The 144,179-nt window shown below is 42.0% G+C and overlaps 7 protein-coding genes, 4 long non-coding RNA genes, 1 other non-coding gene and 1 pseudogene across 13 annotated transcripts; 9 read left to right on the top strand and 4 right to left on the bottom strand.

The window, feature by feature from the left end:
* Window positions 1-26,874: 26,874 nt before the first annotated feature.
* On the top strand, window positions 26,875-27,795 carry LOC120461566 (uncharacterized). The gene is made up of 4 exons (XM_039649805.2): window positions 26,875-27,075; window positions 27,182-27,395; window positions 27,490-27,561; window positions 27,752-27,795. The coding sequence occupies exons 1-4, from the start codon at window positions 26,881-26,883 to the stop codon at window positions 27,793-27,795; spliced, it is 525 nt and encodes a 174-aa protein (XP_039505739.2). The 5' UTR covers window positions 26,875-26,880.
* LOC120461555 (uncharacterized) lies at window positions 27,758-35,685 on the top strand. 2 transcript variants are annotated; one of them, XM_039649787.2, is made up of 6 exons: window positions 27,758-28,579; window positions 29,187-29,315; window positions 29,615-29,808; window positions 29,896-30,043; window positions 30,302-30,506; window positions 35,195-35,685. In XM_039649787.2, the coding sequence occupies exons 1-6, from the start codon at window positions 28,358-28,360 to the stop codon at window positions 35,497-35,499; spliced, it is 1,203 nt and encodes a 400-aa protein (XP_039505721.2). In that variant the 5' UTR covers window positions 27,758-28,357; the 3' UTR covers window positions 35,500-35,685. The 2 variants fall into 2 exon arrangements, with proteins under 2 accessions (XP_039505721.2, XP_039505722.1); XM_039649788.2 differs by having other exon boundaries at window positions 30,302-30,420; window positions 35,195-35,429.
* A 173-nt stretch (window positions 35,686-35,858) lies between these two features.
* On the bottom strand, window positions 35,859-46,657 carry LOC148997145 (uncharacterized). Its single transcript, XM_089118621.1, has 6 exons — window positions 46,549-46,657; window positions 45,387-45,651; window positions 45,027-45,223; window positions 44,810-44,903; window positions 42,528-42,715; window positions 35,859-36,216 (listed from the first exon to the last, which is right to left on the bottom strand). Exons 1-6 carry the CDS (start codon window positions 46,646-46,648, stop codon window positions 36,014-36,016), a joined length of 1,047 nt encoding a protein of 348 aa, XP_088974747.1. The 5' UTR covers window positions 46,649-46,657; the 3' UTR covers window positions 35,859-36,013.
* A 15,950-nt stretch (window positions 46,658-62,607) lies between these two features.
* LOC120461484 (uncharacterized) lies at window positions 62,608-65,355 on the bottom strand (annotated as a pseudogene).
* On the top strand, window positions 62,760-71,494 carry LOC120461593 (uncharacterized). Its single transcript, XR_016146010.1, has 7 exons — window positions 62,760-62,917; window positions 63,028-63,158; window positions 67,770-67,824; window positions 68,031-68,124; window positions 69,513-69,571; window positions 69,698-69,806; window positions 70,966-71,494. It is a non-coding gene; the product is annotated as an uncharacterized LOC120461593 (long non-coding RNA).
* A 1,491-nt stretch (window positions 71,495-72,985) lies between these two features.
* On the top strand, window positions 72,986-77,648 carry LOC120461487 (uncharacterized). The gene is made up of 13 exons (XR_016146011.1): window positions 72,986-73,065; window positions 73,163-73,231; window positions 73,312-73,398; window positions 73,609-73,951; window positions 74,042-74,324; window positions 74,454-74,672; window positions 74,764-74,849; window positions 74,992-75,039; window positions 76,407-76,463; window positions 76,567-76,760; window positions 76,861-77,025; window positions 77,162-77,410; window positions 77,511-77,648. It is a non-coding gene; the product is annotated as an uncharacterized LOC120461487 (transcript).
* A 186-nt stretch (window positions 77,649-77,834) lies between these two features.
* On the bottom strand, window positions 77,835-78,326 carry LOC148997144 (P2X purinoceptor 7-like). Its single transcript, XM_089118542.1, has one exon. The coding sequence runs from the start codon at window positions 78,324-78,326 to the stop codon at window positions 77,835-77,837; it is 492 nt and encodes a 163-aa protein (XP_088974668.1).
* Window positions 78,327-90,073: 11,747 nt separating this feature from the next.
* LOC148997143 (uncharacterized) lies at window positions 90,074-90,852 on the top strand. The gene is made up of 3 exons (XR_016146014.1): window positions 90,074-90,224; window positions 90,572-90,601; window positions 90,802-90,852. It is a non-coding gene; the product is annotated as an uncharacterized LOC148997143 (long non-coding RNA).
* Window positions 90,853-91,071: 219 nt separating this feature from the next.
* Window positions 91,072-92,047, top strand: LOC120461498 (uncharacterized). Its single transcript, XR_005618178.2, has 3 exons — window positions 91,072-91,318; window positions 91,470-91,544; window positions 91,916-92,047. It is a non-coding gene; the product is annotated as an uncharacterized LOC120461498 (long non-coding RNA).
* A 446-nt stretch (window positions 92,048-92,493) lies between these two features.
* Window positions 92,494-100,433, top strand: LOC120480268 (uncharacterized). Its single transcript, XM_039673301.2, has 2 exons — window positions 92,494-92,793; window positions 99,106-100,433. The coding sequence occupies exons 1-2, from the start codon at window positions 92,652-92,654 to the stop codon at window positions 99,996-99,998; spliced, it is 1,035 nt and encodes a 344-aa protein (XP_039529235.2). The 5' UTR covers window positions 92,494-92,651; the 3' UTR covers window positions 99,999-100,433.
* Window positions 100,434-104,597: 4,164 nt separating this feature from the next.
* LOC120480306 (uncharacterized) lies at window positions 104,598-117,629 on the top strand. Its single transcript, XR_016146008.1, has 5 exons — window positions 104,598-115,078; window positions 116,961-116,996; window positions 117,072-117,116; window positions 117,203-117,259; window positions 117,379-117,629. It is a non-coding gene; the product is annotated as an uncharacterized LOC120480306 (long non-coding RNA).
* Window positions 117,630-137,900: 20,271 nt separating this feature from the next.
* LOC148997142 (uncharacterized) lies at window positions 137,901-139,300 on the bottom strand. Its single transcript, XM_089119451.1, has 5 exons — window positions 139,279-139,300; window positions 138,838-139,022; window positions 138,690-138,731; window positions 138,144-138,509; window positions 137,901-138,050 (listed from the first exon to the last, which is right to left on the bottom strand). The coding sequence occupies exons 1-5, from the start codon at window positions 139,298-139,300 to the stop codon at window positions 137,901-137,903; spliced, it is 765 nt and encodes a 254-aa protein (XP_088975577.1).
* A 1,270-nt stretch (window positions 139,301-140,570) lies between these two features.
* LOC148997141 (uncharacterized) lies at window positions 140,571-143,009 on the top strand. The gene is made up of 2 exons (XM_089132353.1): window positions 140,571-142,573; window positions 142,663-143,009. The coding sequence occupies exon 1, from the start codon at window positions 141,409-141,411 to the stop codon at window positions 142,087-142,089; it is 681 nt and encodes a 226-aa protein (XP_088988479.1). The 5' UTR covers window positions 140,571-141,408; the 3' UTR covers window positions 142,090-142,573; window positions 142,663-143,009.
* Window positions 143,010-144,179: the final 1,170 nt, after the last annotated feature.

The raw sequence follows: 144,179 nt of genomic DNA, 5'->3' as shown, positions 1-144,179 counted from the left end.
GTCATGAACATGAGTCTTTATGAAGGTTTATGACTGTTGTCATTAAGTGTCATTCGGTAAATTATGACACTTTTAAGGCAAATGTAGCAGGATGGGTTATGACCCCTCCTACTTGTTTGTGGTTTGGCCAATGGCTTGTCACCTGTTGCGTATAAGAGCACGGAAGACCAGTTCATTGATGTGCGTCATTTTCTGGGGCTGTAACGTCACCCTCGCGCCTAGTCTCGCGCAGCCAGACCTTCAGACTGACGGCTGGAATTCATAGCAGCTTTCTTTGGTCAAGGCCCGCCCATAAGGCCGTTTGACCGATAGGTCAAACAACCAATTACAGTTCGTTTCGTTCAGCGTCACGTTTCGCCTACTAAATAAACACCTCACCTCCGGCGCCGCGCACTCGCTACATTCCCTTTTGCCTTTATCACATCTAGTGGATGCATAACGCAAACCCAGTCAAACGTTTGACTCTGCAGTATCTTATGCGCCTTATAATCCAGGGTGTGCCCTATATATTAATACTGAATCGGCCAGCTGCGATGTCAGCGTCTGTTGTTTCATGTTTGTCCACAAACGCGGCTGATATCCCCACTCGCAATTAAGTACTTCACTTGATCTTCCATAATAGATAGGAGGGGACATACAACTACGTTTAGCTGATCTTGATTAATGCTCATTGTCACTCACATAGGTCACTCATATAAACACAACAGTTTTTCTTCCGCAATCACACATCTGCGCTTTGTTTCCCGGCGGACCGAAAATAAAGGCGACACTGACGCCCACTGACGCCCCCCGGAAATCCGATAAAGTTCAACCAATCAGATGACGACTTCGACATTCCTGAAGTGTTTCCAGTTAAGTGTACCATATGCATCAGACGTTTAGCCAACGTTCCGTGGGCGTGACGTCTGAGGCTGAGACTACCTCGCGCCCTGCTGCTTTCCTGGCTGGAGTGCACTGTTGAATGGGTTGCCCGTAAACACAGCTGAAGCTGCTATCTAATGGCTGTGATGTCTACTGGGTGTGGGTGCTTCCCATAGAGTCAGGTGTGGACCATTGAGACAGGTGAGAGAAGTGTTTGTGTTACAGTGCTTTTGGGAATTTGACTAATCTGTGTGCTTCATGTAGTGTACAACCTATCTGCCTTCCGGCCAATGAGTTTTGTCAGAGACATTTGGCTCTATCCACCGCATAGTTTGCATGTGATCCGGAGAGAGCATGTTTTGCTCTGAGTATATTACTCGAGTGTGAAGCCAAGGGTGAATGATTCGCAGTATAATATCTTTTGTTTGTTTTTAGGCACGCGTTAAGGGAAATAGCGGCGTTCCGAATGAGTATTACCTCATCCTAAAGTGCTGATTGCTCCAACGTCCTGCTTCATCAACATGTTTCCACTGATTTTCCCGCGTCTAGCATGGGAAAGAAACGTTTCTCATGACTTTATTTTTAAGGTGAACTTCCTGGGCTTAGGCTCAATGGGCTCTATGCACGGCGTTATTTCCGGTGAAGCATTAGGGATGCTCGATAACTTCCGCCGATCATAGAGTCCAATGCAATACCGAGAATTTATATTGAATTTTATACTCCATGGTTCTACTAATGAAACGTTAGTCACAAAAACAGATAAAACAGACACCCCTCGTTGTGTTTATGCTTCTTTTTAAAATTATATTAAATAAACATAACTATATATAAAATTACATCTAAACGTATGTACGTTTCGTTTCAAAGACGGGAGGACAGTAAATATTGAAGACTCTGCCATAATCCCGTTTTCTCCGGTTTTCCTCCGCTTTAATCTACACAACCGGAAATGGACGAGCATCCTTACGTCAAATGCGGAACTTATGCGTGCATATAGCCCATAAGGAAGTGTGATATGCTTAGTGTTTTATTTCTTTCATTGATTTCCATGTTTTGAATTTCTATTTTTTGTTTTCATTTCAATTGTGACCAGTGAATTAATGTGTTCCTTACAAACACTTTTGCTTAAAGGAACACTCCGACTTTTTGGGACTTTAGCCTATTCACCTTATCCCCCAGAGTTAGATAAGTCCACACATACCTTTTTCATCTCCGTGCGTGCTATAAGTCTGTTTGACGCACCCACCGCTAGCCTAGTGTGAGATTACAAATTTTATTAATATGTTTAATTTGATGTTTTAAATGGAGAAAGTCTCTAAATCTTTGAAAACAGTAGGAGTTCCCAGCATGACACTCCTGACTGTCTTTTGAACCACACGGGAAAGCTATGCCTTTCCTGTTTCTCGTCGCACCGTGTGAAAATGCCTGTTTGAAATGAGAACAGCTGCTACTGTATGTTAATGTCTGAGACCATCTTGACTGTCCTGTGACCACACGGGAAAGTTTGTCTTTCCTGTTTCTCGTCTCACCGGGTCAGTGGAGCTCGAGGGTCACATGCATTTACATTTGCTTTGTTTCAGTGTCTCCACCTTTAGGTAATCCCACCCTCTTTGAAATGTATAAATTAGAATGTAAGGTTCTTTTAAATCAGACTATCCTTGAGATGACTACAGCTACGCAATAAAGAACTTCTGCGTGAAAGGTACCTCAAGAGTCTCCTGGTCTGTTGCGTGGAAGAATAAAAAACTTCACTACACTAGCTTAGCACAAAGACTGGATGTGAATGGTTGCAGCTTTCATACTAATCCAAATGAGTGACAAAATAACGCAAACGTTTTCCTATTTACATGTTGTGGTTTGTATAGTCACAGACTGTACAAATATCAAGGCCATATGAGACACAGACATCTTTTAAAAGTATAAATACTATATTTTCTGAAGGCGAAGCACTGCTACTTGGGCAGAGTGATAACCATCACCTGAGACGCACCGTGAAGAGGAGCAGAGAGTTCGCTCAGTGTTGGAGTAAAGAGTCAGCAATTACTAACGTTAGATAGAAAAGCATAGTTTATCATGGGTGTTTACTTTATTGTATGAGCTGTGACAATAAACAGGGGAGACCAGGTAATACAGTACCATGTTTCATTGAATTCCAAACAAAAACGCATCCAGATTTATAAATATCACAGAACATGAATAAATTATTATTATTACAGGAATCAATATATTTTAAATGCAATTTATTAGCTGAACCAAATGTATTCAACAGTATATAATATACAGTATAATTGCATTACTATATGATAGAATAAGGGGAAAGTAATAGCACAAATTGTTTTTGCACAATGAACTCACAGCCTATCGTACCCTTTTGCACGCTCAAGTTCGTTATTTCCATGGTTATTTCAAATTTAGGCTACTAGGCGCGCAGGGTGCAAGTTCAACGCGCTCGTTTTTTTCCAAGCGCGTCCGCGCCGCATCAAGATAAAAACATATTCATACCCTAATCATATAATAGTGTCACTAACGTTACATTAGATCTGGCTAAAGGCACTGTTACAGTAGGTCATCTAAAAACATAACGGAACACTTACCTCAGACGCAGGTGATCCACTTGTCCTGTCTGTGCTATAGATGGGATGGCCGTATCCTTCAGCACATTATGGTCCGTGTGGCAAATTCCATTTTTTCAAAATAGTCGTCCTCATTGAAATGTACCGAGCAAACATAATATCCCTTGATAATCTATTTAGGTGTGTTTGGATCAATATCCAGAGTAAGTAAGTTAGCCATTTCTTCATCCAGTCAGCGTTTTTAGTTGGAATTCTGTGAAACATGGTATTACCTCCCCTGTTTACAGTCGCAGCTATTTACAATAGAGCGAAAACCCATGACTGTAAACTACGCTTTTACTATTTATAAATTGCTGGCTCTGTTACCCAAACACTGAGCGAACTCTCCGCTCCTCACCATGGCGTGTCTCCGGTGATGCGGTTATCACTCCACCAAAGTAGCAGTGCTTTGCCTTCAGAGAATAGTTCCCAGGTTTTATACTGTTAAAAGATGTCTGTGTCTCATTTGACTTTGTTATTTGTACACTCTGTGACTATACAAATCACAACATGTAAATAGGAAAACGTTTGCGTTAATTTGTCACTCATTTGGATTAGTATGAAAGCTGCAACCATTCACATCCAGTCTTTGTGCTAAGCTAGGCTAGCGGTGGGTGCGTCAAACAGACTTATAGCACGCACAGAGATGAAAAAGGTATGTATGGACTTATGGGGGATAAGGTGAATAGGCTAAAGTCCCAAAAAGTCGGAGTGTTCCTTCAAGTCAAACTGCTGAATTTATTGGATTATTTCATTTAGTGATTTTATTTAATTTAGTTTTCTTTGCATTTTTGATTGTGATGACTGGAGGGTGACCAAATGGTTGGTCCCTTCTGGGGATTATATTAATTTGTTGTATTTTGTTTTCTGTACATATCAAGGCTCTCTCTTACTGTCTTTTCTTCATTTGTCGGCAGGACATGGGCACCCGGGGGGCAGACGAGTGATCTTTTTGTGGTGGCATCCTCACTGTGTATCATGGTCTTCTCTGACATGAGTTGCTGAGTGTGTGCTTGTGGGTGTGTGTGCACCACAAAAAGAGTGATTTTTCTAAGAGTAATATCTTGAGACTGCCCCTGTTGGTAAGCCCAGGTTCCTCTGCTGCCAACGATATGATTTAACAAATTGATGAGAGTGATTGTGTCACGGGAACACACAGGGAAACAGGTGGATCAAAATGTAGCATATTTATTATCAGGGCAGTCCAACTCATAGTCATCCATGCAGGGGTCAAAATCCATTTTAGCAGTCCAATAAACAAATAAACAAGAAACAAAACAAGAACAGGCAAGAAAACAGACCTCGGAAGTGTTAGTGACAATCAGCAACGAATCCGTACACAAACTAACACAGACAGGAAATATATACACAGAACTAACAAGACTAACACAGAACAGGTGGGAACGTCTCGGTTACGGATGTAACCCTCGTTCCCTGAGTAGGGAACGGAGACGTTACGTCAGAAGTGACGGAGATTGGGGGGTTTCGCATAGAAAGCCAATCCTCTTCGAGTATTTAAAAACGAGCCAATGGCATGCAATGCCTTGGGGCTGCGAAAATTTGCATAGCGTTGTTAGGGGTTAACAGTTAAAGGACCCAGAACCAGATATGAAGAATGAAGACCCGGAGTCGGAATTATAAAAATTAAAGAAAGTTTTACTGAACATAGTTTGCCATTTCATCAGCAGAAGTCAGCTTCAAGACTCCCTCAGGAGTTCGTAGGCCGCGCCCTTACAGTTACAACAATCACAGCAGTTATACTGTTTTCAAGGTCTAAGCTACGTCATTGCTTACACGTTGAATGATTCTCATTGGCTACGATATAGATAAACACAGTAATTTTCCACACATATACAGATAGACGAAACATATCTCCATCGATGAGGCACGTCATGACCTTCCAGGTCACAGATTTGGGTTGCTGGCGCCAGTGTGTCCAGAACAACAACTCATTCAATCTCCAATAATGGCAGTGGTTCTTAACCTGCAACCAAGAAGACTAACACTAAACTTTAGTCTAACTGGAGTAAGACTTTAACAAAGAAATAGTGCCTTAAACTGTTGGCTTCAATGACCCCTTTATGTTTTAACACTCAAACATAAACCAAATCCCTATTTCCCTATTATTTTCACTGTTACTGCATTCACATAGAACACTAGCAAATAGGAGCTCCTATCAAGGCTGAAGAGAGTCTGAGCGTCTTATTATCAGTTAAGTGTACCAAAACATAATGGTAAAACATTCACTTTGTTTGGGAGAAAAACAGATAACATTTGCTTCTCAGAAAGCAAATATAATAGAAAGAATACAGTTTAATATAACAATTAAAGTTCAATAAAGCAATGCTCAATATAGCTTGACCATCTGTACAGAGAAGTATCATATGTGTTGGACATATGTGTTCACGACGCCTTTATGATCCATAAACCTTTCTCCTGAGACCAGAGAAAGAGACAAATGGCCTTGTGCACCTAAAAGAAGCTGGTGACTTGTGCATGTACATCAGCATGCATTTAAGAATATTATTTCACAAGCAAAAGCACAAAGAATACATTTATGTCAATAAATGATTAAGTAACAATAAACATACTTAATTATTGATTTTATAAAAGAAATACATAATCATTCAAAATTATATTATGAAATATATACTGAAGAGGCAAGGGATTTTGACCACCCCTTCAGTCCCCCGTTTTAGACCAATGTGGGGTCCAATACCGCCACGTCTGGTCTAACCAGTGAGGTCACTACGGAAGGGGGAGTGGTGACGCATGATCCCCTGACGGGTCACACTTGTCTCTTCACCTCGTCACAGACATGCTGGATACTAAAAATTCCAGTCCCCATTAAGAGGCTCTCCCACCTTCCACTCACAACAGGACATCAATGTCATTCTTCCTCAATTTATCAGTCAGATTAACATTTTTATAAAACACATAACTGATTACGAAACAAGTACATATTTATTCTCTGGAAGCCGGGCTAAATAAACAAGCACTGTTGCTGTATTCCTAGCATGGGCTAGACCCGCAGTCACTACTCAGATCCTAAATAAGGACATTGTCTATAATCATGAATACCAGAATATAAGCACTATTTTTTATTCATTTATTTAAAACCATAATTTTCAAATCCTTTTATCATAAACAATGTTGGATAGTTAATCCATTATTTTCACTACCCCCTTTATAGACCCTTTAGGTTCAAAACACAATGGTTGTCTAACAAAAATATAACAACAAAAAATAAAATATTAATAAGATCACTGATAATCGATTCAAGCACTTTTAAGTCTTTACTGAAATTATCAATCAGTTTACGGTCACAAAGCATGTATCAGTTTAATTGTATAACACCTTACACCTGTTTTATTATTATTGTTTCAAAAATAGTAATAAAATAAAACAAATCCACATCATCAGTTTAATTATTATTTTACCACTAAAATACAGAATTTTCCCCATTCTGCTTAATAAAGCTTTTGTCCATTCCTTATCTTTATATCACGTTAAACCCTGTTAATCATACAATGCCTTATTTTTATTCTGAAATATTTCATACCATTTAAACTTAATTTAACCTACATTTCTTCCATCTTTACCTATTTACCATGCCAGTTCCTTCTGCATCCTTTCCTTCCTTTTCTCTGCCTCATCTAACCAGTTCATAATTGTTTGCTTACAATCCACACAAACATATCTCACAAAACAACCTTTTTGTTTTTCACTTCCCTCTTCCAACAAGTCTCTCACCTCTGTCAGCCTAGTGACACTTAGAGTTCCCTCGTTAGGGAAATTACTTTATTAATTCTTCAAAACCCTTGGTTTCTTATCATTAATTTCTTTATTTTTCCTTATAACTGCTTTTCACAATATTTGTCTATCAAATGGTTAGTCTAAAGAATATTAGAAAAATAGAAGTCTAAAAATATTAACAGTATCGTCTCAGTCCCACTTATCTTTACAGTTTTACAGAAACGAAAATATTATCTTATTCACATCGCAACCTCTAAGACAGCCATAAAGCTGCTTTCTCATTTAACCTTTATTAACTAAATTGTAGTTTTCTTAGACATCTAATGTCAAACATCCATTCAATGGATTGAGAAATAACAATTTTTTTAGAAGTTATATTCACTCCTCCTTTGTTCGCCCACCGGCCTTTCATAACAAAATGAGGGAGCTCTCTCTGGATAATTTGGATAGTGACTCAGCCGATGTGTCACTTTGTCTCTCTGCCGTCAAGTCTATAATTTCTTTTATTTACGTTTATCATTAAGATCCCACATAGTCGTCTATTTAAATGTAGACCCTCAGTTGAATTTAGAGAAGAGTTTTTACCCCATAATGGACGGCAATCTTCAACTTTACAATTCCAGTTTATTTAACATACTAATCCAGAGAGTAATTCAGAACAATATCATAAATGACAAAAGTATTTATAATTACCAATAGCAGACAGAGCTGGAAAACGACTCCAATTAAAGCTCGTGCCATGTTCTGTATTGTCTTTTCATCAGATTGACTCAGAAATGTCAACTTTTTAAAAGTTTGTCATTCCACTTAACCCATCTGTAATGTTAAAACACTCATTCCAGAGGTTAATGGCACACTATCCTCAAAATCAGGAAATAATAGTCCCCAAACCAACACATATAAAACATAAAGTGCCGTCACCAAAAATATACACACATTCATACACTGTAAAAAAATATTTTCAAGATTTGTTATCACAACATATTTTCTTTTGTCAAATCAACTTTATAATAATTTCTTTAGTTGAAATAACTTATTATTTTGAGTTTCTGATGATTAAATTAATCTCCTTCATTGTATTAACTCACTTTTTCCAGTTCAATCAACTTAAAATTTTAAGGCAACCCAGGTTACTTACTTTTTTTAAGTTAAACCAACAATATTTTTTTACAGTTTAGTTATCACCACATTTTTTTTCTTGTAGCTTTTATTTAATTGTTTATGGTCTCTAAACCAGTTTCAAAGCATGCCTGCTTATTATTCATTTACTTTTAGACAGTCAGCTGGATTGTTTTGGTTCATTAACATTATTTTGTTTAAGCTTCCTTTAGCAGGCCAAAACAGAAAGGCGGACACAGTTTCCATCCCTTCCTCCACTCAAGTCTCTCTCACTATAACAAAATAATCTTTTTAACAGCCTCCTAATACTGTAACTTTTAGACAACATTTAAACTCATTGCAATATCCTTTGACCATTCACCTTTGTTATCTAGACTCTTCTTAAATCTTCAAAAGCTGTCTTCATCTTTAGTCACCACCATGTCTAACGACCTTCAGGAGTCAAAACTATGTTAGACATATTCTAAATCTACACTATAATTTTCCTTGCCCATAAGGTAACCGACATCCAAAGGTTTTGTTACTGTCTCCGCAACAACAAATGGGAATCACTTCATGGCCCTGACTGAACCCCGAAGCCCCCTTCCTGTTAGCTCTTTATCTATAATCTCCATCAGGGTGTGGTCCCCTGGCATACATAGAGCTTGTCATAATGAGAAACAAGCCATACAGTGAATGCGGTTTCTGGTGAGTGGGATAGAGGGACTTACGTTCCTGGGGCAGACTGCCGTGACTCCTCACAGCTCCATCCCCCCTAACGATACAGGATGCTGTTGGCCTCGCAGACACCCGTCCACTCTCATACCCAACCTCACGTAAACACCTCCATCAGGAGATGCCCAGTGTCTGCGTGATCCCCCTGCCTTAGGTTGCCTCCTATTTGGCCAAAGAAGGTCTTACCCGTCATCGAGATGACCACTCGTGCACACATGGTAACCGCCATTTTCTCAAAACCGTTTTCTTCAACAAAATCTGTTGTTTCTGGAGCTTAGGAAAAATATTCAAGAGTCACCAGGGCCATTCGGATTGCCTAATAGTTGTAACACAGGGAGACAGGTTAATAACAACAGTATTCAATCACTTAAATCCATTAACCATCTTAAAAGCAGCAACTAGCTACTCAGTGGATTTAGATCACAACCGAACATTCAGTGTACTTCATCTGTAGGCGGAGCCATCAGCCCCGCCCCCGTTTCATGGTGGGGACTAAGATCTTCAGACAAAGAAGTTACTGGTTCACAAACAACCTAGTCAAAGATCTATCTTCGTTTCGTCTATTATTATTTTAATGACTTCTTGAAAGTCCTTCAGTTTTGCTTTTAAAACATTTAAAATACAAATTGCCTCTGAATGGCAATGATTTCTCTTAACATCTCTGTGTCTATGATCTTCAACTGAAACACTGTGTTTTAATACAAATAGCTTATTATCACTAATGACACAGGCTCGGATAACATCTTTAGCTGACATTGAATGAGAGAGAGACTGTGAGGTATTCAGGACTGGTACTGCACGCTCATAAACTTCTAACATCAAACTTTATCCCATCGTTTAACTCTATTCCAACTTAAGGCATCTTTGCCAGAAATTACATACGGTTTCAAATAAACATTATTTACATTTGTCTTTTGCCCACATCAGGGAATTAAGGCATTACTAATTTCCTCTCAGATTGAGTCTCTGTTGCACTGGCAGTTTTCAGCCACAGTACACATCAGATTCAGATAACCAAACTGTTTCATTACAGCCAAAAACAAACTTATCTTTTTGAAAGCTAAACATCAGCTTCTAGTTCTTTCATGGTCAACTTCTCAAGTTGTTTGTTTAATCAACATTCAACAACTGCTAATAAAGTACTGCTTCTGCTTATTTGTTTTTAAAATAAAAATAATTATTCTTGTTCTCAATAACGTTTCTCATTTCTCAATCTCAATTTCAATCGTCGAGTTCTCCATAGTTTAATATTTGACTTAAGTTTTCTCTTGGAGTTTATCAATCTCCAATTAGGATTCACACTAACTTTGATGAGGCAAGCACTCTCTGCTTGTGATACTTTTACAGTTATTGTAAATCATCTGTGCGATTAGTCTCTCTATATCATCTAAAACCTTTTTAAAATGTTTAATTAAAACACAATCATCCTTTTAGTTACTTTGATATATTCTGCAACTTACATTTGTTGGAGTCATTCATTTTACATCAAACTGTATTTCATTATTTCACTATAAAAATTACTATTATAGATCTTTTCTTCAAAAGGACTCACTTTAAGACTTCAATCTTTTGACCTTGTTTTTATCTCTTATTTCTCAGACGAAAAATTGTAATGTCGTCATTTAAACACGGATCTACTTCCAAACCCACATTAATACCAGAAATGTGTTGTCTGTCACATTATAAAACACATTCTCTGTGGGCATTTACAGTTACGCGTTAAATGATCCTGCTGACCACAATTAAAACACTCTCTATCTGCTCCAACTTATTGCACACTCTTGAAGCAGTGTGTCCCATTCAGGAATGCACACAGAGCCACTGATAAGCAGTTCTCTTATTCTTTTACAGTCCGCCAGTGGCGGATTTAATCACAATAGCCCAATCATAATCTTCATCATTATTATTGACAGAACATTAATTTTCAGAAGCTGCATCGAAATGCTCAAAATATTTCTAAGTTGTTTTCACAAAGTTTCAGTTTCTTTATAACCAGTCAAGTTGTCGTTTAAATTTCCAATCAGACTCAAAATCCTGACTACCATTTACTTAATAATTTCTGCAAATTTCTTCAAAGTGAGGGCTTCAGAGCACAGCTGTTTACAGCATTTGCTCTCTTCTGTCGCACTATTTGTTTAAGGACTGTTCAGATTACTGATTAAGTTATCCAATTTTTCTGCCATATCTTAATCATAGTTCATACTCACCTGAAGTTATTGCAGAAATGGAGGCGGCAATCTTTGAACAACTCAGCTTGGCTTCTGCGTGATGAAACTGCAAAGTATACTACAAAATCACAGTTACATATACTGGTCCACGCCAATTTGGGTCCCAACTTTTTATTTATTTTTTTCCCCGGAATCGTTCCTGATGCATCCCTGGCAAACAACCCTGTTTTTGTTAGTATCCCTAACTGCCTAATCCACTAAATTCGGGGTACCCCTATCTGAGATGGAAGAGATAGAGTAGGTTCGCGGTGCCCTGGAACTTAAACCCAATCCAGGGACGTACTTTGCTGGGGTGTTGCTACACCAACAATGCCCAGGCCCAGTGGGGCCCCCACAAAGCACGCTTCACTTGCGCTGTCTGCTCTTGTTAACTTTAAACCTTAAACAATGCTATTAGCGACTTCATTTTATACTTTAAACTTTAGTATAATTAACTTCTTCACTCGCTCATCGGAGTGAAGACTCTCCCGACCTCCTTCAAAATCTCTTCCAGTCAGACAGCCCTAACAGTTAACAAAAGCTTACTACCTTGTTTGTTGATTTGCCAGGGGTGTCACCGAGAATAATTGCCCGCATCCTCCACCAAACTGTTAGGGGTTAACAGTTAAAGGACCCAGAACCAGATATGAAGAATGAAGACCCGGAGTCGGAATTATAAAAATTAAAGAAAGTTTTACTGAACATAGTTTGCCATTTCATCAGCAGAAGTCAGCTTCAAGACTCCCTCAGGAGTTCGTAGGCCGCGCCCTTACAGTTACAACAATCACAGCAGTTATACTGTTTTCAAGGTCTAAGCTACGTCATTGCTTACACGTTGAATGATTCTCATTGGCTACGATATAGATAAACACAGTAATTTTCCACACATATACAGATAGACGAAACATATCTCCATCGATGAGGCACGTCATGACCTTCCAGGTCACAGATTTGGGTTGCTGGCGCCAGTGTGTCCAGAACAACAACTCATTCAATCTCCAATAATGGCAGTGGTTCTTAACCTGCAACCAAGAAGACTAACACTAAACTTTAGTCTAACTGGAGTAAGACTTTAACAAAGAAATAGTGCCTTAAACTGTTGGCTTCAATGACCCCTTTATGTTTTAACACTCAAACATAAACCAAATCCCTATTTCCCTATTATTTTCACTGTTACTGCATTCACATAGAACACTAGCAAATAGGAGCTCCTATCAAGGCTGAAGAGAGTCTGAGCGTCTTATTATCAGTTAAGTGTACCAAAACATAATGGTAAAACATTCACTTTGTTTGGGAGAAAAACAGATAACATTTGCTTCTCAGAAAGCAAATATAATAGAAAGAATACAGTTTAATATAACAATTAAAGTTCAATAAAGCAATGCTCAATATAGCTTGACCATCTGTACAGAGAAGTATCATATGTGTTGGACATATGTGTTCACGACGCCTTTATGATCCATAAACCTTTCTCCTGAGACCAGAGAAAGAGACAAATGGCCTTGTGCACCTAAAAGAAGCTGGTGACTTGTGCATGTACATCAGCATGCATTTAAGAATATTATTTCACAAGCAAAAGCACAAAGAATACATTTATGTCAATAAATGATTAAGTAACAATAAACATACTTAATTATTGATTTTATAAAAGAAATACATAATCATTCAAAATTATATTATGATATATATACTGAAGAGGCAAGGGATTTTGACCACCCCTTCAGCGTACTCCGCCCTACTCCGTGAGTATAAAAGGAGGAAGTGAACGCAACCGCAGTATGTCTTCGCTGAGGAGCCAAGACTGAACTCGGCGTCTACCCAGCGGTACAGCAGAAGTGGCAGGGAGACGTAACGTCTCCGTTCCCTACTCAGGGAACGAGGGTTACATCCGTAACCGAGACGTTCCCTTTCGTAGTCACTTCGAGTTACGTCAGAAGTGACGGAGATTGGGGGTCTGTGCCATCACGCCATCTTCAAGCTGTCTTCCAGTGCCCTGCAAAAGTCTGGACAACTGCCTTACCTTTTTTTTTTTTTTTAGGGATCCCACTTTGACACAGGATTACCAAGGTACACTGGGAAACATATCCCGGGAGGGACATGCTACCAGCTGCCTACCAAAGGGAGGACTTACGAATACGCATATGGCCACATAGGAACGCATATGGAATCACTGGAGCACCAACCGCAGGTGGCTACTAAAATTTAACTCCAGGGGTGGCAGATGGCTTGCCAAGGGAAGACACATGCTCAGAGAGGCTTACAGTGGATAATACACATGAGACGGTTACCATGGGGAACCGTGCACATGGAGGCACCTAGCCAGCATCCAGAGCAACAGCAGTGGTGCCCGCATTGTCGGTGCTGGAGGACTCAAGACTTCAATGGAAGAACTGAGGAGATATCGCACTTATCCAGTCCGGGGAGTGAAATGGCGAGCAAGCGAAGACACCTAAGCGGGTCCAGTACTGGCGGAAGCGAGTACGTGAGAGGACACCGGCTCAATTCGCAGATTATAGAATCTGACGAAGGTGTTGGGTGTCGCCCAGCCTGCAGCTCTGCAGATGTCTGTTAGCGAGGCGCCGTGCGCTAGAGCCCAAGAGGAGGCCACACTCCGAGTGGAATGGGCCGTCACACCAAGGGGGCACGGACGGCCTTGCTGCTGGTAAGACAAAGCAATGGCGTCCACTATCTAGTGGGACAGCCGTTGCTTTGAGAGAGCCCTTCCCTTCTGGCTCCCCCCATGACAGACAAAGAGCTGGTCTGAGGTCCTGAAACACCGCGTTCTGTCGACGTAGGTGCGGAGAGCACGTACCGGACAGAGCAGTGCCAAGGCTGGGTCTGCCTCCTCCAGGGGCAGCGCTTGCAGGTTCACCACCTGGTCCCGGAAGGGAGTGGTGGGAACCTTGGGCACATATCCAGGCCGGGGTCTCAGGATCACGTGAGAGTAAGCCGGCCCGAACTCCAGGCACGCTTCGTCAACGGAGAATGCGTGCAGGTCCCCCACCCTTTTGATGGAGGCCAATGCAACCAGGAGTGCTGTCTTCATGGACAGAAACTTTAACTCTACTGATTGCAAAGGCTCAAGGATGCCTCTGCAGAGCACTTAGAACTACCGAGAGGTCCCAAGAGAGTACGAGGGGAGGACGAGGTGGATGTAGCCTCCTCGCTCCCCTCAGGAACCTGATGACCAGGTCGTGCTTCCCTAAGGACTTACCTTCCACTGCTTCATGAGAAGCTGCAATGGCCGCGACGTAAACCTTAAGGGTGGAGGGCGACAGCCTGCGCTACAACCCTTCTTGCAGGAAGGAAAGCACGACCCCGATTCGAACATCTCCGGGGGTCTTCTCCGCGAGAAGAGCACCAGTTGACGAAGAGGTTCCACTTCAACGCATAAAGGTGTCTCGTGGACGACGCTCTAGTGGAAGTGATGGTTGCCGCCACCGCAGGTGGCAGCGAACTCAAACCTGCCTCGTCCCGTCCAGGAGCCACACGTGCAGCCTCCAAAGATCGGGACGAGGGTGCCACAGAGTGCCCCGTCTCTGAGTGAGTAGATCTCGTTTCAGAGGAATAGGCCAAGGAGGTGCTGTCGCGAGGAGCATGAGTTCGGAGAACCACGTCTTGGTGGGCCAATAGGGGGCTACCAGCAAGACCTGCTCCTCGTCCTCCTTGATCTTGCACAACACCCGTGCAAGAAGGCTCACTGGGGGAAACGCATACTTGTGTGGGCCCCGCGGCCAGCTGTGCGCCAGTGCATCTGAGCCGAGCGTACCCTCGGTCAGGGAATAAAACTAAGCGCAGTGGGATGAGTCCCGGGAGGCAAACAGATCTATCTGTGCCTCCCTGAACTGGTCCCAAATCAGCTGGACCGTCTGGGGATGGAGTCGCCATTCGCCAGAGATAGGGCGGACCCGTGACAGCTCGTCGGCTGCCAGGTTCCGGTCTCCTGGAATGTAAACTGCACGAAGGGACCTCAGGTGCTTCTGACTCCATAACAAGAGGTGGCGGGCGAGCTGCGACAACCGGCGTGAGCGTAGACCCCCCTGGTGGTTGATGTACGCTACTGCCGTGGTGTTGTCTGACCGGACAAGCACATGTTGACCCCTGAGCAACGCTCGAAAGCGGTGCAGGGCCAGGCGTACTGCCAGCAGCTCGAGGCAATTGATGTGCATGAGGCGCTGGGGTCCTGTCCAGGAACCCGCGGCTGCATGCCCATTGCACATGGCACCCCAACCCGTGGTAGATGCATCCGTGGAGACAACGAGATGCCTGGAAACTCGCTGAATAGGGACGCCGGTCCGTAAAAAACTGAGGTTCGACCACGGGAAGAAGGTTCGGCGGCACGCTGGAGTCACTGGAACTCGGAGCGAGCCGCGATGCCATGCCCACCTCGGGACTCGATCGCGAAGCCACAGCTGAAGCGGTCTCATATGAAGCAAACTGAGCGGCGTTGCCGCGGCCGCGGATGCCATATGCCCCAGGAGCCTCTGAAATAGTTTCAGTGGAACCGCACTCTTGCCCTCTAACTGTCGAAGACAAGTCAGCAGTGAGTGCGCGCACTCACTCGTGAGCTGCGCGGATATGGCGACCGAGTCTATCTCCATGCCGAGAAAAGAGATCCTCTGCACGGGGCAAAGTTTGCTCTTTTCCCGGTTGACCCGAAGGCCCAGACGGGCTAGGTGCCGGAGCACCAAGTTTCTGTGTTCGCAAAGCTGTTCTCGAGAGTGAGCCAGTATCAGCCAGTCGTCGAGATAGTTCAGGATGCGAACCCCGTGTTCGCGAATGGGAACAAGGGCTGCCTCGACGATCCTCGTGAAGACGCGAGGGGACAGAGCTAACCCGAATGGGAGAACTGCGTACTGATATGCCTGGCCCTCGAAAGCAAACCGAAGAAACGGTCTGTGTCGAGGCAAAATAGAGACATGAAAGTACGCGTCCTTCAGGTCGATCGCTGCAAACCAATCCTGAAGCCGAACGCATTCGAAAATGCGTTTGGCTGTGAGCATTTTGAACGGTAGTCGATGGAGAGAACGGTTCAAAATGCGCAGGTTCAGGATCGGTCGTAACCCACTGGTCTTCTTGGGGACAATGAAGTAGGGGCTGTAAAACCCGGACCTCATCTCGGCTGGAGGGACCGTCTCGATTGCACCCTTCGCCAGCAGGGTCGCAATCTCCGCTCTCATGACCGGGGCGTTGCCACCGACCATCGTGGAGCGAACTCCCCTGAAACGGGGAGGAGACCGTGCGAACTGAATCGCGTAGCCGAATCTGATCGTTCTGATGACCCAGCGGGACAGCCCGGGAAGCTCTAGCCAAGCCTCCAGGAAGTGTACCAGCGGGGTCATCAGAACCACAGACGTCCCCCCGGAGGGGCAGCGAGGCGGGTCGACCGGCATGCGCGCAGGAGTTACCCCGCCCGGATGCACCGTCGAAGCCCGCTCCCTGACAGAAGAGACCAGGGAAGGCAGGGCGTTCCTCGGGGGTCTGTTCTGCCGGGGGTCTGGCGACAGAGGGGGAAGGGAGTGGCGTAGTCGAGGGACGACACACGCTCCCTTCCGCACCCTCAGAGACAGAGAGGAACGAGTGGGCTGACGCACTGGGACGTCGAGCCCACCCATGCCGGTCTGTGTGCTCAGTGATGATGTCAAGTCTTTCTTTAACCAACTCAGGGTGCTGCCCACCCGTGGGTGAGCAGCGGGGAGCTGAGAACAAAAGATTCTCCCCCGGCCCTCCACCGGGGGAAGGAGGGGGCCTGCTACCGCCTCCTGGGAAAAACTCGACTTCATCACTGAGCAGCCCGTCTCAGGGGCGTCGCTTTGCCTGGCGTTTAGCGGGGCGTGCGGCCTGAGGGGGCTGTGACGCCTGCCTGCGGCCTCCTCCACGCCGCGGCCCGGATGAAGGCTGCTGCTGGGGCCACGTGGGAGGGAGGGGAGCCGCAGGGGGACGTCCTCGGCGGCGAGCAGAGGGAGGCGTCTGTACCGACGGCTGGGTGGAGGCAGCAGCTGGCCGTCGGGGCAGAATATATTTAATCGTCTCTGTCTGCTTCTGGGCAGTCGAGAACTGCTGGGCAAAGTCCTCGACCGCACCGCCGAAAAGGCCAACCTGGGAGAGTGGGGCGTCGAGCAGACGAGTCCGTTCGGCGTCCCGAGTGTCTGCCAGGTTGAGCCAGAGATGACGCTCCTGGACCACACTGGTGGCCATCACCTGACCAACAGAGCGAGCGGCCACCTTCGTCGCCCGGAGAGCAAGGTCAGTGGCGGCTCGCAGATCCTTAAATGCCGTTTGGTCAGTCCCGCCCTCGTGCATATCTCTGAGCAGCTTCGCTTGAAAAACCTGCAAAGTGCTCATCGCATGCAAAGCGGAGGCCGCCTGTCCCGCCGCTCTATAGGAACGCGCATGCAGCTCGGGGAAGAAAGGCAATGGAGTCGGCCGTGGCCTTGCGGCGGCAGCTTTGTCCAGAAACCAATCATCCATCCGCGAGAGATCGGGGCAGGGCGGAGGGTTCCACTCTAACCCGATACTCCCAGCGGCTCGAGACAGCATGGCCGACAGCTCGGGATCAGACACGGGCAACGCTGGCACTCCCGAAGGAGGCAACGCAGCCGCATCCTCATCTCCCGAGGAATCAAGCTCGCCTTGTGATGCTGTGATTGACATTGCATCATCATCTGGAGCGTCGCACGAAACTGCCGGCGCCCCCGAAGAGACAGCCGACTGAATCGAACTGGCGCTCGCTGGCTCTGCCACTGAGGCGGGAGGTGTGGCCCGAGGAATCGTCGGGGCTTTATTCCACACCGTCACGTCAAATCACCGGGTCCCCGAGTCGACGAGCTTCTCGTGGAAGAAGCTGATCGAGTGGCGGGGACCGGGACTCTCACTTTTGTCAGATCATTGAGTCTCGACCTCAGTGTAGAGATGGTCATGTTCCCACAGAAGGAACATGAGTCATCCACGAACGCTGCTGCTGCATGCTAAATGCCCAGGCATACAGAGCAGCGATCGTGACCAACAGATGATGATATGAATCGACCACACCCAGAAGAGCACGGGCGAGCCATCTTTAAAAGGACGTGCCGCGTGCTGCTCTTTCAATGAGAGGAGGAAATTCACTCTTTAATGCTGAGGCGACCAGGGAGAAGTGCAAAGTCTGGCAGACCACTGCTCAGATCGCAGGCAATGCAGAAACTCGCTGGGTACCGCCGTCACACCAACACTGAAGAGGACGCTCGTCTCGAAGAGTCTTGAAACAGTGAGAATGGCTTTCAGGAGTGAAAAGTTCTCTTGGCTCCGAAGCGAAAACATACTGCGGTTGCGTTCACTTCCTCCTTTTATACTCACGGAGTAGGGCGGAGTACGCTATGCAAATTTCCGCAGCCCCAAGGCATTGCATGCCATTGGCTCGTTTTTAAATACTCGAAGAGGATTGGCTTTCTATGCGAAACCCCCCAATCTCCGTCACTTCTGACGTAACTCGAAGTGACTACGAAAGGGAACAATGATTACGGGGAACAGCTGAGTGCATTGAACTTATGAGTGACAGTGACAGACAGAATGCTGGGAAATGAAGTCAATAGTGAAGGACACAATGATAACGAGGACCTCTAGTGACAAACAAGGGAACACCCCAGATAGCAAACTGACATTGAATCAACGTGGAAATATGACATCGAAACAACGTTGATCTGACATTGTTTTGCTCATCGAATTAACGTTGAACCAACGTCAGACGTCAGACATTCTTTCAAAACTAACGGAAAATCAACTTGAAATCAACGCGTTGTTTCAACGTTATGAAAGCAAACCAATTTTCGATTTTCATTTAGCTTTGAAGAATGCCGCGTCTGACGTTGGTTCAACGTTAATTCGATGAGCAAAATCAACGTTGTTTCAATGTCATGAGAGACGTCGTTTCCACGTTGATTCAATGTCAGTTTGCTGTCTGGGACAACCAGACACTGTGACAGATTGCTGGTCAACACCTTTTAAAATTATTGTGTCTCAACAATTAATAAACTTTTGTATGGCTACCATTATCTCTGATTCATCCATGTGTAGTGGGACGTACAGAGTCTCGTTATTTTTTATACAACGCTCGTGGGTAATGTACTGTCCAATCATATTCTTCAAGGGAGCGTTTAAAAGGAAGCGAATTAACATTTGTGGGTGTGGGGTCACCGCCTGTGGTTCAATGAAGCGTGCGGGGCAACACTAATTGAAGCTGCTGCTTTGTCGACCCCGGTTTTGTTTGGACAACTACCTCGCGAGCGCGTGTGCGTTCGGTTCAAGTGTTCGTGTTTTGCTGCTGTACATTTTACTTATTTTTGTTCGTCTGTATTATTGCTTTATCTTGTGGTCTCTGTTGTATTGCGAATGAGTACGACCCAGGTTTTATATCTTTTAAAATTCTTGAGTATTTAAATAAAACTTTTGTATTATTTGTATCTACGTCTCTAACCCTTCTTGACATTCACGTTCCTGTGTGTCCTGTGTAAAGTCTTAGATGTACAATATTAATATTTCCCTGTAAACAGGATGTAAACGTAGTCGTCCATAACTAGAGCTCTGCTCCCTTTGAGCGGCCTCCTGCTACACATGATTAGTATCTGCGTGTGCCTTTTGAGTAGGGGTTGTTAAATTCTTGCATGTATGTATCGCTGCAGCCCGGAGACCTGCAGGTGGGAGGAGCTTACGCCACAAGTGGGAGGAGCTTATGCCGCAAGTAGAATGGATTTCACAAATGTACAAGTAGGAGGAGTTTACTCCGCAAGTGGGAGGAGCTTATGTGGAAATCCCCAAGCTGTCATTGCCGAAGACGGCGGTGAATGAGTATGGCAGGAAGTAGCGACAGTAATGAAAATAAACTTTTAAATATTACGTTCCTCATCATGGTCTGATTTCTTACAGCTTTGTTATTATTGTTGTGTGTGTCCAATACCTCTCACTGTCAATGAAGTCACGTCTTTAAACCTTTTAACCATATATACTTAGACAAGTGATGGTGTTTTAAATTCATCAGGCTGCTGGCCTTATTCAAGCATATTTCTAAATATTAGCCTCATATTGTACAATTCTACAGTAAGTAAGGACACTATAACAGCTCATTAGAACTGATCTGCATGCAGTGAAAACGGCAAAATCCAGGTTGGAAGATTTCTGAATAAATGCCCTGGAGCTCGCCTCGCTTTCCCCTCCCAGCATAACCTGGTGGATACACAAGAAGCACAATAAGAACTATAGGGTTTATAGCTGACATTGAACATTTACAAACATTAAGAATAATTTCTCAGCTCTGTATGTCCATGCCAATGCCATGCAAGTGAATGGTGTCCAGAACTTTTAAACTCGAAGGGATGACAAGTAAATTTGATTTTTAGTTTTTAGTTTTTTTTAGTTCTTTAGACTAACAACTAGTTTATTCATCACCAATTTACACAAAACATACCAGGTGTGCAGCATTTGTAGTCAAACCCACACTCCAAACAAGTGGAGATTGAGTACATCCTCCAGAAGAGCTGTTTGTAGTAAGACGACTTATTTTTCCAGCATGTAACACCTGATGGGGAAAATAAATGAGCATAACATTTAACATTATCAATGATGTTCTTGTTATGCGTTTTATTTTTTATTGTCAAAATTTACTTTCTAGCCATAAGAAGTGTGCCTGATTCCTGAAATTGTCATCCCCAACTATGTCCCTGAACCTTAAGGAAGCCAATGACAGGGGCATGTAGGCAGCATCTCCTTCTTGAATAACAACTTCAAGAAGTATGTTCTTCAGCAAAACTCCTGATAACTGAAAATATAGCAACAGTCAGCACAGGCCGTTAAAAAAATGTTAAAAAGCACATTTTATAACATTCTTCAACTACCTTGAAGATGAAGCATGATGGAGGGTCATCGTCTTTTAACAGCTCATCCTTAAAGAAAAATATAAGTGGATTAAAATTGTATGATACACATTTTTAATCATCATTAAAATTGATTATGCATACCTTGCTAAAAACAGAGGGCACAACAGGGGTTTGGCCTGCTAAAACTTAGTAATTTAAAATGAGCTGACCAATATTATAGTTACATAATTTGAAAGCCAGCATTGGGTGTGTAATTTGTTTCATATAAAAGTTCTTGCTTTCAAATGCAAGTTCAGTTTTTTTCTTCTCTGGGTGTGCAGAGCATTCTTCTTCTTTATAGAAGAGCATTCTTTCTTCTTCTGATATTAAAATAAATGTTTCAATTGCATTACATTACATTGTGGATTAGGCCTACGCAGAAAAAAGCATAACTACAATGAAAACAACTTTTAATAGAATTGCATGCATTGTACCATTAAATTAGGAGTTATCACATTATTCTAATATCAAATCCATTTACAAAACATTTAAGACATTTACATTTTGAAAATCAATGCAGTCCTAAAACGTACAAAAACTGCTACAATACCCTATTATGGTCTTCAGAATCCATAATCTGGAGAGAAAACTGTAGAAATGAAATGCAGAAAAGATCTCGTCATGCACGTTACAGATTTTGTAATTTGTGTGCAACTAAAAAAAAATACAGAAATTCATTTGGATACACTTTATACCCATATTCTTTACATTCATTTAATCAAGACTAAAAACAGTGTACAAACAACATTATAAAATGGTCTTTTTCAGAACTTATACACAGCAAAATCCCCAGTGTTAAATTAACACTGAGAGTGTGGATTATATAAACTCTGAGCAGAGTGTTAAATGAACACTGAAGCAGTGTTAAAGTTAATGAGATAATTAAGTGAATAATTGAGTGATGATTGAGCATTATTGAAGACACCTGATGTTAACAAGCAGAATCACTGAATGAGAAAAACTGAATTTTAAGTCACCATTATGGAGATTAGTGTTTGCTTTAGTTGGGCTCTTGACCCTTATTTCTTTAACTTTAGATTTTGTTTGGCTGCTGTACATGAGTTATAACAGCCAGATGAACAAATAGAAAAGGTGATCTGATGGTGATGTGTTTTAACACAATCATTTAACCCGAATCACTGAATTCATATAGAATGAGGTTTACTTTATTAATTATAGCAGCAGTGACCTTGTGCAGCATAATATTCTCAATATCTACAGAATATTAAAAATAATTTCTTAAAAGCTTTTCTTATATAATTTTTTAGTTCTTTACAATGGTAAGACACAGAGACATCAATAATTAGCCTGTGAATCTCAACAATGGTAACAGTTATAAAGCATGTTGCATTATTGGTGCCACCAATCAAAACTCATTCATGGCTCCCATCATGCATTGCTGCATGAATAAATAATGAGCTTATGTTCAGAGGTGATCTGTTGAGATTAGTGTGTTAATTCTTGATGTCTGTGTATGCCTTTATAAAATATTTTTGGGATATTTTTACATTTTTTTATAATAATTTTTCATTGAAAAGGTTAAAAATGGTATGTCCTAAAATGACCATGCTGCTAAAATCCTTAAGGTAATTTTAACTTAGAATTGATGCTCTTGACAAGTTCAGCAATTCAGGTCAATTGTTGAAACACAACCAACACCATCAGATCACCTTTTTTCATCTGGCTGTTATAAGTCACAGACAACAGCCAGACAAAATCTAAAGTTAAAGAATTAAGGGTCAAGAGCCCAACTAAACCAAACACTAATCTCCATAATGGTGACTTAAAATTTCTGTTTTTCTCCTTCAGTGATTCTGCTTGTTAACATCAGGTGTCTTCAATGATGCTCAATCATCATTCAATTATTCACTTAATTATCTCATTAACTTTAACACTGATTCAGTGTTCATTTAACACTCTGCTCAGAGTTTATATAATTCTCACTTCTCGGTGTTAATTTAACACTCTCAGTGTTAATTTAACACTGGGGATTTTGCTGTGTAATGCTATTTTTAAAAAACGAAAAAATGTACACGCTTACCCCTTCATCTCAACAGCACGCTGACGGCTGACATGTGAAAGTGGTTTTCTTCTTTGTTTTCTGATGGATCGCAACAAAATTTACACATTACCGCCACCAACCGTGGAGCTATTACAACACAGGTGATATTAAAATAAACCAATCAAAATCCTCTAGAAGTTTGTACAGCCCACTTGCGGCTAAAGCTCCACCCACTTGCTGCTAACCCACCCATTTGCAGCTGGCTCCATCCTCCATTTATACCCATCTCAATTCGTGGGGTGAAATTCCTCGTAGTCGGAGATAGTATCAAATCCATTTGAGCTGCACAACACACTTTGCCACAAAAAGTTGACATTGTTTAAAATGTCTTTGTTATGACAACTTGACATTAACCAAGACAAAAATGTCTTGATAATGACAACTTGACATTAAAAAAGATCGAAATTTCTTTGTTATGACAACTTGACATTAACCAAGAAATCATAACTAGTCCAACGTGTTCCACTTTACTTGAGGTAAGGGGAAATATTAATGACACTGTTGTTAAAGCATTTGACAGTGTAATAACCCTTAATGATATCTTTATAACTAGTACAATGTGTTCCACTTTACTTGAGGACAAGTACAATATTCATGTCACAGTTATAATGGTGTCATGACAGCCAAAGTTAAAACCAACCATAACATATGACAGGGTAATGTAATGTTAAAAAGCTAAATAACTTATTTAAGTTTGATAATTAGACCTGTAAAGACATATTTGTGACAGGTCATAATTTCTTGGTTAATGTCAAGTTGTCCTAACAAATACATTTTTGTCTTTGTTAATGTCAAGTTTTCATAACAAAGACATTTTAAACAATGTCAACTTTGCATTAAAAGTGTCATAATTTACCGAATGGCAGTTAATGACAACAGTCATTCATAAAGACTCCTTCATGTTCATGACAGGTGTTATGTCATGTTTATGACAGTGTCATGTCAGTCTTATGCACACCCCTTCAAATAAAGTGTTACTGATTGATTTTAGACACATGGAAGGCGGGTGAGAGACCGTAACCCCTCCGGAACAAACAATCGACTCGGTGGGCAACCGGGCGGAGGCGTTACCCCATCTAAGGCTGTCATGACCTTCGATTCGACCTCCCATACCAGAGTGGAGATGACAACCTTCTCAGGTAAAATACACTCAGGAGTCACCGGGCGTTCGGATGGATCAAAAATACGAGATAAAGAGTCGAGTTTGATGTTTTTGGACCCGGGGCGGTACAAGAGAACAAAATCAAAGCGTCCGAAAAAAAGAGCCCACCGAGCCTGCCTAGAGTTGAGTCTTTTAGCAGATCTGATGTATTCAAGATTCTTATGGTCGGTCCAAACGATAAAGGGTACCCCCGAACCCTCTAACCAATGACGCCATTCCTCCAACGCTAACTTAACTGCCAACAACTCTCTATTACCAATGTCATAATTACGTTCGGTAGGCGATAGTCGATGAGAAAAAAACGCGCAGGGATGCAACTTGTCGTCTAAGGAAGCGCGCTGTGAAAGTACTGCTCCTACTCCCACCTCTGACGCGTCGACCTCCACCACGAACTGACGTGTGGGATCAGGGGTGACAAGAATGGGAGCCGAAACAAAGCGACTTTTGAGGTTGGTGAACACTGCCTCAGCAGTGTTTGACCACCTGAACGTCGTTCGGGGGGAGGTCAAGGCAGTCAGAGGCGCGACTAGTTGGCTGAAGTTACGAATGAAACGTCGGTAAAAATTGGCGAACCCCAGAAACCGCTGTAGGGCCTTACGGGAATCTGGACTTGGCCAATCTACCACAGCCTTAACCTTGTCAGGATCCACGCGCACTCCCTCAGAAGAGATGATGTACCCTAGGAAGGGAACAGACTGTGCATGTAACGAACATTTCTCCGCCTTGACAAAAAGCCCATTCTCCAACAGTCTCTGGAGCACTCGCCTGACGTGTTGCACGTGTTCCTGGAGAGACGAAGAAAAAATCAATATGTCATCCAGGTAAACATATATGAACTGATCTACCATGTCTCTCAACACGTCATTAACGAGTGCCTGGAAAACCGCTGGGGAGTTGGACAGACCGAAAGGCATGACCAAATATTCAAAGTGCCCCCTAGGGGTATTAAAAGCGGTTTTCCATTCATCCCCCTTCCTGATGCGGACCAAATGGTATGCATTACGCAAGTCCAGTTTCGTGAAAATGGATGCTCCCTGCAACCTCTCGAAAGCTGAAGACATCAACGGCGGGCACGTTAGACAATCTAAAAAAAATCTTAAAAAAAAGCGGGCACGTTAGACAAATTCGCTACCTCACTCTGAAACACAGAACCAGACACAGATGGACAGGCAGACACTAAACAGGACTCATGACAGTGGTTACTCCATGTGGAAACAGTGTTAGTGCACCAGTCGACACGGGGGTTGTGTCTGGAAAGCCACGGGTGACCCAAAACCACTGGTGCAAGTGGTGAGTCCATGAGAAAAAATGAAATGAGTTCAGTGTGATTTCCGGAAGTGATGAGGGTAATGTCTTCAGTAACGTGAGTGATGCGGGGAAGTTCTTGACCATTGAGTGCGTTGACGATAATTGGGTGCAAGAGGGGGGTGACGGGGATCTGAAGTCTATGTGCTAGTCTGAAGTCCATGAAATTACCCTCCGCTCCCGAATCCAGAAGTGCGCTGGTGCAGTGCGTTGATTGTTGCCATCTCAGTCTTACCGGGAGGAGGGTTGATGTTGATGAGGTCTTCTCGGCGGAGATCCCGTAGCCTCATACTTACTACCGGGCTTGCTCTTTTACCGGGCAGGAGTGGATGAAGTGGCCCGCCCGGCCACAGTAGAGACAGAGTCCTTGGGATCTCCACCTCTCCCTCTCCTTCCGGGAAAGCCGAGCTCTGTTTGTACACATTTGTCAGGACTGAAGATTGTTTATCAGTCGTCGTGACAATAATGGATGGTGTTGATTGGTTAGAGGGCGTGGGAAGTGTCATTTTCACTAAAATAATCCCATTTGCTGGTAGTCTGATGCACGGTGAGTCTCTCTAACCTCCTCTCTGATATTTTAGCTTATGCACTCGTGAATTATTTTAAATTGTACTTTAAAGTGCTTTGTGCCATGATATTGTACCACACACGAAGTCCCGTGTTGTGCTTTGTAACACGTGTATTACTGTTTAGTTTATTTTTTGGGCCTAAATTGATCAGTCCAGGGAAGTTATTTAATGCCAAGTTCCCATGAAGGACTGTAAATTTGATTGATTGAATTGTGATTTAATGATTTAATGAACCATTTAATGATAGGGTTAACCTTTGGGCCTAAATTGATCAGTCCAGGGAAGTTATTTAATGTCAAGTTCCCCCAAAGGCCTGTCATTTTTATTGATTGAATTGTCTTTAATGATTTTAGCTGATTAAAGTGTGTGGGTTTTTTTTTTCATCCTTTAAAGATGCCGAAAAGTTTAAGAGAGGGTAAGTTGACATGTTGGCCGTGGCAAAATGTTACAAATGGTTTGTTACACATCAGTTTTGTGTCATAAGCTGTGTGTGTGTGTGTGTGTGTTTATGTCCCTGTAAATCATTTCTTTCAAGTGGACTTAAATAAATAGTTAAAATGTGTGTGTGTGTGTGTGTGTGTTTTGACTTTTTTGGCACATTTTTTCTCACAGATGTTCGATGTCCCATGTGCCCAGCTCGGATGGCATATATTAGCGAGCACCTGAGGGGCGTCCACGCCATGCTCAACTTCGAGCAGAGGGGCATAATAGTTAAATATGCCCGCCGCAGAGTAAAGCTGATGGATTTGGCTTGTTTGCTCTGCGGCAAGGTCGTCAGGTACCCGGAGAAACATCTCCTCAAGGGTCACCGGGACCTGACGGTAAGTCTGCGTTAAAACTGACCCCGTGTTTTAAATCGGTGTGTGATACGGCTGTATGTTTGTCGTTGGTATAATGAGTGCCATCGTCTGTTTTTCTACATTTCAGACCAGCTCGAGGTTGAGGGTGGTGAGGGCGTTGGAGAAGTCGGTGACCGTGGGGAAGCTTCAGGCGCTGCGGCTGAGCAACCCAGCCGTCCCCATGGTCCCCGACTTCTCCCAGGCCGATGGCTCCCCGGCCGAGGCCCGGTCCCTGGAGCCGGCGCTGCCTCAGGTGCCGCCACCCGAGTCTGGGCACAACGATGATATGCAGGAGCTACTCGGTATGGATCCGCCGATCGCCACAATCCTGATATCGGTGATCATCGATAATTGTTAATGATTGTTGATGACTAAAACAGACGGTTTGTCTTTTAGATGAGCTCTTTTCTTACGTGTATCCTGTGCCAGCGCTGTGGACCCCCGACGACCTGGAGGCCGCCTTCACAGGTATGAATCCCCCATGTCATCACGGTTCTGATAGCGCTGCACATAATACACGAGTGGTCCACTAAGTCGACGCTTTGTTTTTCAGAACAAAACTGTCACAGTCTGTCGTCCTCACCTGTTTTGTCCCGTCATCTGCACCACACTTCCCATGATCCTCTTGTCTGCACACCTGAATTCACTCCCTCATCAGCGGTCAGGGTATATTCTGGCAAACCGTTTGCCAATCCCGTCTAGCAATCGGCAGAGCAGATAATGCACACGCCGTTTACCAACACACGATGGATAACTCGCAAAGCAAAACTTTCCTGCCTGTTTTCCCAGCACATCACTATCAATACACATAGAAAGCAAGAGGCTCGAGACGTAAGAGGCGGGGCAATCGTTTAAAATTTTCAAATTAAAAGTTTTACGTAAACAGATTGCATTGAGAAATTGTTATACAGTATATTACAGTATGTTGTACAGTATATTGTTTTGAGTATATTGCATAAGGGAGAGACGTCAATTCTCTCGACAGTTAATTCATTAATAAGATGGCTGGGAATTGATAAAGTTGTACTAAAAGTATTATTAGGAAACGGATCAAGACTTAAAATATTATTTACATTTCTAAACAAAAAAACAAAAACAAAAAAACAGTAGTTATGGATATAATGTGTTATTTATTTTAATTCTTCCTCATCTTTCTTATTGTCTCTTGTTCCATACGCACTCCCACTCAGATTAGTAGGTGGCGCTAATGTACATTTATACGTTAAACACCAGAAGAAGAAACCCGCGTGAGTTTGAGGTTTGAATGGATGTTGCCATGAGTTTATCGATACATGAAGATCTTATAACGACTATGTATGAAAATGGACACACAGACACAGAAATATCATTGCATTTATCAGAGCTAGGAATGCAGAGGGGGAATTCAGAGAGAAATATAAGAAAATTCCGTTCTGAAAGAGGTCTTAAAAGAAAATGCTTCTCCGACGAGGAATTAGAGTTGGCGGTTTCACGAGCAGTTGTAAAGGTAAGCATTTTTCCTGAAATTGTTTAATGTAACTTTATGCGCAAGTGACCATATTTCAGAATTCTTATAGATAATCTTTATAGATAATTAATAAGGTTGTTGCAAATCACCCTCAAAGATGCTGTATGATGAGGCTGTATGTGATAGTCCAGTAATACTCAGAAGTTTATCAGGATTCAGGGTCTATCATATGTATGAAATATGTCTATATTTTATATACTTTCAAATTTAAAATGTAATATCATTTAAATATTCTTTCAAATGTCACGTGAACCGATAATCTCTTTGTACTAACACAAAATGTTCATGAATGATGATATTATTTAAACTAAAAAAACAAAAACAAAAATTTCGAGTTCAAGTCCACTGATGTTAATCCATTAAACTCCTGTTTGGTTGACAAAATTTAGCATTTGATTAGTCAGATTGCCTGTCAATAAAACTCTAATACTTAATTGAATAACAAATAGAGTTAGGTTAAATGTTGTAAAATGCATTAAAAAATAGCATTTGAAAAATATTCACTACATGTGTGTACATATATATATATATATATATATATATATATATATCTTAATCTTTTTATTTATTTATTTTTTTTACACAGACTGGACCATATTACGGGCGTAAAATGATGACGGGCTACCTTGCTGCACAAGGTGTTAATGCATCAGAGGTCAGAGTGGGACAGACATTGGCACAAATGCATGAACCATATCACCGGGCTCGATGCCAGGTAGAGTTGGATGGGATAATACATTGCTTATTAAGTTAAACACATTGTCATGTCTTTGCATGTAAATAATTATTCAATGTGGAATCATACATCAGTGTCTGTTTGGTCATCATCCTTTATACGTATAGATAATACCCGAGTGTGGTGTTGCAAATTTTTGCTGTTTCCATTGCATTCTGTTGTAAGGGGGGAAAAAAAACTATTACTAGTAAAAACTAACTAGTGCAGAATGTTAATAAGCTTACTACTTTCATACTTTCTAAAAGAACTGTATGTAACCTAATTAAATTTTATTTCAGGGAGCACGGAATTTGAATCCGGTCCCATACAATGCAGAGTATGTGGGTCACAAACTCCATATGGACCAAAATGAAAAGCTTTGCATGTTTGGTGTCACACATGTTATTGCAATTGATGGCTTCAGCAAGAAAATTGTTGGCCATTCCACTATGCCAATAAAGAACAATTTAACCATTTATGAAGAGGTGTACAAGTAAGATGAAATATTATATTATCATATTTTCATAGTTTTTGTGTACCTTAATGTTTAATTCTAACTTTAGTTTTTAATTATTCCTAGAAAAGCTGTCCTTTCCCATGGGATGTGGGACCAGGTCAGAGTGGACCATGGCACAGAATTTTACCTAACCCTCTTCATGCAGGAAATGTTGGCAGAATACAGACATAACCAGCAGAGACTACCTTACCTCCAGACAACATCAACTAAAGTGAGATTAAAAAAGAAGGGAAAAATAATTTGTAGGTCTATCTAAACTTTAGAATTACTGAATACCGGTAATGTAAGTACAATTATAAATAGAAACAGTAATTACAACTTCAGCCCTAGATGCATGTATGTGGCATAAATAGCTTATTTATAATAATCCATTTATGATGTAGCAGTTGTTCTGTTTTGTCAGAACATTTTATACTTTCTTATTTTAAATTACGCTTTACATTGTGTACATTGTTCTTTTAATCCACAGAACCACACTGTTGAGAGAATGTGGCCTGAAGTAAATAAGCGGGTCAATTTCCCAATCAAGAGTGCACTCATCCAAATGGTTGACCAGGAGTCTTTGGACATGGAGGATGGGTTGATGAGGTACTGTGTGTCCAATCTTACTTGCCAGATCAGCCAGATTGGAGTGCAGAGATTTGTTCATGCATGGAACTGTCATAATATTACAGGTATGCTGGACAGTGTTTTTACATTTACACAAAAAAGGGTCTTTTAATTTACATTGGGACAACTTGCAGACACTTTTAGCCAAAGAAGATAACAAAGCATTTAGAAATTCAGACTAAAGTCTCATAATCTAATTATGGGAAAACAGCTGATTTCAATCTTTGACGTGACCTTATGCGATATTATAGGGATGTGATGTGATCTCGTGGCACGAGATCGTGTGAGATCCGACGTGTCTCGCTGTATCTGACTGATCTCACAAGAACGTGCCTATTTCCTTGCAAAACACTTTGCATTGTTTACATTAGAGCTGCTAGATTAATCATTTAAATATGATTATAAAGTTTATAGTTTAGTTATAAACACTTATTGTCTACATTAGCGATAAAAATGAAAATCACTTGTATTGTTACACTTATCCTCTTCTGCCAGGAAGTGGTGACAACTGTAGGTTAAGAAAGTATTTATCATTGAATCATCTATTCAGGAGATTGCAATAGTGAAACAAGTCTTTATTAATTGAGACGCTGTCTCCTTCATTTATTTATTTTTTTAATAGATTTTTGAGAGAATCGATTTTTGAGTCATGAGAGAATCGTGATCTCCAATTTAAATAAAAAAATTTCAATTGATCCAGAATCGTGGAGCTTTAGTTCACATGTTTATTACAAAAAATAATACAACAAATATGAATTTTATTTCATAAAGTACAAGTTCATATCAAAATGCACATGCATTTTGTGTTTTTAAATAAAAAATAAAATACTATTTTTCCCTATAAATAAAAGGATAAAAAAAAAAGTCTAGTCTCATCTCGTGAGATAGGTGTCACGGTCTGTCGTCCTCACCTGTTTTGTCCCGTCATCTGCACCACACTTCCCCGGATCCTTTTGTTCCTCTCCCGGACTCACTTCCCCAATCAGCCACCTGTTCCTCGTCCTGTCATGATCATTTTCACCTGTGTTCACCCCAATCAACCCTGATTCCTCTGTGTATTTAGTTTCCTCTGTTTCATTCTGTCCTTGTCGGTCAATGTTTAATGTTGCGTTGTGAAACCCCGTCTTCCTGCCTGTATTTTGGAAATAAATGTCTGTTTATCGAGTTTTGGACTCAGCCTGTCCTTCTACCTGAACCCGCACCGTGACAGATTGACCGACCCAAAAGAAAAAAAAGAAGAAGAAAAATGGACATTCCCGCCGTGGCTCTCCTTTGCCTTGATCAAGAAGACCGTTCCCTGGAATCCCATACTAGGGATTTTCTGGAGTTGGCGTGCCTCACTCACTATTCTGACCGCTCGCTGAGTGAGTTCTACATCGCCAGCCTCAGCGAGCGGTCCCGGGCACGCCTCCCAGGGAACGGTCCAGAAGATTTCGCCGCCTGTGTAGAGTGGGTGCTGGTGTGCTGTGAGTCTCCATTCACGGTGGAGGAAGTCACCAGCACCCCTCCAAAGCTCGAGCTCTCCTCTCCGCTGGTTCCGCCCAGCCTCGCCGAGCCCGAGATTTCTTCGCTGGTTCCGTCCAGCCCCGTCCAGCCAGCCCCAGAGACCGTCCAGCCAGCCCCAGTGACCGTCCAGCCAGCCCCAGAGACCGTCCAGCCAGCCCCAGTGACCGTCCAGCCAGAGCCAGAGCCCGAGACCGTCCAGCCAGAGCCAGAGCCCGAGACCGTCCAGCCAGAGCCAGAGCCCGAGACCGTCCAGCCAGAGCCAGAGCCCGAGACCGTCCAGCCAGAGCCCGAGACCGTCCAGCCAGAGCCAGAGCCCGAGACCGTCCAGCCAGAGCCAGAGCCCGAGACCGTCCAGCCAGAGCCAGAGCCCGAGACCGTCCAGCCAGAGCCAGAGCCCGAGACCGTCCAGCCTGAGCCAGAGCCCGAGACCGTCCAGCCAGAGCCAGAGCCCGAGACCGTCCAGCCAGAGCCAGAGCCCGAGACCGTCCAGCCAGAGCCAGAGCCCGAGACCGTCCAGCCAGAGCCAGAGCCCGAGACCGTCCAGCCAGAGCCCGAGACCGTCCAGCCAGAGCCCGAGCCCGAGACCGTCCAGCCAGAGCCAGAGCCCGAGACCGTCCAGCCAGAGCCAGAGCCCGAGACCGTCCAGCCAGAGCCAGAGCCCGAGACCGTCCAGCCAGAGCCAGAGCCCGAGACCGTCCAGCCAGAGCCCGAGACCAGGATCCCACCCAGCCTCCCTCTCCCGCCTCCTCTCATCTGTCCTCCCTCTGCTCTCCTGCCCTTCAGCTCCCCTGACCCAGCCTGGTCCGTGGATCCCCGGTCTTCGCTTCACACCTCCTCCATCTGGACACTTCCTCGGACCCCGGTCCCATTGGCTCCCCCGTGGCTCCTACCTCCCTCAGCTCCTCCATGGTCCCACAGTCCACCAGCTCGGCCAGGCTCCCTCGTCCCTCCAGATTCCCTACGCTCCCTCGTCATCCTCCCTTCACCTTTGGACTTCCTTCCCTTGGCTCCGCCCCGTCATGTCACCCCCCCGGTTCAGTTGGACTCCTCACTCCCTCCAGTCACCCGTCAGCCCTCACGCCCTCTGACCTCACCGTGTCCCTCTGTGCCCCTGTCATCACTTCTGTCACCTGAGCCTGCGGTGTCACCATGGTCCCTCGGTCCCTCCTCAGCACCACATGTCGTCAGTCACTCAGCTTCACCCTGGTCTCCCCTCCCATCCGCTCCGCCCCTGTCAGTCGGCCCCCTGGTGTTGTCAGCCCCACTACCATCGGCTCCACCAGGGGTCCTCCCTCCAGCTGCTCCGCCCTGGTCTCGCCCTCATCATGCTCCGCCCCGGTCTCGCCTTCAGCCTGCTCCGCCCCGGTCTCGCCTTCAGCCTGCTCCGCCCTGGTCTCACCCTCAGCCTGCTCCGCCCTGGTCTCGCCCTCAGCCTGCTCCGCCCTGGTCTCGCCCTCAGCCTGCTCCGCCCTGGCCACGCCCTCAGCCTGCTCCGCCCTGGCCACGCCCTCAGCCTGCTCCGCCCTGGCCACGCCCTCAGCCTGCTCCGCCCTGGCCACGCCCTCAGCCTGCTCCGCCCTGGCCACGCCCCGCTCAGCCCCCAGTTCGTCCCCCCTCCTTCCTCTGTTCTGCGGCGTGAGGTCACGCCTTCCGGGAGGGGGGAGTAATGTCACGGTCTGTCGTCCTCACCTGTTTTGTCCCGTCATCTGCACCACACTTCCCCGGATCCTTTTGTTCCTCTCCCGGACTCACTTCCCCAATCAGCCACCTGTTCCTCGTCCTGTCATGATCATTTTCACCTGTGTTCACCCCAATCAACCCTGATTCCTCTGTGTATTTAGTTTCCTCTGTTTCATTCTGTCCTTGTCGGTCAATGTTTAATGTTGCGTTGTGAAACCCCGTCTTCCTGCCTGTATTTTGGAAATAAATGTCTGTTTATCGAGTTTTGGACTCAGCCTGTCCTTCTACCTGAACCCGCACCGTGACAATAGGAGTCTCATCACACCCCTGCAATATTAAGGTATCATGGTTCTATTTACAAAGACTGTTCTTTAGATTATGTAGTATGGTTTTATGCAAGTATTGTTAAATCTGTCATTTGATAACCATTCTTGATAAGGCAGGATAACCATTTAGGAAGTAGTCCAGGATAGAGGAGATTTTGATAAATATAGTCTGCATTGTTACACTATCATAATCTTCCTTGACAACACTTAAAATGTGTGGCAAAGAGATCTGGGATGTAATTTCAATGAAGAACAATGGGGGCTGTATGTCAGAATATTTTCCCCTCATTTTCTTGTAACAAAATAGCTGAACAGAACTATAAATGTATGCATAGGATTTACCTTATCCCCCTTTGAGAAAAAGGTATCATCCAAATGTCACAGATGTAAAACCTACATAGGATCAGTGATGCATATCTTTTAGGAATGTAGAAAACTTAAATATTTCTGGAAAGCAATACAGAATTTCACAGCCAAGGTTTTGCAAACTTCATTGGACAATACACCAGCACAATATCTTTTTGGTATAGTATTAGATATGAGATTTGACCCTATATCTGTAAAGAGGCTTGGCGTATTATCATACTTGGCAAAAAAAAAAAAAAAGTTTTCTCAACCGGAACCAATCAATGCCTCCAACATGATCTTTGTAAACAACTTTTAAATGAAACATTAAGATTGCAAGAGTACACTTACAACTTAAATAACAAGGCCAGTACTTTTTGAAAAATATATATACCTTTTATAGACAACCTTTTGGCCTTCACAGATATGCATTACAAAATGTATGACTATTTATAACCACAGGACATTGATTTTATTACTTATATTATACTTTTTCTCCCTTCTATGCATCAGTACTGAATTTTCCACTAGTTTGTTATATTTAAATACCATTGATCTTTTTATTTAATGTATTTGTCATTTGTTGTTTCTACTGTTTGTTCTATTACTTTTTCTCCTATGTATATTACAATGAATAAACAATATAAAAAAAGTAAATCTCAAAAATGAATTTAGCTGGGTTTACAGTCAAAGTTCATCTGCATGTCTTTTTACCTTGAATAGAATCCAAATAACCCATTTCATTGCTAACGTAATGCAAAACCATACTCATTCAATAACTCAGTTGCCAGAATATGGTTTGCTGAAAAATGTCAAAGGTATGATCAAAAAAAGTGAACCAGCATTATTTACTTAAAAATTATCAGTATTTATTTTTTTCTCAACTTTATTTATAGGCAAAGGCATCCCAAATCTGCTGGCAAGACATGGCTGCAAAACAAGGATTTTAGCAGAATATCTGCCAAGTGCATCAGAATCTGCTGAGCTGTACCATCAGGAAATGGGACAGAGATTGACCACTCCATCATCGTTTGGTATTGACCCATTCCAGTCTGTAGAGGCTAAAATTAGGGCAGAGACAGAATTTAATTTTCTTTATATTGACCTTGGAGATGTACTGAACTGTACTGTAAATGAGCATTACCACCCATTCCAGGACTGTTTAACTGAGCTAATTAACATCACCAGAATATGTGCATAGTTGCTTTATTTTGTTGTAATTGTAATAATGAACACAACATCAAGTCATGTCATTGTATATTAATCATTTTGCCTACTGTTGCATGGAGTGTTTCAAATATTACAAGAACAGTTACATTAAGTGTAATAGTGAAATTCTGGATAAAATTCAATGATTTGTATTGGTCGGTTTAAAGCAAAACAAACTTGTACTGACAAACGACAATCTAATAAATTAAATGTTCAAGAACAACAATTTTTTTTATTTATTAACAAATGCATATTGGTATGCATTAAAGTGTTTGCATTACAAAGTGTAAACATTACTTGCAACAATTATTATAAAACCATTAACGAACCTAATACAATGAAAAAATAATAAAAAAAAATCCTTCAGTTTGTATATTTTTAGTGTACATATTTGCATTACCAACACGTTACATTACAAGCATTGACTTTGCATCAAGAACTATTACAAAAAACACAACATGGTAAAACACTTTTATATTGTATTTAACCTCTTTATCGTTGCAACCTCAGGCCGAGCTGTACTGTTCATCTAAGGCCTTAATTACGTGTACAACTTCAGAGAGGCCAGCAACCACAACAATTGAGTCCCCCGAAATGGGAGACCTGCATTTGACACAAGCTTGACCATCCTGAATCAATATGTCAACACACTGTCTACAGCCAATTAGGCTGCGACAGCAGCGTGCCAGTACGGGACTGTCCATCACTCCTGTAACAAACAGATAAAAATAACAAATTTATTACACGGGCAATAAAAATATAAAAACTGTACACAGCTTTTATGATACTGATAGCTTCTCCATAAATAGCAATGCTAAATATCAGATAAACTATCCAGGTACCAAACACAAGGCATTTTAATACCTCCGATATCATACCACATATTCTCACCCTCTCATTTATTCAAGTATGAAAAGTACCTTATACACAGCAAAATAAAACTGCATCAGTGCCCAGATCACGCTTTTGGGGTTTATTTAGCTCAAATGACCAGCAGACTGCATTATATAGAGAGCCTAAGTTCCTAAGTTCCCCTTCCGGTAAACCACCATGGGACCAGTGTTGCCAGATTGGGCGGTTTCCCGCCCAATTGGGCGGTTTTGTAATCTTTTTAGCGGGCAAAAATGGGTTTGGGCGGGTGGATAAAAATTGGGCTGGTTTCGGATCAGTTCGGCGGGTTTTTGTAGCCGAAATACCGGTACTTCAGATCCTTCTTTCAGCGACTCTCTGTCACTCACTCACTCACCCAAGTCTAAACCCAAAACAGACACTGCCTCCCTTCAGCTCACTTCACCGCACGACGGCGGCACCTCCCCGTGCACACAGGTCTTGCGCGTAATGGCTTGACATCAGCTACATTCCATCTGCCCGGACAGTTGTTTTAGAAGTTTGACTCTAGAGCTTTTGTGTTAATCAATTCAGAATATTCTTAATAACAATTGTTCAAACCAATTTTAGAAAACTCACACTCCTTACTGTCTGACGGACGGGGAATAACCTCAGGCAATTCGACATTTGTTTTTGTGACATCGCTTTGAACATGTTATTCAGAATATTTGTATTAACACAATTATTGTTTGTTATTGTGTTCTGTTCTCAGCCCAGCCCTGTTCTATAATCAACTCGATTTTCATATAGCCTAATGTTATAAAACATGCATAGGCATATTTATGAATGCTGCTAATTGTAATCATTTAAACTTTAAAGTGGGTTATTTTGTATGTCCATATCCACTCAATGTTTTTATGTTACTGAATGGTTTTGTTCCAAACGACTTTTATTGACAGTAAACAGATTTATTGATGCCTAAGTTGTTCACATTATTTAACATAAAATAAGCTAGTTTAATAGTAGGCTAGAATAGCCTACTTTTGCGTTCATTTGATTTCTGCAATCGGATAGACTAAGTCAAAGGCCGGTGTACTTTTGCGTCCATTCCTTTTCCCTTTTTATAACTCGTAATTGAATAACGAAAACATGCTTTCTTTATTCGTTTTTAGACTGGTGAAGTACGATATGCACAAACTTTTTTTTTTTTTCTTTATATACAATGCTTAGATATTTAACTTCACAGGCCTATTAAAAAAAAAGCCTAAAACAAAAATATCTTTTTTTTTCTGGTTTGGTCAGAGCCCATCTATTATGGACATTCTATTAGACATTCTCTGGTTTGGCCTTAGAAAACCAGTAAAATTTAATTTTTTTCATTTAAATTTGTGAATGTTTTAAATGTTTCATAAAGAGCCAAAATAAACACGTTAATATTTTATTTATTATATAAAAATAAATGTTTATTATCTAGGCCTATTTATTTTATTTATTATACAATGTGTATTTATTTTTTTACTGCAGCATTTGCAGTTCAAATTCAAATTTTGGTGTTCAACTTTGCATTTTAAAAATACAACAGTACATCACATTTTTCATTTACAGGTCAAAAAAAAGAAAAATGATTGGACGTAAAAGCACACAGGCCAATAGGTCATTTTATAACTAGTTAATGATTCTAATGTGTTTAAACGAGAAACCATAGCGAGAAACAAGGCAAAAAAAAATGGGCGTTTTTTTGTGCATTCTCGCAGTTTTTGACGAGGTTTTGGGCTGGAAAACCTTGCTGGCATCTGGAAACCCTGCATGGGACCTTATTTCGGAAAAATATTGTATGATAGTCAATGGCGAGAGACAACAAATATTTTGATCTTGTTTGAATTGTGCCCTGAATTACACATATGATGTTTGTCAATTTAAAAGATACATTTTAAAGTAAAGAAAGTCACAGTTTGATGTGAAACCGTTGAGGTATAAGCCTGTGAAAATACGTAATTACAAAGACTACAAACCCCAAAGGCGCACATTTTCTCTCAATGAATGAAGCTAACTTTACTGAGGCTAACATCTGTCATTGTTTCTATAGTCGGTTATAATCGTAACGTTGCGCCGTCATACACACACGAGCAGCGGATCTCACTCGTTGTTTCGCTTCCCGGGAGATGTAGTTCATTGAGCAATTTTAACATAAAACTAAATGTTGCTCTTCTGTTTTATGACAAACGGCGACGTTTTTGACTTTCAGAATTATCTTTTAATTTGACAAACATCATGTGTGTAATTGAGGGCACAGTTCAGATGGAATAAAAAGATAAGTTGTCTCTCGCCATTGACTACCATACATATTTTTTTCGAAATAAGGTCCCATGAGCCGGAAGCGGAGGGGCGGGACTTAGGCTCTCTACAGATTAAAGGGAAACCTGGGTATTAGGACTTGTGTGCTACATGATGTCTCTTACTGAAATATGTAGTAGAAAACATGAAAGATCTACAGTATAAAAAACCCCCAATAATAATCCACATTGTTTTAAACACTCAATGTCATTATTTTTGGAACACTGTGTCGATGTCAAATGGTGCCTAAATGTCTGATTGACATTACAATGCTCTGATTAAAAATGGCTACAGGTAGAGTTAAGTGATTCTAACTTAACTAATAACACGGAGAGAGGTTTTCCACAAGTGCTCGCTTAGCATGACTTTATTCAAGTGCCCTCTTTCCAGCCCCCCTCCAACGTCACATCCTTTCCTCTCAAACCCCTTAACACTACAAGCATGACTCTGAAAATAAAATACTATTTCAACAAAACAATGGGAAGATGCCTATAAATGAATAAAACTTCCTAAAAACCTGTTAGCTCTGATGCCATTGACCACAGCTACTGAAAGCAAAAGGGTCTAACTGCCGACATGCACTTGAATTTTCAGGCTAGAACTGTTAGACACCTACACTTCCACAAGTGATATCACTTGCAGTCTGTTTTATTTTTATTTGATTGCATTTATTATTTTTTAATTAAATTTCTTATTTTACAACAATAGCCAGTCGGTGAAGACAAGAAAAAAAAAGAAATTGTTTTTAATTGTTGCACAAGGTTTTTTCCCCCCAGTGCGTCCTAAAAAAAAGTTGCCCTTGGGCCGTTTCCATTCATAGTTGTAAATTACATAGGCTTGTAATTGTAAAAAAAAAAAAAAAAAAAAAAAAACATTATGTGGTCAGCGTTTACCTCAGTTGGGCTCTTGAGCCTGACAAGCAAAGAACAAAAGTCATCTAGTGGTGATCATGTTTGACCTAATCATTGTGTAGTGACCTGAATAACTGAGTTTTCTTTGTTGATTATACTGTGGACAAAGTAAGTTCTGACATTTTCAGATTTTTTTTTTTTTTACTTTAATCAAATACAAATACAGAATAGGCTCTTTGAACTAGTGGCGCTTTTCCACTGCATAGTACGGTACGGTTCGGCTCAGTACGCTTCGACTCGGCGCGGAACAGTTCGGCTCGCTTTGCGTTTCCACTGCAGTAGTACCCCTTCAAAGTGTGTGGGACTGATCGTTATTTGCACGCGCCTCTACTGCCATGACATCATCTTAAAAGCGCCACATTTTCAAACCCACAACACAGGAACAATGGAGACTATCGAGGGGATGGTGTTCCTGATTCTCGGTATGTGGTTGTTTTTAACTGCTAGACGGAAAAATGTGTTTAAAATGAGGCTGATGGCAGCAAAACAAAAATACTGCTAAAAAAGTGTCTCGTGTCGCAAATCCAATGACGCTAGTAGTGACGATTCTGTCTGACCAATCAGTGACGCCAAAATGAATGGGAGTCAATGGGATGCTAACAGCAGGTGAAGTTCGGCTACAATGATGGCCCCCGGAGGCTTCAACTTCCGGCTGATGGATTACACACTTGCGTGCTTACCAGCACAGAGTGGAGAGGGGCGCAGTGCATGTAGTGACATCATGTCAGACAGCATGTAATAAAATACCAAACTTTATCATTATGAATATAAATAACTAACATGGCTGGAAGTACTCTCTATCAAGCTAGCATATCGATACTGTTAAAGTTTAAAATATATTGAATTTGATTCGTTAACGAGCTAGTAATAAAGCTAAAAACAGGTTGCATTGATGCACGTATTCCCATTACAATCAGTTACACTGTGATGAAGGTGAATTTCATGTAAGATTCATAACATATACACCGTGTTTTGCATGTACAGACATCCCAACCTACAAGAATTCATTTCAGGGAGGTGTGTGTGTGGGGGGGGTTAATATAAAATATGTTAATAAATATAAAATATGTTAATATGTTATATTAACATATTTAAAATATGTTTAAAATAAATATTATATATTAAATAATATTATGTATATTATAGATTAAATATATTAACTAATATTATGTATATTACATGTTACATAAATATTAACAAATGATTGTTTTAATTATGGAATTCTCCATAATTAACTCCTAAACTTCAGTAGAGAACAATTCTTTGTAAGGAAGGAGGGGTTTCTTTATTGAACATTTATTTGCATGTAGTATGTAGCCTATGGGTTGCGCTGTCTTAAATTGCTCAGTGCCGCACTGACTATTGAGTGTTGCTAGGAAACACGTCCGCGCGGCGCTGACGAATCTGCCGCGCGGCTCGGATCATTGAACCGTGCAGATGACATGTCCGCGCGACGGTAAAGCCCCGCTGTCTCGTCCCACTTTTGGTTTGTTTGGCTTCCCATATTTCTGCCGTGCACGCGCCGCGCGCTATGCATGTTATACACGCAGTATCTCGCTCTAGATTCCGGGAGATTTTAACTCATTTGCGGGCATCAGGGAGACGCTATCAATATGCGTGAGACTCCCGGAACTTCCGGGAGACTTGGGATGTCTGCATGTAATTGACCCTTCGCTAAGCCACGCCCGAAAACCGCCACTGGCCAATCATGTCTTAGCAACCGTAACTATGCGCGGGAGGTCTGTCAAGCTTTCGAACGAGGGAACATTCTGAAGCATTGTGCGTATGGATTGTGCAAATCTGATACCGGTATACTAAAAGTTTGGACGGAGGAGAGGAATTGTTCTCCTTCCAGAAAATCTAAAAACCAAGGGGAAAAATGATTGGCGTGATCTAGCGTCGATGTACGATACGATACCCATTCATAACTACTGGTAAATGTCGACATGCTTAACAAAATGCTGAAAAATATATTTTAAAGTATGTCAGTGAGCCTTTGTCTTGTCTCTTTAATGGTCTTATTTTACGTTTTCATTATGACCAAAGAACCGTCAATATTTCCAAGCAATAGGTGTTTTTGTTAATCGACGTCCTACTAACGTTACCCCTTACAAAGCTACTTAACCCAATCCGATCGCGGCTCTCCCGGTATTAGTGTTATTTCACAAGATTTATTGATGAGCTGTTAGATTTATAATTATTAAGATTATTTTCACATACCCTGCTGTATGAACATAGCTGTTCCTCAATTTGTGTTTCCCATTTGAACGGTCAGCGTATGAGGCGCTGCTGCTTGCGCTGGGACTATAACGTTAGGCTTTAACTTCAATTTTTAAGAAATTATTCTCTAATCGGTTGCATATGTCGTGAATATATCCCTCGAATGCATACTGTAGTCCCTTTTGTCTTGCTCTCTCAGATATTTCACTTGTTCGCCTAAAATTACTAATTAGCTCATTGAAATGTCTGATACCGGGTGCATCCACACTATAATAGATGGGCCAGCCGCGAAAGCTTGACAGGCGTAGCAACAGTAACTAGGGAGAGCGAGGCTTAGCGAAGGGTCAATTGTGTCTCTTACCCTCCTCGAGTCAAACGAGAGCGTGCATGTGAGCAAGATATTTGGAAAATGTTTTAATCAAACAGATCTCATTCCCCATTGACTACCATAGTAGGATGGTAGTCAATGGGGAATGAGATCTGTTTGATAAATTTTCTTCCAAATATCTTCCTTTGTGTTCAGCAGAACAAATAAACACATAGAGGTTTGGAACAACATGAGGGTGAGTAAATACTGACAGAATTTTCATTTTTGGGTGAACCAACCCTTTAATACCCAGGGTTCCCTTTAAGGGAATATTTTAAGCAAGTTGTTGCATGAAAAAGATGGTTGTTCTTTTAATCTACATATTGTACATGTCTGTGTGATGTCCAAGTGATTACTTGCCTCTGCACACACAGCACTTGAACGAGGTTCTTAGAACCTCACTCTGCTGCTCAGTAAGGCCTTCGCTATGCTTGCAAAGCTCTCTCAGCTTGGCAGAAACAGCCGGTAAACCCTCCGAGGCTAGAAGTACCTCCTCGATTTTGTCTTTTATTTCACAGAGCCCAGAGTCCTCATGTCTTGAGGTTTGCCTTTTACAGAAAAAAATATATAATTAGCAGGTGACAATAATAGTTTAAAATATTTTTTCTGTGAATAGTTTAAAGAAACCAAGGCTCTCATGTGAGGTCTTAATTGTAACCAATGTGTACTTTAAAGGGATATTTCACACACACAAAAAGAACATTCTGTAATCATTTACTCTCTTGTTATTTCAAACCTGTATGTATGTCACTAAAATATCTTATTTTGTGTTTTGCAAAAGAAAGTCGCTCACAGGTTTAAAATAACACAGGGATGAGTAAATAATGAAAATTTTCATTTGGGGGTGAACTATCATTTTAAAAGAGCAAATATCTGTCATGTCATCTATCATGCAAGTACATTTCCATCATCATCTTAATAATACACTGCCATTCTGTATTCCATGGTCCTGCTATGCCTCAATATTACTTAATTTTAGATTGTATGCTGTTTGTTTTTGATCACATTAAAGTTAAAGGGGGGTTTATTGTGATTTCACTTTTTTGATTTTAAATAGTGTGTACTGCTGCTGTTGGTGCATGAACAGTATCTGCAAAGTTGCAGCGCTGAAAGTTCAGTGTAAGCAGAGATATCGTCTTTAAAAATCAGGAAGTATAATTGCCTACAAAAACGACTGGATTGGGACTACAGCTGGGTTATGGTACGTCGCTAACCCACACATTTGCATCAACCACTCCCTCCGGAATAAGCAGAAAAGGGCATGTGCATATTTCAGCAGCTCCAGCTCGTCGAGTGTGTTGTTGTCGAGCTGACGTCGAGCTGTCAGGTCCTCTGTGTTTCGAGCTTCCCACAGACGCTGTACTTCGACAACAATGGATACAATTTATGTTTGATTATGTTCCTGAAAATGACGATCGTAATCTAGCTCTCTGTGCTGCGCATTTACGGAAGACAGGATCCAGAATCTCCACGAATTCAACAAGAAACTGTTACTAAAACATGAAGCAGTTTCAACTTTAAAACCAGAGGCAGCAGTTGTTGGGTCACAACCTGTAAGTAGGCTAAGACTTAACCATTTTAAATGTATTTGCATGTATAATTCCAGCCGTAGCCTTGTGTTGTTTTTTTTTCAAATGCCAGCGCTGGCTTTATAGCCACTAGGCTACTATTTATGCTATTTTGTGTCTACGACAAACTCATACAAACATTATGGACCTGAATTTTCTATAAGTGCTAATATTGTAAATGTATTTTTCATGTATATATGCTTTATGACATTATTTTCGATTTGATCAAGAACGTAAACATGCCAATGCTGTTTGTGTTTAACATTAGTAGCCAGTCAGTTGCTATTGTTGCCAGTCAGATGCTATTGTGTAAAACAAACGTGTATAAAGTAAAAAAAAATTAGCATTCAGAAACGTTTAGTAAGAGCCGTGTGTGGTGAGGTTCTGCTTGACTCGCTTCATCACGGCTTTCTCTGTCTGATTCTGCCTCAAACTGATACTGTAGTTGACGCCATTATTTACCTTATTTACATCTGGACCGGAGCTCATGACATGCACGTTTCGCCAGTAAAGGTAATGGGCGTTAACCTTCCGGACAACGTGAGCGACAGTTTAGCCAATCACAACACACCGGCCCAAACTAACCAATCAGAGCCCACTGCCTGTTTCTGGGGGAGTGGTTTCATAGAATCAGGAAGTCAACCGCTCGTTCAGGAGACAGAGGAGAGCGAGGCTTACAATAAAGGTGAAGTTTATGAAAAATAAGACTTTAAAAAAAAAAAAAACCCACAAATACATGTTATATTGCACCCCATAAACACAATCTTGCAAAGAGTTCACCCAAAAATGAAAATTCTGTCAGTATTTACTCACCCTCATGTTGTACCAAACCTCTATGTGTTTATTTGTTCTGCTGAACACAAAGGAAGATATTTGGAAGAATGTTTTAATCAAACAGATCTCATTCCCCATTGACTACCATAGTATGTTTTTTTGAGGGTGAGTAAATACTGACAGAATTTTCATTTTTGGGTGAACTAACCCTTTAAATCCAGATTTTCAATTATTTGCATGAATTTAAATAAAAAGTTCAAAGATAAGTAGCTATTCTGATGAGAGCACTCATGAACCTACCCTAGTTTCCTACGTTTCCTCCTCCCCATCTCGGCAAATACATCCTCTGCTACTGCAAAAATACGTCTGGAGCTCTGTTTCCAATACGCAGACCCTGTGGCAGTGAGGATGAAAATAAATAAAACAATTGTGTGAAATTCAGAATTATACCATCATTGATGAGCTGGGGCAAACTTCAAAATGAATTTGTTCCAATATTCCAGCCCACAACACAGACCTTTAATTCCAGGGGTATCAATAAGCAAATTTCCTTGACTATCTGTCAAGACTATGCTTGATTCAGGACCCAAAGCAAGGGCTTCTTTGACTTTGGTTTGCATTGTTGACAAACAGGCCTCACTCTCCTCAAAAGGAATGACTAATGCCTTGTCCTGCACAAGTCTGTCACCCTCAAGTTGTCCAAGGAATATGGTTCTGTGGGAACACACACAAAAAAAACCACACAGACTGTTCCCATCAGAAGTGGTTACTTTAAACACTTATATCTGCATTACTTTGAAATTGCATTTCACTGCACCAGCATTTTTGTCAGTGCGGACCAATTTTTTTCTGCTAAAAAGTACGTTTTTCCACTTACCTTTGAAACATTTTGGGGCTAACTGCAGGACTAGCTGCACGTGTAGCTGTTGCAGTGGCAGATCGGGAAAAGCTAAAACGAGGTCGACTTTGTGCAGGGTTTGGGTGAAATGGGACTGGGCTAGGGAGTGGCACACATGCATCATCACCCATCACCTGAAAGGTACTCCCACCATTCATTAGGTCTAAACAACTGAAGAATCCAGATGAACCTGGGAAAACTGAAATCCCCATGTCATTGGTCAAGTAAACACTTGACTGTGTAATCAGACAAAGGAGACAAGAGAAAGCAAGATCTGAATACAAATTTGGAAGAATATTATGCTATACTTTGGACCAATAAATTGTCATTAGCTTTCCAGGACTGGAATCTCTGGTGTCTTGTCGAAAAGTCGTTCCGTATAATATTGTGACCCATACTCGAAATTGGTGTTTGCATTTAACCCATCCAAGTGCACACACACACACACACACACACAGCAATGAGAAGTGAACACACACACACATACTGTGGACACACACCGGAGCAGTGTACCGTAATCTTGATTTTTTTTTTTTTTTTTAGAACGACTGACCAACAATTAGTTTTTTTTTTTTTAATGTTAAACTAGTCAACTTAAACTAAACGTTAGTTTTAGTTAAATTCTCTTTTATTTGTTCTATTTACTCCAGGAATGCATGATGCCCATTTTACCCATAGAATGAGGCGTTGATCAGCCGCGCCGTCGCACGGTCGGCATCATTCGAATCTTAACGGTTGCTAATGTTTTACTGAAACACGATCGATTTTCTTGATTAATTATAAAAAACCTTCCCAAACAATAAAGTCAAATTAATAAAAAAATATATATTAAAAAAAATCGCCCAGCCTTAATTTTTCAGGTTATATGACTGCAGGTTTGGTTTCTGACATGGGCATAGACTGTAAAAAATAGGCCATGAGGCAGGTTGTGCTTTTGCGTTGTTAAATGTAGCAGGTAACTTTATATTTAGGCTCGATTTGTAACTTAACATTCAGGCTAAATGTATATTTAACACTTACAAAACATTACCAATTGTAAAATGAAGCTTAAACGGAAGAATCTGAATTTTATTTTAATGAATTTAGTCTAAAAAAAGTTTATTTTTACGTTCTAGGATTAAATCATTTTTATGAGAGCAAACCTTGAAAATCCTGGCCAAGTTGTCCACTGTAACATCGTCCTCCCTGAGAACTGCGGCCAGAGAGCCTCTTTTTAACGTGTATGTCCCAGTGGTAGACATCGTGCTAGACTTGACTTTGCAGGAACATTAAATGGCGCCAATTTGGCCATCTGCACGAATTCAATCTGCTGAGTCTACGTCACATCCGTTTAGAACAGCCACACCTGTTGGTTTTATTTTATCTTAATATTTATTTGTTCTATTTTATACCCTGTATGTTGTAATTATATAATCAACAGCATATTAGATTGTAAAGTTACATTTATCTTATAGAACATGTTACAGTTAGGATTAGGAAGCACACTTTAGTTTAGTGATATGGGGGGGGGGGGGGGGGTAGCGACAATAACTAGATTAAACCCAGAATTAAAAGAAGTAAAATTTACATACAAAAATGAACGTAGGATTAAGCAATAAAGATATGTTTGGACTTTTACACATCAACAAACAATGACAATTTGCATCATTGAAACAGTAGAAAACTGAATTTAGGAGAAAACTGTAAACATAAATTATATTATATTAACAATATATTAACAATAAACTTAATTAATTTGATGCACTTTGAGAGTTCGAAAATAAGAGCTTCAAACCATGTTCAGTGTGCAAATTGAACAAATATATATAACAGTCGAAATTTTACCATATAAAAATTAGGCTGTTAAATTTTTACAGAGTTATTTTAATTAACTATATATATATTGTTTTATACGGTAAAATTTCGACTGTTTGATTTATTAAAATTAACCCTTGCTCTTCCACAGTAGGCCTAGTTTTTAACAGCCTAATTTTTCTATTTAACAGCCTAATTTCCTAACCTTCCTAAATTCTGGATCTTTGGCAGTAGGCTATGGGCTGGGTCGTTCGAACCACCTGACCCCCCTGGCTACGGGCATTATATAAGAGGGTGCCAAAAAAATGTATAGGCTACTTACCACGTATGTGCTGTTCATTGCGGTGGTTCTATATTTGTTTACCCCTACTGTGTATCAGTCTGTCTCACTAATTTATGTTTTAATTGGCTTTATGCACAGCTGCACTACTTCCTGAACTTAAGCCAGCTCCTTGTTTACTGTCTGCCATTATTGGCCAAGCTTGATTAATTCAGGTGTGTCTGATTATTGTTGCCGTGACTACTGAGGTCAGGCACACCTGAACTAATCAATTTGTCCAATAATGGCAGACAGGAAACAAGGAGCTGGCTGAAGTTCAGGAAGTAGTGCAGCTGTGCATAAAGCCAATTGGCGTGTTATTTATACACACAAATTACTTGTTACATGCATGCAAACAACTCTTGTTTAAGATAGTGGTGTGGGTATGCACGCCACAAAGTACAGTTGAAGTTGCATTCTTCAGGACTCGTGGAATCGTATAAAATAAAGGAAATTGCTAAATAAATCTAACCATAGATTTGTTTTATATCCTGCACAAACCCGCAACCTCATGCCTCATCACACAATGGCACGCCTTCACTCACCCTTAACCCTAAAACCGTAGTCTGGACAAATGTGGACAAAATAGTTTTAATTAATTTTTTAAAAATACTTCCCATGATCTGAGCGGTACAAGACTTGGCTACTTTTCCTAAGTTTGCTTCCTGAACACGCACGTTTTTTTTTTGTTTTTTTTTTACTCAATTGTACAATGTTAAGTGGGTGAAAAAAAAGCTCCTTAATCCCGTATTTGTCAAAAATGGGCACCCATAGAAATTGTTAGGGGTTAACAGTTAAAGGACCCAGAACCAGATATGAAGAATGAAGACCCGGAGTCAGAATTATAAAAATTAAAGAAAGTTTTACTGAACATAGTTTGCAATTTCATCAGCAGAAGTCAGCTTCAAGACTCCCTCAGGAGTTCGTAGGCCGCCCGCTTACAGTTACAAAGATCACAGCAGTTATACTGTTTTCAAGGTCTAAGCTACGTCATTGCTTACACGTTGAATGATTCTCATTGGCTAGGAAATAGATAAACACAGTAATTTTCCACACATATACAGATAGACGAAACATATCTCCATCAATGAGGCACGTCATGACCTTCCAGGTCACAGATTTGGGTTGCTGGCGCCAGTGTGTCCAGAACAACAACTCATTCAATCTCCAGTAATGGCAGTGGTTCCTTAACCTGCAACTAAGAAGACTAGCACTAAACTTTAGTCTAACTGGAGTAAGACTTCAACAAAGAAATGGTGCCTTAAACTGTTGGCTTCAATGACCCCGTTATGTTTTAACACTCAAACATAAACCAAAATGCCTATTTCCCTATTATTTTCACTATTACTGCATTCACAGGACACTAGCAAATAGGAGCTCCCATCAAGGTTGAAGAGAGTCTGAGCGGCTTATTATCAGTTAAGTGTACCAAAACATAATGGTAAAACATTCACTCGTTTGGGAGAAAAACAGATAACGTTTGCTCCTCAGAAAGCAAATATAATAGAAAGAATACAGTTTAATATAACAATTAAAGTTCAATATAGCAATGCTCAATATAGCTTGACCATCTGTACAGAGAAGTATCCTATGTGTTGGACATATGTGTTCACGACGCCTTTATGATCCATAAACATTTCTCCTGATACCAGAGAAAGAGACAAATGGCCTTGTGCACCTAAAAGAAGCTGGTGACTTGTGCATGTATATCAGCATGCATTTAAGTATATGATTTCACAAGCAAAAGCACAAAGAATACATATGTCAATAAATGATTAAGTAACAATGAATATACTTAATTATTGATTTTCTAAAATAAATACATAAGCATTCAAAAGGATATTAAGATTTATATGCTGAAGAGGCAAGGGATTTTGACCACCCCTTCAAAATGAATGGGAAAAACTGCAATTTAGAGCATTTTTCTTGTTTTTTTGTAAAAATAAATGAATAGATTCAATACAATGCATATCTAACATACACACAAATGAAGGGCTGATCCTGTACAACATTCTCATCATGGCACTCTCACACACACACACACACACACAAACAATGCATTCAATGAGCATGACAGAGCTAGGCTAATGTCTCACCATGTTTTTTGGTATGACTATGATCCAATCATCCACTTGGCTCATCATTGAGGGTTAAAAGGTTCATTTTTATTAGCATAATATGTATCTTTATTTACAAACCAGAGAGCCTCCAGCAGCTACATTTCGGGAAAACACTAACAGTGCCCTCTAGTGGCTCATGTGCAGGTGTCAATAGAATGAATTCAAAACGACTATTCATTTTTTTTCGACTGCTTATTACACACCAAATCTTTATTTGTCACACAATTTCGGAAACCCGACACTTAAACACCAAATCTGCAAAACCATACACTTATCCTCAGTTTTTTTTATTTCATAAAAAAACACTTTTGGCAAAACAACAACACACAATTCTATATGCAACACAAAAATCTATCAGGAAGTATCTTGATTTCCTTTTTCAAACACAGCCATTCAAAAAGTCACATTTGCCTCACACTAACTCCTCTCCTGTGCAAACATTCATTGCTTTACACCATCCAATCATCATGGCTTCAGAATCTATGGAATATATTGGAATAATCACCTTTTTCAAAAATATGTTTGGTTTATATAGTAGGCTATAACACTATCTTAAAAAAATCAAACCCAGACTGTATCATTAGAAAGGTATACATGTTACAAATGTATAAGAAGGTTGAGAAAAATTTTAAGAAGTGGTTCAAATGGATTCCTACTGAATGAACCATGCGTGTGGACAATAAACAATGAACCATGTTTAGTTGCATAACTAAACACTTTACAAATTATTGTAAAGTGTTTAGTTATGCAAAAGCTATCTGAGCTGGTGTCACAACATAGATGTGTGAATTATGTGTAGTGTTTTGACAAAATGAGCCTTGTTTTTAAAATCTCTGCCTAAGGAATCGAAAAAAATAACTTTAAAAATAATAGTGTTCAAAAACTGTACATAAGAGATGTGTCATAAAAGAACAGCTTAACATTTAAATAACTGTGTGATATGTAAAAAAAAACATGCAATATTATGGCAAAGGTGTTTGCAACACAAGACAAATGTTTGTTTTTAAAATGTGTTATTTTGAAAGCAGTGCTTCATTTTGCAAGAGATGTGAGGTATTTTGCATTTTTGTGCATGCAATTCTTAAACTGTGTGTAAAGTTTGGAAATAAAGAGGCAAAGTTTTTAAAATGTAAGCAAATGATAAAAAGTAAAAATGAGATTGATGAAATGCATTCTAATAAATGATTGCTTTTACAATTTATATTTAACCATTTCTAAACAATAGTCTAATGTTGCACAACGACACATACTTCGATACGTCTCGATCCCATCTCTTAACTGTATCCGTTTTATGAATAATGGCAGAAAGAGCATCTAAATTAGGTGTTTAGCCTATATTGAGAAATTATTTAGGTGTACAAGTCACTAAGCTAACTTAGATCGGCTAAATATAGCCTGGCCATAAATATTTGTAAATGGCCTTTTTTCGACTTTAATCTGTCCTTTTTTCATTTTAAAACTTAATGAGCATGCACACGGCTTTAATTATGCTTACAGTAGGCTAAATGCATAGGCTAAATGTTGCATTTAAACAAACTTTTAATTTGAAAATTTTAAACGATTGCCCCGCCTCTTACGTCTCGAGCCTCTTGCTTTCTATGTGTATTGATAGTGATGTGCTGGGAAAACAGGCAGGAAAGTTTTGCTTTGCGAGTTATCCATCGTGTGTTGGTAAACGGCGTGTGCATTATCTGCTCTGCCGATTGCTAGACGGGATTGGCAAACGGTTTGCCAGAATATACCCTGACCATCAGCCTCCCGTTCAGCGTCCTGTTCATCTGTTTCACCTGTCTTCACCTCATTATGTTTGATTCTTCAGTGTATTTAGTTCCCTCTGTTTTAGTCAGTCTTGGTCGGTCGATGTTTAATGTTACGTGGTGTTACCCAGTCTTCCTGCCTGTATCTGAACTTTATTATTAGTAAACCTGTTGTATTGAAGCCTTTTGGACTCAGCCTGTCTCTCTGCCTGCACCCGCACCGTGACAGATCGACCGACCCAAAACCTTGACAGCATGGGACTTCTCCTCACCCCAGCTCTCACCACCCTCAACCTATTTCAGGACGGACGCTCATCTGAGGAGTATGTCGGCAGGTTCCTGGAGCTCTCTGCTGGGGTAAGTTGGTCAGATGACGTCCTAAAGTCAGTCTTTTGGTTGGGTTTGGACGATCGTCTGTACCAGCAAGCCCCAGCAGCAGCGTTTCCAGGAACCTTCGCCGAATACCTAGACTATGTGTTGTGGTTGAGTGGGTCAGCCTTCACCGTTGGTGAGGCTGAAGATGACAGCACCACTCAACCACACACACCCACCATCATCACCACACCTGCCATCATCCCCTCTCCGCTAGTTCCGTCTAGCCTCTCAGAGCCCGAGCTATCTTCTTCGCTGGTTCCGTCCAGCCCCGTCCAGCCCGCTCCAGAGACCGTCCAGCCCGCCCCAGAGACCGTCCAGCCCGCCCCAGAGACCGTCCAGCCAGCGCCAGAGACCGTCCAGCCAGCGCCAGAGACCGTCCAGCCAGCGCCAGAGACCGTCCAGCCAGCGCCCGAGACCGTCCAGCCAGCGCCCGAGACCGTCCAGCCAGCGCCCGAGACCGTCCAGCCAGAGCCAGAGCCCGAGACCGTCCAGCCAGAGCCAGAGCCCGAGACCGTCCAGCCAGAGCCCGAGACCGTCCAGCCAGAGCCAGAGCCCGAGACCGTCCAGCCAGAGCCAGAGCCCGAGACCGTCCAGCCAGAGCCAGAGCCCGAGACCGTCCAGCCAGAGCCCGAGACCGTCCAGCCAGAGCCAGAGCCCGAGACCGTCCAGCCAGAGCCAGAGCCCGAGACCGTCCAGCCAGAGCCCGAGACCGTCCAGCCAGAGCCCAAGACCGTCCAGCCAGAGCCAGAGACCGTCCAGCCAGAGCCCGAGACCGTCCAGCCAGAGCCCGAGACCGTCCAGCCAGAGCCAGAGCCCGAGACCGTCCAGCCAGAGCCCAAGACCGTCCAGCCAGAGCCAGAGCCCGAGACCGTCCAGCCAGAGCCAGAGCCCGAGACCGTCCAGCCAGAGCCAGAGCCCGAGACCGTCCAGCCAGAGCCAGAGCCCGAGACCAGGATCCCACCCAGCCTCCCTCTCCCGCCTCCTCTCATCTGTCCCCGTTCTTCTCTCCTGCCCTTCAGCTCCCCTAAACCAGCCTGGTCCTTGGATCCCCGGTCTTCGCCTCACACCTCCTCCTCAGAGACACTTCCTCGGCCCCCGGTCCCTTCGGCTCCCCCGTGGCTGCTACCTCCCTCAGCTCCTCCATGGTCCCACAGTCCACCAGCTCGGCCAGGCTCCCTCGTCCCTCCGAACTCCCTGCACTCCCTCGTCATCCTCCCCTCACCTATGGACTTCCTTACTTTGGCTCCGCCCCGTTTCGTCACCCCTTCGGTTCTGTTGGACTCCTCACTCCCTCCAGTCACCCGTCAGCCCTCACGCACTCTGACCTCACCGTGTCCCTCTGTGCCCCTGTCAGCACTTCTGTCACCAGAGCCTGCGGTGTCCCCTTGTTCCCTCGGTCCCTCCTCAGCACCCATCGTTGTCTGTCCCTCAGCTACACCCTGGTCTCCTCTCCCATCCGCTCCGCCCCTGTCAGTCGGCCCCCTGGTGTTGTCAGCCCCACTACCATCGGCTCCACCAGGGGTCCTCCCTACAGCTGCTCCGCCCTGGTCTCGCCCTCAGTCTGCTCCACCCTGGCCACGCCCTCAGTCTGCTCCGCCCTGGCCACGCCCTCAGCCTGCTCCGCCCTGGCCTCGCCCTCATCCTGCTCCGCCCTGGGGGGCTGTCTCCTCCTGACGACGCCCTCACAGCCTCCAGGGTGCCCACCCCCCCCTCCCCATTGATGTTATGGCGTGAGGCCACGCCTTCCGGGAGGGGGGAGTAATGTCACAGTCTGTCGTCCTCACCTGTTTTGTCCCGTCATCTGCACCACACTTCCCATGATCCTCTTGTCTGCACACCTGAATTCACTCCCTCATCAGCCTCCCGTTCAGCGTCCTGTTCATCTGTTTCACCTGTCTTCACCTCATTATGTTTGATTCTTCAGTGTATTTAGTTCCCTCTGTTTTAGTCAGTCTTGGTCGGTCGATGTTTAATGTTACGTGGTGTTACCCAGTCTTCCTGCCTGTATCTGAACTTTATTATTAGTAAACCTGTTGTATTGAAGCCTTTTGGACTCAGCCTGTCTCTCTGCCTGCACCCGCACCGTGACAAAAACACTCCCATTAGGGCTGAGCTGACCGCCGTCGGGGCCACAGCGCTGGCACAGCAGAGGGAGTGCGTGGACACGGGTAAGAGTCCGTTTGTCAGCACGATTCTTAATGTTGCCACGGTTACTCGATAAGCCTTCCACTAAAACAATGTTTTGTTTTGTTTTTCAGAACAACTCCTCCCTGATTTTCTTTCGAGTTTTGATTATTTTTGAGTTTTTGTTTTTTAATAAAGTTTTTTAAATAATCTTTCGTGTTCTTGTCTTTAATGGGTCAACAAATTGTCATCTGCTTTGTATTGAGCACTTGCTTTCACACAACTTGAGTGAGTTTTCACCTCTACTGTACTAAGCACACTCTTTTGAACACATCACACTAGTTTTGATCATTGTGTCTTAATTAAAATCCACACATTGATGTACATCACAGCCATAAGTGATGTATTATTAGCCTCAAATTATAATTGTATCATTAGCCTAAATGCCAGTCCACTTTGGACAGTCCTCTCAGTTGAAAGTGGCCTAAACCCCCCTGCTGACCTTTTCCAGTCCACTTTGGACAGTCCTCTTAGTTGAAAGTGGTCTGGAAAACCCCCAGTCCACTCTGGACAGTCTTATCAGTTGAAAGTGGGTCGGAAAACCCCCAGTCCACTCTGGGCTGTCCTCTCAATTGAAAGTGGCCTGCCTGCTGAATGGACAGTCCACTCTGGACAGTGGCCTCAAAAAGTTTATAAAAGAGCCCCACACAGGTCAAACTTTAATTTGCAATAATGGAGGACACAATCGTTGTTTTTCATTTTAATGGCTTCAACTACGTCGATTCTGAGGAGGAGTTCCGGGTGGACGATGGGGGCGGCGAGGAGGAGCACCAGGACCAGGAACAGAACATTAATTGCATCGTGGCTGAGCTGAACAGGGAGGTGGCCGACCTCCGAAGGGCCCTCGGCGCCATCAGGCGGCGCTACACGGCCCTGAGGAGGTTCAGTGAGAGGCGGCAACAGGAGCCGCTGCCACCTCCACCCCTGCCAATTGAGGGGGCACAGGATGTGCGGGTCCTCCGTGCCCTCGAGTTTAGGAGGAGGAGACACTCGAGGGCCAGAAGAATGAAAAAGAGGACGCGTCCCACTCAGTAAGTACATCTTTTGGTGGGTCTGTTTAAGTTTGATGTTTAAGTGGGTGTGGAGTTTGCTGACTCTTTGTCTCTTTCTCTTTTTTTGCAGGACAGGCCGACCCAAACAGAGGGCATCGCCCTATGCGGAATAGGAGGAGGAGGAGGAGGAGGACGCTTACAAAGAGCCCATTGGTGGGTGGATCCGTTGAGTTTTCGCGATTGTAAATGCACTTTTTAAGCTTTTCTGACCACATGTGTCCAAAAACCCACTATTGTCCAATAACCCACTATATCAAATACATTTGAAAGGGGCCCTGTCTTTTTCGGCCTTTCGACCCCCGAACGAGGTCCGAGGGCCCCCAAACTTTTCCGCCCGCGTCGGGGGCCCGCGGCCGTGCGGAAAACGGCGCCCCCTAGTCGATCGGGCGTCGCGACGTGGGTTATTGGACGGATAGCGGTGTTAAGGACGACGTCCCTTTTTCGGCCTTTCGACCCCCGAACGAGGTCCGAGGGCCCCCAGACTTTTCCGCCCGCACCAAAGGATCCCTCCGAGTCTTTATAAACTCGTTTCGTCGGAAAAAAATCGAACGACAAAGCTCAAACGCCAAAGCGTCCACGAACCCGCTGTTTTTAAAGGGCCAAACCGTAGGTGTGGCCTAATTACAAAGCCTGTTGCATGACTAATTTCACAAAACAGCTTGATTTTGCAATCACAATGGCCAGAGAGTCAGAATATCACATTTAAAAAAGTTTTCACCAAGATATTCCCACAGACTGGCTTAAAAAAAATTTCCCGCCAAAACGCGTCTGCGAGGACGCTGGTTTTCTTGGCAATCAAACACTCAAACGACTCGGGAAAACGCCGCCACGCGTTCGGCCGAGCGCGCTTAGTGCGGTAGAGGTGGTTTAATCGACGGGGACCGCCGCCACAAATGACGGGAGGAGGAAACGCGACAACATCCCACTTCCAACCTATTTTTTCCCGCCAAAATGTGGTTCCGCGGACGCTTTTTTTTAATGCTAATTAAACATAGAAACGGCCCCCGAGCGACATGCCGAGAGCACCGGGCCCTGGGGCCCTGGAAAATATTTTTTTGCCTCTGCGCAACATGTCACGCTCAAGGATGTTTCACTCTTACCCTGAAAGAGCCATTCAAGCCTTTAAATGAGTTGATGACGGGGGAGGGGCGCTTTTTTGCAAAGGTCCTAGAGTTCCGAAATTCGGGGCCCCGAGTCAGGGGCCCCCGGGGAGTCGGAACGTGAAGTTTCGAGGTGCCGCGGCCCTCCGTCTGCGTGCGGGGACCATTTTTCACTCACAATCCACAATGAATGGCCCATTACAAACGGGGGCCTACGAAACGCTTAGAAAGCAGCCAGGGCCCTCAAACTCGGGGGCCCCGCTCGAGGTCCCTAGACGACGGAGCCCGCCGAATTTCGGGGTGCTGCGACGTTCCGTCTCCGTGTGGGGGCCACTTTTCAGTCACCATCCACAATGAATGGCCCATTACAAACGGGGGCCTACGAAACGGTTAGAAAGCAGCCAGGGCCCTCAAACTCGGGGGCCCGCTCGAGGTCCCTAGACGACGGAGCCCGCCGAATTTCGGGGTGCTGCGACGTTCCGTCTCCGTGTGGCGGCTCGTTTCGTCGGTTTGACCTTTTTGACCTTTGTCATTTTCAAAATGTGCATTTTTCACCCTTTTTCGACCTTTCGACCCCTGAACGAGGTCCGAGGGCCCCCAAAATTTGGCGCCCGCGTCGGGGGCCCGTGGCGAGTCGGAAAACGTCGCGCCCGAGTCGATCGGCCGTCGCGAAGCGGCGTGGGCTTACGGCACTTTTGGGAAATATAGTGGGTTATTGGACAAATAGTGGGTCCGCGGGACGGGGGAGTGGCCGGGGGCGGGTCCCGGGGCGTTTGTCCGGTTTAGTGGGCGATCGGACAAATAGTGGGTCCGTGGGATGGGGGCGTGGCCGGGGGCGGGCCCCGACGCGTTGGCTCGGTTTAGTGGGCGATCGGACGATAGTGGGTCCGTGGGACGGGGGGCGTGGCCTGGGAGTGGGCGGGTTAGTATTCCGTGAAACTCCCACCCACCCAGTGGACGGTTGGACAAATAGTGGGTCTGTGGGATGGGGGGGTGGTGGGGTTTCGACTCTCAAGCGCCAACTATACTGCCCTACAAAGCAAAAAGGCAGTAACTACGCAGAGTGCAGAACTGAGAAAAATGACTTTTGCTAGGGCTTTTTGCAGTTTTTGTACAAACGACTACCATTTTTCTCTAAAACGAGACACATTTAAGATAAGATGTTTTGTCACATAACAAGGGATGCCTTGAATGTCATAAAAATTGTAATAATTAATGCTTTTCCAAAACTGCAGTTACTGCCTTTTTGCTTTGTAGGGCAGTATAGGCGTCCGAATCGGCCGAAATCCGTGCGTATGGGTAAAAAGGGGGTTAGTCGTAAAAGGCCCTCTCTCTACCAAGCTTATAGGGGAGTGGGCATCCCACGAACTCCTGCGATCCATCGGGGCCATTATGGGTCCGTTGGCAGCTTTTTAACATGGGCTTTTTTCCACGAACCCACGGTTTGGACTAACTCTCGCTATTCCAAGCTTAATCCACTCATTATTTCAGCTTTAAAAGTCCACTTGATGTCACAGTGATGGATGACAAATGCAACTTTGCACATGTGCATTCTGACTCGAGTTAACTCGCTCGCATAATAACTAACTTAACCGTTTGTCCTTTTGAATTAACTTATAATAACAATTGCTCGTTCAGTGCCGGGCCGCGCAGACGTTATTTATTTGCTATCATGTGTGCTGCTCTCGCTGGAAGCTCCGGTTGCCAAAGAAACATGACATGCGAAAAACTTGAGACTGCACATGCGCGCTAGCTGGATCAGCCTAAAATTTTTGTTTTTTGTTTGTTTGTTTTTTTAACGAATTTGAGAGTCATAGAAAACATTTATGTGACAATTCACCTCAGATTTTGCTGCTGATTTGAAATTTGTGTCAACACAAAGTCTGCAAGCATTTTTGAATTTTGAACTATTTACTGTATGTCACATAATAGGAACACGAACTCAAAATGACAGTGACACTTATACATAGTAGCCTACCTACATAATAATTACTACCAAGAAAAACATAAAATAAAATATAGAAATAAAATAAACTTAAATATAGAAAATAAAGATCTGTTTCCTCACTGCACACAAATGGCAACAAACCATTTAATGATGGCTATCTGACTTAATTAAACAAACATAAAACATCTTGAAGTGTGCATTCTGTGCAATCAACTGCATTCAGTTACATTTGCTTGCAAGTATATAATTATATATATTCAACATAAATGTTCTTGAAGCCTTGCCCTAAAAAAAATATTAATGAAAATGAATATGAAATGCTATGCAGTGCAGTGCAACAAAAAAAAAAAAAAAAAAAATCAGCTCTCTAAGCTGTGTGTGTCTTCATCTTTAATAAAGTGGTGCTTACTAGGGCTGCTTTAATTTTCATGTTTGGCCTACATGTTGCTATTCAGAAACAGCAAAGCATTTACACTAGCAGTGCTGAGGCAGGTCCGACGGTTCTCCAATGTGCGACCAGAGATGCTGAAGGCTGATTCACAACTCACACTAGATGCAGGCACACAACGTATTTTTCTTGCCAGTTGTGCCATTGATGGAAACATATTTTGGTTGTGTTTCCAAAAACTATGAATGTCTCTGTCATTTTCCATTGTGGGCTTGTGCTTCAAATATTGTTCTAGCTCATCAACCCCTGAATCCAGTTCAGCATCCTCAATGTCAGCCCACTGACTAAAGTTTTGCTCTGGTCCTGCTGGTGCTGGCCCAGCCATCTCATCTTCCTCTTCCTCTTGCATCTGCTGGGCATTCACCTCAGTTGTAGCTCTTTTAGGGAAGCTGGCCAACTCGCCACGTGCACTTTCATATATTTCCTCCCTCTCTTCTGTGGTGAACATCCGAAGCTGCTTGAATTTCGGCCAGAGCAGCACGGCAAGCTTTTCATGGTGTCCCAAAACTATGCGTTCAGCCAAAAGACCCAAGCACCTATTAAATAGAATAGAATGTATTTAGTTGAATAATCCATTAAAAAAACACGTAATTAGGTCTAACTATAGCAAATTAAATGGATAATATTATTTTTATTTTTTATAGAGCACATGTACTTACTACAAATGCAGGCAATCTGAAGAGAAGAGTAATTATTAGACACTTACCTGTGTTTCAGTATCCTGAGCGGCGCTGGTTCAGCTTGGGACTGTGAGATTTGGCAGTGGGTCATCACCAGCATGGTTTTCCAGAGGGCTACTAAGTTGATTGTACAATATTTTGAGCCACTGAGTTCTTCAGTTGCCTGCTTAAAAGGCTGCAGGAATTGGACAAGCATCTGAAGAATGTCTTTCGATATGTGACTCATGCGATGCATCTCTCCTCGTCCAAGCAGAATGGACTGAATGTCTTCAAATCTCGAGTTTAGTATTCCATCTTGTTTCACATTCTTGTTTCAAAGACTGCTTAAGTTGAAGTTGTAATCCAGAATGTTTAAAAAATGTTGTCAGGGTCTTGCATTGCTCAATGCAACTTCTTACTTCTTGCAGTTCTTCCTCATCTCCATCATGCTCTTCATCACCTTCCTTAGACTTCTTAAAAGTGTGCTTCAGCACAGTATTCAGTACGTGTGCTATACAGCTTTTGTGCATCCATCGAGAGAGCGCTGCCTGCACATATGCTCCTTGGTCACTGACAAACACAAGTCTGTCGATCTCATCTGGCAATAGACCAAATTCACCTAATTGCTTGAACAGTTCTGTCTTCAGGTTTAAAGCCGTTTTCTTTGCCCCCGATGGAAATGCACATGTACATATGATCCTGGTATTAAATTCCCAGGCATCGTCTATATAATGCAGTGTAATGCAGGTGTAACTGACCTTCCGATGGTCATCTGTCCACATATCTGTGGATGCACCGCATGCCAGTCCTTCAGCTATGGCTTTCCTAACTGTTGGCAGAAGCTCTGTTCTGAGACTTTCATATTTCTTCTGTGTGAAACGAGACACCGTCACACCAGATGGAAGTAAGTCCTTCACGTTACACCGGCCATGTGTTGCTCACGTGTCTAATAATGTCTGTGCTAATTTGGTGAACGCGGGTGTTTCAAACATGCTAAAGGCCCTTAAATCCTTTGCGCAGACTTTAGTACATTTTTCCAAAATCGCATCCTTTGCTTTTTTTGGAACTACACCCATCCTAAGAAACGGCGCCACTGAAGTTTTTTGGGTCAAAACATTTTTCCCACACGACCTGGTGTGCTTTAAAAGATGTGATGTGCCAGTTTTTGCTGAATCAAACTTCAACAGTGCGTCACACTTATTACACTTAACTGCACTTACTTTTTTCTCATCTTTGTCTACAATTTGCATGAAGGATGCCCAGACAGAAGAGGAGCCCGTAGGTTTTACCTCTTTGTACTCACTGTTTTTTAGCTTTTTTCGCACATCACTGAAGAAGGTATCCATTATTACCGTGCGCGCAGTGCCCTGGCTTGCATTAACTCTCTCTGACTGAGTCTGGGCGCGGCCGCGCGCGCTCTGCTTCTAACGGCAGAGAGAGAGAGAGAGATCGCTTTTTTTATTTCTCTTTTCTTTACCTACTTTTAAAAGTTGCAAAAAAACACAAGCAGTGCTGCTGACTGACTCATTCTGGCTCTGATCGAGTCAGACTCCGATAGCACGGGTATTGCACACAATGTTAAACAGACCCGGGACCCGAAGTAATAAATTCGGACCCGACCCGGACCCGGCTGATCATTTAAAGGAACACTCCGACTTTTTGGGACTTTAGCCTATTCACCTTACCCCCCAGAGTTAGATAAGTCCATACATACCTTTTTCATCTCCGTGCGTGCTATAAGTCTGTTTGACGCACCCACCGCTAGCCTAGCTTAGCACAAAGACTGGATGTGACTGGTTGCAGCTTTCATACTGATCCAAATGAGTGGCAAAATAACGCAAACGTTTTCCTATTTACATGTTGTGATTTGTATAGTCACATAATGTACAAATAACAAAGTCAAATGAGACACAGACATCTTTTAACCGTATAAAACCTGGGAACTATTCTCTGAAGGCGAAGCACTGCTACTTTGACGGTGTAATAACCGCATCACCGGAGACACGTTGTGGTGAGGAGCGGAGAGTTTCGCTCGGTGTTTGGGTAATAGAGTCAGCAATTTATAAATAGTAAAAGCGTAGTTTAGAGTCATGGGTTTTCGCTCTATTGTAAATAGCTGCGACTGTAAACAGGGGAGGTAACCATGTTTCACAGAATTCCAACTAAATATGCTGACTGGATGAAGAAATGGCTAACTTACTCTGGATATTTATCCAAACACACCTAAGATTATCAAGGGACATTATGTTTGCTCGGTACATTTCAATGAGGACGACTATTTTGAAAAAATGGAATTTGCCACACGGACCATAATGTGCTGAAGGATACGGCTATCCCATCGATAGCACAGACAGGACAAGTGAATCACCTGCGGCTGAGGTAAGTGTTCCGTTATGTTTTTAGATGACCTACTGTAACAGTGCCTTTAGCCAGATCTAACGTTAGTGACACTATTATATGATTAGGGTATGAATATGTTTTTATCTTGATGCGGTGCGGACGCGCTTGGGGAAAATAAACGAGCGCGTTCACCGCGTTGAACTTGCACCCTGCGTGCGGCGCGCCTAGTAGCCTAAATTTGAAATAACCATGGAAATAACGAACTTGAGCGTGCAAAAGGGTACGATAGGCTGTGAGTTCATTGTGCAAAAACAATTTGTGCTATTACTTTCCCCTTTTTCTATCCTATAGTAATGCAATCCTGTATATTATATAGGCTAAATAGCCTACATTTGGTTCAGTTAATAAATTGCATTTAAAATATATTGATTCCTGTAATAATAATTATTTATTCATGTGATATTTATAAATCTGGGTGCGTTTTTGGTTGGAAATCAATGAAACATGGTACTGTATTACCTGGTCTCCCCTGTTTATTGTCACAGCTCATACAATAAAGCAAACACCCATGATAAACTATGCTTTTCTATCCAACGTTAGTAATTGCTGACTCTTTATTCCAACGCTGAGCGAAGCAAACTCTCTGCTCCTCGTCACGGTGCGTCTCAGGTGATTGTTATCACTCTCCCCAAGTAGCAGTGCTTCGCCTTCAGAAAATATAGTATTTATACGGTCAAAAGATGTCTGTGTCTCATATGGCCTTGATATTTTGCACACTCTGTGACTATACAAACCACAACATGTAAATAGGAAAACGTTTGCGTTATTTTGTCACTCATTTGGATTAGTATGAAAGCTGCAACCATTCACATCCAGTCTTTGTGCTAAGCTAGGCTAGCGGTGGGTGCGTCAAACAGACTTATAGCACGCACGGAGATGAAAAAGGTATGTATGGACTTATCTAACTCTGGGGGGTAAGGTGAATAGGCTAAAGTCCCAAAAAGTCGGAGTGTTCCTTTAAATTGTAGACCCGAACCCGTACGGGTCCCGGGTCGACGGGTCTCGGGTGCACTGTGAAGACCTCTAATGTGTTACACTGTTTAGAGCCCGGTGGGCCATTTCAAGGTAACATTAACAGCTTATTTTGGATATAAAAATGTACTGTTACAACTTAGTTGTTTTAAAAGGAAAAAAAAAAATACCCTCAAGATTCTCTGGCTGGTCAATCAGTCGAAGCATCATTCCTGTGTGCCAAATTTGCTCAGGAGTTTTATTCCCTTCTGTTCTCAGTGGGTGGTTGTTCCAACCTTCCACAAAAGCCTCAGGTCTGCCTTCAGTTTAGGAAGGAATGTCAGGTGGACTGTCAAAAGATCTTCTACAAAGGGACTGTCACAGAACAGAAGGGCACAGACTGGTGAGTATGAACAGAGTTTATTGAATTAAGGCACAGAATGGTAAGTAGCGTGGTAGTTGAAGTTGGAGATGGATATAAACAGTCTGATGATGGTTTTCTTATCTGAATAGGAGCGGGAGGTCGGAGAGCTGGCGGGAGCAGCGGAGAGAGGATCGGAGCTGGAGACTGGAGTGGACTGGCAGCAGACGGGGACCAAGGACGGGAACAGACGGGAGGCTGACGGGCTGGAGAATCAATGCAGGTAAGTAATAGCAGGAACGTGAGATAGCGATAGGGAGTCTGTAGTCGTGGTAAAGACGAGACCAGACAGTGAGTGACTGAATGAGGTGAGTATATATGGAGTGGATGATAGTCCGGATAAGTGATGGCAGGTGGTGACGGCAGGTGGTGATGATTAGTAGTCAGGGGAACCGGAACGAGTAGGCGGAGTGAAGGTATCTGGTGCTGACGCTGATGGATCCGTGACAGGGACAGGGTCGGAGTATGTCACTTTCACATATGAGCTTTGAAAACATAACATTAATCATTGAATTGCCTTTTGTAAATACATCTCATTGATTTTTTTTTCCCCAGCATTAAACCATTTCTAAAATTCCACAATGATAGGATTAAAAAAAAAAAAAAAAAAAAAAACAACAGAAGATGGACAACAACAAACCTTACAAACATGAACAAATCAAATAATAATAGAACAGACACAGGAAACATTTAACTGACCAAGATGTACAACAATCTACAGAAAGTAGATGATAAATAGCACAAAATGATGAGACAAACCCTTACCTCTGGAGGACACATCAAGAAGGTGATCCTTCTCTAGGCTGTGGAGTGTGTTGTAATATTTTGATATCACACATGTTCTGACATCCCGCCACAAACGTTCAATCCTACGGATTTAGAAATGATTATTTTAACAATCGAGGGAATGATAAAATGTTATTATGTTATGATTTTACACACAATATACCTCTTTATTAGTTTGGTAAAAGTATCCAAAATACAAAAGAGTGAAAACCTTTGATTATGGACACTTTTTCCTGACATGAAGCTTCCTCGATCAGTTCCACGGACATTGGGCTATTTCAACATTCTCCACTCCCTGATCACCTCTCACCCTGAAGTGCACACACAGATGACCAGTGTGTTAAAATCTGTCAGAGATGTACAATACACAGAAATAAAGTGCTACATTGTGTCATTTAAAATCATAATCCTTGAGAACCCTGAGTTTACAGTAAAATCTTTCTTAAAATATAACATCTATCATGTTTGTTACTGTACCTTGAAGCCTGTAAAAACTTACATTGAAGCCTGTAAAAACTTAACTTGAAGGTATTCCATGCCCTTTAGTATCTTTTTTGAAGGCAGTGAATGCGGTTGATGCACGATTGTTTGTTGCAGCATTTAAGCACATCACCTGTTACGAGAAATTTTCATAAATGTACATTTTCTATTTGTCCATATCTTAAATGTACAGTTGGATTACACTCTGGTCCCTTCATGCCTCAGGGAATCTGATAATTTAACATTTTAAATAGATAAATAATAAATAATTTAATTTAACTCTTACTACCATGCGGCATCCTATATTATAACTTTTTCTCCCACGTCAACAAGGTAGTATTTCAGCCATCTGAATGCAAACATGTAATTATTTGGTGTACATCATAGCAAATTTGAAGAAGGCCAACACATCAGAAGGCCAACACATGAAAAGACCCAATGAAATGAAATCTTACCTTCCTGGAGTAGCCGTCCACTGCACCAAAAAGTACAATGTTGTACCTGATGGGAACAAAATAAAGAACCACATTACCAGTTTCAACCTGGATTTTTATTGTAGAAATGTCATGGCAACATAATTATGCTTTGAGATCTATCAGTGTCTGCATCATTATATTTCACAAGATAAATAAATAATGAATAAACTGTACTGTACTGTACAGTACTGACCTGATAAGTTTGTGGTTAGTGTCGACATGCCACAGTGAAAGGGGCCCCCTGACAGAGTAAGTTCTTCGAACAATGCAGCCCAGTCCAGTCAGTCTAGAAAGAATCCCAAGCGAGTCCACTCGATGCATTGATGCAGTAACTCTCCTCCACTGGACGTGGATTCCCATGGACTTTAGCCTCCCTTTGACCATCCGATAGCCTGCTGTGGGCATTTCATTTTTGATGCGTTGGACTGCATTATCAAGCTCTTGGTCAGTAGCATTGCTGTAGTTCTGTCTGGCAGAGAGACTCCCTCATCCGTCTGTTAACTGTACTGGCTGAAACCCACAGTAACTTTGCAATGCAGTTCACAGACAGATTTATCTCCAAAAGCTCAACAAGTCTCTCCTTCTCTAAATTGTACCTGGGACGCCCCATCTCTCCAGCTACAGTTTCAACAGTACTGCTGGTAACTTCAGCAATATTCAATGTGGTCCATGACCAAATGGAGGAAATCTCTTAACGCCTGTACAATATCTGGGGGGACATTAGCATGCCTTGACAGTGCTTCCCAGAGGTACAGCTCTTGCCAACATGCAAACTGTAAGAAGTCCAAGTCAAGAGGTGTTCTTGAAAGTGCTGACTCTAATTTAATGATCAGCCTGGAAGTAATCTCACGTCTGACTATGTCCTGTTGAAGTGAAAAACAACATGAAATTAACACTTAAGAATATATTGAATACATATTCATTAATTCATTAATTCATCCATTTTAAATAGCAAGGGGGCGGGGGGGGGGGGTAAAGTTGTGACGTGTAGTTAAATTGGATTATACTAACATAAACGGCCACTAGTTCAACTAAAACACTTGCCATGAGAGGTTTGACTAAATGTTATAGTTAACGTTACGTTAGTTTGATGAGAGACAGCTAAGGTTAGCCCCTGCTGAGTTTGCTTAAAACTAGCTAGTTAAGGTTGATTAGCTTATGTCAGCCTATATATGTTCCAAACAAATTTCAGATTAAATTGCTACATTGTCAAACACATAGCTCCCATCATATATCATTATCACTTACGCCTACAGCTTTAGGTGTCACCGCCATTCCGTCCACTTTGCAGTGTGTTACTGAACTCCGTCTTCCGTAAGATACATTTACTCCGTGCTTCCTGTAATTAATGAGAGCTGTCAAACAAGGTAGAAGGATGTCTCTGTGGTTGTGATGACGATGAAAGGTGACCAATCATAAGAGGGCCAGTGCCTTCCCATAGGTCCCGCCCCCAAATTGTCAAAAGTCATGTAGACGCGAGGGAGCAGAAATCAGCTGAGCGAGCAGAAATCCACTGCGCGAGCAAAACAGCACTGCGCGAGCAAAACAGCACTCCGCGCGCAAAACAGCACTCCGCGAGCAAAAGCCCGCTGCGCGCGAGCAGGATTCCATTGTACAAGCAGAGTTAACCTATGAGAGAATGCCAGGCGCTCGCTCGCAGCTACCAGTACACCTCTCGGTTGTTGAATTTGTGCGTGATTACTTTTCTCGTGCCAGCTGAAGGTTCATTTTCGCGCCCGTGAAATAACATAATGTGCTCGTGAGCATGTCTTACGCGCTCGTAACTTTTGACTAAAAAATAACGCCATAGAAGTGGAACATCCAGACAACACGAAGAACTGATGAAATCCAGATGAGGCACGAGCACAGGACCACACCGAATGACAACCACAACAATCTGACAACAAGAGGGAGAAAATGCTGGGTATATATAAGAACTGAAATGAATGGCAGCTGGTGACACTAATCAACACAACAAGTAACCACACCCACACAATTACACTCACACAGACACATCAGCATGAGACGATTCATGAACCGTGACAGTAGGTGACGGTATGTCACTAGTTACGTTTACATGGACACAATCGGAATGAAATCAATACGATTGATGAATCCAATCATAGTGTTTACATGAATGATAAATAAAGTGATCGGGTTGATGTGCGCGTTTATATGTCACAAGATTCAAATTGTAATTGATTTTTTGACATGCGCACACTGCACGAATATGCCACTGTTTGTGCATAACTATTCTCCCCTATTGGTTCTGTATTTGTTTTAAACAACAGACTTAATATTTATCCATCTCTGGTCATGATTTGGAGACGATCAGCATGAACCGTTTTGCTGTGCTTATTGTATTTATCATGCAGTAAAACCCCGCGCCCAAAAGTCGTGTGTGGAATCTAAAACAAGCACCAGTGGGATGTTGTCCTGCTTCACTTCACAGACACTGAGTGAAATGAGAACTTTTTAATAACGGAAAACTCATTTATAGGACACTTTATTCAAAAGGAAAAACAGCTCGTTACGTGCGTCTCGTCATTACGCTATTTCAACGTCAAGTGTTACTCGTCAACACGTGTCACTGTTAAACTGTATACCTCCACGGGCAAAATTATGGTGGGGCGACGTGTGTCTGAGCTGCTTAGAGAGGCAGCTGACCCAGATAGCAAACTGACATTGAATCAACGTGGAAATATGACATCGAAACAACGTTGATCTGACATTGTTTTGCTCATCGAATTAACGTTGAACCAACGTCAGACGCGTCATTCTTTCAAAACTAACGGAAAATCAACTTGAAATCAACGCGTTGTTTCAACGTTATGAAAGCAAACCAATTTTCGATTTCATTTAGCTTTGAAGAATGCCGCGTCTGACGTTGGTTCAACGTTAATTCGATGAGCAAATCAACGTTGTTTCAATGTCATGAGAGACGTCGTTTCCACGTTGATTCAATGTCAGTTTGCTGTCTGGGGATAGACTGGAAGAAATGGATCAGTGTGAGTAAAATATTTGAAAGTCATTGTGTATCCATTGTATCCTATAGTTATAGTACATCTAATCCACGATCCATCTCTGTACAGCACCACGAATATGGATCGTGGATTATGCCATATACACTGAAAAAATGGCAATGGGCAGATTGTTGAATTTGCCTAAATGCATTTCGTATTTCCTACATGATTATTTCATGTTTCTCATCCAAACATATTTTAGTCTTGTGCCATTAATTTAATGTTGAAGGATGTTCAACCTTTGAAAAAAAATCATGTTGAAATGAAAGAAATCAGTTATGTTTTCTCTGGAAACTCCGCCCCCATGAGAACCGTTAACTGCTCGTGCGCGCCACTCCGCCATTTTCTCTCACGCTTTGGAAGGTGGAAGCAGAGCCCGTGGAAGCTGACTGCAAGTTGTCGTGGTGGAAAGCTACAGTCGAAGGTAATTAACATTTTTTAACTGAAATTCTATTGAGAAACAGTTAGTAGTCCGTTTGAGCGTATTTATTTTCACCGAGGGAACTTTTTTTATTTACATTACTGATTTTAGGGAAAGGCAAAAGTTAGGCCTAGTGCAAATGTTTAAGGTAACGTTAAGTTAGTTAAGTTAACGTAACGTTATGTATCCCGTTTAAAATCCGACTTGCATTACAGTCATTTAATGGTGTACAGTCACAAAATGGTGTACAGTCATTTAGGCATATTTTTTCTGTGTATGAGAACTATTTCGCGTCAGATAATGAGTGGCGTCAATGCATTTTGGGTGGAGGAGGGGATATATTAGGCCTGAACGTGAATGTGAATGTTAAAATGCTTTCTGGGTCTGGCCGAACTGTAAAGTTATACCTTTTTACATTTTATCACAAAAAACACAAAAGTTACTTGTTATTCCGCGCTTATTGCAAATTCTATTTTATAGAAGCTAACGAAGTTTAATTCTGCAACGAATGGAAAAATCCTGTCAGGTAATGAGTTTTGCCGACAGGGGTGGAGGGATAAAGAACGTAGCTGCTAATGTCTAAATGTTAATCGACTTTATTTTCTCATTGGGAAATCTGGAAGTCTCATAAAATGCTTGCCACGTTCAAATTGTGCTGAAATAATACAAATCCGCTCCAAATCCGCACTGGAGCAGAAGCATCGATAAGAGTTAACGTCGAGGGCATATAATATCGATGTTTCATAACTCCTGGTTCTCTTGTGGAACCAGTTTTCAATTCCAATCCCTAACTGCGACAATTTCACTCGGATATGCGACTAAAATAGATGTGTGCGAACTGTAAAATGTATTTTGGAGCACAAACAAAAAGTCGCTGCGGATCAGTCTTTAATACCTTAAATTGTAAAATAAGGGGTTTAAAAAATATTAGTCATACTGCCTAATGTGATTATTAAACGTCAAAGGCTATGACTTATGGAAGTTCATATGAGTAGCAAGCAAATAATTTTCAATTTGAAATGTAATACGCAAAATGACAATGCAATATGTAAAATGGCAATGCATTTCTGTATTTAATTTCCTATGCATTTGTCCAACGTTTGGTGCTAGATTTAAATGATATAATTTACATTTTCCATTTCATACACTAGATTTAAGTTTTAAAACTACAATCTGTTAAAAACATTACCGTTTACTAATGAAACCTCATTCTAAGCCTTATTAGTAACACTGCTACAATAAGAATTTATCAGTTTATTATTGTTATTATTATTATTTTTATTAAAAAGGAAATGTGCTCAATTCCCTGAAACCCTAACTAGCCCACCTCTGGGAATATGTTATTGCTTTAAAACTAATTATTTTTATTTATTTATTCAAATATTTTACAGATATCAGATTCATGTACCAGTGCACATGCAATGTGACTAGTGAGTTGTCTCTAGTAGTGGTGAGTATTTTTGTAAAACTACTGCAAGTATATTTGATATCTTTCTCTATGTTGTGTTTGTCCATGTCATTTCAATATTCCTCTCTATGGAAATGTTAAAAAAAAAAATTTTCTGTCTCCCTCCAGTGAATGTGGCAGTGTAAAGGGTTCCTGGTAGCAGTTCCAAGTAGATTGGCATTACTAAGTCATTATAAACTGAGACATCCACACTTTGGGCGTACAAGCCGTTATCCATGTAAGTACTCAGAATGCCCATGCACATTTAAGACATGGAATGCTTTAGAAGACGGCTCAATTGCGTGAGACTCGCGCTCAATGCGTGTGAGAGTTGGCAACCCTGCAAAAGGCATCAAGAGCTGTATACGAAATGGGGAAAACGTATAAAAACCCGCTTCTTTTTTCTCGTCACTTTAGCCTTCAAGGCTAAAGTGACGAGAAAAAAAGAAGCGGGTTATTATACGTTTTTTCGTCCACTGGTATCGTCCCATGCTTTTTTATTATTGCTAGGAAAGCAATCTTACATTGCCTCTCTTGTTGCCTTTTGACTGAAAATGATAAAGAAAAGTCACACAATGTGATATCATATCAATATTTTATTTTCTGAGTTGTGTATTCTGAGTTTGTTGCAGTAAAAATCCAAAGACTAAGTGTCAGTAGCTCACTGAGTTCAACCATTTGACATCATCTGTAGAAACCCTAATTTATGTAGATCAGCGGGGTTAAAAATGTATTTTTAAAAAAACTGCTCTTCTTTTCACCCGTGGCCAGGATGATGATGTCGATATTAGCCAAGAGTGTAATCATCAAGGGGCTCTGCGTATACCTCAATTAGGACCCAGACAATTTAGTAAAAGAGTATGTGGAGTTCAAAGGAGTTCAATTTATCTTTCATAATTAAAAGCTCATTAACCAACCAACCTGCTAGTTCGATAATAGATCAGGCCCTTTAACAGGATTGTTTTCTTTCTTTTTTTTTGCGGCCTAAAATGACTGAATTTTCAGTGGCTCAAAATTTGCGGCATTGTTCCTTTTGTTGTTGAAGGGTTTTGAAATGGACATATATTCTGAGGTGATCATTCCACAGTCACATAGCATGTTTTATTAAGTTAGATGCAACAAATACTTATAAAGTTATAGTTTAGAAGTAGTGCAGCTGTGTATAAAGCCAATTGGATGTCTTGGGGTTAAAATTGTAGGACCATCCACAATCCTAGAACTAGTCTAACAGTAATCTGTAATCAGTCATCTATGTTTCTTGGTCTTATCTGGTTTACATTGTATGCAAGCTCTTTCATGATATCTACATTATTAAATGATTGAAATTACATTTGTTATAATATTCCCAAAGCAGTGTCCGGTGTTCTGTAGAATCTCATTTTGTCTGCATTCTGCAGGTTGGTGACGAAGCCTCTATTCAAAAATCCACAGAGGAGACCACAGTGGGACTCTACATTCTAAAATTTTATGACTGATCTGACGACATTGGGATTGTCCTTGAAGGCCAGAACATCTTGCAAGGCTTGGATAACTTTGCATTAACTACGGGAATGCTTTTTGGTCTAATGAGGTACTGCAGAAGATAATCATGGACCTGGAAGGATGCACTCCATCCAAGAAAGCTCAAGTTCTCAGAAACAGACTCTATGAGTGAGCTGTTTCCATGGTACGGCAGGTGGACACAATGCAGTTTCCTACCTCTTGGAATAAGGAACATTTATTTTTTATTTCACACACTCACAAAGAACTTCCTTTATTCAAAAGTGTACTCTGTTTGATATGAGTAGGTTGACCACTTGGGTGGGTGCTTTGAGTATGGGTGCTTTGAGTAAAACTGATATGCTGTCATAGCTTAAATTCCATGAACAAATGTCAATGATCAATGACAGCATATCAGTTTTACTCAAAGCACCCATACTCAAAGCACTATACTCTGAAAAAGGTGGACAGTAATGATGAGTATTAGTAGTCCAAAGCTTCCCCTGACGTTTTTGTTTATTTTTCATGAATTTTAATATCTGGGTGGATTGTCCTATTAACCAATAGCTTTAACCAAAAAACTATGCACATGTTAAAACAAGCACAAACACAACACAAAAAAGCTGTGTTAAAAATAGCTTAAATTCCATGAACAAATGCCAATGAGCAATTTTTAACACAGCTTTTTTGTGTTGTGTTGTTTTTGTGGTTGTTTTGACATGTGCATAGTTTTTTGGTTAAAGGGACACTGTGTAGAGTTTTAGGTATTTTATTATCAGAAATCAATATTTTTATTCATAAATATGTCCTCAATGGTGTACAAATACCTCTGCAAAAAATCTGACTTGTCCTCGTAAATGAAGAATTTATTATCTTTATGTACATGGGACGGGTAGGTTCACGGAGGCTTCCATGTCCGTTCCGCCATCTTGAAAAACTATAATAGCAAAGAGGGCCAAAAAGTACCACCAGCCAAACGCGTTTCCACAACGCATTTTCGTTCAGACTCAGAGCCAGCGTCACGTCACATTGAGAGCATTCCCTGAATTGCTCTCCTATGATTGCTGATTGCTCTATTATTTGTAATGGCGGACCATACATATGCCGAGTCACAGGAGAATGCATCTTCCACGCAAAAAAAGGCAAGACTAGAACGAAAAAGGAAACGTGACCGGAGATTGCAAAAAACGAGAGTAAATATTGGGATCGCGTTTTCAAGGTGGAAAGAGCTAATGCAGCATAAAGATTTCAGAAGAGACGCTGAAATTGCCTGCTTTCTCCTCGACAGGTTAGTCAATGTTACAGTCTTACTTAATTTTTTTGTCATTGCTTGGTTGTGTACTTTATTATATATACAGTATAACATAGGTAAAAAAGTTAAACAAGGTATTTGATGAATAGCAGCTATTGACTACTTTACTCGCTGCTATTGTGAAGGTGCTAAAAACAAGGTTTGTAAGTTTACTCTTTATAACCTATAAATTCAGTAAGAATATAGAGATAATGAATGTTTTTGCATTGTTTGCACACCTAATGATATTTCAAGTTTTTAGTTATCTGAAATTTTATGTTATTTATCATTTATACTGTGACCTCGCATTGAATAATACAGACGCATACAGTAATTTTGTATGTAGCCTATGCCTATAGTTTTATTTGTGAACATTGGAGAGGGTCAACAACTGCTGGAGTCAAGTCCCTTTTATGTAAGAATAAATGGTCAATAAACCATGATCTGATTTTCCCATCTGATTTGTGCAGTTATGAGAGTACCCTTTTGAGTTGTAATACATCAACCCCCATCAAGGCAAAATGTGTTCAAGTGGCAAATGCTCCAGCGTTGTCAAGCATTTCCAGTGGGACAGATAGGTAAGTCATTTAATTGAAATAATTTTTTAATTGTTAAAATACAAGTTTCATATTAAACTTGTATCTACCTATGCATCATATTGTCTTATGATTTTTGCTTTTAGAGCTGAACAACAAAGTGCACCGGAAGTTGAAACCCTTGAACAGAGGTAACCCATAAACAGTCAATTTTGTGTCCCATATCAATACTATCTGGTTGCATGTTTTCAGCTAATACATGCTTTGAATTATCATTTATTTTCATAGTATGCATGACATGAGTATTGTTGAAGAGGAGTTGAATGAAAATGCCTTCAATGACCCCATGAACAGTGTGTAAGTGGGATTCTCTTCTATTGTATAATTTGATTTTTTTTCAGTTTTTTTTATTCATTTCAGTTTGTTGTATCTTACAGGATTGATTTGGAAGAAGAGGGACCCTCATTTCATGGTTACCTGGACGACAGCTCTGATGAGGAATACCTTCCAACAATTTCATTGCGGTGAGTCATTATCTATTACTTCTTTTTACTTTGTTTATGTGCTGAATTTTTACATGTAAAAAAATGTTTAGGGCTATTTTGGAATGTTTTTGAATTCTTTTAGTTCACACTGATGTCTCAGGTAATAAATTTGATCATGTTTATATGCCGGAAAAACTTGGAAATAATTCAATTGAACTGTGTATGATCCCTGAAGTTCTTCTCTTCCAGAATGGGTGGTGCAATGAAGGGAGCACAGGTAATTGACAATCTGCCAACTATTGGGATTGATGAGACTGTGCATGATCTGCCTGCCCCTGAAGTCCCTCTCGATGAGCCCTTGAGTCTCGAGCTGCCGATTTTGCCAGGCCCTCAGAAGGTCCTCAGTGAGGATGACATTATTGGCGTTAGATCAGCTGTGCTCTATGAGAACTGCTTGAGGCAGCTTGTCACATTTTTAACTCTTCCCGTGAACAGATGCACTGGTGTCTTGAGGACTGGTTTAGTGTGTGACAGTGTTGCCCCATTTTCAACAAACATCGGCATCAGGGGCACTGCAATGAGTGTTGAATGGGTAAGCCTTTCACATCACATCAAAATGTATCGTAACAAATGGCACTGTTTATGCCTTATGAATTTTACAATGCTACCCTTATCTTACCAGATCTGCCCCAATGGACATTGCCTATGGCGGTGGAATTCACAGCCTGTGTTGAAGTTTGGCATGCAGGCTGGGGACTTTCTTCTTTCCACTAACATTTTACTTTCTGGAAACAACTACACTAAAGTTGCTCTCCTATTTAAATTCATGAACATACAAATGGTAAACACCAACACACACTACACCATCCAGGACACCTACTGTGTTGACACTATTAAAGCTTTTTGGGAAGAGAAGAGGTCTGAATCCATCAGCCGAGCAAAAGGGAAAGATGTTGTGCTCCTAGGTGGGTAATTATATATTTGAACTTGTTCTCCATTAATTGTTATGGTATTAAACAATTAAACTAATTTTGCAATCACTTTATCATACAGGTTTTGTATTTTGAAATTACCTGTATTTCCTTTTTCTTTAGGTGATGGCAGAAATGACTCACCAGGGCATTCTGCCTAATACTGTAGCTACACAACCATGGACCTTGACTCTAAGGAAATCATCCATGTGGCCACTATAGACAAGCGGCAGACCAACTGGAACTCCAACATCATGGAGAAGGAGGGTTTTATCCAGACAGTGGACAAGCTTACGCAAGAGATCAAGGTAGTGGAGTTCTGCACGGATGCTCATGTTTGGAGCCCTTTTGAGTAAGTGGTCAAATAATAAAACATTTGAATAGAAATATTGAATTGCTGATTGAGAAATGATTCTATACTTCAAAGACCCAGATAAAGGAAAATATAAGGATCTGAAAATTCACCACAGCCTGGACATGTGGCATGGTGCCAAAAATTTGTGCAAAAAAATAGCAACCGTAAGTTCTAATACATCTAATTTCATTTATAAAGATTTGTACCTTCCTGCATGTCGGTGTAATAATTTTGTTATGTTAGGTCTCCATCAAAATATTTACAAGGACTAACTTCCATTGTCTCTGTTTTGTTAATTACCATAAGGCGGGAAAGGTGAAAGGACAGTCTATTCTCCTTCACTGGCTGAGGGATGTAGAGTTGATCCGGATACTCGGCTGAAACGAGTATCCGGTACGGATAAAGCACTTTTGTCGAGTACAAATATTATACGAGTAATACGAGTCAATATCTGTGCTCGGATAAAAAAAAGAAAAAAAAAAGAAAAAAAAAAGTAATGTTGAAATTAGGGCTGAGCGATATATCAATATAAAGAATATATATTTTAAATGTGATATGTAATTAGAGTTTGCGCTGCACGCCTTGCTCCAAGCAAGCTGCTGAGTGCTGATCCAGAGCTCTCTGCACTGCTCCCCGCGCCCCAGTCACTCCTTTTCCACTTTGCGTGCTTGATTAAAGCATGTTATGTTATAACATGAAATAAAGTCTTTCACCTCAGCAAAACGGACTTTGTCCTGTCAGCCGTTATACTCTAACGTTAGTCGTAGCGCACACTCAATTGCACGCGCAAATGCGGCGGCGCGCGCTGGATCGCCTCACTGTATATAAAGTGCAAAAGAAACAACGAGCATGCAACACTGTTGCGTTGTAAATAACACGAAATAAAAACAAAGCAGGTATGATTTTAATTCTATTCACCAGGAGCAGTTTCAATGTTTCATTAACAGTATTGTCTATTCACCAAGGTAACTGTCATGTCTATATTAACCCCTTAATGCCCCTATTTTTCTTTGTGTTATTTTTTATATTTTTTAAATGAATGTAATGGCTCATACCAACGTTGTATTGACAAAATAAATAAACCAATTAATAAATCACAATTACAATTCTCTGCAATTAAGATTTTTGTCATAATCATGCAGCCCTAAGGTGAAGAAACCTGTTAATTATTTATTCATTTGATTTTGCAAATGTTCATGTTTCAATAAAACTACTTGTGACATGTCATATTTGGCTTTGACTGAACATTTGCTCTCACTTTGCAGAAAAAATATCGGGATATATTTTGTATATTGAAATTCAGCCTAAATATATTGGGATATGACTATTGGTCCATATCACCCAGCCCTAGTTGAGATGAAAACTCTTGTTCGTTACATTTTACTTCATATTTGCAACCACATGTGTTGTATTCATTGTTGCAAAACTTGTTCTGTAGTTCGTTGTTATCGTGATCAAAACCATTGATCTGAAGCTCAATGCTGATGCTGTCATGTAAATAGTTTTCTTATCAGCAATAAATATAACAATTTCTGATCAACCCATATCAATTGCATGCTTAAAATAACATACCGGTTAAAGCCCCGCCCATTTCAAGACTACCCGACCCACTTCCGGGTTTAGGCCCCGCCCAGTCCGAGTACAGATACAGATACAGATAATTCATATGGTTATACAGATACAGATACAGATACAGATAATGCTGTACTCGCTCATCCCTAATAGTTAACCATTTCTGGTGGTGCTGCAAGACGGCAGAAACATTTGAGCAGTTTCTTGTAAGCAGGAAGAATGTTATAATAGAAATAAATGATAATAATGCAATGAGTCAAAAAACTTTGATATGATAATGTTTTTGTTTAATTGTTTTACTTTCCTCAGGCACTTTGGATTGGAGTTCTGCATCATGTTTGCAACAATCACACCTGGGAAACAGGAAGCTGCCAACACGACCACCTTGAAGACACTCAGGATAAAGAGTGGATTGAGAGAGATTCAAAGAGCCATAAAGCGCTTGTGGAGATCGTCCTCAACAAGCGTTGGCAGAAGGATGTCCACAAGTATCTGCGCTTCAGGTAAAGCGTGGAGACATGACATTTTAAAAGAAATCTAAATGATGCGCAAGTCATGTGTGGGTGTGTTTTTTAGTCTAAATCTATTTTTTAATTTGTCCAGATCGACAGCACATCTCGAGTCTTTTCAGAATCACATTCTGATGTATGCCAGCAAGCGCCAGGCCTTCACTCCCCGAGTGTATGACACGAGAGTTGTGCTTGCAGCCCTGGACTACAATTTCCACCGGGAACGACCGGCATACAGGACGGCTGAGGGCCAACAAGTGTATGTCAAACTCTCAACAATTTGTTATATTCAAATAATTGCAATTTCACATTTTAAATTATGTATTCAGAAATATGACAGTTTATTACTCATAATGATTAAATGACTTGTAGCAATTGTCTTTTGTTAATTTAAGTTATAGGAAGAAGTACAATAAAAATGCCAGAAGATATAGCCTTTACACCATGAAGTGTACAAAATCATATGGTTACATCCCTGAGATACAAGCACGCATCTTGAAGGCGAGAGTCACAAGTGGAATTGGGATGCCGCGAAAGAGGTCCCTAAGAGCAGATGACCCAAGGCGTCTTGGTGTTGTGCCACCGATACATACCGCCACCATCAACATCAGAGCTGATGCATACACAGGTCACCAGAGGTCTGGGTAAGTGACAAACATCTACTTGGCCTTATTTTAGCCCATTAATTTTGTCACATACTGATTCTTCATTGTGTATACATTTAATTGCACTTGTCTTTCACAGGATCTACCTTCCATGCTATTACCAACTTGGAGACAGATTGAGATTGAGTTGTTTTACTGATATTTGAGTTGTAAATACATGATCAAAAATCATGCTACTTATAAATAAATATATGTTTGCGTTTTCAAACAAACTTCATTTTAAGTTTTTTGTGTATCATTCATTTTGCACATCATTTTGAAATGTTTCTCTATCCCTATTTTAGAAAAAATACATTACAAAGTAAATTAACAAATATTTTATTCTTTATAACAAAGTGTGAAGTAAACAGAACTTCAAAGAATACAACATATATAAATCGATATTACTATTTACAAAACGTTTTTAGATCCCTGGAATGTAGCCAGTGTATTGTGCCTGAGGGTCTGGGAATTTTTCCCTAATCCTGTAAACACAGCAGCTTGGAATGACTCTCCTGTTTCCCTGTCCTAATGAGCCATGCTGCCAGAAAATAAAGTGTCTATAAGCTGCATGCCTGTATTCTCGGTTGTCATCACCAGGCTCCCTTACATTTCCGAAAGCAGTGAGATCCTCCCGGTACTTTCTATGTATCCGAAGATATCCCTCATCCAGGCAGTATTGTGTAAAATGTGGAAGGAGGCTCACGCAGTGTGCAGGGTCCTGTCCACAGCATTTCCGCTCCCTGTCGGTCGGCATGTCTCTGCAGTTGCTACAGGTACACCATGGTACCCCTGGAACCTCCGCAGATGTAGGGGCACCATGTCTTTGCTGATGCTCGATCAATAAATCAAAGACCAGACCCGGCTGCCTCTCCAACAATCTACCTGTGAGGCGTATGTGATCCTCAAGGCTCATGTTCTGCAGTAGTCTCTGAAGAAATGAAAGGAAATATGATTATAAGATAAGATCTAGTCCATTAGATATACATGTAGGTACAACATACATCATGTTTTGCAGTATATTGCACTTGAGGCATTGCAGGGATCTCATGTATAAGTGTTTTTAAAAAAAATATGTGTGCGCAAAAGAAAACATTGCTCTCTGTAAGATTTTCTATAGCTTTCTTTTTTTTATATATTTAAATTATCAATTGGCTAAAGTTATGATTTTGCTATGTGGATAAGATTGTACAGAGAATTAAAATTAATTTTTACAGCTAGACACATAAATTGTACAAACCTCGGTCGTTTCTCTTCGCTGCCTTTGAAAACTTTCAATTCTACTTTGATCGTCTCTTGTAGTTGCCGGGTATCTTTGTCGTCGTTGTGTTGACTCTCGCGCTCCTCGTCGTCCATCTCCTCGCCTAACGTTAGATCCCACTGATCCACTGCCTCTCTGTCCTCTCCCTCTACCTCTACCTCTTCCTCTTCCTCTCCCTACTGCTGAATCATCCGATGATGATATCTAACAATCAGGTAATTCAGAAAATATAACGAATATAGGCGGCATTACTACTAATTACAACAGTTCATGTTTTTCAGTGTCAGCAACTCATACTGTAACATTCGTTTGTTCATTGTGTCAAGTTGCTGTTTTTTTTAAATTACAAACCTGTTCACCCGGAGAAAAACTCGATGAAGTGTTACTACAAGGCATCCTGTCATAGCATTTTGGTACATAACGGCAACCGTAGATGCAATACGCACTTGAAAAAGCGAGGCGCTGGAGAGCAAAATTCGTTTGAATGCAAAATAATATTTAACCACTAGATGGGGGTAGATCCTACACAGAGTCCCTTTAAAGCTATTGGTTAATAGGACAATCCACCCAGATATTAAAATTTATGAAAATTAAACAAAAACGTCATGGGAAGCTTTGGACTACTTATACTCATCATTACTGTCCACCTTTTTCAGAGTATAGTGCTTTGAGTATGGGTGCTTTGAGTAAAACTGGTATGCTGTCATTGATCATTGACATTTTTTCATGGAATTTAAGCAATTTTTTAACACACAGAGAAGGCTTGCTACTTAAAGGAGAACTCCGGCGAACAATGAACCTTTGGTCTAATAAAACATCGGTACCTAGTCAATCGTTCTCTGAGATTTGTTTTCATGATAATCGAATGCGAGTTTTATCTCTAAAAACTGTTTAGCGTATAATGGTAGTAATGGGGGCATTGACTAAGTAAAAAGAAACCGCTGGTTTATACCACTAACAAGGCTCACAAATAGCCCCACACTAACGCAGTAACATAATGAGGCTCCATACATGCAAAACGAAGCATTGAGAACTTTGTAAGTGTACAGACCGTTTAATAAGAAGATACTTTATGAAGACAGTTCACTTCATGTATACAGACAGGAGCCATCTTAAAAACTAGTCTCGATAAGTCAAACCACGAACGTCGTGCTGAGTGATCTGAACTCTATGAAGTTCAACGAACTTCTGAACTGTATGAACGACGTTCAGGGATCGACTTATCGAGACTATATTTTTTAAGATGGCTCCTGTCTGTATACATGAAGTGAACTGTCTTCATAAAGTATCTTCTTATTAAAGGATCTGTACACTTACAAAGTTCTCAATGCTTCGTTTTGCATGTATGGAGCCTGATTATGTTACTGCTTTAGTGTGGGGCTATTTTGAGCCTTGTTAGTGGTATAAACTAGCGATTTCTTTTTACTTAGTCAATGCCCCCATGGCTAGCATTATATGCTAAACAGTTTTTAGAGATAAAACTCTTTACATTCGATTATCATGAAAACAAATCTCAGAGAACGATTGACTAGGTTCCGATGTTTTATTAGACCAAAGGTTCATTGTTCGCCGGAGTTCTCCTTTAAGGTTTTTGATAAAAGGATTTTTCTTTATTTAATGGACTTCAATGGGGACCAAACGGTTCAAGGTCCAAATGAGAGTTTCAGTGCAGCTTCAAAGGGCTTTAAACGACACCAGACGTTGAATAAGGGTCTTGTCTAGCGAAACCATCGGTCATTTAATAAATAACAAAGTTTAAGTTTTATAAGCACAAATGCTCGCCTTGCTCTGTTCTGTGATGCGCGTTCGTGACGTCGATTCAAAATGTCCTGCCAGGGCTCCAGACTAACTTTTTTCACCTCAGTCCTGAAAAACTTTTTGAACCGTCCTAATTAAAGTGAATGTCAACCGTCCCAAAAGCAAAATGTTGTTTCTGTACTTTATTGTCTATAGTTGTTAGTCACATAATAAAAACACCATTACACTATTTATGATATATATTATTATATAGAGATACACCGATTGATCGGCTGGTGATCGGAATCGGCCGATTTTCACGTGATCGGCCATGATTGGCCGTTTTTATGCCGGTCAAACCTCGTAGTAAACCTTGTGAATTAAGGCCGTTTCACACTGCAAGCGGGAGCAGCGAATTTTTTTTTTTTAAGCGTGCATGTTAATCCACACTGGTAGCTGGAGCAGCGTGTGAGCATGTTATTCACTGAGTGTATATAATATAACACGATCAAATTCACGTGATTGAGTGATATTAAAATGCGTCATTCCGTTCACAGAACGCTCCGTATATCAAAGGTTTTTATTTTTGTGCAAAATCAATCTAGCGCTCCGTAAACCACTGTCTGATAGGTACTTTTGCCTATTAATAAGATACTAGATTCAGATCGTTTCGTGCAGCCTAGCGAAATGATCGGTCATTTTTTTTAAATGACCGATGGTTTCGCTAGACAAGACCCTTATTCATCATCTGGTGTCGTTTAAAGCCCTTTGAAGCTGCACTGAAACTCTCTTTTGGACCTTGAACCGTTTGGTTCCCATTGAAGTCCATTATATGGAGAAAATCCTGTCATCAAAATTTTAATTTATTTTCGACTGAAGAAAGAAAGACAAGGACATCCTGGATGACATGGGGGTGAGTAAATTATCAGCAAAAGTGAACTATTTTAAAAGTGATTTGTTATTATTTAAAATTTATATTATTTAAAAGTGAACTAATCCTTTAATAATACACTAATGGTTAGCCCATTATAAATAACTTCTGTAATAGTTTAACCAGGGTTTCTACAACTTTTGACAAAGAATCTCAGAGAACACTGTCAAGACACACATTTAAAGGGATCGTTCACTTTGAAATTAATTTTTGATATGTTTTTATCTTACCTCAAGGGCATCCAAGATGTAGGTGTCTTTGTTTCCACAGTAGTTTCAATTTTGACATTTTTTGGTCAAACTGTTGTTGTCTGTCAGTCATACACTGGAGGTTAAGGGGGTCCACAATCGGTTCACCTCAAAGAGCATGCACAGAGAAGTCAAAATTAATTAATGATTTAATGACTCGTGACTGTAAGTACACATTGATGGCATAAGACACGAAACGAGCGGTTTGTGTGAGAAAACTAACCGTATTTATATAGTTTTTACTTCTTGTTAACAGCCGTCGAACTGATCTGAATCAGATGTCCAACGTTGAACATATTTAGATATACCGGAAATCGCAATGGAAGACGATTTCGATATATCTAAATATGTTTAGTGAAAGGTAAAACTTCCGAAATCTCTGTGTAAACAATGCGTGACGTAGACGCGCGAGAGATCACTTCCGGTGTAACATCTGGAGACGGTTCAGTTTGGTTCAGTTGGACATCTGATTCAGATCAGTTCGACGGCTGTTAACAAGAGGTAAAAACGATATAAATACTGTTCGTTTTCTCACACAAACTACTCGTTTCGTGTCTTAGGCCATCAATGTGTACTTACAGTCACGAGTCATTAAATCATGTTTAATTTGGACTTCTCTGTGCATGCTCTTTGAGGTGAATCGATTGTGGACCCCCTTCACCTCCAGTATATGACTGACAGACAAGAACGGTTTGACCAAAAAATGTCAAAATTGAAAATACTGTGGAAACAAAGACACCTACATCTTGGATGACCTTGAGGTAAGATAAAACATATCAAAAATGAACCATCCCTTTAAAGGCTTTTTCAAATAAATGTTTAAGTTTAAAGCGTATTAAAGGGTTAGTTCACCCAAAAATGAAAATTAAGTCATTAATTACTCACCCCCATGCTGTTCCAGCCCCGTAAGACCTTCGTTCATCTTCGGAACACAAATAAAGATATTTTTGATTGAATCTGAGAGCTGGATCAGTCCTAGATAGACTGCCTAAGGGACTGGCTCTTGACGGCCCATAAAGTCATTAAAGAAAAGGTTTAAATATTCCATGTGCCTACAGCGGCTCAATTATAAGTTTATCAAGCGACGAGACTACTTTTTGTGCGAAAAAAACATAAATAACGACTTTATTCCACTATTCCATTACTTCCTTATGGGCGCATGCGCGAGAACTGAGATACTTCTTGTTACCGACTGCTCACCGCTTAGGAGTTTTACCGCCACCTACCGTATAAAATGATGATCCATATATAAGGCGCTCCGGATTATAAGGAACACTGTCGTTTTTTGAGAAGATTAAAGGCTTTTAAGTGCACCTTATAGTGCGGAAAATACGCAAATTGAAAAGCGTATGTACAGCGCGCATCTTCCTCTGCTTGTAAACAGAAAGTTTTGCAGAATGTCTCAGTTCTCGCGCTTGCGCCCATAAGGAAGTAATGGAATAGTGGAATAAAGTCGTTATTTATGTTTTTTTCGCACAAAAAGTAGTCTCGTCGCTTGATAAACTTATAATTGAGCCGCTGTAGGCACATGGAATATTTAAACCTTTTCTTTAAAGGTGCCTTCTGGAACTAAAAATCAAAAAATATTCCATATTCCATAACAGATGGGGGCAGTATACCTCCAGAAAATGTGTTGTGCCGCTGCCGCACACACTCACGTCTTCAAACAACACAAACGAGCGCTGTTTTGCTCTCTTTCTCCGCATATTATTCAAATCATTTGACACGATAGTAAAAGGTCGGAAGACCGCAGTTTCACGTGGAGCATTTGGAGATTTTTAGAGATCAGAGACTAAATGAACAACATCTCAACACTAAATGATGAAGACCGACTCATAGACGCCTGTCTCAAAAACAAGCTGTTGCATTTCGACGATATGGGAAAATAAAAGCCTGCAGGCTATTATTTTAAGTTTACGGTATTCGTTTTGTTCATATTACACTTTTATTGTTAGTTTGAATTAATTTGACAGACAGCATTCGCTGATGTTGATCAACCTAGCGAAATTCAGAGCTGCCAGCTCTCACGAATTCACCGTGAGACACGCAATTAACACTTAGCAAGCAGGTTAGTTAAGTTCTCAGATTCTGTCAATTTTATTATGCAATTCAAACAATAAATACCGTTTTGGCGCTTGTACATGTTACACCACAGATCCCTAGCGCACGTGAACCGATCATCTCTACTAGCTAATGGAAAAAGAACCCGAACACTGTTGAAAGATACAGTATGCTACAACTTACCAAAATGTATTCCTCATGCATAATGTCAACCAATCATTTTTTGAACTCTTCCCTGAACTGAAATGTAGTAATGGGCTGTATTTCCACACGACTGACATCAGGTTCAAGTACACACAAGCCGGCGCGAGCGCGACTCACTCGTGTACTGCAGTTTGGCTGGTGGTAATGTTGCCCGGCCGCATACCGCCTCCCATGGCCGGAACTGGTATTACGACACCTACCGGGCCGGGGCTAGTCATTTAGCATGCTAATTTAGGTTTATATCTCGGCAGCACTATAACTTGTCAGTTTTTTAATTACATTATTGCACTTATTTCTTCTCATTCTTTTGATGCGTGTAGCTCATTTTTTGGATATTTTTACCTCAATTATTACATATGCCACCTTTAATGACTTTATGGGCCGTCAAGAGCCAGTCCCTTAGGCAGTCTATCTAGGACTGATCCAGCTCTCAGATTCAATCAAAAATATCTTTATTTGTGTTCCGAAGATGAACGAAGGTCTTACGGGGTTGGAACAGCATGGGGGTGAGTAATTAATGACTTAATTTTCATTTTTGGGTGAACTAACCCTTTAATCCCCGTGGGGCAAATAGTTTGAACTCACATGGTGACTCACATGAAAACACTTAGCATATACATTCAATACATAGTAAAAATATATGCATAAAAATTTTAGAGAACTACTTCAGACAATTGACTACAAAACTGCTAAAATGTTGTTTTTGTTGTTGTTTTTAAAGAAATTGTAAAGGAGTAAATAATTATATGTAATCAGATTTTTTTTCAACATAAAATGAATCACAATTTTAAAATATCCCTCATATTTCTAGGTTTTAAATGACCCCAGAGCCCATTCGTTTGAAAAGAATCATAGTTACTATACTATTGGGTCATTTATGACATAAAATATCATCGTTAACTCTTTCCCCGCCAGCGTTTTAAAAAAAAGTTGCCAGCCACCGCCAGGGTTTTTGACGATTTTCGCTAAATTTGAATGCCCCGCTGAATATTTTCTTCCATGAATATATGAAGATGATATATATAAAAATAAAGATCTGAGCCTCTGCTTTTAGGCAAAAAAAAACGTTTTTATTTTATCTTCATCTGTTCTTTTTTTATTGCCTCTTGAACAGAGGTAGGTTTTGTCAAAAACACAACATTTTGGACAAAAAACTGAGAAAAAGGTATTTTTATCAAACAAGTGCATTTAAAAGCAGAATACATTCAGATGTTGTTTCCTTCATATATAAAACTTTCCAAAATAAATTAAAAACATAAAATAAATGTAAAATATATCAAATTTCCCAGGATGTAAGGGAAATGTAACTTTTGCAATAAAACTTCTGCCTCTGCCTCTCTGTGTTCTACCTGTGAATAATGAATAATTGGAATTACAATAAACAGGCCTAGACACACACACACACACACACACACACACACACACACACACACACACACACACACACACACACACACACACACACACACACACACACAAATACATATTACAATGTGGTAAATGTGCACAAAGAGAGAAATAATTTGACAATTACACCTTCATATTTAGACAGCCACACATAAATGCCTGCACACACACATAGTGTCATAATATTATACGATCTATCTGCGGCACGTCCATGGCTAGCATGAACATGTGCATCTCTCTCACTGACTACTTCGTCCCGATCAGATTCAGAATGATCAAATAAAGAGTGATCGGACTCCGTCCATTAACCTCCAGTACTTCAGCCATATACCTCTGCATTGTCTGTCTGATACATTCTCACTACTCCACTGTTTGAGACGATTGCGATCTGTTTCTCTGATCAAAGAGTTGCGCAATCATTCAGGACATGCGCGCGGGTCTTCCTTACCGTATACCACCTAAAACACGAATACCCGGAAAATTCCGTGTTTGGCGCAGATGCGTTTTTTCATTAAACACGGAAAATTCCGTGTTTGGCGGGGAAAGAGTTAAGAAGCTGTGGAAAATAATTTACCTTACCATAGTTAAGATAGTTACATTAAGGAGCCATACTCATTAATGCGGGCTATAACATTACAGATAAGATATAATTAATTTGACGACTCCTTTATACATAACCACGATTTACGAATCTGTTGCCTGGTGGTGTTAGTTTAATCAAACTTGTGTGAACGTGTTACTGATTAATGGCCGCCATGATATACATTTTACATGTGCGGTCATGTGCGGAGCTCCGTAGTAAGATAATAAAACCATTTCTTTACAATCAACTCACATCTATAAACTATCTACAAACCTACCTTTATGATCATTTATGTATCTAGCCTCCAGTGCATCAGTCTTGTCGATGGCATTGATAACATGTTCCTCAGCATCTTTTGCTGGTCTGATTCTCCTCCGTCTCATGTCGATGTTGAACTCGGGCACGTCTCAGCGTCACCCCGGGGTTCACGAAGGCCGAAGGCCGCTCCGCTCGCTTAAATCTCCAGCCGTTAACTAATTAGGACTCACTACACCACGCGTTATATACACTTTAAATTATATACCGACATGCAATTTAAGTTTATCAATAGTATATTTGCTAGAGTCAACGACTAACATCAATTAAGTTAAGTTACACCTCATTAGAAAACTCCATTCGATCATGTAATTCAACAATCTTTCTTTCTTTTTTACAGCTAATTACCTGTAAAAATGTTTTGATTTCATTGATTGACCACCAATTACCTCGTCGTGACTCATTTGATTAAGCGCGATTGTTTTGCGCATGAGCAGTTGGTGAAATGTTTTTCTTACGTCACAGGTGTGCTTACGGATGCAGTACCACGAACATACTGCAGGAGCGCTGAAGAGCAGTGCTGCCATACACACTTACACTTTGAGATCAGGTATATGTTCATGGTGGGGATTTAGAAAAAAACTGCACTAGGCATATCAGCAACACCTGCTGAGACTATTACAAGCAAATCATTGTGGGGACCGTGGAATTGGTTCCCACCATGTTTTTGGTCCCCACTTTGTGAGTGTGCTAACATGCTGAGGACCCCACCATGTGATAAAAACAAACACACACACAGAGACACACACCCTCACTCTCTTTATTGTTGTTATTATTATTATCATGAGCTTTCATTGTCATGTGTTTGTATAATAACTGTATATAATTAATTAATGTATATATTAATGTATATAAGTTGTGGTTCATGTGGGTTGTCTACGAACCGAAAGGTTGGTGGTTCAATCCTCGGTTCTACCTGACCAAGTGTCGAAGTGTCCATGAGCAAGACACCTAACCCCAGCTGCTCCCGACGAGCTGGATGGCGCCTTGCATGGCTGACACCGCCGTCGGTGTGTGAATGAGTGTGTGAATGGGTGAATGTGAGGCAAATGTAAAGCGCTTTGGTGGCCATTAGGTCTATGAAGGCGCTATATAAATGCAGTCCATTTACCATTTGCAGTATGTTATATTTATTATCAGTCATCAGACATCACAATTATCATCATCCATCATAAGTTAGCATTGTCTATTGCATCCTATTTATTTTGTATTGTTGTTATCCGAAATCATCAATTATTATCAATAAAAAAAAATCAATTATCAATCATCATCTTTAGACATTTATTGTCATTATCAGCATCAAATTATTACAAACACACACACCCTCACACTCTCTCTCTCTCTCTCACACACACACACACACACACATACACACACACAGTATGTGTATATTGTTTTATTACTATTAGCCTACCTCCAGATGATGGCAAATCTGTCCCTTGAAATGGCTTGGGGGATGGCCGTTCGAAAAAGCCACTTTTTCTGACGCCAGAAATCTCTACGTGATGGCAGGTCAAGGATCCCCATGGCAAGACACAGTCCAATGACAGTCTTCATTTCAACAACTGTGACCGGTACCCACTTGCTGTTTGATGGAGTTGCGCTCCGTGATTGTTCAGCATAAAGATTCGTTTCTGTTACCAATCGCATCCTCAACTTCTCCGTGAAAACATGGGAGAATACCTGTATCGGTGTAACAACATCTGGAAGCTCTATCTTGATGCCTGGTTCGCGGTTATACGGGATCTTCTCACGAGAGTGAAAGTTGTCAGTCTTCCATTCTTCTTGGAAGCCAACGAAATCGCGCATATCCTCCTCATCCTCTTGAAACATCGCTAAGAGCCACTGCTCTCTATCTACGCGATACATCTAAATCATCTGGTATATCGTCTGGTCCTGTGTCGTCCTCCATAAATTCATCAATATCACTATCACAATATCACTTGAGTCAGTCATGACGGATCGCTAGCACGGTGTTTAAACTAAAGGCCAATTTATACTTCTGCGTAGGGTGCGCGCAGTAGGGACGGCGTAGCATACGCACAGACGCGTCCCATACCGCGTACCCTTCGCCGTCGCCTGACGCGCACCTCTTCAAAAATGTAACTACACGTCGCAGATCGGTGATTGGTCGGCTTGGTAGCATCGCATTTCCTCCTACGCATTTCCGCACGTACCTTCTCACGCATTTCCACCACTGTCTATGATTTCCACACGTACCATCTCCTCCGACGTCTTCTGTCATTTCTGCCTTTCAGTTTTAGTAATACTGTTTTTCCACCTCAATAAGCTCCAACTCCAACATGATCAGCTCTCTTTCAGTCGATATTGCTTGTCGTAACCTAGCCGTGAGGAATCTAAACACAGTGGAACATTAAAACCCTCCGCCGCCAACTAGCGTTTCGGAGCAGTACTGCAGAGCAACCAAGACCTGAACGCAGAAGTATAAATGCTCACAACGGCGTCGCCTACGTGCGTAGCCAACGCCGTACATTACGGCGTACCCTCGACGCAGAAGTATAAATTGGCCTTTACTCTACGTGTAGGCTTATTTCGACCAATCACAAAGCATTTTACTAATCAATAAGAGTTTAAAAAAAAATCCCTAAGCATCTCTGTCACTCACCTCATGAATATGTCAGCCAATCACAGTGCATATAATTGGCCATGTGCCTTGAAAAGACGACACCACTCAAAAATGACGCAGGTGCGTTTGCCGGGCTTAAAGGTCACAACGCACAGATGCGCGATCCGGTCTCAAAGGTAAACACACACAGATGTGTGATCCGGTTTTAATGGGTTAAAAAAGTATATTTAAAAGAATCCTAAAACATTTTTTTATGTAAGTTTTTATACATTTTAAATACAATAAAAAAATCAATAATTCAGTTCATTTAAAAAAGCAACATTGACGTCATAAAAAAAACGTTGCCTGAGGCGCCCGTGTCAGTGGAGTCACAATGACTGCAGCCTGTAGACGGTGCGAGGCGATTATGTTCGCAATTAAGTAGGTGGATGATGGAAAAGTCTCAATTCTGCCTACCCCAGACAGCAAACTGACATTGAATTAACGTGGAAACGACTTCTCTCATGACATCGAAACAACGTTGATCTGACATTGTTTTTCTCATCGAATTAACGTTGAACCAACGTCAGACGCGGCATTCTTCAAAGCTAAATGAAAATCGAAAATTGGTTTGCTTCGTTGAAACAACGTTGATTTCTAGTTGATTTGATTTTCCGTTAGTTTTGAAAGAATAACGCGTCTGATGTTGGTTCAACGTTAATTCGAAGGCAAAACAATGCCAGATCAACGTTGTTTCGATGTCATGTTTCCACGTTGATTCAATGTCAGTTTGCTATCAGGGACTAAACTAATAAGAGGATTTGATGAGTATGAACACTCAGCGGGTATGGAAGAAAAGGAAGTTTACTTGCTGGAGTGGCGTCAAAGAGCCGAAAGTTGGGTGGGCGGATCGAGGCCTTCATAATCAAGATGGCAGATAACTTATCTATTATCCTCCTATACTCTTATACTGTATATCATTATTACTTGTGTGAATATATTATTACTTTATTATTCTGGATATGCTTGTAGACTTAACAAGTCAGTGAAATTTTTTTTAATGTAACGGTTAACATTATCAGGAGGGCGGTGTTGTGACATGCTACAGTCATTAGCCTTTATCTCAGCATTATTTTATCTCATGACAATGGGAGACCACAGTTATGCCTTAATTTATTTTACAATGCTCCACATTTTCTTGCCTAAATAAAACTTTTAAAGACCTTTAGAGTTGCTCAGTAATATTTCTGCCTTCTTATTTCTACTTGTACATTGTAGGCTACTCGAATGGACGGGGTGGTTATACTACAGTAACTTGCACTGCCCGACAGTATCCCCCACTCCACCCCATGCTTGGGATGGTCCTGATTGTACTTGTACACAGAATCTCAACTGCTATGTAAATGTTTTCCTGTTTTTCTGATTCTGAATTAAATACATTAATTTTTTCCTTAAGTTACAGATGTCAAAGACTCCATCTCATGTTTCATTTGCTCTTAAAGTAAGTATTAGCAGCTTTTTCTGTAAAGTCTGTGCCACATGCTAAGCATAGCTATTGAAATATTGACTTTCCTAATAGATTTTTTTTAAACATAGCTATTGAAATAGTGACTTTTCTAATAGATTTTGACATTTATTAAAATAATTGGAAAGAAATTACAACAGAACAAGTTGTACATCATACCACAGCTACATGCAAACTACTATGCTATATATTAAATCTATGTATTTTATGGTATAATTATCCTGCTAGAAGAGCCAGTTACATAGATTACTAGATAAACTTGTATTGTAAACAATTGTCCAGTACTATTGCTAACATATCCATTTTTACTATATTCATTTTAGCCTGTGCCATCAAATGCAGATGTCCTTCATGTAAGTTATGCATTTTAACTATTGTTTTTATTTCATTTTTTACATTTCAAATATAGTTTGTCAAGTCAGGAACATTATTCATAGCATCCGAGTTATTTGAACACGACTGTGGTAGATAAACAATAGTTTACCTAAAATTAATAAATCTCATCATTTACTCACCTTTGTTTTCTCATTTTTGTGTGCCTTATTTTCCTCAGCATAACAGCAAAATATTTGCTACATCCAGTGGTTCTTTGTCTGCTAGTGAAGTAAGTATTTAGTTTTTGCGTTGCCAAAATACATGGTGCAGTTACGAGTCACTGCTTTGTTGATTTTTTAATAAAGTGTGTAAAGGTTTGTAGCTAAGCACTTCCTCCTTTTCTTTATAGTTTACCAGCAACAGTCTGTCTGTTATAACAATGTTGACTTTCATTTTGGTTTTATTTTTATTTTATCTTTTTTAGTGTTCCAGCTAACTAAGTACTTTTTACTGAAGATTTAGGCATTTATTTAGGACTTAGGCATAGATTTGTTAAGCATTTCTGTGATGGGTGAAATTGCTAAATAATTTACAGTGATCACAACCACAGGTGGACTTAGCACATGGTACGGGCATAAAAATCCTAAAGCATCAATGGACTTCTGCCCTGCAGGCCCAAACAGCCACTTCAATGGTCCGTGTTCTTTTAATGGCCGCCTTCCCACTAGAGGATCTGATCCCGAGCAATTTGAAAGGTAGACTGTTTCAAAGGCCAAGTAAATTTCTTAGATATTAATCTGAGTAGAAATCTAATCAGAAGACAATTGTGGTTGTCCTCAACAATTGTCAACAATTGTCCTCTGTACCCTATTCAAATGTTCATGTATCATCTATTGTCTTTTGTAGGGGGAAAGAGTAAAACTGGCGGTAGTTCCGAGAGAAGAAGTGCCTGTGACAAGGAAACCATGGGAGTCATATTTGGTAAATCAAGACTTGCAGTGCGTCCGAATTATCACATACTGTTTGAGTAGATACATTTGTATTTGAATCTACATCACAACCATTAAACCATCTATATGAATGAATTTCGGACATTACTTTTTACATTTGTTAATAACGGCCGGGTGTCACTAGCTGGCACGAAGCAGAGCGAGCATTTTCAATTCATTCATATGGAAGTTCTTGAGCGTAAATCTCAACTTCCATATAAATGAATTGAAAATACTCGCTCTTTGTTAAGCACGCCAGTGGACACCCGGCCGCCATTAACATAGGCAGTGGCAAAATACGCATCAATGGAGGGACAGAAATCTCTCAAATGTTATTATACATGTAATTTTTGTCTCTCACAGTGGCAGTCAAGAAGAGGTTTCCCAATGTGTCCAGAGGAGCTTTGGGTGAATTCCAAGCTTGGGGAATGAAGAATGCTTGAAAAAAAAAAAAAGCTAATTTTTGTTATATATTTACAGCAAATAAAGATTTTATTCAAATGTGACATTGTGAATGTATTTTTTTTGGACTGAAATGTATGCAGGCCAAAGTATATTTTTATGTTTTAAAAATAAATAAATAAATATAAAAAATGGCCCAAAAATGTATTTGTAGAAAATATATTTTGAAATATATTTGAGCAAATATATTTTTTTTGTCCATTTTTTGTATATTTTTAAATGTATTAAAATTAACAATACTTGGAAATTATCTCCTCATTCACCTTTTAAATAATTTTTTATACTTTACATTTAAATATGTATTTCACCAAACTTTCAAAACCGAATAAAACGCAAACAAAGGTTTTATATTTGCATGTCAATTTCTATGCACGTCTGTGATTTCAGCGTGTGAACAGGACTTTTATTTTGGTCTGTTGGTATGACGTCATAAGGCTGCGCTGCATCTTTTGTGATTCGGCTGAAGAGGAAAGGTTTGTGTGACTTAAGCCCATTCTCTCTCTCTCCGACTGACTCTTACCAGGGAATTGAACTAGATCTGATTTAGAAACTCGAGTGTTTTTTCTTTCTGTTAATAATTCCCATCTTGAATAGGACGAAGTGTGCAGAAACCCTTCTGGTGAAGCGGCAGAGATCCATGCGACACAATTTAATAAAGATGGCTTATATTAAAGAGGAGAATGAAGACATAAAGATTGTTATTATTAAAGAGGAGAGTGAAGACTCAAGGATTGAAGAAACATTCAGTGTGAAACAAGAAGAAACTGAGGAAAAAACAGGTCAGTTTTATTCTCAAAGCTGATCTCAGTCATTTGATCCTCATTAAAAGTGGTTTTGTTTGACATGGAGCGGCTTACCTCATGTGGACAGACATATTGAGATCTTAAGAGAGTAACTGTGTAAATGATTATATTTTAAAAAATGATTTGGAGTAGAAAAATAATTATATAAATCGATTTTAAATTGAATACTAAACCTGCCTCATGCTCACTTTAAATTTATTTAAATATCAACTGAATAGCTTGTTAATTGTCTGTTCAATCTCTGTTGTTAATTGTAACCATACATATTATAGCAGTAATGTGCAATAAATTGCTTTCTGTATATATTTTATAGCATTAGCTGAGATAGATTTAAATGTTAATTATAATTGATTATTTTTTTAAGAGACGCAATGTATTTAATAAACCTTTGTTTAAAAAAAATCAGAAAAATAAGCTATTTTATTTTTACTTTCCTTCCCTGCTATACCGAACCATCATGTTACTGTTACAGCCCTAAAATATAGTAAAATTATTTGTGAAACTGGCGAATTGCAATTGTCTCATTACTGCAATCAGCAAACTGTCTTATTTCTACAAATATTTAAATTGTTGTTGAAGAGTACAACCAACTCTATACTCTCACATGGATCACCTTTAACGATTTATTTACTACCTTTCTCTGTATTAATGACAGAAATTTCATTTTTGGGTGAACCAACACATTTAAACAGGCAAGAGTGGAAAATGCTAAGCAAAAAAAAAAAAAAAATGTAATTAATTTTTTTTATATCATCTGGACTTAGATAAAACATATCCAAAAGAATTTTTAAAAATGTGATATATTTTGGATTTTATGAGTTCTGTCTCCTGAGATACGTTGCCTGATTACGGTATACAAAAAGGACCATGTCATTAATCTGTTAACTGTTACTGCCACTGTATGTCTAAAGGGGTCATATACTGCCATTTTTTTACAAGTTACTATGAATGTTAAGGGTCTAAATGAAATCTTTCTAATGTACTTTTATTCAAAATTCTCATTAGTATTTTAAGAAAACACTAATTTTACATGGTCAAAATCAGCTCTGTTTTCAGCACGCCGTTTCAGTGCATGTCTTTAAAGGGCATATTGCAGGTTAGAGGACCCAACGAGTCAATGCATAGAAAAACAAGATTTTCTTTAAAATATACTTGCTACAGAAGCTTCTGGAGTCGTTTTTGTGAGAGAATTTTACTTCCGCGTCTGAAAATGGGCGTGGCGGTCGTGACGCAACGAGCGGAAGAGCGGTCGATTCACGCAACAGGAAAACAATGGGTCGCAATGACATTTCAGACAGAACGGTCAGAGAAAAATTGAGCTGTGATGTGAGGAGAACCAGTGGAGAACAGGGGCCTCATTTATAAAACTTTGCGTAGGATTTGCATCAGAAGTGGCGTACGGATAAAACATAGGACGTGCGTACGCACAGAAATATTCGGATTTATAAAACCGTGCGCACGCACTTCCTACGCATTTTTCCCTTAATAAATCACAATCAATTCTAAATGTAGCGCAGCTTTTGCGGCTTCATGTCATGCCCATAGTTGCCCATAAATGGTCTGTGAAATGCCCACAAGTTAATATTTATCAATTGCAAAATCATGTTAAACACAGAGAGGAATTAAAAAAAAAAAAAAAACGTAACTTCACTCAATGTGAAGTAGAAGTTATCGTTGGCGAGGTGGTGCTCACAACCTAAATGCTAAATGCTGATACAACCTCGGACTGTGGCCGAAATACAAAAGAAATGGTCGGACATCAAAGTCGAGGCAAAAAAGCGTTTAGTCATTAATTCAATTAGAGAGGGCCAAGGAGTGGGGTGAAATCAAGATTGTCCTAACTGAAATAAACTGCACAATGAGGGAATTCTTGAATAAATTATATATTTTTTCCACACCTTTTGTTGTGAAGATGCGTTCACTCCGAATCCTTCCATTTAATCGCCACATCTAAGAGCGCAAGATCAGCCATTGTGCGCCATTATACGCATTGTGATGGGGCATTTTATTTACATCCATTTAATTCTGCATCTGACAAGCTACGGATGTCGCTTATAATCTAAATGTGAGAAATAGTTCAGCACAAATGTAATTTCTTGCAGCTTTCTGAATGGTTGAGACATACGTCATACGTTATTTTATCAAAAATAAAACAATCTATAGGCATATTCACGAATACCATGATTCCGGAGCTGATGAAGATATTTTTATGATGAAAACAACTTTCCCCAGTGGACAAATAATACATCTATTTATCGATCTATCTAGGCTATATATCTCCCTAATTATCTATCTATCTGACTGACGACCTAATTGCTATATCTGCTCCGTTAGACGGACATATTGGCGAGAATATAAGTTTTGTACATTATTTCGTTCTGTTAACCATCTTATTTATGAGGATGAATTATGCCAATAATATTGAAGAACATATTTCTTTCTTTTTTGGAAATGCGTGTTAATTTGCATTTCTGTTACAGATCGATCAAACGGGTGTTCGTGTAGGCTGTTAATTGTAAGACTTGCTTTGTGAAGTCTTCGTGTTATTTATGAGAGGCAGTATTGCCATTTATTTTACACAACCGTCTACAGTTTCACACGCTTTCAGGTGTTTTTTTCCAACTGCCGACGGTCTCGCCATTTCTCATTTCACCCGTTTTTGTGCGTACACCTGGGTCAGAGCTGGCGTGAAGCACCGCACATTTTACCGTCAAGTTTGCTTCTTATAAATACCAACTATTGCGTAGAGAGTGGCCAACGTCTTCTTTTGTGCGTACGCAACGTTTATAAATGAGGCCCCTGGACAGGTGTCTTTTGGTGAGAGACGTGCTTATAGATATACACGCGAGCTCGCTAACGATATACACTGTGCTCACAATACTGTACAGATTATTATGATCCTATAACAGGCCAGCAGACATTAGTATGTTTAGGGTAGATTTACACTATTAAAGGGTTAGTTCACCCAAAAATGAAAATTGAGTCATTAATTACTCACCCTCATGCTGTACCAACCCCGTAAGACCTTTGTTCATCTTCGGAACACAAATGAAGATATTTTTGATTAAATTTGAGAGCTGGATCATTCCTCCATAGACTTCCTAAGGGACTAGCACTTGATGGCCCATAAAGTCATTAAAGAAAATGTTTAAATATCCCATGTGCCTACAGCGGCTCAATTATAAGTTTATCAAGCGACGAGACTACTTTTTGTGCGAAAAAAAAAAACATAAATAAGGACTTTATTCGACTATTCCATTACTTCCTTATGGGCCTTGAGACGAGAATTGAAGAGATTTCCAGAATGCATGCGCGAGAACTGAGCTGAGGACGTTCTTCTTCGACTACTTCTTGTTACCGGCTGCTCACCGCTTAGGTGTATTACCGCCCCCTACCGTATAAGATGATGATCCATATATAAGGCACTCCGGATTGTAAGGCACACAGCACTGTCGTATTTGAGAAGATTAAAGGCTTTTAAGTGCGCCTTATAGTGCGGAAAATACGGTAATTGAAATTATTATTCGTATTCATATGTACAGCGCTTTATTCGTATGTACAGCGCGCGTCTTCCTCTGCTTGTAAACAGAAAGTTTTGAGCTTCCAGCTATATCAGCACGTCATCTTATACGGTAGGGGGCGGTAATACTAGCGGTAAGCAGCCGGTAACAAGAAGTAGTCGAAGTAGAACGTCCTCATCTCAGTTCTCGCGCATGCGTTCTGGAAATCTCTTCAATTCTCGTCTCAAGGCCCATAAGGAAGTAATTGAATAGTCGAATAAAGTCGTTATTTATGTTTGTTTGTTTTTTTTCGCATAAAAAGTATTCTCGTCGCTTGATAAACTTATAATTGAGCCGCTGTAGGCACATGGAATATTTAAACATTTTCTTTAATGACTTTATGGGCTGTCAAGTGCTAGTCCCTTAGGAAGTCTATAGAGGAGTGATCCAGCTCTCAAATTTAATCAAAATATCTTCATTTGTGTTCCGAAGACGAACGAAGGTCTTACGGGGTTGGTACAGCATTGGGGTGAGTACTTAATGACTTAATTTTCATTTTTGGGTGAACTAACCCTTTAAATGTATAAAAAACTATACTTGAGTATTAGGGATCGACCGATATGGATTTTTTTTAGTGGATTTTTTCATTTGATGATCTGAAGTGAACGCTGCACTTGCCCGCATTTTCCGAAGCCAATGCGGAAGAGAAATCCCGTCTCTTCACCTGCACAAACCGCACCAGGAACAAAAGAAAGGCTATAGCACTGGCCCTTTTCTTGTAATTGAAACTTGTGGACTCGATCTTGAAGTCCTGACAGGCTGGAGTTTTTGCAGCCTCCACAAACACAATAATTTACCATGACAATGATACATTAAAATACAAAAAAGCACACTGACTGACGCCAGCTCTCACTGAATACCAGCATACTCTTCACTGAGCCGAGGCTGAGGCTCCCTGATATGACGTAAAATGACGCAATGTTGGAAAAAAAAGCCGTCCAAGTCCAAGAAACGCTTACTTTATCTACTAAATTAGTGCCATTATATTGTTTTAAGACATTTTAAATTCTGCATTAACTTTTCATATGGTATTTTCAAGGTTAATCAAAATAAGATTTTTTTTTACCTGCAATATGCTCTTTAAATAATAAACCTGTTCTGCGGTGTTTAGACACAGCGCACGTGGAGTGTTGCCATGACAACAGTTGAGGGATATTTGGAGAGAGAATGGCAGCGGGAGTCTCATCTGTGACAAACATCTGTGCAACCGTATCAATTTGAACCGGAGTCGCATCAGAACAAGATGACGGCCGCAAAGAAGTTCGACACTTAAGGGTTGAGGACGTTTCTGAATGGTTGGTTAACGTAATGTTATTTTGACCCATCTTTGTATGCACTGGCAGAGTAGAGTTGTGAGATACGAACGCTGTGTTTTTAGTGGTGTATAGGTTAGTTCATTGACATATTGACGTTACAACTAATGGTCATGAAAAACTTTTTTCCCGCAATTTGCAAAGATTAATATAAAGATTAATAAAACTTTAGGTGCAGAGGGAACATATAGTTGGTACCGATTATTTTTTCAGGAGCAGCTTCTTAGTAAAACCAGTTTTATACTGATCCTCGTTTATAAAGAAGTCTGGTGAGAAAAGATTCGCACAAACTTGAAAGTGTTGACGTTGATCGTGGGGAATATTCCCTTCGAAAACAAAACTCAGCCACTGCGTCTTCAGCGGTTCAAATTTAGGAACATCAGAATGATTTCTGTTTGTTATTGCACCCAAGAACAGAACAACACAGTCGCTTAGACGCCATTCTGCTCCAGTGTATCAACAATGGCGGACTATAGTCTATGATGACGGCTCGCTCAGGGCGGGTCTGTGTTGAAACAAAGGAGATTAGAACAAAACCACTGGGTGGATCTTTATCATTAAATTATGGTTTTGTACAGGCACTGGCAACACACATTGCAGCACAATCAATCAAGTGCATGTGCCATTATATGACCCCTTTAAAACAATTATCTCATTCTTCACCTGATCTAATATTGACAAATTATATGTCTTCTTACGAACTCAAGATTCAGCCTGTGAAACCCGTTTTGAAATTAGATGTTGTGTTACCATAGAAACGGTACTCTAAATTATTTTAATGGGCTCCTCACCTTTTGGGCATCGTTATGTTTTATAATGTATGATCAAAGACCTTTCTGACAATGTGTTTTGTCAAGATTAAAAAAGGTTGGGTCTCAAGGTTTCATATTTTGTGACAGAAGTGATTTTTAATTTCACTTGAAGTTTTTTAATTTCAATTTAATTAACTATTTAATAATTAAATTAAATGGAATGCAAGTCACCCGGTGGCTATTTTTGATATGCCTAAACAAAATCACGGGAACTTCAATTTTTGTGATATCAACTTCAAAGTTGGAACACAACTTAGTTAGATAAATGGCTTTGATTCAATAGTAATTTTATAATAAAAATATTTTGTAAAATACATATTTTATAAAAAAATAATAATTATTAAGTACAGTATATTTGATTTAATGTTAAAAATAAAGTTTTGAACTTCCTTAACTTTTTAATATGCCATAATTATAATGCCTAAATATAGATTTGGTGATCAAAAAAAACTTTATTCTTGTGGAATATTATGATGAACTCTGGAAATGTTTTTTGGGGGAAGTTTGGAACCACTTTGTGAACCATTGGTATAAATGTTGCTATATGTGTCGTGTAATCTCATTAAACTGGAATTATCTTGTACGCGTCTCTGTTCACTTTAGGCCTGATGCCACTGAAAATGGAAAGTCAAGTATTGAATGAGAAGGAAGAGAAAGATCATGAAGACCTAACAAAAGAAAAATATTTTAGTTGCTCACAAACTAAAAAGACTTCCACACGAAAAACAGCTCAGAAGACAGGAACTAGATATTTCACCTGTTCTCAGTGTGGAAAGAGTTTCAATGAAAAATGGAGTCTAAAAATCCACATGAGAACTCACACTGGAGAGAAGCCTTTCACCTGCCAACAGTGTGAAAAGAGTTTCACTCACAATGAAAGACTTAAAGTCCACATGAGAGTTCACACTAAAGAGATCCCTTTAACCTGCCAACAGTGTGGAAAAGGTTTCTCTGGAAAGGGACACCTTAAAAGACACATGTTAATTCACACTGGAGAGAAGCCTTTCACCTGCATACTGTGTGGAAAAAGTTTCTCTGATAAAGGACATCTTAAAGTCCACATGAGAAGTCACACTGGAGAGAAGGATTTCACCTGCATACTGTGTGGAAAGAGCTTCACTCAAAAAGTACATCTTAAAGGCCACATGAGAATTCACACTGGAGAGAAGCCTTACACCTGTCAACAGTGTGGAAAGAGTTTCACTCATAATGGAGACCTTAAAAACCACATGAGAACTCACACTGGAGAGAAGCCTTACACTTGCCAACAGTGTGGAAAATCGTTCACTCAAAACAAAAGCCTTAAAGTCCACATGATAACTCACACTGGAGAGAAGCTGTTCGCCTGCCAACAGTGTGGAAAAACGTTCACTCAAAACAAAAGCCTTAAAGTCCACGTGAGAATTCACACTGGAGAGATGCCTTTCACCTGCCAACAGTGTGGACAGAGTTTCAGATTTAAAGTAACCCTCAATTCCCACATGAAAATTCACTAAAGAAAGACTGTTATATATGTAATCAGTGTGGAAGGAGCTTCACTAGACAGGAATCATCTTTAAACAGACAACTCACACCAGAAAGAAGCCTTTCATGTGCAATCACTGTGGAAAGAGTTTCAGATTCAACAGTTCCCACTGGAGAGAGCCCTTACACTTTTCTTTGGTGTGAAAAAGAGACTTGCAAACATGAAGAACTGCTAACATTATAAAAAAGTTATCGTAATGTTACTAAGTGAAAAAAGATATTGAAAAAAAATGATATATGACTGAGTTATGCAGATTTGGGGCCCTATTCATTATCTTTTTGTGTGTCTTTGGAAAATTCTCAAAAGCTTAACTGGCTCAGCAATTTATAATGGCGTCAGAAAATATGTATTTGCTTCTACCTTTTTGTTGCCCTAAAAAAGAGATAATTAAACCAATCTAATTGAATCAAGTGGTTTAGTATGTATTTTCTAAAGAGACTCGATCACTTTTATGTGATAAACAGATTTTAAACTTTGAGAATGAACCTCATTGGTTCTTGCTGAAGCTCAAACGTGTTGTGTGTAGCAAATGCAACATTTAATAATATACATAAAATGTATTTAAGGGGGCCGAAGGCCAATTTAGCTCAAAGGGAAATGATTCATTGATTTGCAATGAATCTATGGAACCGAATCACTGAACCGAGCAAATGACTCGCTTAGAATTCATTTGAACGGGCCGTAATTATAACCAAATCTATAGTGAAACACTATGTCTTAGCAAGGTAACTTTAAATCGAACAGTACAAGACATTAAATGTGCAAACACGACACAAGAAGATTTATCTTTTCAAATATATGGACAAGACTTTATTAGCTATTCTAAGCACAAAACTAAGGTCTAAACATAATCACGCACACACACATTCATACAGTCGCGAAAGGGAAAGAGTGAGTTGGAAAGAGTGAGAGAAAGTTTCAACTTTCTATATGCACGTAAGACATAACCTGAAAGGACCACCAAGCATTAATTTGAACCTTCGTTTCTTAGAGAGGTTATTCAATTAACATTAAAGCACCAGTTCAGTTAGAGCCTGGAGTACTTGCGCTTTGTAGTGGCTGAGGGAATTCCCTTTGTCTGCGTCGCGTCGAAGGGGGGGTTTCCCGGCCGGGTCCGTTGCGTGGTTTGTTGTCTTTGAAGTGCAGGGATGGAAGTTTCGCCGCTGGTCACGTGTGATTAGCAAGCGAATGAGAGTCTTTTCCAATTCGAAGCGCGTTGCAAACTTAACTTTGAAACGAGACTTTTACGAAAAAGGAAATAAAGGAAAGAAATGAAAGCAAGGCGAGTCGGATGGCTTGACTGAGCTGAATTGTAACCCTGATCTTGATGGGTTATTCGTCTGCTGGTCGAATTTGGTCTAGTCGATGTAGAAGCATGTGGACATGTTCTTTGTTTCAGAGATAAGCACGAACAGAACACTCTCTTGCTGGTTTTAGAGAGAGGCACGGACTTAACAGTTACAGAACAGAACAAAAATCTAAAATCATCTAAAATCAAAAATCATCTGAAATCTTCTGAACATGAGGTCCTTTGTTCGGATCTTTAACTTAAACTCTAGTCCAACCTCCTAGGAACTTCTGGCCAATTGGAGGCGGATCTACTTCTTGCTTATCATAATTTATGCATGGTCTGTGAGCTGCCTGGTCTCCAGCACTTAGCAGAGAACAAGAGAACACAGTTTAAGATTATATATTATAATCATAAAACAAAGCATTTTAGACAGATTTCAGTCAAGCCATCTTTTGAATTACGAGAATACGGTTCGTTTAAGAGCAAACGAGGCATTCACACTTCTAATGGTTGTATAACAATTACAAGAGTTAATAGTTAACAACAATTACATGATTATTATGTGATCTAAGCATAATAACACATGAAGTGTAGGAACAACAAGAATTATGATTGGTTATAGGTCCAAGAATTGTTCTGTGGTGAGTTCATATTATTTTATGTGTGAGATCTTCGATCTCAACCGTAAGGTTACTGAGAGTTCAACTCGAAGGGGGACGAGGCAAAGGTGTTCTGTGGAACATCTCTGTCAGGGGATCAAAGGGGTCTTTGTTGTGAGCCTCTCGTTCCACCATTTTGGAGCCGATTTGTCTTAGTAACATTACCATATTGACACGTTCGTCCTGTTTAGTGCCCATCTCTTGGGCCTGTGGGGCAATAAAAGTCCTTATCTGCAGACAGCACGGAGTCGTTCCGTGACTCTGGAATGTGGGCTCCAGAACTTGGAGTGTTGAAGCCATGTGAATTAATCCCATGAGAGATTAATTTGATTAAGTTGTGTTTGATTCGCCTCGATTCTCTACATGTTGTGTAACACAAGAATGAACCTCATTGGTTCTTGTGAACCTCAAACGTGCTTCGTAAAACGAGAATGAACCTCATTGGTTCTTGCAGAAGCTCAAACGTGATGCGTAACACGAGAATGAACCTCATTGGTTCTTGCTGAAGCTCAAACGTGATGCGTAACACGAGAATAAACCTCATTGGTTTTAATAAACCTCATTCCCATTTTTGTATAGCATTTTTCACATGCATATTATTTCATATATCAACTTTACTTCCAGACTCTTGATCCATTCAGAAGGCACAGACATAACATGCAACATACATAAAACAGACACATGTACAACAACAAAAAAACAATACGGCATTTCTACGTCAAAGACACTTATACCAGTCTTTGCATATTGTACGGCACTAAACCTAGGATTTGCTAGCAGCATAACAATGCTGTTTCTGGGAGTGATTCAGGTGTCAAATGAATGTGTAGATGAGTCTCCTCAATAATGCCTGAAAGGTATCTGTTGTCAGAAGTGTCTGAGTAATGTCCATATTTCAGAAATGTATAGTTCTATGGGAAGACATATCACACAATTAGCTTATAAAGGCAGTAACAATGAGCTCATTAAAGTAATTATTACTAGTTGTGATAATGTATGTTGAATAAAGTCGTCTCTTCAAAGGCGTTGAGGCGTCTAAAATTTCCATAATAGGCTGGATCCAAACTGGACCTGACTGTAATATCCTCTGGTGCAGTGGTTCCCAGTGGACCCCCTTTTTCCCAAGACAATTTTAGGGCCCCCCTTCACATTTAATGATATTATCGCTCTTGCAAGCTTGCAGCAAGGATGACAAAATATGTAGTTTTCAAATGGTATGTTTACTATAACCAAATATGATTATGCACAAATAATAGCATATAATATTGAAAATACAATAACAAAAACATAAGTAGGCCCTTTGTAATTTAAAAACGTAATCCTAGAACAAGCTTATATATTGGCCCTATTTGAAATGCAAAAACATAAATATTCACATTGGTGTGTAAAAATTGTCTTTCACCAAAGGATTTTCTGATCTCAACATTTCTGTTACGTCCCTATCTAGTCTAGGGTTGAAGTAACGTGTAACATAATAAAATGGTGTGATGTGTGGAGGCAGCAAGGTTTAGCTCCCAACCCCAATACCTAAACAAGAATAAGTCAAGACAAACTCAAGAGCAAGCACAAGGTTTTTATTATTCTTATGAGTGTGGGAGGATTTTGAGGCTTATTTAATTAATTTATAATAGATAATAATAAACACAGGCTACACTGTTGAAATACGTGAGATGTGTGGTTTATATAAACTGCAAAGGTAAAGTATAAAGTTAAATGATTGTGACCGATGTGAAGGGGGAGGAGAATTGATAAGTGCGTCATGTTTAGTCAATAAATCACTTAGGATACACCTGCGTATCCTCGATCATGCCTCCTCTGGAAGTCTCCTCACTCCTCGACTCCTCACGGTGCAATTAGAGAATTGAGATGTCCTTCAAGATGGCTGAGCTCGATTGGTTTCTGGGTCATAGGATGGAGGACGGAGGAGACAAAGAGGGATTAACTCAATTAACTCACTCAATTAATCACTTAATCATCTCATTAAAGGATTAGTTCACTTTTGAAAAAACTTTTGCTGATAATTTACTCACCCCCATGTCATCCAAGATGTCCATGTCTTTTTTTCCTCAGTCGAAAAGAAATTTAGGTTTTTGATGAAAACATTCCAAGATTTTTCTCCATATAATGGACTTCAATGGGAACCGGATGGTTCAGGTCCAAAAGATAGTGTTAATAACAGTTTCAGATGCAGCTTCAAATGTCTTTAAACGACACCAGACGATGAATAAGGGTCTTATCATGCGAAACGATCGGTTATTTCAATGCTTATTCCAAAAATGTAACTTTTCTAAGGACAAATGCTAGCCTTTCTCCATTCTGTGAGGCGCGTTTGCAACGTCACATAGTATGTAATTACGTTCAAAAGGTCACGGGCGACGTAGCCAGAAGTACAGAGTCAGAGTGTTTACAAGTTGAACGCATAGGTTGAACGTGAAAACTAACTCAAACACCGTTTACAAAAAAGGAATTATAAGGTAAAACAACGATGTCGGACGATTTTGATTCTGTACTTTCGGCTACGTCGCCCGTGACCTTTTGAACGTAATTACGTATTACGTGACGTTACAAACGCGCCTCACAGAATAGAGCTAGGCTAGCATTTGTCCTTAGAAAAGTTACATTTTACAACAAAAAAATCTCTCATGGAACAAACACACAAACACTCTCCAAAAAAGCCAAACACTGGAAAAAGTGAACTCAACACCTATTTACGCTGTCTGCGCTTCTTTTTTAGCGGGTTAGTCCGACAAGAGTCGTGGAGGTCGGGGAAAAGATGGCCTTTTTAACCTTAAGCGGCGACACATGCCTCTGGCTCGATCCTAGCGATTTTAGGTGAATCAGGAGCACCGTACCATTCAATCTCCGCCGCTGGTACTTCTTGGGGGTGGTCTTCTGTCCCTGTTGCTCCTCTTGGGATCCCACCGCCGCTCCTCCTCCTGAACCGCCCTTCTCCTCCTTCTGCTCCCCATGCTGTGCAAAGTAAAACAAACACACACACGCACAAAGACATGGTAAGCGATTGGTCATGATGTTGCAAAGGGATGTTATGACACTGCAGTCAAAGGAAGCCAACTTACTGGACTCGGGGCTGAACGTCCCAGACTCCTGGTACTCCAGACTCTTGGTCAGCTCTGGAGTCATGCTGCCCGACGTTAGCTCCTTGTCCGGGGACTTTAGAGCTCTCTTCTTTTTAAGGGGCTCCTTACCCTTTGCAGGTCGCTTGCACTTCCGGGAAGTCAGCTCCTTTGACGGGGAGCCCCTCTCCTCACCCTCCAGGGCAGCATCAAAGAGCTTCCGGTGCTCCATGGCCTGCTGGGGGGTCAAGTTGGCAACGTAAAACCTGTCTGCCGTCCTCATATCATGGCACATGAACTTGGACAACTTGACCCGGTCGTCATTTGAGTGGGTGAACTTTATCTGGAAGGACAGAGACAGAGAAAAGTGAAAACCAATGCTGCCACCAGGGAGGACCTCAGAAGTCCGTGCCAGAGCAGCGACAAACACTTACGTGGCTGGCAATGGACGTATGCACGTCAGTGAAGGTGGAGCAGCCGGGAAGGCCCATTGACTTCCAGGCCTCCTGGAAGTGTGCATTGAGGTTCTTGCAGGGGTTTTTGGTGGATGTAAAAAACAAGTACTTGGGAGTGGGTCTGCCAGGCAGCTGATCCTTGACCTGATCCACTCAAACTCCTCCTCCGTCAAGATTATCTGGGTGGACCCGAACGCCATGTTTGTCTTGTGGTTGGCGACCTGTGCACACACAAGGAAAAAAAACAATCTATTTTAAAAACCGCATACGTGTCGCTCAGGAGAGGCGACAAACACATCGGTCATAACAAAAAAGTCAGACGCTCACATTGATGAGATACGCCTTCTCAGGTGTTGATTTGCGGGCCCCCAGAACCTCCTGCATCGTTATATTTTGCAACACATCTGTGGCCGTACACGCAAGAGAGCAGCGCCGCAAAGTGCCCGTAGAACCGCCACAGGGTCTTCTGGGTGGGCTCGTTCTCCAGGAGGGCTAAAGACGACAGAAAAGCACAAAGTTCAAAGGTCCGTTCGGCAGCAGGTGAGCACCTTGAGTTGGGGAGGAGATAAAAGACAACTTACTCAATAGGTCTGGGATGGCCTTGGCAGCAAGTTCCTGGCACCTGATGAGGGTGGTAATATTGACCTCCTTGCCCTCCTTGACTTGCGCCTCAAGGACTTCCGCAGGCTCCCCATCTCCCTGCGAAGGCCGACCAGGGCTTTGTTGGATAGGCGGCAGGACTGAGGAGGGGTTTCGGACAAGAAGCGAATGAAGCATCCGACATTCAGGATGTAGTGCTGGATGGTAGTCACCGTCATCTTTGCCTGCCGGAGGGATCTGACCCAACTGCAAGAAGACAAAAATGATTAGAGAGGCGGCAGAGCTTACTCAATGGCAGACCCCACGACGGGGGACGCGTCACTCACCCGTGTATCCTGGCAGTGTCGTTCAGGAAACGGAAGTCTGCCAAGACTTTTTTCCCCTCACCATGGCCGCCAAAAATTTCTTGATTCGGTACACCTGATAGCCGACGTTTTCTTTGAGCTTGGTGCCAGGGTCCGGGCCTTCCCTGTGCTGCCTGTACTCCTTCACGATCTTGTCTGCAAAAAAATAAGAGAGAGAAAAAAGAGACGACGGCAAAAGAGCAAAGAGTTAGTGTTAGCACAGCCACGAGTTAAAAAGAAAAGCAGATGAGAGTGTCATGCTCACTTAGCACAGCCATGTGGTCGGGGTAGTGGGGTTCCTCCTCGCCCGCGTCCTCCAGCTGCTAGCTGGTGGAAGGCTTCTCTTCTTCGCCCGGAGTCTTCTCCTCGCTGGTGCCGGACGAGGCGTGGGGCTGCTGAGGGGTGGAGAGAGCCTCCGGTGAAGACTTGACGTCCTCTTCCATGGAGGCGCCTTCCTCTTCCCTTTTGGCCACCCGCCCGATTCGGGCCGAGCCCAAGGAGGTCGACCTCCTCTTCAGGATTCGATACCTCCGGGTGACCATCCAGAGGGTCTCGCTCAGAGTGTCAGGTCGACCACCTGGTTCCTGAGGAGCTCCTTGGCGTTCTTGCAGCCCGGCTTTTCGCACTCCTCCTCCTCCAGACTCTCTGGGTCTTGGGGGTTGAACGGGTCCTCCTCCATGAACTGGTGCTGCTCCAGGTCAAGGGTGGACACCATCGGAGGAGTGGGGTTGGAGGCCCTCAGGGCAGTCAGCTTTTCCAGACACACCCTCCTCTTACAGTAGCAGAGTACTTCATCCTGTACCCTCGCCGTGACCTCAGAGTGGTTGCGGATGTGGCGGTTGAGTCGGTTGGAAAATTTCCCGCATGCAGGAAGCGGGCAGAGGCCTGCACGGGCGTTCACTCACCCCGACTCCATGGCAAGGAGCAGCTTCCTCTCCTCCAGGTTCTTGACGTCGTGGGTGACCACCAGGTGCTGCCCGAGCAGGGCATACGAGCGTAAACAAAGTGGGCAGGTTTCCGCTGGCATTTTTGCAGATGCCCGGACGATGGACATGCTCGCTGGAAGGTCTGGTGCGGACTGACTAGGGTCAACTCACTGCCTAGAGCCTCTAACCGTACACTTACCTGTAAATGGGATGCAAAATGAAGTCATTTACTGCACACTTACCTGTACATGGGGTCCAAAATGAAGTGTTTTACTGCACACTTACCTGTAAATGGAGTTCAATTTAAAGTAATTTACTGTACACTTACCTGTAAATGGAGTTTAATTTAAAGTAATTCAATGTACACTTACCTAAAAATGGAGTGCAATTTAAAGTAATTCAATATACACTTACCTAGAAATGGAGTGCCATTTAAAGTAATTTAATGTACACTTGCCTGTAAATGGAGTTGATCATCCCAGTGTAATGAACCACAGGGAACAGAGGAATCCATTTGCAGCTTTATTAAACAGAGTCGTACAGGCAGGGTCGAGACAAGGCAGACAGAGCAATGCAGATAAGACAATAGGATAATCCAGGAAACAGGCAGAGATCAGGGCAGGCAGCAATAATGGTAATCCGTAAACAGTCCGAGTTCAGGCCAGGCAGATATCAATCACAGGAGAGTCAAACAGTCCAAAGTCCAAAACCAGAAAATCAGAATCAGGGTATAAACGCTCAGAAATGATCACCGGGGCAAATCAAGACTTTGCACTGGAGTGGTGTGTGAAGGTGGCTTTTATGGGTGTGTGCAAATGCAGTGCAGGTGTGATGCGCAATCAGTCCCAGGTAAGAGGCATGATAGGAATTTGAGTTTAAAGCCAATGATCAATATTCCGGGGAAGGCTCCCTCTGGTGGCGGAGAGGAGACGGAGCGGGAGCCTCCACTGTAACAGAGCCCCCCCCCCTGCGAGCGGCTCCTGACGCGAGGAGGCAAATGTCGTCGGGGTCTCCCACGGGGTCGAGGGGCCGGTTTCTCCGGGTATGTCCTATGAAACTCTTCCGTGAGAGTGGGGTCCAGCATATCCCTCGAATTGACCCAGGACTGTTCCTCCGGACCGTACCCCTCCCAATCGACCAGATATTGGAGAATGTTACCCCGACGTCTGGAATCCAGCAACTTGTGCACCTTATACGCCTCCTCGCCGTCAACCAGAAAGGCAGGAGGACTCTGGGAGGTGGCCCCCTCCTCCGTTTCTCCCCTCGGACCACCAGCAGGTTTCAACAGAGAAACATGAAAAGTGGGAGAAATTCGGTAGTTAGCGGGCAGGTCTAATCGGAATGAAACAGGTGGTATTTGTCTAATGATTTGTAAGGGACCAACATACCTGGGACTGAGCTTGCGACATGGAAGTCTGAGTCGAAGATCTCTGGTTGACAGCCATACCCACTGACCAATCTGGTATTCTGGAGCAGGACGTCGACGACGATTGGCCTGTTGCTCCTGTCGTCTTACAGCATGCCTTAGATGTGTGTGTGCCTGATCCCAGACCTCCTCACTCTTACGTAGCCATTCAGTGACAGATGGAAGTTCTGTGGGTTCGCCAGACCATGGGAAGAGAGGTGGTTGGAATCCGAGGATGCACTTGAAGAGAGTGATGCCGGTCGCTGGTTTGATCAGGGAATTCTGAGCATATTCAGCCCAGAACAGATATCTGCTCCAATCTTCTTGATGTTGCTGGCAATATGTTCGCAGAAAACGGATGATATCCTGATTGAGGCGTTCAGTTTGTCCGTTGGATTGTGGATGGTACCCGGAGGTGAGACTAACGTTGACGTTAAGGTTCTTGAAGAAGGCAGTCCATACTCGGGAGGTGAATTGAGGTCCACGATCTGACACAATGTCCTCAGGCAATCCATAGAAGCGGAAGACTTGGTTACACAAGAGTTCGGCAGTTTCGAGAGCTGTGGGGAGTTTGGTGAGGGGAACAAGTCGACAGGCTTTAGAGAATCTGTCCACGATGGTCAAGATTGTGGTGTGGCCTTGGGAACTGGGGAGGTCAGTAATGAAATCAATGGTGATGTGTGACCAAGGTCGTTGCGGTGTGGGAAGTGGACAAAGTAGACCAGCAGGTAGTTTCCGGGGTGATTTAGAGGTTTGACATTCGGTACAGTTTTGAACATGGTTTGTGGTATCAACAGTAAGCGTGGTCCACCAAAAACGATTCTGGAGAAGGTGGATTGTGGCGTTGATTCCGGGATGACCAGAGCTGGGGTTGGAGTGGACTTGATCAAGGAGACGAGGTCGCAGGGGTTCTGGAACAAAGATGAGATCGGGCGGACATTCTGTGGGGGCAGGAGTTTGGATATTGGCTTGCTGAATTTCGGTGATGATATCCCACTGAACCGGAGCTACAAGTAGGTTTTCACACAGAATGTTTTCTGGGTTGGGGTTCTGGTTAATCTCATCCGACTGTCGAGAGAGAGCGTCAGCTTTTGTGTTCTTGGAGCCCGGTCGATATGTGACAGTGAAGTTGAATCTGGTAAAGAATAACGCCCATCTGGCTTGGCGTGGATTAAGACGTTTGGCGGATCGCAGGTATTCCAGATTCTTGTGATCTGTGAGGATGACGAAAGGTTCGGCTGCTCCTTCCAGCCAGTGACGCCACTCTTCTAGGGCCAACTTCATGGCTAGCAGTTCGCGGTTTCCCACATCATAGTTACGTTCAGCAGGCGACAGTTTGCGGGAGAAAAATGCGCATGGATACATTTTAGCTGGTTCCCCTTGGCGTTGTGATAGGATGGCCCCCACTCCTGTATTAGAAGCATCCACTTCTACAATGAACTGGCGTTCTGGATCTGGATGACGTAAAATAGGTGCAGTGGTGAAACGTTTTTTAAGTTCTTGAAATGCCGTTTGTGCTTCGGGGTTCCAGGAAATACGAGAGCTGTGACGTTTGGTTAGTGCGGTTAAGGGGGCGGCAATGAGGCTGAAATTTCTAATGAATCTTCGGTAGAAGTTTGCGAATCCCAGAAATCTTTGAAGCTCTTTCACAGTTTGTGGTACTGGCCAGTCCACTACTCCCTTCACCTTTTTCTCATCCATGGCCACTCCGTCTTGACTGATTACATAGCCTAGGAAAGAGACACTGGTTTGATGAAATTCACATTTTTCCATCTTGGCGTAGAGATGAAATTGAATTAATCGTTGGAGGACAGATCTGACATGCTGGATGTGTTCGTCAAGTGAGTTGGAGTATATCAAAATATCATCAATGTAGACGATCACCCATCTGTCCAGCATATCCCGGAAAACGTTGTTCATGAAAGCCTGGAAAACGGAAGGACTGTTAGACAAGCCGAAAGGCATAACCAAGTACTCATAGTGCCCACTAGTGGTGGAAAAGGCAGTTTTCCATTCATCCCCCTCTCGAATGCGAATTAGATTGTAAGCGTTGCGTAAATCGAGCTTGGTATAGTACTTGGCCTGACGGAGCTGTTCTAAGGCGGCTGGAACCAGAGGCAGTGGATAACGATATTTGACTGTGATATCATTTAATCCCCGATAATCAATGCAGGGTCTGAGTCCCCCATCTTTCTTTTTCACAAAGAAAAACCCGGCAGCTGCTGGTGATGTGGAGGGTTGAATGAAGGCCTTCGCAAGTTCCTCTTCTATATATTTTTTCATAGCTTCAGATTCAGGTTTTGATAAGGGGAAAATTCTTCCTCTTGGGGGAGTAGCACCGGGAATCAAGTCTATGGCGCAGTCAGTTGAACGATGTTCAGGGAGTTGTGCAGCTTTCTCCTTGCTGAAGGCTTCAACCAGATCCGCATAAACAGAAGGTACATTTTCAAGCTCAGGTACTGTAGTACAGGCCGCTGGCATGGAACGGATTACTCGGGTGACTTTGGACAGACAGTGATTCTTACAAGTCTCATCCCAGCGAATGATTTGACTCTCTCTCCAGGAGATGTGAGGGTTATGGGTTTGAAGCCATGGATGACCCAGAATGATGGAGTGATGTGGAGCGTGAATGACAAAAAACTGAATGTTTTCAGAATGAAGAGATCCAATGTGCATCTTGATTTTCTCCGTCACACATTGGATTCTCCCCTCTCCGATAGGGTGTCTGTCTAGCGCCTCCACTGTTAGAGAAGAATGACAAGGATGCAGTTGGATTTTACAATGTTCGGCAAATGTTTGAGAAATGAAATTTCCTGCTGCACCGGAGTCTATGAAGGCTGTAGTTTCAATGACTTTATCTTGAATGGTTAAACGGACCGGAATAGTGAGACTGTTAGTAGAAACTTTCCCTTTGTCTTGAGAATTCACGGACGGTTTCTGAGTGGAGGGTCGAACAGGACAGGAGAGTTTCATGTGTCCGGCTTGACCACAGTACATGCACAATCGATTCTGGAATCTACGTTCTCGTTCTTCGGGAGTGATATGTGTGAACCCAAGGTGCATGGGTTCATGATTGGTTGCTGCCTTGAATGAGTTACGGATTGTTGCCCAGGGATTGCGTCTAGATCGCATCAGATTGTCGACTTGAATGGCCAGAGCGATATAATCGTTTAGATTTCTCCCCTCATCGCGACAGGCTAACTCAGACTGAAGCTCAGTGGTAAGTCCTCTCCTGAAGAGTGTCTTCAAAGTGTCCTCTACCCAGTTTGTTTGTGCGGCGAGCGTGCGAAAAGTGAGGGCATAATCAGCAGTGGTTTCTTTTCCCTGTGTGAGATTTAAGAGCTGTTCACCTGCTTCTCCTTCTCCAGTGGTATGCTCAAAAACTTGACGAAACTGCTGCGTGAATTCTTGAAATGTGATGACTGTATTTCCCTCTGGTTTCCACATAGCCGTTGCCCACTCTAGTGCTCTGCCGGTGAGTAGCGAACACACAAAAGCAATGCGACTCCCATGACTGGAGTATAGTGCCGGTTGTTGTTCAACGAAGATCGTGCATTGTAATAGGAAACCCTTGCATTTGCTTGGTGTGCCATCAAATTTATCAGGAAATGCGAGCCGTGGATTGATTGTGGTACTCACATTTTCAGGAGGAATTCTCGGTAATGGAGGAGGAGCGGGCGTGCTGGATGTTACGGCGACGGCAGTGCGAAGCTAAACGCTCGCATAAACGCTCAGAAATGATCACCGGGGCAAATCAAGACTTCGCACTGGAGTGGTGTGTGAAGGTGGCTTTTATGGGTGTGTGCAAATGCAGTGCAGGTGTGATGCGCAATCAGTCCCAGGTAGGAGGCATGATGGGAATTTGAGTTTAAAGGGCACCTATTATGGAAAATTCACTTTTAAATGGTGTTTGAACATAAATGTGTGTTGGCAGTGTGTGAGCAAAACCACCCTAGAATGATAAAAATCCATCCAGTAGTTTTTTTACAATCTCAATAAATCATATGCACTGTCTCAGAACGAGCTGTTCTGAGATCCAGGTCTTTGTGACGTAGAACGGGAGACAGGGGGTTGATTGACAGTGTGGCTGTGGCCTAGACCCCGCCCTCGGTGATCTGTTCACACCATCCTTCATTGTTTCAACGACGACAGCCGGTAATGTCTCTTGGAAACGTAAATTTATGTTCTGTCGTGGACTAGTGGGTTAATCCTGTTGTTGTGGCTTAAAAGTTAATCCTCAAGTGTGGATTGTTGTCTACTGTTTGCGATCCACCGTCACCCCAGTAACAGTAAGTGTATTTTATGATTTTTGAGCAAATAGTCTTTTCAGTCAATGTCAGCCAATTCAACAACAAATGCGTCTAAAGTTATTGCCGTCGTAGGATGTCTGTGTATATAATTTAAAACCTTGTTTGTATAGTGTGTAACCACACGTTTATAAATATATATATTTTTAAATATATTGTATTAAAAACTGCATATATGTTGGTGTTCTGTAAGTTAGCCATCTTCTCACATTTGCCACAGAAGCACCTGTATGACAAGTAGCTAAACATGACGCCACAGGTCCCTCGCATAAATGTAATTTCGCTCGTACGTAGCAAACTTTATCACAGAATGTGTATGTAGTTTCAAAAAATTGCGCTAGTGTCTGTGTGTGTGTGTGTGTGTGTGTTGGACATCCATCATTTCAAATGGGACGCTATTACAACTCTAAAGTACATAAAAGTATCAAATAACCATACCGAGACGTACTGGTCCATTCTCATATGTTTATTCTGCCGGAGTCTCTTCATACTATTTATATATTCCGATTCAAACGTACGGCTGAATGACATTCAATACGGCGCGTCTCTTCACTCTCTCAGTACCGACTGCCTGCCATAGGTATCAAGTTACGCCCTCATCCAAAGGCAGGGCGGGGATATGCAGCTCATTTGCATTTAAGGTGGAATACCCCTGAAACAGCTCATTTTTAAGCAGGCCCCAAAATGACATTTTCAAATGGTTATAATAAATTAACTGTGGGGTATTTTGAGCTGAAACTTCACAAATACATTCTGGGGACACCTGAGACCAATATTACATCTTGTAAAAAGGGGCATAATAGGTGCCCTTTAAAGCCAATGATCAATATTCCGGGGAAGGCTCCCTCTGGTGGCGGAGAGGAGACGGAGCGGGAGCCTCCACTGTAACACCCAGCCACAACTTAATAGGCTTTCCACGGTCAGACTGGAACCATTACAGTTTTAGAGGTATTTTTTTTTATTAAAATAAAACAAAATAAAACATTTATACCTGTTGTACCTGTTATGAAACCCATGACCTGCAATTATGACCAATTAATGCATTGACCACGGACAGCCTAAAAAGGTCCAGTCAAATAAGTTACAGATGGGCCCTTTCTGTGCCCACCTGCAACTCATTTGACAGGGTCCGTGTAAGCTGTCCGTGGACATGCCATTTATTTTATTTTTGATTCATTCGTTTATTTTTATTAAAGGGTTAGTTCACCCAAAAATGAAAATTCTGTCAGTATTTACTCACCCTCAATCCCCAATCTGTTTGATTAAAACATTCTTCCAAATATCTTCCTTTGTGTTCAGCCGAACAAATAAACACATAGAGGTTTGGAACAACATGAGGTTGAGTAAATACTGACAGAATTTTCGTTTTTGGGTGAACTAACCCTTTAAGGATTTTCTAATAATACAAAGAGAAGCCAATGGCTTTTTAAAATAAAAAGTTTGTGTAGAAAGCATTATGTCCTCCTGTTTGAGCTCATTATTTAATTTCTCCAAAGGAAGAAAGGCTGACCGCTGAGAGTTCCCCCCAAAATAAAAAGGTACCTGAGATTTATACATTTTTAACAGGATACACATTTAATTTTAAAGCTAACAATGCATAAATTATGAACTGTAAATTATACCATGTTGGATTAATTGCCCTGTGCACTGTACTGAATTTTTTTAAAGTAACAAAACATTTAGAATGATGAATTATGACCTATTACTGCATTGACCACGGACAGCTTAAAGAGGTCCAGTCAAATAATTTACAGGTGGGGCCCTTTCGGTGCCCAACTGTGTGAACTAACTTTGTTTCCATTTTTTTAAAGATGCTGTTGACGTGTCCTCTCTGCCCGGCCCAGGTTCTTTACCTGCGGTATCACCTCCGGTCGCAGCACTGTATCATAAAAGGGGAGGAGAGGACGATTCTGCTGCGACTGATGAGGGGTAAAGCTCTGGAACTTGGGCTGCCCAGAGTGCGGGGTGGTCTACGAATCCAGAGCTGACAGTAAGTATAATCTCAAACTAGCATTCTTGTTTTTGTGAATTCATTAAAAAAAATTTTTGAATAAAACTCTCTGTTCAGAGAAAACAGGTCAAGTTGTTGACCAAACAACTTGAAAAGGAGGTTGCAGAGAAACAACTGCAGAAAATAAGGGACAGTCAACAACTTGACCCTCAAGTCTTGTCAGCTCCAGATGGCTCTGAACAGTCCCTCCAGGATTTCGCGATGTCGCGATCGCAACTATTAACGCAATTTCAACAAATTCCCGTGAATTCAGTGTGCCGTGCAATATTGACCAATCACCGCAATTTTTCTGCAACTTTGACCAATCATCGCGGTCTCCTGCAAAGCGTCATCAAACTCACTCCCTCAGCATTCAGAAGACGCAGCAGACGTGTGCAGCCAACGTCTCACATTTACCAACAAAAATAACAGCAAAGTACCGCGAAAAACAGTATCCAGATGTTCTTTATGAAAGCGGGGGTAAACTGTTTTGCAAGATGTGCAATATTGTTGTCGAACATAAAAGAAAATCGTCAATCGACAAACACTTTGCCACTGCTAAACATATGCGGAGAATGACAAATATGCATGGAGCATAGTAAGACGAGACAAATCACTGTGACACAGGCTATTGCATCCCGGTCAATTGCGAGCTCTAAAAAAATCAAGGTAAGTTAAGTTGGTTTAAATATATATGTATTAGGGGTGGAACGGTACATGTACACTGTGTGTGTGTGTGAGTGAGAGAGAGAGGCGTGGGTAGTTGAATGGTTGAAGTGCGCGCGGGCGTGATCGAACTCTCGCTCTCTCTCTCTCTCTCTGTGTGTGTGTGTGTGTGTGTGTGTGAACGAGTGTGTGAGAGAGAGAGACGTGGGCACGTGTGAGTGAGAGCGAGACTCTCTTGGACAGTGTAGAGCGATAGTCCCCTGTTAGTAATATACACGTGTGTGTGTGTGTGTGTGTGAGAGTGAGTGAGAGAGAGTGAGGCGCGCGAGCGAAGTGTGTGTGTGTGAGAGAGAGAGAGAGAGAATGAGAGAGTGAGAAGTACACGACTTTGAATTCCTCAACTATCATTTATAATGTGTACTAAAATCAGTTACAAAAGTGAAATAAAAATAAATGATTTAGTTTCTTGTTTTGAGAGGTTTTCTGTACTGTCAGGAGTAGAGGGATTTATTATGATGCATCTTTAAACATAAATGCTGCTTAATGTTTGTGAGGTTCTGCACATTTACATTTTTGCAGGTGTTTAAAAAAATAAAGCTTAATTTGTTACATTCTCTTGCTCTTTTGCCTTTTTATAAGGTTACTAAAGGTTAGTTATTGTTTTTTTTTTCTCATTAGATCAATATCTTTTTTTTTAATTTTAATGATTTTAATTGTGCATGAACTGCACCTGGATGTTAATCTGGACACACAATAGAGCAGATGGTGAACTGTTTTCTGTGGGACATGGTAAGTCCCTTTGGGGTGGACATTGGGCTTTTTCACTTTGTAAACCTATAACATGCACGAAAAAGATATATAACAATAAAAGGAAAGGGAAAAAGCATAATATCTACCTTTGCCGTTTTAACCTTTAAAAACAAATGCCAAAGAACATGGCAACTTTCATTGCAACTTTTTAGAAAAGCGTCCGCAACATCAGGAATTTTAGGCCGCAACAATCACGAAAAAGGCCCGCGAAATCCTGGAGGGACTGTCTGAAGGAGGAGAGCAGCCGCAGAGCCCTGTTCACACAGGTGTTCAGAGCCCTGTGGCTGTTCCATCTGAATGTCTTCAACTGCTGGCTAGGTTTTGAATGATTTTCTTTGCAATGGAAATATGACATTTTTTACAAGATGTTGAACAAACTATTGAGTCTTGTGTGTGTTTATTGTAGAAGATTTTGAAATGGAGACAGCTCCTAGCTTCCTGTGTAAGTGATCAACATGTAATTTATGCTATATTGTTTAAACAAGAACAATACATTAATGTCCTTTTTTCATTATAGAGCTACTAATGTCAAGTGAGCCCCAAGAGGAAGTGCAAGCACTTGGTAGGTATCAGGTGAACAATTGTACTTGTACTCTGTTGCTTATTTTTTTCATGAAGAAGACATTCATTTTTTTTTCTTGTTCTTAGATGATTTGTTCAATCAAATTGCCAAGTATGAAGTTCAAGTTTCTTCGGGTCCACAAGGTAAGCAATAGGTGATAAGTTTACATACACGAAACCAAGTTTTGTTGTTGTGTTATTATTATTTTTTTTAATGAATTGTTGTTATTTGTTTCCCCTTTCCTCTTTTTTCATTTGCCAAGGGGAAACAGACCTGTCAACAATCGACTTCAGTCAATTGCTAAACCTGTAAATATGTTCATTAATTACTGTATATAGTTGAAATGTTTAATGTTGTAGTTTTATATTTATTCCACATTTTTTAGATTGTTATTATTGTATTTTAAAATATATTCTGCTGTCTTCTGTTCATTCACTTTATTTTTACTGTACTTTCATGTGTTCTGTTCATATAATCTAATCATGTAATTTTATAAATGTTTAAATAAATAAAAAATTGTTCAAACTATGGTTTTGACTATCTCATCTATTTCACCAGAACATACCAACTATAGCCTATTTGACAGGGTCCCTATTGGCTGTTTGTGGACAAAACATTAAAAGGTCATATTTCATAAACACAGTGCTTAAATGGTGTCCACTGCACACAGGCGTCGCAATACAACACACTGATGTACAGTACAGCCATTAATTGTGTGTTATTAGCCTAAAAATGGACTGTCCACAGACAGCCTACAGGGACCCTGTCAAATAAGTTGCAGATGGGCACAATATGTAGTCCCATTGGGACTCTCTTGTGCCCAACTGCAACTTATTTGACAGGGTCCCTGTAAGCTGTCCGTGGACATGTCATTTTAAGAAATGTTATGCATAATTATGAACTGTAACGTACTCCAACATGTCTGATTGTCTTCCATGTGCACTGTACTGCATGTTTTAAGCGATAAAACATTAACAATCATGAAATGACCTAAAAATGAATTGACCACAAACAGCCTAAAGAGGTCCTGTCAAATAAGTTGCAGGTGGGATGATGTTTTATGCATTTTTATCAGTCATGACTTCAAAACAGGGGTGGGCAAAGTACGGCCCGTCGAGTATTCAAAATATTGTCTTAAAGATTGCATTCGGTGGCGAGGGGGGCGTGGTTCAGCGAGGTCTGTAGCGGGAGAGCGAGGGCGGAGCCGAGCGGTAAGTGGGCCGTGCTGTCAGAGTGGGGAGAGAGAGAGACTGGGAGCTCGTGCATGCGCTGTCGAGAGAGAGAAAACACTGGGCTGCAAGCTGCATTCAGTGGAAAGAGTGTTGCTGCATTTGTGACCTGAGAAGCTGTATCCAGTGGGAAGAGTACTGCTTTATATGTGATTTATTTTTGAAATATTCTGAATTAATTGTGTGAGCGCGAGCAAGCGCTGTGGGGAGAGAAAGTAACTCAATAAAGTGCACGAGCCCCAGTATTCGCCAACCCTGTCTACTTCCATCACCCATTCACCGAACCAACATCCCTGTTACTCATTCATTTTGCCTTTTTCCTGCAATACTTGAATAAAGCAGATCATCATTCATTCAGAGCAGTTGTGGCTATGCTGCGGTGTCACGTGACAAGCAATGACGCGTCACCATGGAAACCATACAGTGAATAAATAACGGTTGCATTGCAAAGCTCACGCTGCAGAGTCAGACCGTTTTTTGTAATTTGTCATATGCAATTTATAACTAATATCCCAGGAAACAGAACGTTGGCACAATTGAATCATTGACATTTCAGCACTCCTTCAGACAGCGACTTAAGCGCAATAAGGCTCCTTGTTGCACGTTAATGTTTTTTCCTTTTCTGGAAACTCACAGAGAAAAAAAATGTTAGTAACCACTTGTACGCCTGATTATTTTTCATTTGATTTTATAGTTTGTCATTTGATATTTAGTTTCTTTGCTCCTCTGTATTTGTCTCTTGGACTGCTTCCGGTTACCGACCTTTATCGCCCGGCTTTCGACTACGCTCCTGTCTCTGCCATGTACAGAAACCGGTTTTGTTCAATAAATGTTCTTATCTGCTTTTGATTTTTACGTTTTATTTATCATACTTAAAATAAATTGGTAAATTTGTTTATTTTTATTTTATTTTTTCACAAATGTATGACGTTTGTGTATTGAGTGCATTTTGATTACCATATGGAGTTTTAATAAAGTTGAATTAATGTAACCTTCTCCAATTTTACAAGTGTACACTTGTTTTGTTTCTAATTTACTGTTAATTTACTGTAAAATAAAATTAAAATAAATCTAAAATTAAACAAAAAAATAACCCTAAAATATAACAATGCTAAATGGGGATATCTATAGCATATAAATGAATATACCACATAAATTACGTGATCCACGTAAATGTGTTTGCTGGTATAATTTGCTGGCCACCCCTGCTTCAAAATGTAAATCAGCATTCCACCTGTAACTTATTTGACGGGACGTGGTCTCATAGGTTATCAGGGGGACGAATAGGCAGTTCGTGATCAGTGGTCGGGGCCCCGGGCTGTCACCTAGATTGGCTGTGGACGTGTAGGCCGTCCACATGGCGGTCACATAGGCGGTCAGGGGGACGAATAGGCGGTTAGTGGTCACATAGGCGGTCAGGGGGATGAATAGGTGGTTCATGGTCACATAGGTGGTCAGGGGGACGAATAGCCTGTTCGTGGTCACATAGGCGGTCAGGGGACGAATAGGCAGTTCGTGGTCAGTGGGCGGGGCCGTCACCTAGATTGGCGGCGGACGAATAGGGGGTTCGTGGTCGCATAGGCAGTCAGGGGGACGAATAGGCTGTCGATGGACGGGCGCTCCGTGGGCGTGGTCAGGGAATTTCGCGAAAAGGCGGTCAGGGGGACGCAAGCGCGCCCAGTGGTCGCCCGCCTGCAACCTGTTCGGCACGTGCTGAAACGACTGCCCGTATCGGTTGGGTCGCCCCCCTGTGGCCGAAGCCCGGCTTGCGACGCCCTGCCCCCCGGCCGCCATCACCGGGGCCCTGAAAAATCGCCTAGGGGGCGGCGAGCGCGGCTCCGCTTACCTCCTACCACGGGCTGTCTTTTAGGCCGTCCGCGGACCCGTTCCCTAACGTGGCGGCCTAAAGGGCGTGAGGGGTTTCCTCTGCCTCGGGCCCATAGGCAGCGCCAGCGTCGGGGAGTCTCCTCCTCTCAAGACCTGGACCAAGGACGAGGTCCAGAAGGCCAGAGTCCTCCGCCTATTACCGCTGACCAATAGCCGGACGATGGGCCATCAGATCGTTGGGGATCAGATTAGGGCTGCAACTAACGATTATTTTGATAATCGATTAATCGGACGATTATTTTTTCGATTAATCGATTAATCGGATAAAAATTTATATTCCATTTTTTTTTATTATAACAAAATAAAACCCTAAAAACCACACTCTTTTGTGTGTTAAACAATCTACTTAATACAGACAACTTCATTATAAAGAAAAACAACAAATAAAAAGATATATATGACCATAACCTATGACAAAAATGCTATTGTAAACTAGATTAGTGGAACTCAAACATAGCAAAACATAGCCTAGAAATATCACAAGTGCACAATAATTTTATAAAATCTGAACATTTAGTGAAAAAAACATTCCTTAGTGGGGAACAAATAAGAGACAATAAGTGTAGCACTAACTCTGGTAAAACGTACACATTGCTCTTTGTATTGTTGTTATACATTCATGAAAAACATCGTAAAAATCAGATGCACAACTGTTTTAAATGTTAAGCACAGCTGTTTAGTGAGGAAGCAAAATATAATAGATACAACAGAACAAGAAAGGCTATTAATAAGCTTTCATTGCGCAAAAGTATTATGACATGATCATGAAAGAGCTGCACAAAGTGCTTATGCGCATCGCGAGCGCTGAATGATGCGCTTGAAGCAACACAGAGTCACAGGGCGGCGCGCAGCTCTTCAGTGTCCGCCGCATTAAAGTTAAAAGCACCAAGGAAAGAGAAAGATATATTGACTGTGTATTATATAGTATCTATGCAATAGTTTATTAAGCCTTTTATTTTAACAGTTTTAAATTTCAGTTAGGCTACTGTGCACGTGAAGAACAATTATACTGCGCCGACTCTACTATAGTGTTGTGATCTAACAGACACTCAGTAGAAAGTGATTAAGTTACAGCAATAAAAGTCTAGCAAGATAGAAAAACCATCATAGACCTTTATCTACGGATCAATTATAATAATAACATTGAATCATCTTGGAAAGAGATTATCATGTTAACTGTTGTAACGCGACGCGCTGTTTGAACACCGAATAGAGAATGACTGACAGCCGCAGTGGAGGGAAAAGATTACGTCAACTTGAATTTAATGACTTAAATATACATTTCTATCTCACATTATACTATAGTATGGCTTCATAAAGTATACACGATTAACGTAGGTCACTTATTTTGGTTTCAAAACGGCAAATTTACCGAAAGGTGAATGATTTTCGTGTATGCTGCATATTGATAGCGGTTTCCTGATGCCCGCAAATTAGTTCAAACTCACGGAATCAAGAGCGCGCATGCGAGACAGAATATAATGTGCTCCAACGACAACGATTTTCATAATCGATTATAATCGATTTTATCGATTGGTTATTGCAGCCCTAGATCAGATGGTGAGGATCTTCCCGTGTGACCTGCACCAGCGGGACGCCCCCTGCCCGGCCAGTCCCTCAAAAGGCCCGGTTCTTCCTTTCGGCCAGCTTGTCGACTGCCGGTCGGTCTCAGAGTTCGCCTGTGAAGTGATTGGCAGGAGAGTCTTCGGGTACCCACTGACGTTCGGCCGCAGGATCTGTACATCCCATCACGGTTGCTACTGATCCAGAACCACACTATATGGAGGTTTAACGAGACCATACCATACAAGCTGGCTGTGCCACGAGACGTGCCCAGAACACCCACCCGTCCGCCTCCCCAGGAGGAGAGATTGAAACCCCTGGAAGTGCTGGAGGACGAGGATCAGCTCGTGGAGAGGATCTAACCCACCTTGGTTCCGGCGAGCACAAACAGCAGTTGGACAAATCTGGAGGTCGGCCTCACTGACCTCAGCCCTGACCTGAGCCACTCTGCCGCCTACAACAGCTATTTAAAGTGCTGCACTGAAATCTCTCTCTGTCCGGACCTTTGTTTCGTTTAAGAGTAAAAGGCAGCGCCTGATGATGGAGGACTGAGAGCCTTTCCACGATATTTTTTTTGCACAAGTGCTTGTTTTTCCTTTTCGTAAAATATATTTTTATTATTTAATAGGATTTTTTATATATACATTTTTTTTAGTTTGCTGCAAACAGCTTTTGTTATGTTGTAAAACATAACAAATAAAACTACAATATTACACATGCAAATATGATGCTAAGATGCTAATAAAATGATTGTGGCCCAACAACTGCGGACTCTGGTTTTAAAGTTGGAACTGCTTCATGTTTTAGTAACAGTTTGTTGAATCCGGCATTGAATTCATGGAGATTCTGGAAGCTGTCTTATAAATAATCAAACATAAATTGTAGCCATTGTTGACGAACTACAGAATCCGTGGGAAGCCTGAACACAGAAGACCTGATAGCTGAGAACATAACACACTTTCGACAGCATAAAATGGCTATAGCTCTCCACTATAACTCTTCTTCTTCAACAAAGCCGCAGAAATATGGCCATGCCCCCTTTTTTGCATATTCCGGAGGGAGGGTTGATGTAAATTTATGGGTTAGTTACATATACAATCTCGTTGTAGTCCCATTCGAGTAATTTTTGTAGGCAGTAAACTTCCTGATTTTTAAAAGACGATATCTATGCTTACGTTGAACTTTCAGCGCTCCAACTTTGCAGATACTGTTCATGCACCAACAGCAACATTACACACTATTTAAAATGAAAAAAGAGAAATCGCAATCAACCACCCCTTTAAGTTTTGAGTTAATGACGAGCGTAAGACGCTGAAATGGATGCAAATAAGATTGTTCCAAATGGTCTCATCGAGAAGACCAAAGTGATCTGTGTTTTGTCATTGTGAACTGAGCTATCATCAGCGCAGCACGTCCAGTCTAAAATACCACTTAATGATGGCCAAGCACAAACACACACACAGCTGATGCAAATTCTCCAACCCCTCGTCAATATCAGGACCTCGTCAGTATTTCTTTCACCCTTTTATTGATGGACAGTGTTACATTGTGTGAGGTATTTGCTCCAAGCGAGAATATTAGTGTGAAATTGAAACTGTATATACCAATGTTGTTTTCAATAAAAAAAAAATTTGCACAAAGCAAGCCGATCCACTTTTCCATGTTGATAAGAGCATTAAAATGAGAAAAAAATAATGGGACAAAAAAAAAATCAAGAGACATTTAGAATAAATAAAAATGTGTGATTAAATTTCGTTTGGTTTGACAGCACTAATTTCTGTCAAATTAGTTGCGATGGGGAAACAATTAAATGATAGAACCTGAGTTTTTGAGACATTTAATTTATATCCAGATAGTTTCCCATAATCTTCCAGTAGGTTCATAAGTAATGGGAGAGCAAGATAAATAATGACATCATCAGCAAAATGTGAATTTGTGAAAGCCGTGGTTGTATATCTAGGTAAATGTGTGGGACAGGGTCAGGTGTGACGAGTAGAAGCTAAGGTCGCAGCAATTGTTGAGTTCTCCACCCCGATTAACCCTCTTGGCGCCATGGTCGAGTTTACTCGGCAAGATGAGTCACTGATTAAAACGGCCAATTTTGTCAAATTGGGTGTCAAATTTCGTTCGAGATCCCCTCCACTGGATGGCAGACATGTCATACTTCATCCCTGACTCAGTATTGTGGTGGAGACTTTGTCTATTATCACTGGGTTTGTTAGACGAGGTCGAATAATTCATAGAACAGATAGGGGGTAACATGAAGGCAGGGTGGGGAGTCGCAATAGTGTGCATACTCGGCGCGCACGAGGCAGATCTGGTCGCGATCGCGCTGCTTGTATCATCTCACTCATGATCTGTGCTTTGCTGTAACGAGTGATCTTTTGAACTAAACAGGTCTTGTCTACTAGTGTTTGTGTCATATGAATAATATATGCCCTATACATGGAATCAGAGTGCCTACTGTATGTAGTAAATGGAAAATCTCCAGCAAAAGGCCAACCACTACATGCATACAGTTTGTTCTACCATTTATTACCAACGATTTACACAGTTTGTTTACTACTTACTATATACCTGAGCATTCAGTATTGTCCAATTTAGCATACAGAATGTGATGGACATTTTGGGGGGAAAGAAGTGCTGCATTTTATCATTTAAACATGTGACTTTTCGTGAAAATTCTACAAACCAAGATTGCGGACACCATATGACATCATAATAAACAATTTAGATGGGGAAATTTATATCCCTACATAAACTTTGGGTTATCCTTAATATTTCTCTAATTTACAGAAAGTATCTATCTTGTTTCACTTTTAAGATATAGTCTTTTGAAATTAATGTCAAAATCGAACGTTTTAGGAAAAAACCTCTGGCGCCTAAAGGGTTAACACGCGTGAGTTGAGACTTTTTTTTTAGGAATGGCCGGATACTAACGGGGCTTCTGCGGAAACTTTTCTACCATTGTTCCACCCCTTACTGATCTTGGACTCATGGACTTTAGAGTGTACCCTTGCTTTTAATGCAGCTAAAGACCTGCTTTGTACTGCTCCTGTTCTCTCTGTTCCAAATTTTGAATTCGCCTTCCAGGTGCAGGTGGACGCCAGTGCTACCGGAGCTGGAGCCGAGTTGATGCAGAAGGACCCAGAGGACGTTAACATCCTTTATCTTTTTTCTCTAAGAAGTTTTCTTAGAGTCAACAGAATTAGAATACAACAGAATACAATTGAGAAGGAGCCATTGGCTTTATTATTAGCACTTCAACATTTCAAGACGTATTTGGGTGGAACTTGGAAGTAATAGCCCCATTAAAGTGTACACCGATCATAACCCCTTGGTGTTTCTTGTGAGAATGTCCAATTCTAATCTACGACTAATCCGCTGGTCTCTTTTTATGCAAGAGTATAACATTGATATCCGACATAAAAAGGGAGCTGACAATGTTGTACCTGATGCTTTGTCAAGAACTTATGTTCTGGGTAATGAAGACTTATACAGTATCCTCACGGATTCTTGCGCCTCGTTCATATCCCTCTTGTCGGCCAGGGGGCTGAGGTTCGGGGTCGTAATGGTGGGGTTGAGGGAGATCAGGAGGGAGAGGAATACCGTTCCGCAGTGCTATATTGTGCAAAACACCACACGCCATGATAATCTTGCACACTTTTGCTGGGCGGTATAAAAGTCTGCCACCCGAGGCATCATCAGGATGCTGATGGCACGCTCCACAACTGCGCGGGCATGAGAGTGAACCTCGTTATAATAAGTTTCCTCTGCGCTCTGCGGGTTTAAAAATGGGGTGAGTAGCCAGCGTCTCAGGGGGTAGCCACTGTCACCTGCAGATTATAATTATATTAAAAACAAAATTGTTAGTTTCTAATTGTTAGTTTCTACCAAGAAGCCAGCCATCACGTACTGCGCCTGCATTTAGTCTGTTCCCTACACTGCTATGTGTCAAGATAAAGGAATCATGTATTGAACCAGGCCAGCGTGCCACAATGTTTGTGAGGGTCATGTTGGAGTCACATATGATTTGCACATTAATAGAATGGACATGCTTAATATTAACATAAGCAAATTTATTTTCAGATGGTGCCCTTATAGCAACATGAGTGCAGTCAATTGCGCCGATTACATTTGGGAAACCGGACATTGCTTCAAATTGCATTTTAATTTCGGCCTGTTCTAGCACAGTGTAGGGGAACCTGATGTATCGACTAACCATATTTAGTATACCATTCAAAACAACAGATATTATGGCACTCAGGGACGGCTGTGATATGCCAGACCTATAGGGTGAGAGATGATAGATTCCAATGTATTTATTTCATATACAAAAAGGTGTTACAAACAAATTTGAGGATTACTTAGGCTTGTTTTATTATAAATAAATAATTTACCGGTCTGCCAATTCCCGCTGGAAACAGCCGGTTGCCAAGAATCTCAGGGTGGTGAGGACTTGAATTTCGACTGGGATGGCATGGTTCCGGCGTGTTGCCCTCTCTAATACTGGACCCAATTTAGCACATAGATCCAAGAGCACAGCTCTAGGCAATCTAAATCGGTTTATTAGCCAGTCATCATCATGGGCCAGCAAATCATCATGGTCCCTGAAAACTCATTCTCTCCTTATTCTGCCATTGGCGTAATCCTCCAACAGTGCCAGCAGTGCCATCATGCAGCAGTACATACCCGGGTCACCGGAGAACTTATATGTTTCTAGCAAATAGACTAATCGTTAACACCTTGACAAAATCACATTAATCACATTAATTTGTGGGCGAAAATTTATGACGAAATTGTTATAGTGACAACCCCACCGCCTGTGATGAGAAGACCAACGCCTGTGAAGAGACGACTCAATGCCGGCGATATATTATAGCGTCCTTTTTATATATAAACAATAATTATATTTAATATTTATATATAAACAATATGAATGTAAGCCAGAGGAGAACTGGCCCCCGACTGAGCCTGGGTTCTCCCAAGGTTTTTTCTCCATCCAATCTGATGGAGTTTTGGTTCCTTGCCACTGTCGCCTTGCTTTTGGCTTGCTCAGTTGGGGTTATTTAATATTTAATATTTAACAATATTATTGATCTGTGTTGTACTACTTTCATGTTATCACTGTGAAGCTGCTTTGATACAATCTGTATTGTGAAAAGCGCTATATAAATAAATGTGACTTGACTTGACTATTGAACACATGCTTCTTGACAGTTTTGTAATGAACACCATAGTTAGCACAGAGTAGCGATTGTACTTCATGACTGTATTTGCAGACTTTGAAATTTTACAATATATGTAGGCTACATTAAGGAAAATATTTTGTTTTTACACTGTGTTCTGCAGTTCTCTAATAAAAGGGTATTTCATGCTGTATCACATGTAGTCGTGCCATGTCTCCCGCGCTCCCGTTGAGGACAATTTGATGGTAAGACAGCGCTGATTACTCTTCTTTTTATTTTTTATACATTTTGAATTGCGTTTGAATTTTACTAGATGTATATAGGTGGCACAAATAATACTGTTGGATTTAATCTTCATGATAATGTGGATATAGCATATGAATGGAGTGAAAATTAGATGTCATTAATTCTTATAATCGTTCTTCTCACATTTATTTTCTACAATTTAACTTTAGTTCACAACCTCGCCATCGGTGTCGCCAATTCCCTTTGTCTCCAGGGGCCTCATTTATAACCGTTGTGTAACCACAAAACAGGCCCTGAAAGAGGCGTACGCCACTTCCGACGCATAAGTTGTGATTACAACTCTGACCCATGCGTACGAACGTTTTGGAGATGGAGCAGTTTGGCGACACCGATGGTGAGCTCGAGTTAAATGTCTTTTTGATCACTTTTAGACAGAAGCTTCCAGTTGAGAAGGATCAGCCTTCGAGCTAGCAATGATGTAAATGCCAGGACCCGCTCCAGCGCAACAGGGAAATCAGTGTCTGGGGGAATGCCAAAAATGACTGACAAAGGGTTGGGAGGGATAGTGTATTTGTAGGGTCTACTCAAGGTGTCAAAAAAGTTAGTCCAAAAATTGGTCAGCTTCGGGCAGGACCAGAACATATGAGTGTGATTGGCAGGGGACTGGTTACAGGCATCTCGGACATTAGGGTATATTCTAGACAGTTTTGCATTTGTGTAATGGACTCTGTGAAGAATCTTACACTGAATTAGGTCATGACGAGCACATATGGAAGCGTGAACCACAGCCTGAGCACGGCCCCACTGTTCGTCCGTAAAAGCCATGTTCAGTTCGCCCTCCCACGCGGTTTTTGAGGTAGCACCGGGGTATGCGGCGGTTGATCCTAGTGACTCGTACAATACTGAAATGCATTTTCTATGATTGGGATCTATCACCAATAGGGAGTCAATCAGGTTTTCGGGGGGGCGGTTTGGAAAGTGGGGAAATGTTTTCTTAACAAAGTCTCAAATCTGAAAAAAGCGAAAAAGGTGAGAATTAGGGAGATGATGGCTTTAGATAGGGTGTCCGGAAGGCAACGCTGATGGAAAGCCTCTTTGTACATATCTTTTAGGACTGGCGCAAGAAGGGCGGAAAAAGTTTTATAATACTCTACAGTGAAGCCATCCTTCCCCGGGGATTTACCGCTCTGTAGGGAATTAATGGCTCTCTGAATCTCGGCAGTAGTTATAAGGGCACCTAGGTCGTTCGCTGATTCTGCATCTATTTGGGGGAAAAACATATCCTTAGGCGTCTCATCCGCAATGGGGGGGGGGGGGGCAGCTAGAGCTATATAGGTCAGCGTAAAATTCAGCAAATATTTTATTAATGAAGACAGGATCAGTGTGCAACTCGTCTGAGTTGGCTCTAATAGCAGGAATAAACCGTGAGGTTGCCTCAGCTCTGGCCTGATGCGCCAGAAGCTTCCCCGCTTTATCCCCAGACTCAAAAAAACGCTGTCTAGATTTGAGCAAACGGAGCCTGGCTTTGTTATTAGATAGGAGATCAAAGTCTGTCTTGGAGTCTAAGACGCTCTCTGTAAAGGATAGGGTCCGGGTTAACCGCATATTCGTCATCAATGCTCTTAATTTTCTGTAGCAGGTCTAACATTTGCGATGCTTCGACTCGTTTTGAATTAGACACAAAGGAGATAAGCTGTCCTCGAATATAGGCCTTCGAAGCCTCCCAAAGTACACCTCTGTTTGTGTCTGGCAAGTCATTCAGCTCAAAAAAAAACAGTAATCTGGGAGTGTATAAATTGCTTGTTGGAATCTTCCGCCAGTAAAGAAGAGTTAAACCTCCACTGTCTGAAGGGGCTGAAGTGATCACGCAAGTGTAAGTCAAGGGAAGTTGGTGCATGGTCCGATATTACGATACTGTGGTAAACACTGGATTTAATCCTGGAGAGCAGTCTATCGTCTAGAAGGAAGAAATCTATGCGTGTGTAAGTGTGATGCACATGAGAAAAGAAAGAGAATGTCTTGGTCGTGGGGGAAGTGTGCCTCCATGGGTCGGAGAGGCCCACTCGCTTGGCGAAGTCATAAAGAGTTTTGGCTGATTTGCTTAAAGAGTACGGTTTGTTTGACGATCTGTCTAGTATGGGGTCTTGAACCAGGTTAAAATCCCCGCCTATAATTATATAATGATTATCAATGTTTGGTATCGACATGAATAATTTGGATATAAATGAGCAGTCATCCCAGTTGGGACCATAGACGCTGGCCAGGATGACGGGTATATTTTGTAATTTGCCAGCGACGATAACAAAGCGACCATTGAGGTCTGATACCACTTTACCTGGTTCAAACATGACGTTTTTTACGAATTATAATGCCGGCACCCCTGGCCCTTTCGTTAAATCTTGAATGAAAAACATGGTCAACCCAAAACCTTTTTAGTCGTGACACCTCCCTGTTGCGCAGATGGGTCTCCTGAATAAAAAGAACATCACCTTTGAGCTGTTGCAAGTGGGTCATTATTTTATCACTTTTAGTGGGGCCACCCACCCCCCGCACATTCCATGAGATAAATCTAATATTGTTCATGCTTGACATACCTTATTGGTATACTTTGAGTAGCCGAAGCAGGGATTGAGGGTGAGAAGGAGAGAAAGAGAGAGAGGGAGGAAAAAAACAAACAAAAAAAACCCGGATGACATCCACACACACACACATACACACACACACACACAAACCTCTGGCCTGGAGAACCCCAAAAACAAACAATATTTTCAGTGTCCATTGCTAGTGTCCCTAACTCCCGTGAAAAGCTACATAGTCAGAACAGTACAAATACAACCTGTTATTTGGACAGTATCTCTCTCCAGTGTTTGCCGACGCAACCCAACAAAAATGCTCATCAACCAAGCGCGAGCGTTAACAGTGAAAGAAAATAAATAAAAAGGCAGATAAAGGAGCTCTCACATAACAATAAGCAGCAAAAGGATGTAACGCGTGCATACTCATACCATACCCACACGGTTATGCATGCGCATAGAGTTACCAACGCAGCCTAACTAAAAATAACAAATCAACCATAAAATCGAACACAAACAATGATAGTAAGAGAAAATAAATAAATAAATATGTATATATTACCGTATTTTCCGGACTATAAGTCGCTCCGGAGTATAAATCGCATCAGCCCAAAAATGCGTCATGACGAGGAAAAAAAACATATATAAGTCGCACTGGACTATAAGTCGCATTTATTTAGAAATTTATTTAACAAAATCCAAGACCAAGAAAAAGTTATTTAAACAGACTTTAATTCATTAAAACAGAAGGCATTTAAGTTATTCAGCTACACACAATAGCACAAAGAACAACAGGCTGAATATGTGTCCGGTATGTTAATGTAACACATCAACAGTTAGCTACACAATAGCATAAAAGAACATACCTGAGAGGGTGAATAGGATAACATAAAATAAAATAACATAACAAGACAGCGAGTCCAACAGTTATCGGTAAAGCAATTTCACCAAGCTCCCGCGATCTTATTCCACACCACTGAACCCGTTGAATTCTTCATCCTCCGTGTCGCTTCTGAACAACTCCGCTATTTCTGGAGGAAGATGAAGCGCCGTCTCCTCTTCTGCGGGGCTGACGTCAGACTCGGCATCAGTTCCGGTTATTCCAGCCTTTCTGAATCCCGACAGGATGGTTTCGGTTGTCACTGTAGTCCATGCAGTGTCGACCCATCCAAGGACTTGCTGGAAAGTTGCATGGCGCATCCTCCCGGTTGCCGTGAAGCTGTGCTCTCCATCCACCATCCACTCCTCCCACAGGCGACACAAGACTGCCTTAAAACTCTGGTTCACCGAGATGTCGAGTGGCTGGAGTACTTTGGTTAGGCCTCCAGGGATGATAACAGGTATTGAGTTGCAAGTTTTTATTTTATCTTTGAATTGTGGCGTTATGTGCGCTCGCATACTGTCCATCACAAGCAGGGCATTGCGTGTTTTAAAGAAGCCATCAGGACGCTTACTGTAGCACTTTGTAAGCCAAATGTTCATCATTTCTTGATTCATCCACCCTTTCTCATTCACGGCCACGACAACTGTGGGGGGAGATTCGTCTTTGGGCATGGTTTTCAGTTTGAAAATGACCATCGGTGGTAATTTCGATCCATCTCCACAACATGCCAGCACCACTGTGAAGTGTGATTTCTCATGACCAGTTGTCACTATATTCACACTTTTTTGCCCTTTCTCTGCGACACTTCGGCCCATGGGGATGTCAAATGTGAGGGGGACCTCGTCCATGTTGATTATATGATCCAGTGACACGTTGTGTTCAGTTACCTGCTTTTCAACAAACTCACGGAAACTGTCGACCTTAGCTTCGAAGTCTGCTGGCAGTTTCTGACACAACGTTGTCCGTGCTCTGATAGAGAGGCGGTTGCGTTGCATGAAGCGGTAACACCAAGAAGGTCCGCCTGCAAAGTCACTTATATTCATCTCCTTAGCAACTACCAGGGCGTGGAGACGCAACTGCACCGTTGACAAGCCTCTCCCGGCAGCGCGTTGTTCAAGCACCCATCTGTGGACTCGTTCCTCCAGCTCTAGCCATCTTGCTTTCAGCCCGCGATTAGCTTTCTTTGTTTTCTTCATTTCAGTTAGAGTAACCTCTGCTTTTCGCCAGTCCCTCACAAGTTTCTCATTCACTCCAAACTTTCTTTCTGCTGCTCGATTACCGTTTTCGGCTGCATATTTTACTACCTGCAGTTTGTAATCTGCAGAATATGATTTTCTTTTTGGGGGCATTTTGTTTGCGTTCAGTCTAATATTTCAGTTCATATCAGTTGTTTGGGCCGTCAGCGATCCTGTGATGTATATTTGATATATAAGTCGCAGGACCAGCCAAGGTATGAAAAAAAAGTGCGACTTATAGTCCGGAAAATACGGTATATACAAAATAATAGGCTGCACAAGGATGTCGCACATGCATACTACATCATGGACATAAGGTCGCTAGACACACGTCCCAATAGTCGCATAAGCATTGTTGAAGTACGTCGCAACACTAGCTATGCTGTTTCACAGCCAGGTGTGTTAATATAAATTCAAAGTTTATATTTGTTAATATAAATGCGAGTTTTTGATGTATTTGTGTTATGACGTGAATGCATCATTTGCCGAAATTGGGGGTGACATTACCGTCTACAGCCACGAGAGAGCGCTCTATGCGCTCTAGACTACAGCTACGATAGTTTTACCGCTGAAACATAAATAGCTAATGTTCATCAGGCCCGGGTCCCACGGAGGAGGGGTGATGTAACTCGCTTAAGTTAGCTTTGTGACGCCGGAGCTGCACGAAGGGTGGTTTACTGCTAGCTTTACTCCCCTTCTAAGGGCTACTGTAAATCGAGACCCCCCCGACTGTGGTCCACTGTTTACTACTGGATGGCAGGGAAAAGGAGAGTCGGTTTAAGGCCCAGGTCGTATAGTTGCTTCATCACGGTCCGGTATTCAGAGTGTTGTTCTGCCACTTCAGGCGAGTAATCCTTGAATATGTGGATCTGAGAGCCCCTGTAGTTTAGTTTTCCCCCGTAGACGCCGTGCTTCACGCACAACCAACTCCCACTCTTGAAACTTTAGGAAGCGAATGATAACGGGCCGGGCTTTGCCGCCAGGCCCCGGCTTCGGGGCTAGGGAGTGGTGGGCTCGGTCAAGTTCAGGGGTAGAGTTCAGTATTTGATCGCCGAAGACCTCCACCAAGACTGAGAAAAAAGCCGTAGGATGAGCGCCTTCAATGTTCTCCGGAAGGCCCACTGTCCTTATGTTGTTTCTTCTAGAACGGCCTTCCAGGTCAACAAGCTTAATCTGTAGCTTAGCGTTCGCTTCAGATATTGCGGCCAGCTCTGCTTCCATGGCCTTCATGTCTTGACTCGAGGAGTCTGCAAATGTTTCCAAAGATGAGAGACGCTGTTGGTGGTCGAGTAGGGTATTCTGGAATTTGTCAACCCGCTCCTCGAGTTTGGAGAACGCGGTGTTGAATTCCGCCTGGAACTTAGTCATAAGAGAGACCTCGTGTTTGGCTAGCATATCTGCTAGTGTGGGTAGCACGGTGTTCGGAGGGTCGTTCTCTCCTTTCTGTTCCCCTTTTTTCGATCTACTGGTCATTCTCTCAAGCAGCGATGCACTGTCAAATATACTTGAATGTTGGGGATCGTTTTTGACACTTTAGCTGGACTATAAGAAAAGTTTTAAACATAGAGGTTGGGAGCAGGGCAGACGCGACTCACTCCGCCATTTGCTACACCCCCCCATACAAATATAATTTCACTCACCAAACGCATCACTTGAAGCAAATATCCATCCCTTAAATATCCTCGCCAGCGAGCACGTTGGGCCGTTTAGGGAAACTGACGCACAGCCTATCTAACGGCAGATGAAGTAAAACCGTAAATCTTCATTATGAGTCCATCATAAATAGGCTACAGTGCATGTTCACAATAACAGTTTAAATACATAAATGAATGATTTAAACTATGTTTTACTTCTGATATAAACATTTAGATTAAATATGCCACTCTCATTAATGGAGTTAAACACTTAAACTACATGAAATCATTACTGAGAAGTTACAACATTTTTATATTCAATATATATAAATATTTGTGATGCTTTCGAACACTTTTCCTCTGGCATGCTGTGTGTGTTTTAATGTGTTAAGTACATAGATAATTGCTTAGCAGATTGTCTGAGAAAATGGTTTCTTGCAAATAATCCACGACAAGGTCTGTTTGTTTCAATTAAAAATATAAATCAATTAAAATACTATTTGGCCAGTGGAAAAGATTAAGAAAAACTTTCTCTGAAATTCATTTTGCACTATTTTATTTTATTTATTTAAAAAACAAGGGAAGGATGGGCTACTAAATGATTTTTATTAATGTAATGCGAAGGCACATTCGTATTTCATATTTTCCTAACGTCTTGTACCTTTAAAGGGTCACTTCACCCATTTGCATTAAGCTTTGTATCTTTAGAAACCCAGTCATATTTTTGAATGGTCATGGTTTTTTTTCCTTATTTTCCCCTGAGATGGGAGAAATAAGGATTTAAGTGTTTAACTTCCTGCTTATCGTGACGTAAAAATCGTCATTTTGCGTCACGATAAGCAGGAAGTCATATTTCATTAAAATCTTTAGAACTACATATGTTAGCTCATTATTATTCCAGGGTGTGGGACCCACTCACCCTACAAGCCTATTACAGATCAGTGGGTGGGGCTTCACTTGTAGAAACTGAAATCAATATCCGCCATCTTGTTTGGAAGCTAAGCTAACAAGCGCTGTGGAGATCGTAAGTTATGACAATGATGGAAGAAACTAAACATGATATGGAAGAAGAGGATTTTGAAATTCTGCTGCTCGAATCCGATGTTCGTGACTATCTTTACGAGGCGCAGTATAGTTTAGAGTAGCTGAGGCTGATGGAGGAGCAGGAGACGCAGAGGCGGCGGCCTGTCGCGGTCGAGGACCCCGCACTGACTCTGGCGCTGGGCGGATTGCTGTTGTCTGTACTGTCGCTGTGTGCTACGGCCTACGGACACAGAGCCCGTCTGCTGCAGAGAATTTCAACGATGGCAATTTCTCTAGCTAGTCCAAGACTTTATAAACGGTCCGTTCCACCAGCTGGGTGTCCCCCCGCGGACGGGGGTCCCCGGACGAGCGCGCCGGCCCCCCGGAATTTTTGGGGGGCCGGCCGACGGTGGCGGGCGGGTGGGGCGGGCCGACGGGAGCGGCCCGAAGTTTCGGGGCCGCGGGGGCAGTTCCGCCTCGACCCCCACGGGGGAGCCGTCCGCGGAACATCCCGCAAACCCACTAAACGTCCGACCGGCCACCGCTCCCGCAGGGGGTCCGGCGACCCGCCCCCGGCCACGCCCCCGTCCCACGAAACCACTATTCGTCCAATAACCCACTAAATCGGCAAACGTCTCGGGAACGCCCCCCGCCCACCCCCGGGCCACGCCCCCGTCCCACGGACCCACTATTCGTCCAATAACCCACTATATTTACCAAACGTCCCGGGACCGCCACCGGGCCACGCCCCCGTCCCACGGACCCACTATTCGTCCAATAACCCGCTATTTTTTTTTTTTTCCACAGTCCGCCCGACGCGCGGACCCGCCGCCGATCTGTCGGGTGGGGATTCGGGCCGTGTTTTCGATAGACGTTTTTGATCGGAGTTCCAGTCGTGACGAAAACCACTCGTCTGCGCTCAGCCGGGGCCCCCGAGTCCGTAGCACCGAGCCCCGTCTCATAATTCCACTGTCCACGAACCCACTATGTGTCCAATAACCCACTATTTTCAAATGTACTAACCCCAGCCTCCATGCAATAAGCTGCAAATGGACAGAATCCCACCTGCAACTTATCCCACTGTCCAAGAACCCACTATTTGTCCAATAACCCACTATTTTTCAAATGTACTAACCTCAGCCTCCATGCAATAAGCTGCAAATGGACAGAATCCCACCTGCAACCTATCCCACTGTCCAAGAACCCACTATTTGTCCAATAACCAACTGTCCAAAAACCCACTATTTGTCCAATAACCCACTATTTTTCAAATGTACTAACCTCAGCCTCCATGCAATAAGCTGCAAATGGACAGAATCCCACTTGCAATCTATCCCACTGTCCAATAACCCACTATTTGTCCAATAACCAACTGTCCAAGAACCCACTATTTGTCCAATAACCCACTATTTTCAAATGTACTAACCCCAGCCTCCATGCAATAAGCTGCAAATGGACAGAATCCCACCTGCAACCTATCCCACTGTCCAAGAACCCACTATTTGTCCAATAACCCACTATTTTTCAAATGTACTAACCTCAGCCTCCATGCAATAAGCTGCAAATGGACAGAATCGCACCTGCAACCTATCCCACTGTCCAAGAACCCACTATTTGTCCAATAACCAACTGTCCAAAAACCCACTATTTGTCCAATAACCCACTATTTTTCAAATGTACTAACCTCAGCCTCCATGCAATAAGCTGCAAATGGACAGAATCCCACTTGCAATCTATCCCACTGTCCAATAACCCACTATTTGTCCAATAACCAACTGCCAAGAACCCACTTTTTGTCCAATAACCCACTATTTTCAAATGTACTAACCCCAGCCTCCATGCAATAAGCTGCAAATGGACAGAATCCCACCTGCAATCTATCCCACTCTCCAATAACCCACTATTTGTCCAATAACCCACTATTTTTCAAATGTACTAACCCCAGCCTCCATGCAATAAGCTGCAAATGGACAGAATCCCACTTGCAATCTATCCCACTGTCCAATAACCCACTATTTGTCCAATAACCCACTATTTTTCAAATGTACTAACCTCAGCCTCCATGCAATAAGCTGCAAATGGACAGAATCCCACCTGCAATCTATCCCACTGTCCAATAACCCACTATTTGTCCAATAACCAACCGTCCAAGAACACACTTTTTGTCCAAAAACCCCTTATTTTCAAATGTACTAACCCCAGCCTCCATGCAATAAGCTGCAAATGGACAGAATCCCACCGGCAATCTATCCCACTGTCCAATAACCCACTATTTTTCAAATGTACTAACCTCAGCCTCCATGCAATAAGCTGCAAATGGACAGAATCCCACTTGCAATCTATCCCACTGTCCAATAACCCACTATTTGTCCAATAACCAACTGTCCAAGAACCCACTATTTGTCCAATAACCCACTATTTTCAAATGTACTAACCCCAGCCTCCATGCAATAAGCTGCAAATGGACAGAATCCCACCTGCAATCTATCCCACTGTCCAATAACCCACTATTTGTCCAATAACCCACTATTTTTCAAATGTACTAACCTCTGCCTCCATGCAATAAGCTGCAAATGGACAGAATCCCACTTGCAATCTATCCCACTGTCCAATAACCCACTATTTGTCCAATAACCCACTATTTTTCAAATGTACTAACCTCAGCCTCCATGCAATAAGCTGCAAATGGACAGAATCCCACCTGCAATCTATCCCACTGTCCAATAACCCACTATTTGTCCAATAACCAACCGTCCAAGAACACACTTTTTGTCCAAAAACCCCTTATTTTCAAATGTACTAACCCCAGCCTCCATGCAATAAGCTGCAAATGGACAGAATCCCACCGGCAATCTATCCCACTGTCCAATAACCCACTATTTTTCAAATGTACTAACCTCAGCCTCCATGCAATAAGCTGCAAATGGACAGAATCCCACTTGCAATCTATCCCACTGTCCAATAACCCACTATTTGTCCAATAACCAACTGTCCAAGAACCCACTATTTGTCCAATAACCCACTATTTTCAAATGTACTAACCCCAGCCTCCATGCAATAAGCTGCAAATGGACAGAATCCCACCTGCAATCTATCCCACTGTCCAATAACCCACTATTTGTCCAATAACCCACTATTTTTCAAATGTACTAACCTCTGCCTCCATGCAATAAGCTGCAAATGGACAGAAACATTTATTGAACACAACATTTATTACAAAACAACTGAACTGATTATAAATGAACACAAACTGATTAGAAAAAAACTGATTAAAGAACTGATTTAAACAAAAAAACAGATTCAAATTTAAAAACATTTTTTTTTAAAAAGTAAATTTGGTTGGCTTCCTTGTCCTCTTTTGGGTCCTTTGGATCGCCGTCCTAATCAGCTTCTGGGCCACTTTGTGTGGAGACTTCATAGGAGACAGGCGGACCACAGGACGCCGTCTTCTTTTCGCCGGGCTGGACTGGCCCTGCAAAGAGCGAGAAGGGAAAGAAGAATGAGCAAACACTCCAAACACTCGTCAGACAAACATTTAAACAGACCCGCCAAAAGTCAGACTTACCGAAGTGGACGGTTTCTCCTTGTCCTGCTCCTGGTCCTGCTCCTGGTCCTGCTCCTCATCTTTCTCCTGCTCCTGGTCCGTGTCATGGTCCGGGGGGCTGGCGGAGGGGGCCGGTCTCTTCCGCTGCTTCCCGGACGCCTTGCGACGGGAGGAGGAGGAGGTGGTGGTGGTGGTGGTGGTGGTGGGGCTCTCTGGGGTCCCCGGGGAGGCATCCTCACCCTCCACGGCTGCCTGGAACAACGCCCGCTGTTCCAGGGCCTGCTTGGCATCCAAGTTCAACGCATAGAACTTGTCAGCCGTGGAGGTGTCATGGCACATGAACCGTGCCACTTTGTGCCGGTCCCCGGGGCTGATGGTGTTCTTGGCCTGTTCAGAGAGAAAAGCACAGTTGGAAACAAACACCCTTACGTCACGAGTTCACAAGGCAGAAAAGCACGGGCTGGAAAACTCACGTGGGTTGCGATGGAGGTCCTGACATCTGTGAATGTCGGAGTTCCCGGCAGTTCAAGCCCAGCCCATGCCTCCTGAAAATATTGGTTCGGTCACCGACTTCTCCAACGCCCTCACCACCCTCAACCTCGAGCTGGTCTGAAATGTAGAAAAACAGACGATGGCACTCATTATACCATCGACAAACATACAGCCGTATCACACACCGATTTAAAACACGGGGTCAGTTTTAACGCAGACTTACCGTCAGGTCCCGGTGACCCTTGAGGAGATGTTTCTCCGGGTACCTGACGACCTTGCCGCAGAGCAAACAAGCTAAATCCATCAGCTTTACTCTGCGGCGGGCATATTTGACAATAATGCCCCTCTGCTCGAGGTTGAGCATGGCGTGGACGCCCCTCAGGTGCTCGCTAATATATGCCATCCGAGCTGGGCACATGGGACATTGAACATCTGTGAGAAAAAATGTGCCAAACAAAGTCAAAACACACACACGCACACACACACATTTTAACTATTTATTTAAGTCCACTTGAAAGAAATGATTTACAGGGACATAAACACGCACACACACACACACACACGCACACACACACACACACACACACACACACAGCTTATGACACAAAACTGATGTGTAACAAACCATTTGTAACATTTTGCCACGGCCAACATGTCAACTTACCTTCTCTTAAACTTTTCGGCATCTTTAAAGGATGAAAAAAAAAAAAACCACACACTTTAATCAGCTAAAATCATTAAAGACAATTCAATCAATAAAAATGACAGGCTTTTGGGGGAACTTGGCCTTAAATAATTTCCCTGGACTTATCAATTTAGGCCCAAAGGTTAACCCTATCATTAAATGATTCATTAAATCATTAAATCACAATTCAATCAATAAAATTTACAGTTCTTTGGGGGAACTTGGCATTAAATAACTTCCCTGGACTTATCAATTTAGGCCCAAAGGTTAACCCTATCATTAAATGATTCATTAAATCATTAAATCACAATTCAATCAATAAAATTGACAGTCCTTCATGGGAACTTGGCATTAAATAACTTCCCTGGACTGATCAATTTAGGCCCAAAAAATAAACTAAACAGTAATACGTGTTACAAAGCACAACACGGGACTTTGTGTACGGTACAATATCATGGCACAAAGCACTTTAAAGTACAATTTAAAATAATTCACGAGTGCATAAGCTAAAATATCAGAGAGCAGGTTAGAGAGACTCACCGTGCATCAGACTACCAGCAAATGGGATTATTTTAGTGAAAATGACACTTTCCACGCCCTCTAACCAATCAACACCATCCATTATTGTCACGACGACTGATAAACAATCTTCAGTCCTGACAAATGTGTACAAACAGAGCTTACAATAATTATTGTAATACTTAAAACCACTCCATCTATGTCTGTCTGTGTCAGTAGAGGTGGTTTGATGAAAAAAATTAAAAAATAAAAACTCCAGTCCGCATTCACACTTTTCAGACTGTTTTTTTGACAGACATTTTGCAATTAAAGGTCCTGCCATGATGAAAACTATTTTACTGCACTCGGCAGGCCCCGCGGTGTCCATAGCACCAAGCGCCATCCCATGATTCCACTGTCCGTGAACCCCCTATACGTCCAATAACCCACTATATTAATGGACATTTTAATTAAAGTTTTTTTTTTCATGATAAAAACTGTTTTACTGCACTCAGAGGGCCCCCCCGAGTCTGTGGCACCAAGCGCCGTCCCGAAATTTCACCGTCCATGAACCCCCTATTTTTATAATGGCATAAATGCTACGTGGGATGTCCAGATCTCGGCTCAAAGGAGCAGCAACATATAACTTGTTTATGAAGCCCCACTTGCTTCTAAGGACACCAAATTTGAATCTCGTTTAGAACCTTTTCAGACCTTTCCAGGGAGACCACCCACGGCCCCAGGGGCCAGAGCTAGAGCATAAAACGTGAATTTCCGTGCTCTAAAACTCAACGCATCCAGCCGTAGGTGGGCTCTTTGGAAGCGTCTATTTGAGCAGAAGAGAATGGTAAAAGAATTGTCCCGTTTGGCCGCGTTTTCGCGGAGATATGAGCCGAAAACCGTCGGGCGCGTTTTAAAATGGCGGCAGCACTCCAAAATGGTGGCCGCCGAATCTCGGGACTAAATCGCCCGTATCTCGGTGACCCCGGCGAGTTGGACATCATGGGTGGGCTCGTTGGAGAGGCCTTATCCTCCACTGCAAATATATTAAAGTGCCTGGAACGTGGAGAAAGCGGCTCCCGAGAAAAACGTCCTTTTCCCCTCCATTGATTATGGATGGTGACTGTAAAATGTGAATGGTGACTGTTTTCACCTAGATACTGTACTAAGCACACTTTATTGAACATCACACTAGTTTTGATCACTGTATTTTAATTAAAATCCACACATTGATGTACATTACAGTCATAAATGATGCATTATTAGCCTCAAAAGAAAACACCAGTCCACTCTGGACAGTCCTCTCAGTTGAAAGTGGCCTAAAAACTCCCTGCTGACTTTTGGACAGTCCTCTCAGTTGAAAGTGGCCCGGAAAACCCCTAACACCGCCCCGAGTCCACGTCGGACGGTCCTCTCAGTTGAAGGTGGCCCGGACACCGCCCCGCCCCAGTCCACGTCGGCCGGTCCTCTCAGTTGAAAGTGGCCTAAACCCCCCTGCCGATTGGACGGCCGCTCCCAGTTCACTTTGGACAGTCCATCTCAGTTGAAAGTGTCCTCCGAAAGAGTATAAAAGAGCCCTGCACGGGTCAGTCTTTACAGCAAGAACTCGAGATGGCGATTGAAGACTGCCCGATCTGCTTCAGACCCTACCACCAGCTGAGCCAGCACCTGACCAACACCCACCTCGTGAAGAACAAGGAGGAGAGGAGACTGCTGCTGGCACTTTCTTCCGGGAGGGTGGACGTCCGGAAGGGCACTTGCCCGGTGCCCGCCTGCGGCAAGACCACCGCCCGGATGGACCGCCACCTGAAGTGCCACAGCGGGCTGACCCCCTCGACTCGGAGGAAGACTTTGGCTTCGATCAAGCGGAGGAAGATCCTTGCTGACCTGGCCAACCTGAGGGCGAGTAACCCCGAAGTGTCGCTGGCCTCGACCCTGGACCAGGAGGACGTCTCGGGGCCTGTGGAGGAGGAGGAGGATGAGGAGGAGGTGGCGGACGCCCCTGCTCCGCCCTGCGCCAACCCAGCCTGCCTGGACATGCACCGCCAGGTGGAAACCCTGAGCAAGGCGCTACAGGAGGTCACCCGCCGCTACAAGCGACTGAAGAGGAGGTCGAGGTCAACCCCCTCTTCCCAGGTAGCGAGGGTGACGGGGAGGCTCCTGTCCTCTCCTGGCGGGGCACACCGACCTGGCCAGCTTTGGGTTCCTCAACCAGACGGCGAGGATGCGGTCTTGGCACCAGTCCCTCAACCAGGCCAAGATCGCGGAGCCAACCATCCAGATGTACCTTAAGAACGTGTCGCAGTTCTTGCTGTACATCTCTGAGACCCCGCCGCCCACCTGCCGCCTCTCCCGCACCGTCATGGTCGGCCTGAACAGAGAGATCAAAAGCCTGATCCGCTCGGTTCGGCGGAGAGTGGTGGTCCACGAGGTGGGGGTCAAACAGGCCAAGGAGGGCCACTTGATCCCCAAGGCCGCTCTCCGCCAGTGCGTTGCCTCCGCCAGGGCCGCCATTCCTGAAATCCTTGGTAAGTTTTTGCCTCCTCTTACCTCTTAAACCTTTGCGTAGCACTCTGTTTAACAATTTTTTTGTTGTTTTTCAACAGCCTGTCTGAAGGTGACCCTTGACAGGAAGGACCAGTGGTCATTTTATGGGCACTTCACCGCTTACCTGGCCTGCATCTACGGGCATCGCGGTGGGGTGTTCCAGAACATGACCATTGCGGAGGTGGAGGCAGCGCCTCAGGCCACCATGGACGGGTGCTATGTGATTAATGTGAGTTGAACGTTAAATGTTCTCTCTCTCTCTCTCTCTCTCTCTCTCTGTCCTTCTCTTACGCCGCTCGTTTGTTGCTGTTTCCACAGATCTCAACCCACAAGACGAACCAGGCCTTCGGGGCCGCTCAGCTGGCAGTGACGGAGACCGAATATCAGTGGATGGCGGAGTTCCTGGCCATGAGGGAGGAGCTAGTGGGCGGTGGCGACGCCCATTATTTCTTTTTCACCTCCAAGCCCAGCCCCTGCAAGAACCTGCGTGGGGAAGCTTCAGGCGCTGCGGCTGAGCAACCCAGCCGTCCCCATGGTCCCCGACTTCTCCCAGGCCGATGGCTCCCCGGGCGAGGCCCGGTCCCCGGCCGAGGCCCGGTCCCCTGCCGAGGCCCGGTCCCCGCTGTCTCAGGTGCCGCCACCCGAGTCTGGGCACGACACAGATGTACAGGAGCTACTCGGTATGGATCCGTCGATCGTCACAATCCTGATATCGGTGATCATCGATGATTGTTAATGATTGTTGATGACTAAAACAGACGGTTTGTCTTTCAGATGAGCTCTTCTCTGCCATCAATCCTGTGCCAGCGCTGTGGACCCCCGACGACCTGGAGGCCGCCTTCACAGGTATGAATCCCCCATGTCATCACGGTTCTGATAGCGCTGCACATAATACACGAGTGGTCCACTAAGTCGACGCTTTGTTTTTCAGAACAAAACACTCCTATAAGGGCCGAGCTGACCGCCGTCGGGGCCACAGCGCTGGCACAGCAGAGGGAGTGCGTGGACACGGGTAAGAGTCCGTTTGTCAGCACGATTCTTAATGTTGCCGCGGTTACTCAATAAGCCTTCCACTAAAACAATGTTTTGTTTTTCAGAAGAACTCCTCCCTGATTTTCTTTTGGGTTTTGATTATTTTTGAGTTTTTGTTTTTGTTTTTTAATAAAGTTTTTTAAATAATCTTTCATGTTCTTGTCTTTAATGGGTCAACAAATTGTCATCTGCTTTGTAATGAGCACTTGCTTTCACACAACTTGAGTACAGTGAGTGAGTTTTCACCTCTACTGTACTAAGCACACTCTTTTGAACACATCACACTAGTTTTGATCATTGTGTCTTAATTAAAATCCACACATTGATGTACATCACAGCCATAAGTGATGTATTATTAGCCTCAAATTATAATTGTATCATTAGCCTAAATGCCAGTCCACTCTGGACAGTCCTCTCAGTTGAAAGTGGCCTAAACCCCCCTGCTGACCTTTTCCAGTCCACTTTGGACAGTCCTCTCAGTTGAAAGTGGTCTGGAAAACCCCCAGTCCACTCTGGACAGTCTTCTCAGTTGAAAGTGGTCCGGAAAACCCCCAGTCCACTCTGGACAGTCCTCTCAGTTGAAAGTGGCCTAAAACCCCCTGCTGACCTTTTCCCATCCACTTTGGACAGTCCTCTCAGTTGAAAGTGGTCTGGAAAACCCCCAGTCCACTCTGGACAGTCTTCTCAGTTGAAAGTGGTCCGGAAAACCCCCAGTCCACTCTGGACAGTCCTCTCAGTTGAAAGTGGCCTAAAACCCCCTGCTGACCTTTTCCCATCAACTTTGGACAGTCCTCTCAGTTGAA

The sequence above is a fragment of the Pimephales promelas genome, chromosome 2, assembly GCF_988280905.1.
Source record: "Pimephales promelas chromosome 2, fPimPro1.hap1.1, whole genome shotgun sequence".
Taxonomy (NCBI): Eukaryota; Metazoa; Chordata; class Actinopteri; order Cypriniformes; family Leuciscidae; genus Pimephales; species Pimephales promelas.
This window is presented reverse-complemented; position numbering and strand designations above follow the sequence as displayed.

Coding starts and splice junctions, on each gene's coding strand:
- LOC120461566 (XM_039649805.2), top strand. CDS start 26,881: ATGTGCCCAGCTCGGATGGCATATATTAGCGAGCACCTGAGGGGCGTC. Junction 27,076..27,181: donor AGGGTCACCGGGACCTGACG/GTAAGTCTGCGT, acceptor TCTACATTTCAG/ACCAGCTCGAGGTTGAGGGT. Junction 27,562..27,751: donor CCTGGAGGCCGCCTTCACAG/GTATGAATCCCC, acceptor CTCCCTCATCAG/CGGTCAGGGTATATTCTGGC.
- LOC120461555 (XM_039649787.2), top strand. CDS start 28,358: ATGGATGTTGCCATGAGTTTATCGATACATGAAGATCTTATAACGACT. Junction 28,580..29,186: donor TTTCACGAGCAGTTGTAAAG/GTAAGCATTTTT, acceptor TTTTTTACACAG/ACTGGACCATATTACGGGCG. Junction 30,044..30,301: donor TCCAGACAACATCAACTAAA/GTGAGATTAAAA, acceptor TTTAATCCACAG/AACCACACTGTTGAGAGAAT.
- LOC148997142 (XM_089119451.1), bottom strand. CDS start 139,300: ATGCCGAAAAGTTTAAGAGAAG. Junction 138,510..138,689: donor TGAGGGCGTTGGAGAAGTCG/GTGACCGAACCA, acceptor CTCTCTGAACAG/GCCAAGAACACCATCAGCCC. Junction 138,051..138,143: donor AGGAGAAACCGTCCACTTCG/GTAAGTCTGACT, acceptor CGCTCTTTGCAG/GGCCAGTCCAGCCCGGCGAA.
- LOC120480268 (XM_039673301.2), top strand. CDS start 92,652: ATGCGACACAATTTAATAAAGATGGCTTATATTAAAGAGGAGAATGAA. Junction 92,794..99,105: donor AGAAACTGAGGAAAAAACAG/GTCAGTTTTATT, acceptor TGTTCACTTTAG/GCCTGATGCCACTGAAAATG.
- LOC148997144 (XM_089118542.1), bottom strand. CDS start 78,326: ATGAGCCTTGAGGATCACATACGCCTCACAGGTAGATTGTTGGAGAGG.
- LOC148997145 (XM_089118621.1), bottom strand. CDS start 46,648: ATGTCTACCACTGGGACATACACGTTAAAAAGAGGCTCTCTGGCCGCA. Junction 45,652..46,548: donor CTTGGCCAGGATTTTCAAGG/TTTGCTCTCATA, acceptor TCCTTTGTCTGA/TTACACAGTCAAGTGTTTAC. Junction 45,224..45,386: donor AGCCCCAAAATGTTTCAAAG/GTAAGTGGAAAA, acceptor GTGTTCCCACAG/AACCATATTCCTTGGACAAC.
- LOC148997141 (XM_089132353.1), top strand. CDS start 141,409: ATGGCGATTGAAGACTGCCCGATCTGCTTCAGACCCTACCACCAGCTG.